Source organism: Mchenga conophoros, linkage group LG6, assembly GCF_057382185.1.
Source record: "Mchenga conophoros isolate Kocher_MC1m ecotype Shallow Benthic linkage group LG6, M_conophoros_male_GT1.1, whole genome shotgun sequence".
Classification (NCBI taxonomy): Eukaryota; Metazoa; Chordata; class Actinopteri; order Cichliformes; family Cichlidae; genus Mchenga; species Mchenga conophoros.
In genome coordinates, this window is record NC_140531.1 from 10,883,184 (window position 1) to 11,027,362 (window position 144,179).

A 144,179-nucleotide genomic window follows, 5' to 3' on the forward strand; every position below is an offset into this window, starting at 1 on the left:
GAGAGGCAGACCCAGGCTTTCCTGGATTTTTGCCTGCTGTAGGCCTAAGTGATGAAGATCAAAAAGATGCACGAGGAGACACAGAGCTCAGCCTCAGGGGAGTCACAAGCTACTGTGATAACACTCAGAGCCCAGATAAATAAGAGGAGCGCCAAATCAAATATGTGAATCCATCCACTGTGGTGAGCCCTAAGAAATAAGGGAGCCCTACCTGGGTCAACACAACTGATGAAACCTTCATTTTTATTTCATTTTTTAACAATCTTCTCAATTAAGATTTGGTATTTGATTAGAATTCCGAGTTTTCTCTTTACTTCTGCACTTAACAGATCTCTGTTTGTGCAGCATGTCAGGTGTACTGTATAAACAAAAGTCAGATTGCAGTCTTTAAATCTAAGCTGGGCCTTTATTGTGAAACCCCCTCCTCCACATCTGGTCTCCTGACAGACATGGTCATCGGTCCAAAGCTGTAATCCATCTTCCATTATTGATACGGGCTACATGCTGAGGTGGTGTTCCTGTCAGGGGAGAACTTCTCTGCGGTTTCCTTCACAGGTTGCATTTGAATAATAGCAGAAATCAGCAGAGGTACATTATTAAAATTGAAATCTGAATAATAACTCACAGAGTTAATTCACATCTGAATAGCCATAGGCACAGCGCTGTGTCATAACTCACACAAAGCACAGCTCTGCTCCCATTTTGCCTTCAAATCATTAGTGATCCACAGTTAAAGCTCTTAATCTTTGACTATCAGAGAGAAACAATGGACGCCACACTTCCCTAAACATAAAAACACAGGATTTGAGTCATATCCTTACAAGGTTTGCGTTTCTGTTTATTGGTCCTTTGTTGTCTTTATTTACCACATCCCTCATTTTCCAAGCGATAAAGTTCCACTCATCATCTTGTAATATCCTTTTGTGTTTTCCCTAATTGCTAATGACTTGCACTTCTGTCCCAGCACTTAATGACCTTTCAATTAAATAGCTCTTTCTCCAGAATTACAGTAGACACGCTATATATCTGGAGCCAAGATGGATAATTAAATGTGCTGTAGTGCGAAAATGAATTATGAAGCAGGAAATGCACGGCCCCAAGTGCAAGAAAAAAGAAGGTAAAAAAATCAACAGGAAAAACTGTGATTTTTCCCACAGAAACGATGAAGCAGAACAGCAAATATTTAAAAGCCTTGTTAGATTCTACATCGTTTATCTGTTATGTGTGTTTTGCTTTGCAATACCAAGCACCGGATAATCACAGAAATGAACGTTTTAAAGGAATGAAAACAATTTGCAAGGAAATGTATTATGACTCAAGTCTGCTGCCTCACAGTGTTTACATGTAGAGAATAGGAAAGAAAAAAATGACACATAGAAACCAGCTTTGCTGAAAACAATACAGAATTATAACCAGGATACTTAAAACTAGAGTACGTGCACATGTTCTGCTTAATAATCAGGCTGCTTCATAGGCTCTATTGTTTAGTGGCAATTGCACATTGCCTTTGTTCTACTTAAGGACCAAAGCACAAACAGTGTAAGTACACACGGTTAGACACCACACAATTACCAAAAAGTAATATGTCAAAATATGCAGAAAACACGATGAATATTTCAATCATATTTCTTGCAAAAGAAACTCAAGACATGCCTGAAAAGAGTAGCTGAGTAACTGAAGATATTTGCAGGAACAGCAGAAGAAAAGCCCCACTAGCAGAGGTGGGAAGTAACTGTAATCCGATGACTTTTTTCAAGTAACGAGTAAAGTAAGCGATTACTGATGCAAAAAAAGTAATTAGATTACTGTTACTTTCCCGTAAGCACGCTGCGTTACTGTGTTACTAAACAGTCATGTTGTTTGTGAGAGTGTCTCATGACAATTGATGTACGAGCTGATCAATTCTGTAAAAAGTGACTAAAACATTAGCGTCCACTGTTCACTCTGTATGGGAAACAACTTCTTTCCACAGCGAAAATTACACTTCAAATCTGAAATTCACAGAGAAACCCCCGGAGCCCCCCACTGACATGACTGCTGTGGCAAACCTCCACCCGCCCCACTCCTGCTAAACAGGTAAAAATAGATTTAAGAGCGACAGGACTCTTTGATTTTATTTATTTTTTGTTGTGTTTTACTTGCAACTATTTGAAAGAGTGAGTGTAAACACTAAAAAAATGTTTTATTTGATATGCTGGAATAGGCGGAAACTAGGTTTAAATGTTAAATAATTTTTTTCAAGTCAAAGACTGTTGCACTTTTGCTTAATGCAATGTGCATAAAGTTAAAAGATTAAAACTAATAAACTAAATAAGTGAGGCAACTAATCCTAACTCCAGTTCAGTTGTGGTTTTAGAACAGAATCTGAACAGAATCTCAAAAAGCTCCCTATTGTTCACATCTTACTGCAGATCAGGTGCAGGAACAAGTTTATCATGATCCCACAAATTGTACGCGAGCAGGACCAAAGTGTGCTTGACTGGCAAAGCTCACTGTGCAAGTGACTCCAAGCAAATCCCCACTTGTCCAGATTCTGCAGTTCTACCCATAAAAACCAAAACCCTGATTTGTTCACATCTTCACCTCACTTGCAACATTCACAGAGCTCCTGATTCATTTCCGAAGGACTTTGGGATTCCATACAGTTTTTGTGGTTTTCAGCAACTCTCAAAAATGTATCAACAATATCAACAATCGATCTCTTCACAGTCACCTTTGGGATGATTTCTCTGTGTGGAACCCCATAAATGCTTAGAAAGCACCTGGTTAGACTCCTGACCTGATGTGCTGCTTTTCAAACTTGGACTGAGTGAACTTGTTGACTAGTCGTCTCTTTTTTTTGCTTTATGGGTGGATCTTCAGGAATCTAATATTTCTTGTTTTTTTCTAACAACAAAGCACAAATTCCTTTTGAAATTTTAGTTTTTCACCAAGTTAAAATTAGAACAAATATTTCTGTTGCTTCAATATATCACTCAGCCACAGTTTCACTTGTTGCTAGGTTTAGAAACATGTAGTATGTATCCCTTCAGCGATGGACCCACACACACATCCTCCACAGCATTCAGCGGGTTACATTTAGTGTATATTATGTAGTCCCTCAGTCCTGCAGTACTTTTCCTGAAATTCTCGACAGTGTACTACATTAAGTGGAAAAGTCACAATAATTACAGGAAAATCAAGCAGACTAGAGCCAGAGGGCCCTGTGCGTGTCAGCATTTATGACAGTAACTTCTATAAACCTCCTGCAGATGGAAGACTCTAAATAGCTGCTGCAGCACCGGATGACAGAAATTACAGAAGGCCTGAGGCTGAATGAATCTGTATTGCGCCTGTATTGCATGGTGGTGGCAGTGGAGGCATGTTTGTGTGTGTGTGTGTGTGTGTGTGTGTGTGTGTGTGTGTGTGTGTGTGTGTGTGTGTGTGTGTGCAGCTTCTCAGAAAAGAACAGGGTGGAGTCAGGCAAGTAGGGCAAGCGAAAGTCTTTAATTCGGAACCCAAAACTGAAGCCAGACAGCCCGTCATTTTGTGTGAGCGTGTGTGTGTGTGTGTGAGTGCGCGCACGTGCATGACTGAAGGAGTACCTGCAGACTACTGTGTATACGTGTACTGTATGTGTTTGTGTCTTTGCTGACTTCGTATGCAGCTGTTGTTATGGTTGTTTAGGTTTGTAAGATAATGAGGACATTTTGAGCACATTATTAGGTTTTCAGAGAAACTTTGCATGATTTCTAAAGAGCGTCTTACTAACTTTAACTATAAAAACTACAGGTTGTAAAGAAAACGTGTGAAAAGAAGAAAAAGGCTTTGTGCTCAGCAACTTCCATCCATCCTTTTTTATCCAATTCAGGATCATGTGGGGGCCTATCGCAGCTGCTATTAGAGAAGAGGCTGGATACATCATGGATAGGTCAGTCATACAGCAAACTAGAGAGACAGACATCCATTCACAATCACTTTTACACCTACTGGTAATCTGGAATCCCCAATTAACCTAGCTCTGCTAACTCCATGTCCTTGGAAGGTGGGAGGAATCAGAGTACCTCGAGAGAGTCAATACAGACACATGCAGAACAAGGCTTAGGGTCAGCCTTGCGTACAACTCAACAACAGGATAGATGTACGGTGGCTCTGAAAGGTCAAATGAACTGCATCTTAAGAAAACACTGGGAAAATGGGGGGGAAAAGCACACAAAGCACAACTGAAGTTGAAAAAAACAAAATCGCACAAAACGTGATGCAGCACGTGATGCTGCGGAAATAATGTGGAGATTTCATGAGTGTTTTGAGGCAGACAACGATGCAGGTTAGTGTCCGTGTTAATCACCTTTGTAGCTATTTTTTATTTGCTGGTGTTTTCTTGAGCTGATAGTGCTATCTGTCTTCTAGGGCAGGTCTACAGTTGATCCTTCTTTGTGTGTCTGTGTTTCTGTTCATCTGTGTTTTTGTTTAGCAATTCAGAGCAACAAATAACATTTATTTCATTGTTCACATAACTGTATCTGTATCATGGCGAAATCAGAAATCTGGTAGTTGTCAGCACGTCGCTGACTGATCTCTACACTTCTGTAAATGAGGACTACAAAAGCAAACAAACTTTATCTAAAATGCACATGTAATTGCAGGTGGTGCTGCAGAAAGAAGGAGCTACAACGGCAGCTGCAGCCACAAAACCTATTTAAAAACAACAACAACGTAAAATGGTAGTTAAGACTGCACTACTGACATGTTTTAAATGTTGGTATAAAAATAAACTATTACTGAAGATGCCAAGTCTGTTTTGGTAAGCTGATCCAGTATCTGGGAGGTGAAGCTGTCAGTACTGATGGAGACCTTGGGAAAAACCAGGTGTCATCTTACAGATGACAAGTTCCAACTACAAACTGCCTTTAAAGTTTGCATCATAACTTTAAAATCAAAGCAGCTGTTGGGGCGTGTCTCAGGCATCAAGGATTTATGGCCAAAGTCAGACATTGATATTGTGTCGTCGGTTTTAAGCTGTTCTTTATACTCCACACCAGCCTCCAGCCCTCAAGCAACAGCAGCAGGGAGATGGTTTGTTAGCGGCCTGTCATGGTTGCAAATTGCTCGGCTGCGATCGACATGTAGCCGCCTGAGGCTCACTGGGCTACCTGAAAGAGAAAAGCTGCTTATTATTGTTTTTACTATGAAACCTTTAGTTTGCATTCAGTATTTAGATGAATGCACACGAGAGTAATCAACACAGAAACTTAACGAGTAGCCTACTTTAAAGCAGAACCTGAGATTTCATTTGACTTACCTCTAATAAAGACTGTTTATATTTACCCCCTCGTTACAGCTATGAACCAAACTGTTTATTGCTGCAGAAATAGCATTCAGGAGAAGCTGCTCTATTGCTCCTTCATGTATAGCCTGCTGAGACAGTTCAGGCATCTGATCATTCCTTTAAACGTAGGGGAAGACCCAAAACATGCCAGGGCCTCAGAAGACCTCAGGATGTTCTCAGATGAATAAAATCTGTGATTGAAAGGGAGTTCTTGACTTCAAATGAACACCTGGTTAAGACCTTCCTGTGCAAAGCATTCTTTTAGTCTTTGACAAATGAGACATATCTTCTTTTCAAGCATAGATAACCTTTACATGCACTGGAGCTCTTTGGCAGCGCAACATACACATACCTCCCAAATGCACTGACACAGAAGTATCTATACTGACCCAGAGAATCTGTTTTCTCTTTCCCAGCTCAACACCAGACACTGTGTAGGTAGCAGATAAGAGCTCTGACCTGGGGCAGATGTTTAGGACAAGAGAGATGGATCTGGATCAGAGGGGGAACCTTATCTGTCGCCTCTAGGATCCCCCTGTCAGTTGGCTTCCCTGGCTTAGACAACCAAACGATTAAATTAGCCTCTGATAAAAAGATGAGTCAAACACAGACGCACTTTTTTCTGCCTCTACAAATGCAGCAGAGAAAGCACTGTTGGTTTTACTGGGATGATATTTTACAAACTTCAGAAACTCAGAGTGTGGGATTGTGAAAAAGTAAAAGATTTTTAGTAGAACTCATACTTGTAGGATCATACCCTAACATACAAAAAAGTATTTACATAAATATGTTTTAAAAAAATCCATGTATGTCTTAAAAACTACAGCTGCTGAATGCGTTTTGTTGTCAGAGGACACAAAACATTTTAGCACGTTGTGACTGAACAACGTGTGAGGCTTTAGAGCATCAAGCCTACAATCACAGGCCTTTTGAATCCCACATGACGTTAGCATTGATCAATATCTAGCAATGTCTATGCACCTCCAGGAGGTTTTTTTGCAACACTTTATAACTCAGGGTGTAATTCCACTATAATTAAATTGAGAGAGATAGATGAGATGAGATAGCCTTTATTAGCAGTTGCAGGTCTTTTGCCCACAACTGTGATGACAGACCTTGCCGACAGTACATACAATACACAAACATCACATTGGGGAGACAGGTCAGGCTAGGTAGTGAGGAAAAAAACATCGAAATGTGCAACACAGAAGGATAATACAGGAATGCACAGATATCATCACACCATAACACAATAAACACAGACAGCAACATGGGAAAGTGTTCCAGTGTGTACATCTGATCTGGGACCGCTGCAATCTTTCGACTGCGCCTCCAGCTGACCCGGTGTCCACATCAGAGGGGAGGTAAGCGTTGGAGGTGGCGTTGGATCCGGGGTAGGGAGGGTGATGCGTCAGTGAGTGCTTATCAGTATCAGTATATGTATGTGTGTGCGTGTCCATAGTTCAGCTGAGACAGTGTCCTTCGCCCTGCCAGGCTAAGTAAACAGTCTCCCAGCCAACCCAGGTGGCCTTGCATGGAATGGGAAGGAACAGACTCAACACAGTCGTTATCAGGGAGTTTTTGTTCGGCTCCGGCCTTGAGCTCACAGCTGGCGCCGAAGGGGTAGCCGCATTATGATGGTGATTTTTCTTTTACAAACAACTCATGAGAATTTCAAGCTGTTTTTAACACTCCGACAGCGACACTGGTCTCTCAATCTCCTGTTAACAGCTGCGAGTCTCTCCATGATGTTATTTACCTTCAATTCTGTGGTCTTTTCAGGCTTTTGCTCACAGAGCAGATTCTGAGACCTCACGACCGCAGCCAACTGATCCGCGATGTAATCCAGCTTCCGCCCAGAGGCGTTGCTCCGAGTGGATTCTTTCCTGATGTAATCCAACATACATACGCTCAGAGGTGTTATTCTGAGCATTCACTGCAGTTGTAAGCGCCTCCAAGCTCTTAACCATGCTGCCTTCAGTGAGCCCTTTCTGAGAAGTCGCACTTGTCGTTCCAATCCCAGCGGGCAGCCTTGTGGGGGGTTGAACAGCCGGTTCTGCTCTCTTAATTCTCCGATAAGCCAGGGCCAAGCCAGCTCCGATCAGCAAGAACCCTGTTATCATGGTTCCGAATGGGTAGATATCTTCAGAGTCCTCGATCGACAATCCCGCCAGGCACACGATCCTCTGCCACCCATCCATCGTGTATCCGGCAGGGAAAGTCCCTCCAGGACGCTTGGGCTCTCCCGAGCCCAGACTTCTCGTTAAAGGGTGTCAATAGCATTCAGAGACCAGTTGATCAAATCCATAATTCTCTTTTAGGTTTTAGACACAGACTGTGAGAGACTGTTCCAGGGAAAGCAATACAAAAAAGACACGAGACTAGACAAGGACAGAAGAACTAAGCAGGGAAGATAAGGGAGAGGAGAAAAAGTGCGTCCACCTCCTCCGAGAGCCAAAGAAAGAAGTGTTTATTTTGAGTTTATTTTAAGTTACAATGTAATTATATTTACTTACAAATTCAGCAAGAAGGTCCTGAGTTCAATTCCACCATCAGGCTGAGGTCTTGCTATGTGGAGTTTGCCTGTTCTCCATGTGTGGGTACTCCGACTTCCTCCCACAGTCCAACGACATGTGGTTAGTGGGGTAAGTCTAAATTGGTGTGAATGTCTGTCTCTATGTGTTGGCCCTGCGACAGACTGGTGACCTGTCCAGGGTGTACCGTACCCTGCCTCTCGCCCTAAGACAGCTGGATCCTTGAAAGTTATTTCTAAAACCTCGCCACATACCAAGGTTTGTGAGGTAATGAAAAAACTAATATTTTTGCATACAAAATACAATAAAGGTATAGAATTTCAGACAAACTCTAGAGTTCTACCTGGTGAAGCATTTTCTTTGGCACTGATCAGTGTTGCCTTTTTAGCTATAACACTTTACTTCCTAGTAAATGTTCAAAGGAAAACATTAAAATTTACAAGGACTGAAAACAAATGTTATTTCAGCTCCGGTACTGTGCTCTTCCTGATGATACCATTAGTATTCTACACATGCAACCCACCAGCAGTTGGAAAAGGGAACTTACAGAAGCCTATTTTCATCAACAAAAACATGCACACAGTCAAATGGCTCTGTTGACTTCCTTGCAATCTTTCTGCTAAATGTCCCCCACATGAACCGAATGGCACCAACTTCTCAGACTTAAACTGAGTGTGCATAGACGCTGGAGTTTGTCATTAAAAGTTTAAATGGCGTTTTGAAGAACTCCTGCTGCCGCTGTCCTCACTTGACTCGCCAGCTCAGTTGAACAAGACTTTACCTCATTTGCACAGACCTGAATCTGCTTGTCTTTGCTCAACTCATGACCTTCACAGCAAGATAAAATAAAGCCAGCGGAGCCTGTCTGGCAGTGCCATATACCCCCCTCCCCTGTCTCGTATCTGACTCATGCAGCAGCGCTCTGGCAGTGCTCTCCTAAGAGCCATTACCCAATTATTAAGAAGTGATGCTTTTACAAGCTGAATGGAGAGGAGTGAGGGATGATGGAAGGACAGACAGAAAATATATAATGGAGACAGCGAGACGGCAGTTAGAGCCTGAAAAACGTTAGTCAGTCTTGCGTCTTAATGGCTAAATTCACTTTAAGTTAAATGTAAGTGGACGCTTGTTTGATTAGTCAGAAACAATAATGCAGTTTGACTGCAGTCTTTCTTTTAAACAAAACCAATAAACTACAGAAAGAGGCCATCTTTAAAAGACTAGAGAATCAGTGGAACTGTAGCCTCTACAGTCATTTCCTATAACGCTTGAACGGTTAATGTTTATTCCCGACAACACTTGGAAAATCCCAACATCAACTAATATTCCAAACTTTACCTTAACTGTGTAAGAATCCAGACTCTGTAGCTGACTGGAGCAATTTCGCATGCATTATGCATGGAGTATAATGCACATCAAGAGTTTCTGTGAACCCTCACGGTGCACTGTGGTGTCTCTTGATAACAATCAAGTATGATCAACATCCATAAAAGTTTGAAACCATGAGCTCAAGCATCACTCAACCCACTACCTTAAAGCGTCTTTAATATTTTCACATAAAAGGTTACAAGGTGCTTGAGCTTCCAGACTTCCACTTTTAATGCTTTTGTTTTCAAGGCTCTGAATTTTATTGTGGTTTTACTACCAGTAAACACTGTGATGGTCTTATCCTTCTCTGTCATACAATAACACAAGAAGCCAAGTCATAGCAGTGAATAACAAACTGGGAACCACTGAAAGGAAGCAAATACATGACAGTAAGGCTTAAACATTAGGCTAGTGACAGATGATCTTCTTTATTATTCTTTCTGAATATGTTACCATGTGTTATTGTCACAGTACAGTGTTCTGCCTCCATGTTTAGTCTAGTTGGTTCCCAAGACTAACTGTCCTGTCATTACAGGCCCTGTCGCTCCCACCCTCCTCGCTAGTAACATCACGTGGGGCACATTGAGTCTGAAACCTCAGGGCAATTTGTTGCATTTTACAGTCGAACAGCATATTTCCAAGAAACTGTGTCCATTAGGGTTTGAAATGCATTTTCTCTCATTTGGCAGGTATGTCAGAAGAGTTATCCTGTCTGCAGTGATGTGTATATAAGCCCTGCTGTATTAAAAAGCCAGTGCACTCAATAAATGAGCTGTCAGAGGGGTGAGCCTTGGTTAACACAACTGGGTGTGCAATACGTCACTGTTTCTATTTTTGAAGGGGGAAAAAATCTGCTATATTTTACTGCAGCTGAGCAAAGCAACGATCCTTCTCCATTCAGCTGCATCCATCACTCTCAATTTCTTGCCAACATTTTTCCCTTTACTCTCACTACTTTCTTGATTTGAGATTTTATGGAGTTTCTCAGAAGTTAGCTGACAGTATTTAGGTCTGTGCTGTAGAGAGCAATACATTTGAGAATTGTGGAAGCTTTCTGCTAGATCAACACTGAGCAGGCCACTTGCAAACAATTGCACTTTTAAGTCTTGCTCAGACTGCGGCTCTATGAGGATGACTGTCATCTCATTCCAGGGTGTTGAATACTGTTCTGGGAGATCAGTCATCAGTTTCAATCACTGACAAGTTTTCTTGTCATTGGCTGCTTGGCTGGTGTGTGATTCTTACTCTGAATCTGAATAAGTACGCGGGACCACTGTGTGCGGTAAGACCATCTCTTTTACTTCCTGTATTACCATCTACCGGCATGCATTGCCAGTGCGTAACACGTGATTACACAATCAAACAGTGAACACATACTGCCCATACAACAAATGTACCAGAGACAATTATGAATACACCACATCTCCCCTTTTAAACAAAAACAGAATATTCCTTTTCTCAGGACAGAACTTCTCTTTTTCAAAGCCATACAAGAACATCTGGCAAACAATCTGCATTACATTTTTAACCTTTTGTTTTTGTTTTCTTGTTCTTTTCTTTTCTTAACAACTCTTTTTAGCTTTATTTTACTGTGCTCTACAAAACCATTATAACACAGTTACATAACAACAACCTTTTTTTTTTTCTTACAGATCTAACTTTTTAGGTTTAACTATTGGCCTCCCTGACTTGGTTCTGACCACATCAGTGTTAACAGGTGTAGCAGGGATCACACTGGGTGTTTGAGGCTTCTGCAACACAGGCACATTAGCAGGTTCATGCACAGGTGAACTTAAAGGAATCAAATGCACACGATTACGCCTCACAGTCCCTTGTGGTAACTCCACTGTGTATGATCGGGGTGTAGAGTGATTTTGGATAACAGTGCCTGTAGTTTTGACATCAGTCACCCAAACTTGCTCTCCTGGGGACAGGCTGCATAAAGGTTTTGCGCGGTGGCGCCTGTTGAAGTTTGCCATGTCCATCATCCTCTTCTCCCTTTCCTTTCGAGCGAGCAGTGCGTTGTCCGGCAGTGTGGGCTCCAGCTGCGATGGAAGCATCGGCAGTGTGGTTCGCAGACGTCTGCCCATTAAAAGCTCTGCAGGGCTGTATCCGGACTGCAGTGGTGTAGCTCTATAGGCAAGAAGAGCTAGATAAGGATCAGCTGCTTTTTTCAGAAGATTTTTTACAGTCTGCACAGCACGTTCTGCTTCTCCATTACTTTGCGGAAACTTGGGACTGCTTGTGATGTGTTTGAAGCCGTATGCTGCTGCAAAGTCTGTAAAGATTTGACCTGAATACTGTGGTCCATTATCAGACATGAGGACCTCTGGGATGCCGTGACGGGCAAAGAAAGATTTCAGGTGAGTAATGACATCGTTTGATTTTGTCCTGTTTAACAAAGCAATCTCAACAAATCTAGAGTGATAGTCAACAGCGAGAAGGTAAGTTTTCCCTCCCAGCTCGAAAAGATCTGTGCCCACTCTCTGCCATGGGTGGGCAGGGTATTCTGTTGGCATGAGTGGCTCACTGTTATTGTGTCTTTCTTGAATACACGTTTTGCACTTGAGCACCATCTCAGAGATTTGTTGACTCAGCCCGGGCCACCACACTGTTTGGCGTGCACGAGCTTTACATTTTACAACACCTTGATGTCCTTCGTGTAGTTTTTCCAGCACCTCGTTTCTCATTGCTGAAGGAATGACAAGCCGTGTGTCTTTTAACAAAAGGCCGTCTTCAACAGTGAGCGTGGCTCGGTCAGGCCAGTAATTTCGCAGTAAAGGCTCTTGTTTTGCATGTTCTGGCCAGCCTTCGGTGCACATGTCCATGACGCGAGCACACACACTGTCGCTTTTCAGTTGTTCCTTCAGTGTTTGCATATATGATGAACTGACAGGCATGTTTGCTACAATACTGTCGACATATATGTCTGTGCTTTCCATTAGCTCTTTGTCTGACAGGTTCATTGGTTTTTTCAGAGGTGAGCGGGACAAAGTATCTGCTGTCCAGAGCGATTTCCCTGGGGCGTACTGCACAGTGTACGAGTAACGCATGAGTCTCATTCTGAATCGCTGGATCCTGGGTGGCAAGAGATCCAGAGCTTGTCCTCCCAGTAAGGAAACGAGAGGTTTGTGGTCCGTTTCAAGACAAAAATGTTTACCAATCAGGAAATCACGAAAACGCTCACACGCCCATGTAGATGCCAGTGCCTCTTTTTCCACTTGTGCGTATCGTTGTTCTGTAGGAGAAAGGGACCTCGATGCATACGCCACTGGTCGCCATCCTTCTTCCCACAGCTGTAAAAGAACAGCTCCGAGACCATAGGATGAAGCATCTGCTGATACTTTAATGTCTCTGTTGGGGTCATACATTGCGAGCACTGGGGGTGAGGTCAGGGCATCTCGTAATGTTTTGAAAGCTCTCACACTTGGTCAGTTCCCCAATACCATGCGTTCTTTTTGGAAAGAAGATCTCGCAGGGCTTTGTCTTTTTCAGCTAAATGGGGGATGAACTTGCCCACTTGATTCACCATGCCCAGAAAACTGCGCAACTCTGACACATTAGTTGGCTCTGTCATTTCTGTAATTGCCTCCGTTTTCTTCGGGTCAGGACTGATTCCTGTATCCGCTATGATGTGACCCAAGAAAGCAACCTTGCTCTGGGAGAGCTCGCATTTTTCAACATTCAGCGTTATGCCTGCTTTTTCCAGTCTTTGCAGTGTAGCATGGAGACGGGAATCGTGCTCCTGATGGTTACGTCCCCACACCAACACATCATCAATGTGACACACCACTCCTTCGAGACCCTCGATGACCTCCGCCATCATGCGCTGAAAGTGTTCGGGCGCTGAGTTGATCCCAAACGGTAGGCGGTTAAAGTGGAACCGCCCAAAGGGTGTGATGAAGGTGGTGAGTTTGGCAGACTCATCGGACAGGGGAATCTGCCAGAAGCCCATGTTGGCATCCAGTTTGCTAAACACTTTGGCTCCTGCGAGCATTCCGAGACTTTGTTCAACCGATGGCAGCACATATTTTTCCCTGCACACATACTCATTTAGTCCGGTAAAGTCTACGCAAAGTCTTAGCCTAGGGCTGTTTTTCTTTGGAACAACAACCATGCCGGCACACCAATCCGTTGGTTCCTCAACTCGGGTAATGACACCAAGCTCTTCCATTCGTTGGAGTTCCTCTTTTACCCTTCCCATCAGAGGCAGAGGAAGCCTTCGCGGAGTTTTGAGTGAGTACGGCACAGCATTCGGTTTGAGTTTAATGTGATAGGCCCACTGCACTTTCCCTAGACCATTGCAAAGTTTAGGGTAAGTAGTCTTCAGAGTGTCCATTGAAACCGCGTCAACTCGCACCAGCAGGCCAAGAGCTGTAATGGCGGGCAGGCCTAGCAGTGGAGTGCTCAGGTTTCTTACAACATAGACCTTCTCTGTTGTCTGTTTCGCTCCGTAGTTGAGCTGTAGCTTTGTAAAACCTGCAACGTCCAGTGGTGTTTTTCCAGGGCCTAACAAAGGTTTTTCTGGCTGCTGGAGAACTGGTCTGTGTTCGTTAGCAAAAATCTTTGATAAGTCCGAGTCAGCTATTACAGTCACATCTGCTCCAGTATCCAGTTTGAAAGTGATTTTTGCATCTTTCACTTGTATGTTGGCTGTCCACGCCTGGCCGTCACTGGAAACTGAGCCTAGGAAGAAACCTTGCTCCTCTTCCTCCTCAATACTTTGCACTGTCTTGCTTTGTCTGCAGACTCGCTGGTAGTGACCTTTTTTTCCACATAAATGACATTTTGCATCATTTGCTGGGCACTCAGGTTTCGGATGTGGAGAGCCTCCGCACTTGTAGCATTTGTTACTTTGTCTCTTGCTATATTGCTGTTGTGTTTTGACAGTTTTATTTTTGAACATGTTGAACTTTGTTTTGTCGTGCTTTTGTATCACTCTATCAACTGTTTTCGCATTTACATGCATTACATTTGTTTCACTTCTCAAAGCTGACTGTTGCTTTTTGATTTCTTCTGACTGCCTGGCCATATTTATAGCTTTATCCAAGTCCAAGTCTTTTTCCATCTGCATGCGCTCAGACAGCCTCGTGTCGGCCAAGCCCACTACTATTCTGTCTCTTATCAGCTCATCGTGGAGCGGTCCGTAGTTACAGTGCTCTGCTAATGCATGCAAGGCAGTCACGAATGCATCAACAGTCTCATTCGGCTCTTGTTTGCGCATATTAAAACGTGCGCGCTCATAAACAACATTTTTCCTGACAATGAAAAAGTTGTGGAAGCTATCTCTCACTTTAGCATAGTCCCGTTGGTCTACATCACTTAACTTTAGTCCTCTCAGGACGTCATCCGCTTCGTCTCCCATACAATATATGAGAGTGTTCACTTGATTTTCCTCCGAGCTCGCAGACAGATTACTTGCCTGACGGAATCTCTCGAAGCGACGGACCCATCTTGTCCATTCGTGTGGTTTGGAAAAATCAAAGGGCTCCGGTGGTTGGATGCTAAACGTAGCGCTGGGAGTGCTAGCCGCGGTGCTAACTCCTGCCCTCGGACGATCGTCTACGTCGTCATTCGGCATTTTGTTTCCACCTTCCCCTTCTCCTCACACTCGGCAGATGTATGGAGTCTTACAAGTCACACAGCACTTCTTTTTTTTTTTTTTTTTTTTTTTCTTCTCTTTTTTTCTTTTCTTCTTTTTTTTTTGGTGGCAGAGGCTGTATCAAGACTAATGTAATCTAATAGATAATTTCTATATTGGTTAGAATTAAGATTATTTTTATTTTTCCAGTTCATGAGGACTGTTTTCTTGGCTATGCATAGGGCAGTGAAAACCATATGGGCGATATTCTTTTTTTTTTTTTTTTTTTTTTTTAAATGACATCAGAAACAGCAGTATGCGACATTACGTGATGGCAGAGCTTCAGTTCATCCTTTGTCATTTTTTTTTTTTTTTTTTTTTTTTTTAATAAATAGGACAGGGGGAATGAATGAGAGAAAGAGGGGGAGAGAAAGAAAGAAAACCAAAGGGGAGAAGAGACGGTGAGAAGGGGGGGGGGGAAGAGAGAGAAAAAAAAAAAAAGAACTCCTGGGTCACCTGTATGGAGAAAAAAAAAAAAACAAACAAAAAAAACAAACAGAGGAGACAGCAAACAACAAAGAGCAACATAATAATAGAGAAAACAAAGCACCATCACAATAAACTAGCTAGCCATAGATATCAATATTTACTAAATAATAAACGATATTGTGCAGCACGCAAGATAGACAGCGCACAGTGTGCTTTGAGGTAGCAGCCAAGAAAGCTTTAGTCCGCGTCTGTGAATACCCATGTGTGCATACCTGTGTGGATCAGCATGCTTGTATTCCAAAGGTTTCTCCATGTAATGATCTGCTAGGGAGTGTGGGGGGGCCACAGCCCCGTCCTCCAGGGTGTGAAGCGGGTATGGAGGAGATCAAAACTCTAGACATCCAGAGGCCCCCAGAACACAAGAGACCATGGAAGACCAACAGAGGGGCAGCCGCGCCACTATTCCAGTAAGAGCTGAGGAGAGTCCCAGATGAGGGCTCACTCAGCAGCCGCGGAGCAGAAGTCAGGGGGAGTTGCAGTGACGCGCCCGTGAGCTCCGCCGGCCCCCAGCTGCGCCTGAGTGACCGAGCCCCAGGCCGAGAGGCCGGGGGCACCCCACCTCCAAAGGGGGCCCGAGCGAGCCCCAGGCCCCAGGCCCCGACAAGCGGCCGCCAAGGAGTGAGCCGGTGTGTACCCGGACGCCCACCCCCAGACACAAAGAACCACCAACACACCGACACCTGAGGGAGTCCGCCACCGGCAGGGGAAGTGGTGGTGGGTGGAGATAGGCCTCCAAACCTTGGAGGGCCTGAGGTGTCCCCAGAGAGGTGGCGTCTGATACCCAACCTGACATATAGACACAGACATACAGGCACACACAGACACAAACATCCATTCCCCACCCTCATGCTCTCATATGCACTCACTCCTCACTCAACCAACGTGGAGACAGACATAAAGAGACGCTGTACACACAATCACACTCCCCAAGCGTACTCTACAAACCGGGTCTAGGTACCCTTGCCCCTGGAGGGGGGAATTGCACCCAGACCCAGGTGGTGTTACCCTTTTCCCTGCGGTGGGGAGAGGCAGACCACCCCGACTCCGCAGCAGCAGGGAGGCCCCACACCCCAGACCGCAGTCGGACGGCCAACTCCTCCTACTAGCCCTCCCGCTCCAGCAGGCCGCAGAGAATGGGGGTGGGAGAAGACTCCAAACCTCCCTCCACCCGCTCATTGTAGTGTTGATGCATATGTGTTCTAAGGTGCAATTAAAACCCAGGAGGGCATAGAGCTACCTGCCATGGAGCAGCAGGTAAGCGCATAGTCCCTCCTGCTAGCCCTCAATGACTAAGTGTATTTAAAATTGAGAGGTGGTCACACAGCACTTCTGACACCATGTGTGATTCTTACTCTGAATCTGAATAAGTACGCGGGACCACTGTGTGCGGTAAGACCATCTCTTTTACTTCCTGTATTACCATCTACCGGCATGCATTGCCAGTGCGTAACACGTGATTACACAATCAAACAGTGAACACATACTGCCCATACAACAAATGTACCAGAGACAATTATGAATACACCACAGCTGGGTTTAAGTACCTCAGCTGGTTAAGGTTAGGGAGAGATGATTTTAGTTAAAATACACTACATCATTAACTTTCTGTATTTTAGGACTCTAGAATCCCAGAGATCCCACTTGCACGCATGCTTTTTCCTTCTTGTCTTTAGTAATGGGGAAGTCTTTAGGACCCAGGGGACCCAATGGAGGGTATAAAAGAGGAAGTAGCAGCAGGTGCTCTTCATTTCCACTGACGAGCGGCTGTGAACAATGGTTGTGTGAGTAGGTGAAGAGCCTGAGAAGTTTTAATTGTCTGCTACACAAACAGTTGTTTTAAACCTCTACAGCAGAGGTTTGAGGTACAGGCTGTTTTTCTTTTAGTGTTTTTTTTTTAATTTGTTGAAATGTATTTGATGTTTATTGTATTTTATGTTTTAGTAGTGATTTTTACAAGATAAGCCAAGATAAGCCAGGTGTGCAGCAAACACAGTTGTCTGCTGGAGGGCAGGCTGCACATGTGAATTTGTCACGGTTTTCTCCTCCTTCTCCTTGTTGTTGTGTTTTTGGTTTTGGTAGGGTCACCTTTTAAAACTGTTTTTTTTATGCCGGGTTTGTTTTTATTTCTACTGGGCTGGTGCAATATTAGTCGGGCAATGTGCAATCCCTGAGTGGGGCTCTTACCTTAGGGGAATTAGGATCTTTAGAGGTGCTCTGTGTGGATTTGCAGTGAATAAGTTTTTATTAAGAGTGATTTTTAGTGCCACCGATTATTGCCTGAACTAGCACTTAGTGCATGCGATAAGTGTTCTGTTGGGCTCGTATTTATTTGGGGTGGATTTGTTTCTTTTAAAGCAACGAGCATCTGGGACCGCCAAGGGAGAGCAAGCCCTCAGGTGATAGTTGCATTGCTGGCAGGTTGCACCAATAACACTATCTTGTGGTCGTTAGTGACCTTTACCATTTTGATGTTTTAGGCCTTTTGCAAACCCTTTGTTCTTTTAAAATAATAAATTTTAACATACCTGACTGATATTGACCCTCTTGTCCTGTTTATTCTGGGCTCGTTCCTGTGAGAGCTTTGGGCCTGAAAGTTTGCACAAGTAGTATAGAGGCCCTTAGCGGTTACTCGGTGGCTTTCGCACACTACATTTGTGACGGTGTGTGTTCGAGGTACTTAAACTTCTAGCTTGTGCCGCAGAAAAGTGAGAACATTCAGTGTAATTTTATAGAAATGCGAGGCAAATTCGATGTTTCAAGTAGCTCAATATAAATGGCACACAAACCATATCCTGTGCCACTGGGCACAACATTTCTTTGCTAGTTAAGGATATTGCGGCTGTATGCCCCTAAAAAAGGGAATTCTGCTCTCTGAGATGTCTAACGATGTAAAAAGAGGAAGATGAGAGATTATTTTCTAAGGTAGAAGATGCTCATCATGTGCCATCAGATAAACTAGAAAATTAAAGCGTACATTCGTATTGTGCCGCTAGAGGTGAAATTCTTGGACCGGCGCAAGACGGACGAAAGCGAAAGCATTTGCCAAGAATGTTTTCATTAATCAAGTTCGGCGCAAGACTAACTTAATTAATGTTCGTGTTAATTATTTGATTTGAAATCTGCTCTGGTGGTTGCCAAAGTTGGAACAAAAGTTGGTGAAATGACTCCTGTTTCCATGTACACGCCCCGCAAATCTGGGGCGATCGTGGCTCAAGAGTTGGGAGTTTGCCTTGTAATCGGAAGGTTGCTGGTTCGAGCCCCGGCTCGGACAGTCTTGGTCATTGTGTCCTTGGGCAAGACACTTCACCTACCGCCTACTGGTGTTGGCCAGAAGGGCCAATGACGCAATATGGCAGCCTTGCTTCTGTCAGTCTGCCCCAGGGCAGCTGTGGCTACAACTGTAGCTTGCCTCTACCTGTGGGTGGATGACTGAGTGTGTAAAGCGCTTTGGGGGACTAGTAAAAGCGCTAAACAAATACAGGTCATTTACATGTAATGTTAAAAATTCATTTTAGAGTAAAAATTGGATCTATGTATGACTGCTTACTGAAGTGTCGTGCATGGTGAGAAGAGGGAAGGAGATTGGACCCAAAATCCAGACTCATCAGGCAGAACTGAACTCAAAACTCAGCTTTAGTGATGGATGGAGGAATAGAAAACTACACTGGGAATACTAACTAAGACTAGAAACACTGGATGAACACAAGAGTGTAAGCAAACTAAACTGGGAAATGTAAGATACACAGAGAACAAAATGAAGACAAGACACCAAAACACAGTAAACACAAAACACTGGAACCCTGACATGAAGTCATCTCAGTGTTTACATTAAAAATTATAAAATGTTTTTGAAAGCAATTTTGACAGCAAATTAAACCGCATGTTATTCAAAGGTTGCAGTGTTGTGGTTCAGTTTCCTGATTTCTTATTTTTTTGTATGTTTTTCACAGATCATCAAACAAACGTAAATATTCAACAAACAATAACACAAGTAAACACAAAATGCAGTTTCTAACTGAAGGTGTTTATTATTAATGTGGTGTATCGCATCTTTGGAAAGCTGAGTTCAATTTCTGCAGCCACATCCCGGACTGATTACTGCCACACCTGTTCTCAGTCAAGAAATCACTTAAATGCAACCTGCCTGACAAAGTAGAGTAGACCAAAAGATCCTCCAAAGCCAGACATCATGCCGTCAGCCAAGGAAATTCAGGTACAAATGAGAAAGAAGGTAATTGAGATCTCTCAGTCTGGAAAAGGTTATAGAGCCATTTCTAAAGCTGTGGGACTCCAGCGAACCACCGTGAGAGACATTACCACAAAGAAAACATGGAACAGTCTCCCATGGGCAGGAGTGGCTGGCCGACTGAAATTACCCCAAAAGCCCAGCCATGACTCACCGAAGAGGTCACAAAAGACCCCAGAACAACAGCCAAAGAGCTGCAAATCTCATTTGTCTCTTCATGACTCCACCATAAGAAAGAGACTCAGCTAAGATGGCCTGTATCCAAGATGAAAATCACTGCTGAGCAAGAGGAACATGAAGGCTCGTGGACTGATGTGGCAAAAGTTTAATTTCTTTGAAAGGTTGATGTGTCCCATTGCATCTGGCACAAAACTACCGCAGCATTTCAGAATAGAGACATGATACCAACAGTAAAACATGGTTGTGGTAGTGTGATGGTCCGGGGCTGTTTTGCTGCCTCGAGACCAGGATGACTTGCTGTGGTCAATGGAACCGTGAATTCTGCTGTTTACCAAAACATCCTGAAGGAAAATGTTCGGCTACCTGTTTGTGACCTCAAGCTGAAGTGCATTTGGGTTCTGCAGCAGGACAAGGATCTAAAACACGCCAGCAAGGCCACCTCTGAATGGCTTAAGGAAAACAAAATGAAGCTTTGGAGATGCTGTGGCATGACAAAAGGTGGTTCATGCTTGAAAACCCTAACATTTTGAAAAGATAAGTGCGACAAATTCCTCCACTGCACTCTAAAAGACTAATTGCCAGTTACTGCAAACGCTCGATTGCAGTTGTTGCTGCAGAATCAGTTTTTAGGTCTAGAGGCCAATTGCTTTTTTACACAGGGCCATGTAGGTTTGGATTTTTTCCCCCTTATATAATAATAAATACCTTCATTTAGAAACTGCATTTTGTGTTTGCTTACCTTATCTTTGTCAAATTTTTTTAAATTACATTTCTTTGATGACCTGAAACATTTAAGTGTGAAAAACATACAGTGTTTTTCACATATGGACTGTTATACCCTGGGTCACTGCTAGCTTAGGTCCTAGGTCAGGGGTGGGCAACTCCAGGCCTCGAGGGCTGGTGTCCTGCAGGTTTTAGATCTCACCCTGGGTCAACACACCTGAATTAAACGATTAGTTCATTACCAGGCCTCTGGAGAACTACAAGACATGTTGAGGAGGTAATTTAGCCATTTAAATCAGCTGTGTTGGATCAAGGACACATCTAAACCCTGCAGGACACCGGCCCTCGAGCCCAACCCTGACCTAGGTAGAAGTCGAAACCTTTAAAAGAGAGATATGGCACTCATTCAACAGAAATGTATGAGAATTTTAGATGAAACAATAGTGGAGAAACTTTTAAAATCATCTTTGTGTGCAAAGCCAATAAACTTTGGCAGAATATTCTGTACATAAAGTTTTTACATCCTGTTGGTCTTTGAAATGAAAGACAATTTATATAATGCTTCAAAAATAATTGTAACTATAAATGCTCAGATGCTTTTCAATATCACAGGATCTCCTTCTAGAAGATGTGATTAGTTTTCATTTAAAATTGTGTTGTTTAGTAACAGCTGCCAAATTTTTGCTTCACACTGATGTGGAGTTGGGATGAAACCATAATTACAAATGCAAAATGTAGCTGACTGCACTGCCCTGCTACATCTGAAATCCCACTTTACACACTGGCCACACCTGCTGACGACGAGGTCAATAAAGTGCATTCGATTAGCAGCGTCTGGCTGCTACTTTCTGTATTTTTGATTTCATTTCTGAGGTCGTGTTTACCTCATTTTAAACCTGCCAAGGACCAGGCTATTGTCATCAACTCCTGATAGGTAAAACCTTGTAAGTGAAAGAGAGTAAACTTCTTTTTTACCATAACTATTAAAATAAACTCTTGTAGGTTACACTAATATAAAAAGATCTGCTTTTGAAATCCAAGAAGAAATGAAGAACTGATGGGAATAAATACCAAAACAAATCGGAACAAAACAACAAATTAGCAAGAAGATTATTATAATCCAGTAAACAACAGACTACTGTCAGCCTGAATATGCAACGAGTATGCAGAGCTCCTGACAGCAGTGCAAAATCACGCCGATAAGCGTTCAGCGAGATACAAACAGTACAAACATTCAGTTACTGTTAATTATAGCGTCATCCTCGGGTCCAAATTTCTACTTTCTTCAATGCTTCTGAGATGTTTGAGATTAAACATTAAACAGGATGATTTGCTGTAAAAGTAGCTCTATAACAGTACAGATGTAAAACAGTTTGTCAGTATGTTGGTTATCTGCCTGCAGGAGGACTGACAGCCCTCTAACTTAAGCCATCACAGCTGGTACTGTGGTCTAAACCTGTACTTTGGAGAAAGCAGAAGTACAGACTTTTTATTTGACCTTTAACTTTCACCTTAACAGAATTAGCTACATTTCCAAATAATCTCATGTTTTTTGTTTATTTCAGTGAACATACCTAAACCTTTCATGCTAGTGTTGACGTTATTGCAACTCTGATCAAACTGTTATGGGCAGAAAGCTGTCAAGCATTTGTAATGTCCTACATAATTTTATATGTTGCACTTTCCCCCCCTTTTTGCAGTCTTTGTACATTATTATTGAAAAAAAAGTTTCCTCCCTATGACCGTAACCATGACTGTAAAGCAAAACAAGCACAAACCAGCTAGCAAACAGTGGAAAGTTTGTAAATTATTGTTTCTTTCTGTATTTATTCTCACGTGTTTATGCTAAAGCCCACCAACATAAACCTGCTGAGGCACTTGTTTTTTGGGTGATTCCTTTACTTCCATCTGTCAGTAACAAAAAGCAAATGCAGCTGCAGACTGTTGCCAACATGAGACTCTGAATGACCTCAATGTGTCTCCGTTAAGGAGCACACGCACACACTGACACTGTGTAGCTCACTGGTATTGCATGCACACTCCATCTACAAGCGGCATAACTCTCGGCCACTCTGAAATTATGTTGCTTACTTTGGAGTGAGTATGAAAGGGCAGTTGGCTCTGTCAGCATGCCTTCCTGTCTGCTCTATTTATGCTGCAGTGGTGGATTGTAGAGCTAGAAATTCTACATTTTCGAGATTTATATCCTGGGGTTTTCTGTTTCAGTGAGCTGTAATTTTGTGATTTCAAGAATCTGTCAGGAAATGGGCTGTCTTTTGATCCATACTTATTTTTTTTCAACGTCCAGTTAATTATTATTATTTTCTTTCCATGAGGCTCCTTGCTTCTGCCTTGTTTCCTTTTCCTCCTTCCAGCTCCTCTTTCTTTCCCATCTCCTTGTGACAGATGAGTGTGGTCAGAGGTCATGTGTTTGTAATTAGGTGAGCCCTGCCTCAGCACTCGGCCCTGTTTCCTGTTTCTAATCTACAGGGGGAACAGACTGCAGTTCAATCAGCCCTGAAAACAGCTGTTAGCCTCAGGCTCAGCCTTCAAATGCCACAACTTAAATAAAACTGTCTTTAACCTGTCTTCAGTCTCATAACATTTATCAAAACCTTGTCCTCCACCACACCGGCTCCACACACTGACTTCCTTTTGCTTTGCCTGTTACATAACTGCAGAACGACTAAGACACAGGAATGCTCAAGGCTTCAGAAATGATACACTCATACTGATAACAAGCCCCATTTTTTATGTCCTTTGCTTCTTTTTTTTTATAGATTAACTATTTCCAGCATCTTTGGGCCTGTTTCCAACTCACTTTGCTCTTCAGGTGGTTCTTATTACGCTGGTTTAGTCTTTGTGGATTTTTCCAGCCTTCAGTGGTTTATTTCTTCTAAGTCTGTCAGCATAAAAAAACGTTTAATCTAGGGAACCAACATCAGCCGTGACAGAAGCAGTTCATCAACGGATTTACGTTATATGGGAATTTTTTTCTTTTTGATTATTATTCGAGCGCAAACAAATAAAAATGGACGACGATATCTAATGAGTAGCTCTCTTCTTTGTCTTTTTTACAACTTTACACAAAATGGTACTATTTTCCTCTCCACTGAGGACTGGTGTAATTCTTGTATGCAATAAATGAAGTCATTGATGTCATTAAATGACTCAAATTGAGCTGAAGCAGTTAGCATCATCTACAACTGCCAAAACACACAAAGGGTGTTTTTAGCATCATCTGTTTATTTTGAATGTCTCTCATGGTACCAGCAAATTCAGCCCAAGGTCAGGCTGTGCAGTGCTCACAGAAACTGAAAAAACAAACAAACCAAGAGTTACGTCTCATCTCTACGCTCTTCTAGAAGAACAATGTCTTTTGCATGTCTCCACTTTGGACATTTGGACCAAGTGGCGATATTTGGCCATAATGCACACACTTGATGAAATCTAAACACCACAGATCAACGCAAACACCTCACACCAACTATCAGCACAATGGTGGAGAGGTGATGGTTTGGGCTTGTTTTGCAGTCACAGGACCTGGGCACCTTGGAGTCACTGAGTCAACCAAAAACTCTGTTTACAAAAAAATGTAGAATTGCATCATCGTCTGGGCCGGCAGGTTGAATTTCTTCAGCTGCCTCAGGAAGTACATCCTCTGCTGGGCTTTCTTTATGACAGAGGTGATGGTGGGCTCCCACTTCAGGTCCTGTGTGATGGTGGTACCATGGAAGTGGAATGAGTCCACAGTGGTGATGAGGGTGGCAGTCAGGATGATGGGGGGGGGGGAGTGGGGCTGCGTGCTTCCTGAAGTCCACAGTAATCTCCACTGTCTTCTGGGCATTCAGCACACCAGACGTTCAGCCTCCATCCTGTTGGGCCACAGGTGTCGAACTCCAGGCCTCGAGAGCCGGTGTCCTGCAGCTTTTAGATGTGTCCTTGATCCAACACAGCTGATTTAAATGGCTAAATTACCTCCTCAACATGTCCTGAAGTTCCCCAGAGGCCTGGTAATGAACTAATCATTTGATTCAGGTGTGTTGACCCAGGGTGACATCTAAAACCAGCAGGACGCCAGCCCTTGAGGCCTGGAGTTTGACACCCCTGCTGTGGGCAGACTCAACCCCGTCCGAGATGAGTCCGATAACTGGTTAGTTTGTAATAGTCTTCAGGTGCTTCAAAGAGCAGGGGGTAAAGTGGAGTTTGTACTGTGTGCGATGATTATTATAGATCATCTAAATGAATCTGTAGCCCACCTTTCTACCTGAAGAATGCTGCCAGACGCAAAATGAGAATTTCATTACTGCAGTGATAGCTGGTGCTTTTCACTCATCGGGGATAATTGGAAGGAAAATGTGTCTCAGTTACTTGTTCATTGTTTAAGTTTAATGGGATTAGTTGAAACAGCCTGAACCGGACGGTTGTTTTCATGAATCCTGTAAACTTGAAGTTAATTGAGCTTATCGCTTTAACCGACTGTGAGAGTATTTATTTTAAGTGCTGTTGTTGTTAATGGGCAACATAGTGAGCCAGTTTACACACTATGTGTAAAGCTTTTCCCATTAGACTTCTTATTGCCAATAGTTTTGCTGGTTTTGCCACTGGTTCACTGCTGATTTATTTCTCTCTCTAATGGTGCATTTAATTGCCTTTGATGTAAAGAGTATCTTTTACTCAAATACATATTTTGACCCATTTATTTGCACGTAAATATTCTGTCTGTAATGGCAAAACATAGTAGGAAAAGCTAAACCAAACCAAATTAAACCCCTAAAGTACTCATTTGAACTAACAGCTTGCCTGCTGTGCATGTTGGAACAGGCTCCACTAGTCTGGGCTGATGATCCAGGAAAGCTGTCCTGCTTTGTTTCCCATCACAGTTTTCAGATCTCCATCGAAGGCTTAAAGTATTTACAGTGCTGCAGTCTGCCTTTCCTCCCCGAGCCTCCCTGAGGACGGCATTACAGCTAATGGGAGATATATGGCCAAACAGATGGAGCTGGCATGCTGTGGACTCATCCGCTGTCTCTCAGAGTTTGAGATGGGTTTTTGTTTGCTAGTTTGTTTGTTTATTTTAGAAATCTGGCCAGTTTTCAGACTTGATCACAAGTGTCATTCCCCTCATAAGGTTGAGTGGCCAAGCACTAATCTGGAGGGTGCAACATGAAGAGAATTAGACAGGTGAGGAAAATCTTCCAGAATTGTTAACACACAAAAAAGCTCTTTTGAATCTTGACACAGTATAGAGCTCTTCATTTGATATAAAACTACAAGCCCTTTTGTTGCTCACTAATACAAATGAGGAGAGACTTGGTTTGTGAAGGGAATACTGTTTTTATATGTTATATAAACAAACACACGTAGACATACACAGTCCAGACCCAACAGCTTAAGTGGTAAAACATATTAAAGCTATTATAGAAAGCTCATTTACAGACATTTACATAAACTGCTCTGCAGCCTCAAGTCCCTAAAACAATAAACAATAACTGTCAAATACATTCCTGAATTTGATAAAAGCACCGTATGTATTTTCATATGCTGGGAAAGTGGTCAGCTCACCAAAATTACAAAAAGACAATAATGTAAATCCAGTTGTGCAATATTTTCCTGCCACGTCACTGCAAATATAAGCACTCGAGTTGGATTATGATTTTCGTTATGTATGAGAGCAGATGCTCACAGCCATTGTGATCCACTTGAAAAAAAAAAAACGGGCTGGAGCTCACTAGCAAAGAAGAAATGTGAAGGAGTGAGAATGAGAATGACTCGACCTCAACGATCTCACTGCCGTTAAGTATTTGTAGGTAAATATAATTACAACTGCTTGTTTTGTTTTGACAAACAAATTATGATGTATGCAAATATTTATCTGTATTATTTTTCTTCTTCTTTTGAGATTGAACGACCCACTCTGATTTCTTTTGTATTTGTTTTATTATTGCTCATCTTCCCTGTGCCTTGTCCCCGATGTTCGTATTTTGCATTCTCATGCATGACCTCTGAACTGCTCCATGATCTTTGCCTTTTCCCTGCACCTCATTTGGATCGTTTGCTGTGCTGTCTGATTCTGACAGTGTGATCTCTGACAGTGTTTTGCATTAAAGATTGGGATGTTTGGACTTTTACCTGATGTCTTGTGTTTGGGTGCATCCCTGTAGAATTTGTTCCACAAAAATTCTGCAAATATTTGGTAGCATTTTTGTAATAAAACTCACAACTAAGGGTGTAATTCAATGTATTTTATATGAAATTACAATGTAATTATATTTACCGGCAGGTACATAAGAGGGTAACAAGTCAGGCTTTTGCAAGAAACCTGTAAAGTAATTTTAAGTATTCGGTTACTTGCAGTGAGTAAATTATACTTTGAGTAAATTACAGTATAATGTGTAAAGCCTGGAAGTCAAATGTGTTTAAGTCCCTCCATAATGTAATAATTTCCTGTAAAGCACCTGAGGATATGCAATGCTTAAAATCGACCCTGTTGTCTGTTAGCTGGTGTTTCGTGGAGTTGCATAATGTGTATGCAATCATTTTATATTAGGACAGTGGATCTTTTAGATTCAGCATTTCCATTTCTGCATGGCTCCATACAGATGGTGGAATGGTGGCGGCTGTGGGACATTTTTGTAATTTGGATGAACTGACATTTTAAATTGCTTCTGTGAAAGAGGACATTTGTTTAATGAATAGCCGACTGCCACAATACATTTCACTCTGACAGATTCTATGTTGCTAAGAGGCATCGCACCATAAATGTCACATAAAACTGATTGCACAGATTTTAAACTCCTGAAAAATTGGTGTGACGTCTGATTAAAAAGTACCTGAAAGCAGGTGATCATGGGAAATGGCACAAAAAGTAAGATCTTTGTACGATAAAGTATTTCTAGTACAAAGTAATTATTTAAACTTTTTTCCCCTATGCTGTACCAGTTGTGCCTCCTATTTCCTTTTTCTTTTTAAGGTTTAGATTTAAGCATTTTGGGCAGTCTTTATTTAACAAAACAGCATTTTCCTCTCTGGGTTGAAAGGAATATTTAAGCACCTAAATTGTTTTGTGCGCTAATAAGTACCTGTTTCTTGGCACAAAGTAATATCCCTGGGAAAAAGACTTAGTAATTGGACCCACACAGCCTCTCCATCCTGCCTTCTCCTCACTGGATGCTGGGAGCCACCAGGTATCCGTTGAAGGTGATGTAAACATCCACGTCGTCGCTGTAAATGGCGTTGTCCCGCTCCCTTTTGTAGAGCCGCACCCAGACCTCGTCATTCAGAGCCAGATCCAGCATGACGCTCTGACTCTGCATGATGGACCGCTCGCTGGGCTGAGCGTACAGGATCACCTGCTCCTTGTCGTTGTGCATCAGGTGGAGGTATGTCTCCTTAAAGTTCCACGTGTGGATATTGACGTTGAAGAAGTAGATCCCGGGCACGTAGCAGTAGAACTTGCCTTTGAACATGTTAAAGTGCTCGTAGAGGTTGACAAACACAGTGTCAAACACCAGCGCCTGGTAGTAGTCCAGGCTGTGCAGGGATTTGCGGCGTCCCACAGAGAAAGAAGAGTGAGGGATCTTGCAGGCGTCTCCGGGTGCACCTGCTTGGCCTTTGCTGCCTTTAGGGCCCATGGGGCCTCGGTAGCCAGGAGCGCCCTCCAGACCTGGTTTTCCGGGTGTACCTTTGTCTCCTTTGTCTCCTTTATCACCTAAAGGGACAAAATGAAACATGAACAGGGAGGAAGACAGAAAACCCACACGCGTGACTTGCATGTTTGAATATTTTAACCCTTTAAAGCCTGAACCATGAAATAATTGCCAGAAAATTCTATATTCTTGAAAATATAGTGTTTAGTAAACCTTCTGATGAAATCTTTCATTTTTAAATTTCATAAATGATTTTATATGTGTAGAAGTCTCAAAAACTCACAGGCTCAACACATGTATCAAATGTGATACACTTGGCTTAACAGGGTTAAAAGTAAAGCTCTTAACAGACATTTTAATAAAGAAGAGGTTAGCTTTTGCAAAGTGAGATATACTACTGCTCACTGTACCCATTAATAGCAAAGGCATGTCAAGACCACATTAATTTATTCCCAGCTGGCTGCACCAGATGTTTCTTTCTTCCAAGAACTCAAAGTGATCTTGTCATTTAGCAAAGTGCAGCATTTAGTTGGATTCAAAGATTTTCTCTCAACTCTTCCATTTTCAGGTCTCCGTTTTATTGTGCGCACAGTACCTGCCTGAACTTTTTCATAGTGGCTACAAATCTAGAAGCAGCAACAAATTCCAGTAAACCTTTTATATCTGACATTTCAAATCCTGCTTATAAATCTAAAGGAACTCTTTCATTCAAAGTAGTGCTTATTTTAAACTTGACCTCCTCGTGGACTTTAAGACGAAATGTTCGGGTAGACCTTGTGAGGACAGCATGTCTGTAAAAAGCAGTTTGTTTCCAGAATCTACTGCCTCATTAAATTTGAAGTAATCACAGCCAAAGACCAGAAGGAACTGTAATCATTTCAGTTAAACACATTTATTTCTCCTTTTTCTGCTGCTGTTCTAGGCATCTGAAGGTGAACTACTACTGCTGACACCCTGAGACAGCACATGAGCTCTACTGGAGGAATGAGCATCATTCTTCTAAAACTGACTTGGAGCTTTCGTGATGACGCACTGTTTCATAAAATCTCCCTTAAAAGAACAAGTAGGGGTTGGTGCAATCCAAAGGTATCAAAATGGTCATCTAGCCTTGCTTCCTTCAAATTGCCTCCCTTTTGGCCATACAAACTGATTGGTGTATGAATTAAATGCACCAATCAGTCATAACATAACAACACCACCTGTCTAATATTGTGTTGGCCCCCCTTTTGCTGCTAAATCTTCCCTGACCCATCAAGGCACGGACTCCACTAGACTCCTGAAGGTGTGCTGTGGTATCTGGCGCCAAAATGTTAGCAGCAGACACTTTATGTCCTGGAAGTTGCTAGGTGCGACCTCCGTGGATTGGCCTTGTTTGTCCAGCACATCACACAGTCGCTCAATTAAATTGAGATCTGGGGAATTTGGAGTTCAAGCCAACACCCCAAACTCGTTGTTGTGCTCCTCAAACCATTCATGAAGAACTTTTGCTTTGTGGCAGGGAGCATTATCCTGCTGGATGAGCCTCCAGTCATCAGGGAACACCATTTCCATGAAAGGGTGTACATGGTCTGTAGCAGTGCTTAGGTAGGTGGTACAAGGTTTCTCAGCAGAACATTGCCCATCACACTGCCTCTGCCAGCTTGTCTTCTTCCCATAGTGCATCACTCTCACACTGCCATCTGCTTGATTTGAAAGAAAACGTGATTCATGAGACCAGGTCATCTTCTTCCATTGCTCTGGTATCCAGTTCTGTTACTCACATACCCATTGTTTCCAGGAGTCAGCATGGTCACCCTGATTGGTGGCTGTACAGTCTTCTATATAACAGCCTACGATGCACTGACATCTTTCTATCAAAAACAGCATTACATTTTTAAGCTACAGTAGCTCATCGGTTGGATTGGATCAAAAGGACCAGCCTTCGCTCCCCACGTGCATCAGTGAGCCTTGGCTGCCCACGACCGTGTCGCTGGTTCACTACTAGAACACTTTTGATAGATTGATAGACTGACCACTGCAGACCAGGAACACCACACAAGAGCTGCAATTTTGAAGATGCTCTGACCAAGTCATCGCAGTATGGCCCTTCTATCAAGCACATGAACTGTGAGAACACAATGTTTTCTTGCTCCCTAATATATCCCAGCCACTAGCAGGTGAAAAGATAATCAGTTTTATTCACTTCATCACTTTACCTGATTGGTGCATGTTCAGCTTAAAATATGTTTTTAAAAAAATTACTTGGATATGTTTTCCTAGTTTTTATTTGCTCTTTTCTTGTTTATATCTGTCTTCCCTGGATTCTGCTAAGCTGCCACCACACGCCACCAAAACGTCCTCTTGATTTTAAATTTAAATGCGATGTGACAACAAGCTCTAAAAATGATTAATGCGATTTTGTGACTACTGACTGAAATGTCTCTATTTAAGCGAACATTTTGAGTGGTGCTATTATTCCCGAAACACAAGAGAATACTTTTGAGCTGATTGTACATTTGCATGTCAAGTGACACTGCTTATTCGGTAAGCCTTCCTACATGCCATCACCATATCGCTGTGGAACAGCTGTAAAAAGATGTGAGCCAAGAAAAGGCTCAGGCATACATAAACAGAAGCTAATTTAGGAGCAGTGCAGCTTACTGAAATTATGGGATGAAAAGTGGGTGACCATTTTCACTTTCAGCTGACAGCAGAGTTGGCTCAAATCTATCTATCATCAAGGATCTACGTGAAACTTTATTACAGCAATATTCTAGGCCAATTCGAAGATGGCTTGACAAGCCTAAAGGCAAGCACTTGTGCTCCCTATTTTCTGCCATACATACTGACTGGCCGCTTCATTACACCTATTCAACTGCTCGTTAATGCAAATATCTAATCAGCCTGTCACATGGAGGAAGCCTAGTGCATTTAGGAATGTAGACGTGGTCGAGACAACCTGCTGAGTTTAAAACTGAGAATCAGAATGGAGAAGAAAGATGATTTACGTGACTCTAAAACTGGCATTAGTTCTAGATGGGCTGATTATTGCAGAAACTGATGATCTTCTGGGATTTTCCAAAACAACCATCTGTAGGGTTTACAGAGAATGGTCCAAAACAGAGAAAATATCCAGTGAACAGCAGTTCTCTGGGTGAAACTGACTTGTTAATGTCAGAGGTCAGCGGGAAATGGCCACACAGCTTTGAGCTGATAAGAAGGCAACAGTAACTCAAAAAAACATTAATCACAACCAAGGAATGCAGAGATGCTTCTCTGAATGCACAACAGACATGTTGTGCATTCCCTTGCAGCAGAATGGCTACAGCAGCAAAGGAGCACAGTGTGGGCTTTTGGCTACAATTTTTGACACAGGCTCACCAAAATCGGTCAATAGAAGATTGAAAAAATGTTGCCTGGTCTGATGAATCTCAATCTCAATTTCTGATGCAACTTTCAGATGGTCAGAACTTGGCGTAAACAACATGAAACTATGGCTCCATCCTGCCTTGTACTGTCCCAATCAAAAATTTAAGACCACTTAAAAAATGGCAGAAAATCATATTTTGCATTGTTGGATCTTGACAAGGTTCCAAGCAGAGCTTCAACATGCAACAAGAAGAAATGGGAGTGAGACAAAACATATTTTGAGCATGCAATTTATTAGAAACAACGTTTAAACGGAAACAGGCTGTTTATCAAAAGTTTAGGACCACATGCCAAGAGTTCATGATCAAGAGTTCAGGCTAGTGGTGTTAACTGTTTGGAAGATACTGGGGATCATATTATTGGTTGGGTTTTCTCCTAAATACTGTAGTGCCTGTACAAAGAGATTACACTATAGCTTTTAGAAAAAAAACTGGTGTATGATAGTTTCGTCAGTTTTGAGAGGCTCTGAGGTTATAGGGTGATAAAAAGAAACCTGTAAATATGACTTTCTTGCGAAGTCTTGCTGAGCTTGCTCTGCATTATTTTAGGCAACTAAAACTTCAGTTATGAGTTAAACACCTCTGGGATCGCTAAACCCCACAGGAAGAAGCCACAGTGCTTCCCTCTTTAACCATGACCAACACTTCCTGTAGAGGTAAGCACTGCTCATCCTCTCCACAGAGCCACAGTGACGTCTCCAGCTGTGACCAGCGTCCAAGCAAAAAAGTCCCGAGCAGAGTTACAGCAGTTTCCACAAACAGTAGCTTAGCAGCACATCTGGTCACAATGACCTACAGTGAGTGACTTATCCGGCAATAATACACAGTTACTGTTACATGTTGCAAAATACTTAGATGAGAAAAAACCCATTGTTTCTTTGGTTTGGAAACCTTTACATGTTTTTTAACCTATTTTTAACAAAAAATAAAAATATAAAAAAATATAATGGCAAACAAGGAAATGGTTCTAAGTGTGAAATATACACGTTTACGTCATGGGTTTTAATTTAATTACTAACTTTCATGTGCTCATTTTAATACATACACTATATACAACATAGAATAGTATTTTAAATATCACTAAGACTTGCTGTTGCTCTTCTTGTAGGCAAATATAGGTCTATGACACTGTAGGTTTAGGATATTACGATCAGATGGTTATGAGTCACTGAATGTCTGGAAAAAGATCACAGACGTTGCTCCTTTCCCAGGCCTGAGGCCTCAAAAGTAGTATACATGGCGGTATGGGCGGAGATTGTAACAGCAGTTACAAGTGGAAAGTTAAAGAGATGAGAATTGCTGCACAGATTCAGGAATGACTGCAACAATAAACTTGTTATCAAAGAGAGTCACATGCACTTAAAAAAGCACCAATTAGCCAATGGTATTGTTGCTTTTCTTTACAACTATGCAGCTGGAATGTGGACACTGCTGTTCCATGTATCAAGTACATCAAGCAACACTTCTTTTTATTTGCTTTTGATTTACTTGGGATGAATCTAGAGTCCGAAAGTGGATCAAGACCCACAAGTTGAGCAACTTAAAAGATAAATTTTAGATAAACATGTTAATTTGGGAACTGAAAGTACACTGACACTGAAAGCAGCAAACGTTAAACTGCAGGGTTTCATAGAAACAAACATAAGATCCTATTACTAAAATTAAGCAACATTGCACGACACCAAGACTTAACTCCAAAGTCATGCATTTTGGAATCAACTTGACAGAAAGGCAGACATGAAAGGTCAGAGGTCAAATGTGACCTGATAATTGGATGGAAACTATAACGTGTATTTAAACAATACCTAAATGTTGCAAATACAAACTAAGGCAACAGATTTTTAAGCATAGTTTTAGAGATAAAAGACATTTTATGAAAGTTTGGTCTTATTTGACCTTGAAGAAGCCGTCAGAGGCACAAAGTAATTATTATGATGGCTAATATGTTAGGATGAGTGACAAGCCCTGATCAGAAGACCTGTGAGTCCTGCTGGTGACATATGGATACAAACGTTTGCTAATATAGGTGGGCGATTCACCATGCACAGCCCTAAAGGTGAACAACAGAACTTTTTCCCAGAGTGCAGTCAACTGACACTGAAGAAATCACCTGAATGTTGCATTTTCAGTCAGTCATCCAGGTGATTTCTTCAGTGTCAGTTGACTGCAGGTTTCCCCAACCTTATAAAAAGTACATTATAGGCCGTGAGTTCAGTATTATGATCATTAATATACAAATTGTCATGACCTTTGATGAATGGCCATGAGTACCATTCACAGAGAGCTGGTTAAATGCTGCAGTTGTAAGATGTTTCAAAATGCACCATTAGGCCCCCTCCTTGTTTCTACCAATAAAAACACAATGTCCAGATGAACAGAATCAGGTTTCTGGGATTTTGAGGATGGATCAAGACACCAAATTAACTTTTCAATGTAATGCTACTAAAGGAAAATGTGTGGGTGTAAATTCTGATTTGCCCGTGACTGAAGGTTCGTGTTTCTTTTGAGAAATTTGGCAAACTGAGATTGACTTACTGACTATGGTTACACTGTTTGAGTAAAACCAACAGCACATACTGCTGCATTTTTGATCATGCACTTAGTTCAGTTTGCTTGCTGTGCAACGCAAAGTTGCTTCACATTTTGACTTCCCACTGAGTCCATGAAATTACAGTTGGACTTCGATGAGGAAAGTTGCGACATGGCACAAAAACACTTGAACTGTGTTTGCATGTGAGAAGCTTAATGATAGACCAGCAGAGACATTTTTGTGGTTCAATGGTTGGACTGGTTTACGGGCTGATCGTGGGTCAGAACAGACTTGGCACGTCCGGTAATCAAAGAACCAACAGATAAAACAACAGAGTGATGACACATCATCTGGATTGCTCTGGCTGAGTTGGCTGACTGACTTATCATATTAAACACACATGTTCTTGCAAATCCCTCTCCAACTCGATCTCTTGCATTGGGAAATCCCACTGATTCCCACTTTTTAACCCCACTGATTCTCTCACAACACTTCCCCCTCTTTCTCTTACCTTCATTGTATGTATATATATATATATATATATATATATATATATATATATATATATATATATATATATATATATATATATATATATATATGTACTAGTATGTGCACGCACAGATAAAGCCACACAGATGCACAAACACTGACACTCAAAGTCTTCACTGTTGGCCTTCCTCACTGCCTGCAGTAACAGTAACTCAAACAAGCTGTCATGGATTTGACTGTGTAATCAGGTGTAGTAAGCACAGGATCCACGGTGTTTATAGGACGGCAGATTAAGGAGTCAAACTGGACCACTTCCAAGTTTTATTTAATCTGCTTCTTTTTAATTTAAAGTGGGCCTGAGGTTAGTAGGACATGTTTTGTTGGTCCTTTTCCCCCACGTTCTGCTTGATGTGTGTCTATAGCTGTGTAACCGAGCCCACGTTTACTGGTGTTAATTTGTGGTTATTGAAGTAACCACGGTTTTGGTTTTTTAAAGAAAATACACAATGTAGGAACAATTTGCTCGGAAATATTTGTGATGTTGAAAGTGGGTTGTGACAAAGAGCTTTAAGATCAGGTAAGCTTTAAGGTTTCTCACATTTATTTTAATATTGCCCTGTAATTGGTAAGTATTAGTAGAAGCTAGTGCAACAAGACAACCTAGGACTTTTTGGACCACTGAAAATCTGGGACACCAAAGTAACTGCCTGCTTATTTGGCAATGCAGTCTAGAGCCTGGTGAATTATACTGTGGCAAGCATTGTTTTTCTCTCTCTAAATGGGTCATTTTGTAGTGTAATTATCTTTGAGTTTAGTTTAGACCAAGTCTGAGTATCCTGCAGCCCGTTTCAAATGAAGTTGCCCATTCTCTTAAAACTCATTGCACGAATATCAGGTTCAGGTTAGATGCAGTCCAGAATTGGATGTATGGTCAACCTGCCATTGGTTCAAACTCTGAACCCCATGAAGACTCTTAGTAACCTCCAGTAACACAGTACCATGTAAGTCAGAGGTAACAGACAGGGAACAGTCTGTTTATGTAGACTCCAAGTTAAAATGTCTTTACTGCAGAAACAAACATGTTTAGAGGAAGATACATAAAAAATACTAGCAGCCACCAGTGCTGGTCCTCAGTAGATACGAAGTCGGGTGTTCATGCTACCCACCCATCCAGCTGGCACGTTGGCAACAATACCCCTCGGTCTGTTTAAATCAGTGAACTGGACCTCTTTGATGTTTGTGGTGTTGGTGCTTTTATTAAATATTTGCAACTGTATTAAAAGTAATATTATTTGCCCAGTTACCGAACAGAATATCCAAGAAGTCTGTGATGGCCAGTATGTTGCCTGGATTATCTATCAGAGAGGCCTCTATGTGGCAGAAGACAGGAGACTTTACTATACAGTTTATAGCTGTATATATTATTGTGACGTGCTTTTTAACAAACTGCAAACTTCCCTCGTTTGGCCTTTGAGCTTTGGCTTGTTGACTGATGCATTTATTATAACAAAATGTCATTCCACCTTAATGAAATCCTTGCATACATTCATATTTTGATGCTGATATACATTTCCTACCACAGATACTGTGAAAAGCCACCATTGTCACTAGTATTTGGCTGCCTGCTGCTTTACAAAATGTTAAAAAGCGGCTGATTTTTGAAGTGGTTCCAGATTCCTTCTGTTGCGCGAGTATCTAATTTCCTTTTCACTGACAATCTCTCATTTTACTCTCAGTTCCACTTAGCCATCACTGCATGGCTACACTTAGTAGCTCTATTCCATTATTATAGATATGTGATTACTCTCCTGATTAAGGAGTACACACACACACACACACACACACACACACACACACACACACACACACACACACACACACACACACACACACACGGAAAAGGAAAAGCGCAGACTTTGTAAATGCAGCTTAAAATAGAGCCCTCGTAGTACACACTTTAAAGAGTGAATGATTTTTTTTAGTAAATTAACAAGCAACGATTCTCCAGTCATGGTATCATTTGCATGATTGACCATCAAAGTGAAGCTGCAATTATCAACTGAACGCAGTCTGTAATCAGCAGTGTTTCAGAGCTTAACAGATGCTTTTCAAGTCCCTGGTACCTTTGAGGATGGTCATGTTAATGACAGTTCGGACTTCAGGCATTTGATACTGAGCCGTGGCTGCGGGAGAATCTTGCTGGTCGCAGCATCGTCTGCAGAGTCTGGAAGGAGACCTGGAGGGGGAGGGGACACAGCAAACCAAGGGAAGGAGCAACAGCAGCCCAAAACACCCCGACAACATGGCTGTCTCAACCTGAGGATGGAAGGAAAGAAAAGAAATAAGCAATCAAAATAATGGTAATGCTCCAGGACAATGTTAAACTGTATGTCCATATGAGGCCACAGTGATGGCAGATGTTTACAGATGCATGCAACTTTATGGCTCATATAATAATAATGGTGTTTTTACTCTCTGATAAAGAGGAATTTGAAAGTGAAAAACGATCAGCCCCCAAACCAACATTTTTTGGTTAGTTATGTTGTTTGTTGGTGTGCCGTATTTTTCACATTCCTGTGGAAATCTGGTCTATAAATCTGGACTGTAACTGCATCTTCTCAGGAGACAATGATATTGACAGTATTTCTCAGGTTTCTCTTGCAGCCCTTATTAGCCATTGTGCACCTACATTTAGTGATCTATACAAGATGTAATATACTACAATGCAATTTTACCATGACATTGTGGTTTTAGAGTTGCAGCAAGAAGTATTCAAAAACAAAGGCTTGAAAAAACCGTACTACTTCTTAAAAGTATGTTTGGCATTTTGAAATGTAAGAACTTAAGGTCAACTTGACAGACCAGATTATGTTATTTTAGGATTATCGTATAGTATCCAGAGGATCAAGAAGTGAAATATAAGCCTTTCTATAGACTAAAAACAAGAGTGAGAAAGTTTTCTGAGGCTGGAACTTTGATCACAATATAAAACAAAATTAATATTTTGGTTGAGAATCTTTTCAAAGCTGTTCACTACAAATGAAACTTGACTACATAATTGAAGGTTATGAAGAAAAAGACCCAAATGTGTCCATCATTATGTGCCTGTGTAACAGTAACCATAGCACAGACAATATGACACTTGATTGATGCTTTACCCAGAGTGCTTTATGGTAACGTGAGTACATATGTTTCCAAGATGCACAACCCAGAGTCAGCCAGACCCTCCCACCCCGAAACTGTAACCACTGAGAAACACAAGACCATAAAATCCATCTGGTTAAAAGGGGAATGCTACAATCTTTTCCTTTGAGCTTCCTTACACAACTAGAGACACAAACTTTGATGTTATATTAAATAAAAATCTCAAGATTAGTCTACATTGGGTTCTACAGTGAGCCCTAAGGAGCAGGGGATGTAACACTGACCAACTGACTGGTGGACAGTGAGCACCCCTCATGATGGATCTCAGCACATTTTGTTTTCTGCTGCCCTCAGCCTGGTTCTGCTCAAGGTTTCTTCCTGTTAAAAGGGAGATTTTCCTTCCCACCATCACCAAGTGCTAGCTCATAGGGGGTCATCTGGCTTTTGTCTTTATTATTGTATTATCTTTGCTTTGCTCGAGGCAGCTGTTGTTGTGATTTGGCACTATAAAAAATTAAATTGAACTGGAAACAATTGCCCAGTTTGTTGTTAACTACATATTGGCGCCTGTGGCTCAGGAATTAGAGCAGGCCATCTACATACTTAAAGGTTGGTTGATTGATCCCTGGCTGTTCCAGTCTGCATGCCAAAGTATCCTTGATACTGAACCCTGATTTGCTTCTGAATGACACATGTTGTATAAAGTGCTTTGAGTGCTCGTTTTCCCTAACATGACCAGCAACAGAAAATAGTCCATCAACAATTAATCAATAAAAATCTGAATATTGATCTAATATTTTTCCATTTACATGTGTTGTAATTTTCTGTTTTCTCAGAGAAGCATCTAAGTCTCTGAAAAAAGTCTTAATAAAAAACTTTATTTGATAGAATTAGAGGCCTGCTGCTGCAGGAAATGAAGCCCATGAGAGTTGTATTCTTAGGCCATAAAAACAAAACTGCATGTGCTTGTCTGGTCTGCATTTTTCACCTTTTCCTCTCATTCGCTCTTATCTATTTCATTTTCATCCTCAAACGCAACGCCTCTGAAAAGGAAAAGCATAACAGAACGAGAGGAAATGTTTGTGTGAGAAAGGAGAAAACTGAGGAAATGAAATAAACAGGGAAGAGACAGATGAGAGATTCCCTGAGGTTTTTACAGTGATGGATGAATGTTAAAAGGATTTGAGATGACAGATGGCGCATGACTGTGAGAAAAATGAAATAACTGGAGCGCTGCCCCAACGTTTTTATCTGACTACTGATAGTAAAATATAACAGTTATTATCTGCCTCGCTATTACAGCCTGTCAGATGTCACGCAACGCATCTCTGCTCTGTTCTCCAACATGTCTGAAAAATTAGGCTCAGATTTATCATATGAATTTGTATTTCTGTCATTTTGGCAATATTCTGCGGCAAATGCAACAAGAAATGGCCTTCGGTTCCTTTTAAAGACAATCCAGACTAAAGCTGTATTTCTGTCACAAAGCAGTAACCATAAGAAGAGGATGAGTGGTGCAGCTTGAAAGTGCTTACGTTGGAACGTTGAGCTGGTGTGGAAAATCCAAGTGATTATTTGGATTTTTTTCTTGGAAAGCTGTCAACTGTGGATTCACTGCAGTTGACACACAAAAAATATTTTGCAGACTTCAAAGAATCCCACATGCTACTGTATATTTGCTCTCCAGTTACCAGAGTGTCCCTGAATGGGTGGCTTATTTTTACAGTGTCACAGGAACGCAGTGCACAGGACAGGGAAGCGCTCAGCAGGCACTCTGCTTGACTGACTGGCAACCTGTCAGCTTATAAAAAGCCAACCCTTAGTGACAGGAAGTAATATTTCTACAGTCCCAAGATAGGAAACACTTGTTGAAATTATAGGTTTTGGTCAGTGGAGGCAGTGCCCAGCCGCTGTGCACCGAGATGAAGAAAAGATGCATCTTCTTGGGTTTTCTGAAGCAGCTTTTGCACCTCAACCTTAGATATTGAGAAGAATCGTGTCATTCTGATGTCCTTTCTCTCATGTGGCGTGCAGAAGGAAACATATGTGTTCTCACTAATGTAGGACTGAACACAGAGACAAGGACACTCACTCACACCTATGGCTCATTCAGAAGCATGAGCTGATATCTCTGTGTTGGTGTTGCTCTTATATTATGACACTAGCACTGGTCAAGGATCAACTGGCAGCAGCCAAGAAGTTAGCTAACGTACTTAAAAACTATCGCTAGCAAACCTACATTTGGCCAACAACAAAGCAAACTAAATAAAATATTTGTTCGTTGTATAAATGAATGAAGAAAATGCTTAAAATGTTGACCATTTGTTCTTAAAGAGAGTTTTATATAAAACTGAAAGTTATGACATTACAAAAATTACAATTACAATGTTGATCCTGGACCAACATTATTATGATGGGAACAACACCAACACGGGGATATCAGATACATCCATTTAGAATTAGCATTTCACCTGTAACAAGCATGTGTTTGCACTGTGAGCGAAAACCAAAGTTACCAGAAAGGACCAACACAGGCAGGAGGAGAACGTGTGTACCTCTGTCTTAACAAGTCCTAAAACAGTTCAGGGCTCCAGCGTGTTCATGAAAACAGCCTGAACAGGTCAAAACTTCAGCAATATTTGTGCCATATAAAAATACTGTACAAATGCCTACATGCATATCAGCGAACCAACTAGAGGGACTATCATGGTGTCATGCGTGTGTCCTACGTAGCGCCTATGCATAGCTTTTCAGACCATGTCCACATATTGTAGCTATTAACTATCACCAGGGGGCAGTGTCTGTGGGGCTCACTATTAAACCAATCAGCTTTTGACCCATGTATGCCATCCTCACCTTCAGGCCAGCACTGTTGCTTTTTGTAGGACTGCATGCAACCACATACGTATAGGATGCATATCTCACATCCTTCACCCTGATAGCTGAATATCAACACAAATGAACACCAACAAGGTTATATCAATTCTGCTTCAAAGGATGGGTTGGAAATGTGATCATGTGGCTTCAGGCCAATCATTGTAAATGGCAAAGGTGAGGGTCGAGCATGGGTAGCAACATTATTTGATGCATGAGTGCATTTAAAGGTATTGTTTAGGATTTGCCCCTAAAAGTACCACTTGAGGTCCTCCACGTTGGTCTAACTTGGTATATCTCATCCACTACTCACCCGATTGGCAAGAATATTTATTTATTTACTGATTGATTGATTTTTAATAATTAATATCATGGTCTCCAAAAAATGAAGTGACATTTCCTCCAGCACCATGTGTTATCCTTTTGTGGCTTTTGGTAACACGTCTTGGCATGACAGTAACATTTGTCACAGATCTCCGTGGCAGAGGATGCAGCCAGTTCTTACTAAATTGCTTGTTGCAGTTTCAGAATCAAATCTCCACCTGTCTTTAATAAGTTCTACATTTACATGCTTAGGTTTTTGAAAACTAATGACCACATTAATGACCTGCCTTACTGAAGACTATGTGGTAACCTTCCATTCAGTGTGTTTCTGCATTTTGGCAAAATTTGAAAATACTGCAGAAATGTTAAGGGGGATAAACAGAAACATGAGTTACACTTGAAGATTTCGGGCAAACACACAGCAGGCTGACACACCCTTGGCCTTATTTTATTATGCAACATGCTGTCAAATTGATTAGGCCACACGTTCAGCTTGCTTTAAGGCAGGAAAAGAAAGTGTGCAACAGACGTTTTAAAGTTACTGAAAGCTGTGCAACTACAAAGGCAATAACAATTAGTCAGATTTTATAGCTGGTTTAATATCATCAAACGGGAACAAAAATTAATCTCTTACATCATACTCTACCAACAAACATTACCCCAATGCGTGCCTGCGTGTGTGTGCGCGCGTGTGTGTCTGTGAATCATAACAAGTAACAACCACTAATCAGCTGATCAACACACACTGCACTCATGCAGCTGTTATAATGAATTGGTTTAAGAAGCCACGTCTACAACGCCAGAGCATCAACTTGGCATGCATCTGCACTCCGGATAAAGCACATACGCGCGCACACGCACTCAATGTCGGGCAGTAGGCCGGCGCGTGAGAGCGTGCGCGGTGATATAGCTGCCGGGGTAAGTTTGCAAAAGAAAAAAAAAGCTACTGCTGAGTTGGCGACTTGTGAATAACTTCTTCAGCCTCTGCACGTCTCTGCAAGCGCACCGCCGGCTGCTTTTTTCTTTACCTTCATTCACCGTTTCTTTTCCTTTTTTTTTTGTACAGCATTACGATGCAGAGTCGGTCGATTGTCATAAAGTCGCTGTCACATCTTGTCAGAGTGTCTGGTCGCTTTTCTTACCTGCAGGAGTCTCAGACGAGGAGGAAAAGCAGACTGCTGGTGTCAGACTGAGAGGAGGAACAACTGAGAAGAAACCTCTCTCACTCTCTCTCCTATACACACACATTCCTCCCTCCCACTCCTGTATATAACCTACCCTCACACACACACAGCACAACAAATCCTCCTCTTTCATCAAATAACATAAAGTCAGTGTTACTCCCTTCTCCCTGGTGTGTTCATTTCCTGCAGCCCCTCCTCCACACAATCTCTCTCTCCTTAAACTCCAGATCCATCATTCTTACTTAACAGAGAGTCAAGATAGCTGCGTTTCCATCCAGGAGTTTTATAACAGGGAGCTCAAAGTGGCACGAGGAGCTGTCACCACCCAAACTCTAATATAGGTCATCGCTCTCCTCTGTCCAGGCAGCGCAGATGCCCATGACTCAGATTCTGGACTGCAGCAACATACTTTCATTTAATTTGTTCCATTTCAAAACTATCACCGTCATAAAGTCCTGCTGTAGCTGCTGTTAAGACTGTGAAAATGCATAACCAGCATTTTCTTTTCTAAAACATGTGCTGCAGAATATCAGAATGAATTCAGCAGGCATGGGAGTATCTATCATCTGGGTGTCCTGGTGGTCCAAGCGCATGTGTGCACAAAATAAATAATTTAGCCAATTTAGATTCTGTTTATTTTGTTTTATTGGTATATCAAATTGTTCTAGTTCTTAACAAAAATGTTATTGACATTTTCTTGGTGTCTTTAAAAAACAACATTACTAAAAGTGGCAGGCAGCCATGAAAATCATAGGTCAGACAGCTCATCAAAGACCTCAGTCCCTTTATGGACAGTGTGTTACAATAAGCCTGGGGAATTTCGTGTGACCCAACTCACATCCTGTTCTCACAATATGAACTTTGTACTTTCTGGCAGAAGATACAAAGTTCCACACTGTAAGTTTGACAGACTGAAAGTCATCAGTTGCTTGTTCAATTGATGCTCTGAACAGCACTGTGTAGTGTGGAGGTCATTGGGTGAGAGCAACCTATCAGTTACACGTACAATTATTGTTCATGTTGATTAGTGTTATTAAAATGTGATTTGTTGTGATTGGTATTCTTGGTAGTTTTAAAGGCTGTACTGTAAACTTGGATTTGAAGTCCAAAAGTCCAAAACTCCTCCTCAGGGATCATAAAGTAAACACATTCTGAAACACCAAATGGGTGGCTTCCATGCCCAGTGAGAAACCACTGTTCTCAGAGGTTTCAGTCAGCTGATATTGCAGTGCAAAGACTGAAAAAGAGCTGATAGCAGTGAAAGTGAGCTCTTAACTAAGCAGCAACCCGAATGGCAGAAAAATAAAGCCAGTGCAGACCTACTAAAAATTATAGTTCCTCCAAAAGCCAGCTGAGGCCGGCTGCACACACAGGACTCTGTCCCCATCTCACGTCTTTAGCTATGAAAATAACGTATTTACATCCTGGTACAAAATGCTGGTCTCTGTAGTTCAAATCGCTATTGCTATCATTAGCTAATAATTTAGCTCTTCACCTGTACAAACAAGGTCATTCCTGTTTCTCAAAAGAACATTTTGCTCATGCTGAGGCCTGGATGGTGTTGTGTAGATTTCTACAAACTGAGAGCTAAGTTCATTGGATGCCAAACTATCGATCCATCTCTTTTGTAAACTGGAAGCTGTGACCAGATGTCACAGAGCGAGAGGCGGGTTACAGCATGGACAGGTCGCCAGTCTATCACAGGGGCCACAGTGGACATCTGTATCCTCCGTGTCTTCCCTCACTTTAACTGTTAATAATGTTCACCTTCCAGATATGATCTTTGTGTGTGCCTTATCAGTTACTGCCATGACAGTGGTCTCAGATGAGCTTTCTTCTCTTGAGATAGGTATAAACTGGTGTTTCAAATCCATCAGGGGTGAAGCACAGTGACTCTGGTAAAGGGAAGATAGATACCCTGCAGCTTTTTTGTCCAAGGCCTCAAATTACCTTTCTCCTGGAGGAAAGGGTGACAGAGTTTGGTTAAATGGTGATTCTAAATTAGCCATAGGATTGAATGTGAGTGTTAAGGGTTGGCTGTCTCCTTGTCTTAGCCCTACAGACTGGCAACCTGTTCAGGGTGTACCTCTTGCCCCATACAACCCAGAACTGGCTAAGTGGAAGAAAATGGATGGAAGGATGGATGAGTATTAACTAGGAACCATGATGCAAACCATGCCAAAAAATTGATTCTGTTCATCTGGATGCAGACGTCACTCATCCAAGTGACTTCTTCAAACTTCTTAAGTCTCTGGAGACTGGAGAAGTCACTTGGATGAGTGACAAAACGTTTTTTTCACTGAAAACGCTGCATCCAGATCAACAGAATCAACTTTTTGGGATTTCCTCAAATAAGTCCATTTGAATGAATCCACTGCCCCACCATTTAGGCCACCTGATTAGGCACCTTCCTTCAAGCCAAATACATGAAAGCATTATGGAGCTTTTATTTCCCCAGGTCTACTCTACAGTTTTCTGTTTGTCAGTTATCTTGCTTTCATTCTCAAGTGGTAACACCTTTACTTTGGAAAAAAGATCCTCTGCCTTTGCTAGTCTGGCTAGAATCATTAACAGACATGATTAGTTTGGGTGTTTTTGTTTTTTGGGAAAAATAAATTAGCCTAGTGCATCTGTACTCAGAGAAGCATTCATTTAGGCTATCTCTGTAAGATCAACAGAGGGGAAATTCCCTGCTATTAGCACTGATTAGAGTCAAAAGTGAAAGTAAGTAAGTAATAAAGTCACTTTTTAGTTGCCTCTACCTGAAGCCAGCTAGTACGGATGATCTGATATCCTCGTGTTGGTGTTGTTCCCAGACCATCATGAAAATGTTGTTCCAGGTTCAACATTGCAAGTGACCTATTTAGTATTTAGTATTTAGTATTTATTTATTTATTGTCATTGTCAAGAACAATGAAATTGCGTTTGGGGCTTCCATACAACCCCCCCCCCAAAAAAAAGAAAAAAAAAAGAAGAAAATAATAAATACCCCTTAAAACCCAAGTGTACATATTTAACCCAGTGTGACTCCAATGCAATAAGACAATCCTTAGCAATAATGTTCGTAGAAATTCAGACAAAGACCTGAGAAACATGACAAAATACAACAATGCAACCCATTCAATATTATTGTACTGTGAGATATGATATCAGATATGATAGTTATCTATTTAAGAAAGAGGGGGGGGGGCAGGAGGGGGAAGAGAATAAAGATATGATGCACCAATGCAGACCAGTTCATTGCTATTAAGAAGTTGGATATGGTTATTGTCCGTGAGAGGGGGGCAGAGAGTTCAGGAGCCTCACAGCCTGTGGATACAGGCTGTTGGCCAGTCTGGATGTTCTGGCCTGTATAGACCTGTACCTTCTCCCTGAGGGCAGCAGATGGAAAAGGTGGCGCGCAGGGTGATGTTGGTCCCGCAGGATACTGTGCACCCTCCTCAGACAGCGAGTGGGGAAGATATTACTGATCTCTGGCAGACTTGTTCCAATAATTCTGCCAGCTTCTTTCACCACCCGCTGGAGTGCTTGCTGATCGGCCTTGGTGCAGCTGGGGAACCACACTAGAAATCCATACGTCAGAACGCTGCTGATGGCACAGTTGTAGAAGTTCAACATCAGAGATCTGGGAATGTGTGCGCTCCGCAGTCTCCTCAGGTAGTAGAGGCGCTGTTGGGCCTTCCGTACAACTGAGGTGATATGGTTGCCCCAGGACAGGTCCTCGGTCACAGTTACCCCCAAGAATTTAAAACTGCTCACCCTCTCCACCGCCTCACTGCCAATGAAGAGAGGCAGATGGTTGTTATGACCCCTCTTCCGGAAATCTACAATGATCTCCTTGGTCTTTTTGGTGTTTAAGACCAAGTTATTGTCGTGGCACCATGACTCTAGTTGTTGCACCTCTGTCCTATAGTTTGTCTCATCATTGTTGGATATAAGTCCGAGCACTGTGGTGTCATCTGCAAACTTAACAATGAGATTGGACGCGCAGGAGGAAATACAGTCATGGGTGAAGAGAGTGTATAGCAGAGGGCTCAGAACACACCCCTGAGGGGCACCGGTGTTGACCACAAGGGTGGAAGAGGTGTTCTTACCCACTCTGACACTCTGTCTACGGTTAGTGAGGAAGTCCACAATCCAGTTGCACAGAGAGGAGTTAAGTCCCAGTTGGTGGAGTTTGGGACGGAGTTTGTATGGCCGGATGGTATTAAAAGCCGAGCTGTAGTCTACAAAGAGGAGCCGTGCATAGGTGTTCCTGTGTTCCAAGTGCTTCAGTAATGTGTGCAGCACTGTGGCGATCGCATCCTCGGTTGACCGGTTCTCCCTGTATGCAAACTGGTGCGAGTCCAGGGATGGTGGAAAAGCAGCTCTGATGTGTTTAATGACCAGTCTCTCCAGGCATTTGGCGGGAATGGGGGTGAGTGCCACAGGTCTGAAATCGTTCAGACATGTGACATTTGACTGTTTTGGGATGGGAACGATGGTTGCTGCTTTGAAACAGGATGGTACCAGTGAACAGGACAACGAGGTGTTATATATAGAGGTGAAGACGTCCGCCAGGTCCGCAGCACAGTCTTTTAGCACCCGGCCCAGCACTCCATCCGGCCCGGCCGCCTTCCTGGTGTTAATGCTCCGGAACACACGCCTCAGCTCATGAGTGCTCAGGACCGGAGCAGGGTCGGTTGAGGGGAGAGGGGACAGGACAGGGTCGGTGTTCTCCCTGTCAAAACGGGCATAAAAGAGATTTAGATCCTCAGCCAGAGTAGAACTGTCGGCTGAGGGTGATGGTGTTCTCCTTTTGTAGTCCGTGATAGCCCTGATGCCCTCCCAGACCTGCCTTGGGTTTGTGTTGTTCTCAAACCTGGCCTCGATACGCCTCCTGTGCTGCTGCTTGGCAGTCTTGATGCCTCTTCTCAGGTTGGCCCTGGCAGTACTGTATGCCTCCTGGTCCCCCGATTTGAAAGCGTTGTTCCTTGTTCGAATAAGTTGTTGAACTCCGTGTGTCATCCAGGGTGGATTATTAGGGAACACACGGAATCGTTTCCAAGTTGTTACATTGTCCACACAGAAACAGATGTAGTCCAAGACAGTGGAGGTGTAACTGTCCAATGCGACACGATTGTCAGTGTCCTGCACCTTGAATACATCCCAGTCTGTGCAGTGGAAACAGTCCTGAAGCATCGGAATAGCATCCTGCGGCCATGTTCTCACGGTTTTGGTTGTAATCCCAGTGCTCTTGATCTTTTGTGTGTATATTGGGTGTAGCAGAAGGGAGAGATGGTCTGACAGACCCAGGTGGGGATAAGCCTGGGCTCTGTACGCATTCGCCATGTTGGTGTACACCTGGTCCAACGTTCTATCTCCTCTGGTAGCACACTTCACATTACGGTGGAAATTGTGAAGTACAGACCTATCACATTGTTGTGACGTTATTCTTTTGCGCGCCAAGCCATTCGTGCATTTATGAAATTCCAATGTTGCAAGGACAATATCAATTCTGCTTACTGTTTATTAAAGGGTTACGGTTAGGGTTAGTGTCAGGGTCCGTTGATCGGCGGACAGAGGCGGTTTCACGCAGCTTAAGTACAGGTTTTTGTTTTACGCCAGTTTTTCCCGAAGTCGCAAAAGTATGACGTCACAACATTCTGATTGGTCACTTGCAATGTTGATCCTGGAACAACATTTAGTATGATGATCTGGGAACAACACCAACACGAGGATATCAGATCAACCAGCTAGTACTTACTTAGCACATTCTTTGGATAACACCCACACAAAAGGATAGCTGTGATGGTAAAAACAGCTAATTATAAAGCAAGCGTACCCAGGTGCTGTTTTATAAAGATCCTTTGCCTTTGATCCGTTCTCTTTTACCAGGTCCCTGCTTCACTGAAGTCTTCATGACGCTTCAGCAGCAAACGCGGTCAGAGGCTTTTAAAACCCTAAGTACACCCAGCTTACAGGCTTAGTGATGATGTCATGGGTTTTGGGGTTTAGACACTAATTTGGTCATTTTTTTTACTTTTCTAGTCTAGAAGCAAGACAGCAACAGGGTTTAGAAAAATCAAACTGTGTTTCGTTAGAGTTACCTCCCACGGCAAGGCTGGGATGGTCAGTTTGGTAAAGTAAATCCGTTGGGCATCTTTCTTTGCCTTTAGACAACAATTCTGATGGCAAAAGAGCCAAACGGGACAGGCCAAAAAAAAAAAAGAGTTACCTCCCAAAACTTCCCATGATCTATCTTTGTCTAAACTCACAGCCCTGCTTCCTCCTCCCCCTCCTCCTCCTTCTAGCATTCCATCACACGGGCTTTCGTCTATTCTCCGGGGTTTTTGATTGGGTCCTTCATGTTTTGCTTCCTGTCCAGGTCAGTGCTGAGCCCTCAGCCAACCAGACGCCACAGAAGTGAAAGTAGAAAACAAAGCAAAAACACAGAGAATACTCATGAAATCTGTGTCAAGAGCTTCTGACTGACCCAAACGGTGATGGCCTTGAGCATGTAGGACCGTGCTGTATGCTGGGAGAAAGGAGTGGAAGTTGGGTTCCCTACCAATAAATTACTCTCTGTCATATTTAATGGGCGACCGTGGCTCAGGGGGTTGGGAATCGCATCTGTAACCGGAAGGTCGCCAGTTCGATCCCTGGGCTCTCTGTCCTGGTCGTTGTGTCCTTGGGCAAGACACTTTACCCTACTTGCCTACTGGTGTTGGCCAGAGGGGCCGATGGCGCGATATGGCAGCCTGGCTTCTGTCAGTCTGCCCCAGGGCAGCTGTGGCTACAACTGTAGCTGCCTCCATCAGTGTGTGAATGTGAGAGTGAATGAATAGTGGTATTGTAAAGCGCTTTGGGTGCCTTGAAAAGCGCTATATAAATTCACTCCATTATTATATGTTTATTTTAAAAATGTAACACAGCCATCAGCACTTCTGAGGAAAAAAAAGTATTTCTGAAAAACGTCATTTAGACATGTTTGTTTTGGCAGCTCTGCAGAGTACACTAGTTCAGAAGTTCAAGACTGTAAATGTGAATGCATAATGATACATAAAGATATAAAACCTCACACTGCAGTCACGTAAACAAGAGTCACGGTTTTACGTCTCAGTATTCATTTTGTTTTGGTTGCCTGGGTTACATTTTCTCAGTCAAGCCATTCAAACAGATGATCACGTGCAATGTTCTCTTTATAATATAAAATAATAAAAAATGACGTGAAACGTTTATGTGGCCACATTTATGTCACTTACTGATTTATGGAATTGACTGAAATAAAAGTGATCCATTTAGACCAAAACTAGTTTTATGCAGGCTGTAGAAATGCTTTTTATTGCAGTTATATTGGTCATTTGAACACGTATGGGTGCCGACTTTGTTTTGAAGTCAGTCTCAAGTGACGCCTCCAGGAAATGAACAATTTGGCTCTGTTGTGTTGGTGCCAGCCAACAGGCTGCTGCTTGGTTATTACAGTAAGAATGTGCAACAGGAGTGGGGAGTGGTCTTTGAGGAACCTGTTCTCTCTCAGAAGTGTTATAGAGTCAGCAGCAACATGTATATAAATCTCACTGTGCAAAGAAGATCTGGTTTGGCTCGGACCAGACTCAACATTTGAAAGCACAAATGAATTGTTCCCTTTGTGTGCTTTGGGAACGCAGGGCCAGGGTTAAATTGGCCCAATGAATCAGCGGCCTCTGGTGCAACACTCGGGTAATATAACAGTGTGTCCAATGTAGCATCGCTTGCTTTGATCAAATGTTTTGCTTTGTTTTGTTGGAGACAAAAGCAGCTCATTTCTTTTCCACTTTCCTACTCACCTCCATTCACTCATAGCTTGTGTCTGAGAATGACGCCTGTGCTTTTCTGCCTCTTTACTCTTTGTGTGTGAGTGAGTTGTTAAGTTGTTGTTGCTTGCCTTTTATTTCTGCTTGTTATTGTAGAACTCCATTTTTAGTTGGCTCTTCTCAGCTCATTTGCAAACTTTGATCAACTTTTGACCCGTTTCAGTCCGTGCTGTTTGACTTTTCTGAACCACATCACATTTTTAGCAGTGGTTTTAGTTGCCTTAAACTGTGAAAGAAGTGGGCTCATGTTCTCTCAAGTCAGGGGGACTGTTTACTTATAAAAGCTCTTTTTCTTCTTTCTTTTTTCAGTCTTAATTTATTGTTAGAGTTATCCACATTTTGTTGGCTCACGAAGAGCCATGTTGACATTAATATCGACAGGAACACAACTGAGGAATTCAGTTTGTGACTAAATGAACTACAGAGGCTGTCTTCTGTTTGTGCAACAACTCCGCTGCAATCAAAATGACAAGCCCAGGGGTTAAACAGCATTCAGTTAATGAGCATTTAAATCTGATCTGCAGCTAATGAAGATTACTGTCGAGTGAGTTCATTTTTTGTGTCCTGCAGCCTGGCGTTGCTTCCAATGATGGCTTGGAGTTGAGTAATAAGACAATAATGAAAATAATGACATCCTGTGGCTCGCTCGCATCGTTTTTTTCTAATCCCTATGATGCAGTCAAATAGAGTTGGTCACAGTACTTGAGGATCTACAAAGGAGGGTGGCATAAATAGAGTAAAGCTTTTTTAAGTGCCAGGCAATTTCAAATGCAACTTTCCAAGATGGAGAAAGATGTAAGAAAGGGGGAGCAGAAGAGGAAGAAGATGAGAGTTAGGTACAGTACTTCCAGCTGCTGACAATAATCTTTTTTATACAACTGATACTTGTTTTGGGTTGCTGAGATATTGTTGAAGCACCGTCTGCTTTGATAGCAGCCTTCAGCTCTTTTTATTTTTGGTTCAGGTGTTTTTCATCAATCCAGAAGATTCTCCGTGGCTCTCAGGTCGGAGGAGATGACTGGCCAATCAAGCAGTGTGAGAAGATGGTCAGCGAACGATTTGGTATTAGTTTTGGCACTCAGAGTGTGTCAACAGATGGAAGCATGAAGTGCTCTGAAGTCTCCATGCAGATGGCAGTGTTGACTTTGGACTTGACAAAGCAGAGCAGACCAACCACCACCAACAGCAACAGATGAAACCTTAAATCATCACAGATACCAAAACGTCACACTGGACTTCAGAAACCTTGGATTGAGCCTCTTCCTACAGAATCCAGGACTTTGATTTACAAATGAAATGAAGAATTTACTTTAATCTGAAAAGAGTATTTTAAACCACTGACTGATGCTCCACTTCTTTTTTTTTTTCTGTAGCCCAGGTAAGACGCATCTGATGTAACTCTACTTGTTTCTGATTCAGAATGGCTTCATATAAGTGACAGTTGTAGCTGTTTTTTGGAAGACTTCTTGATGCACTGGCAGCAGCTTCAGTCCACTCCTTGCAAAACTCTCCCAAGTTCTTGAATTAACTTTTCATGACAATCCTCCCAAGTCATCCCTACTGCTTTAGCATCTTTTTTTTTTTAATTTACCATGCTTCTTCCTTCCATGTTGATGATCATCTTCTTCATGCTCTTCTTTTCACTTTTCCATCACGCCACCAACCCTTCATACCACATAGCTTCCCCTCTGAGCCTGGCTCTGCAGGAGTTTTCTTCCTCTTAAAAAGGAGTTTTTCCTTCCCACTGTTGCCAACTGCTTGCTGAAAGGGGATCGTGTGATTCTTTTCTGCAAAATACTTTAGGGTCTGTACCTTGCAGTACTGTTATTATCATTTCCTAATCACAATAACAGTCAATGCGCTATATAAATAAACCTAAATTTGAACTGTGATCTGAACTGAATTGAATTTGGACAACTTCCCACTGTCCATGGTTACATATACTGCACTGGACCAAAAAGACTGCATTTACACTCTTTGAATAGTACTACTAGCACTAGTACTCAAACTCAAAAGGAAATATTCTAATAATGTTTCAATTTTTTTCTGATTTTCATGAGCCATTAAAACAAAACGAATTACCCAGAAAAATTGCATTCTCATTATACTGAAATCATTTGAGATGCTCTAGTATAAGACTGGGACTGTGGTTTCATGGTGAGAGTCCTCGGTTGACCTGTGAGAAAGCTTAAAGTTGGCCATTGTAACAGTCCAACGATAACCTGGGACAAAATTCTGAGAGAAAGAATCAAACCCAGAAAAAATAAATTGGGGGGCTTCCAGCCAAGAAAAAAATGTTTGCATGATTAGCACAACTGTCATAGTCGATAAAAAACAGACTTGGGGTCTTTTATACAGTCACTGGTTTTATCATTATACAGTATACATAAAGTTTATTTAATAAACAAAATGATTAGATCCATGTCACAGTATCACATGCAGTAAACACAATCTCAGTCTTTTGGGACCTTCAGCACGAGGGGCCAGATAACCAACCATCTTCCAATCTTCAGAGCAGGTATTTTGGTACATAATCTTAACAAAACAAGTATGTTTGGCAAAGTCAATTCAATTCAATTCAATTCAATTCAATTTTATTTATATAGCGCCAAATCACAACAAAAGTCGCCTCAAGGCGCTTCATAGATACAGAGAAAAACCCAACAATCATATGACCCCCTATGAGCAAGCACTTTGGCGACAGTGGGAAGGAAAAACTCCCTTTTAACAGGAAGAAACCTCCGGCAGAACCAGGCTCAGGGAGGGGCGGCCATCTGCTGCGACCGGTCTTTCATTTTCACTTTCTCTTTAATGTTAAAGTTAATCTTCTCAGATTTCCATCCATTCATCGCCTTCCAGCTACATTATCTGGTTTACATAATTACTATTAACAGAGGAGTGCTCCATGACTTGGCTGCAGATGTGCCTTTCTATGAAGCCTGTTTAGCTGTTCAGCTTATGACAAACAGTGACCTTGGAGAAAATAGTTATAGTTAGCCTGGAGGTTGGGGTGTCTTGAGGTCTTTTTTAACAGATGTGATGCCATCTATAACCAGACAAGAGTATTAATGAATCCAGATTTTCAAATAGGTGAATATATGTTGGCTGAACATGATTTGTTTCTAAGAGTCTTTTCGAAATATCTAAAAATCTCGATTTTGCAGGGGAGAGATGGTGAGTATCAGTTTCAGAGATCACGTAGTTCTTTCTCTCCCACCGGACCTCCATGGTCAAAAAAAAAAGATGCCTATAGCTGCAGTTGGTTTAAAATCTCTCATTGTGGGATACATTTTCTAAAGCCTAGAAAACAAAGTCAAAATGAAAAGGAGCGGCTTATTTCTCTCGCAGACTGCAGACAGTACACTGAAAGGTTATTTTGCTCAGTGACGCCAAATAAATTACAGCCAACACCAGCGTAAATCAAAGCTCACACTAATTTGAAAAGGTGAAACACACCCCCACAAACCGCTGCACTCTCCTCCAAGATCGTACTTAGTGTAGCTGTGATCTTTGTGGAGACATTCAGTGTAAGTATTATATTCCACTTCAGGCTGGTGATAAGTGTTTTTCCACTCGACTCCACTTCTCAAAATCATCCACAATCCATTTCCTCTGGTCACCTGCATGAATATAACACTTCCTTTCTTTCTGCTATTTTATTTTTATCCTTTGGTCTGTGTCTGTGTCTGTATCTGTCGATAGCTTTACCAGCGATTTTCTTTCTTGCATCGAGTTATGTTATTTCCCAGCTCTGCATGATTCCTCGGGTCCCATCTGTGGACACTCAGCATGGAAGAAAATTAAACAGATGGTGGGGCAGACAGGGGGACTTAACATTATGTGTGTGTGTGTGTGTGTGAGTGAGAATGTAATCTGGACTGCAGTTTCTGCAGTCTCTCTATGTGGATGTATCTCTTTATGTTGGTTAGTTGACAGTAATAATTCTAGGAGCTCCATATAACCTAAAGTTCTGAGTAATTAGAGATGACACTCCAGACACTCCAGACACTCCAGACACTCTAAACCAAGGCACAATGTACATTTCAATTCCTTTAATTTTAAATATGTTTATATTGTCTATCCTGTAAAATAGTCAGATGTCTATTCATATTAATGTACAGAATTCACCTGCTTGCTGCTACTACTGCACATTCACCCAGTGTATGTATATATATATATATATATATATATATATATATATATATATATATATATATATATTTCCTCTACACCCCCCCCCCCCCCCCCCCCATTTTTGCACATGTCGAGGAGCGTGTCAGGCTACATTTCACTGTGTGTTATACTTGTATAACTATGCATGTGACAAATAAAGAACCTTGAACCTTGACACAATGGTTTCTGTCAAAAAGTAATTCTGTTGTTCCACTAATTTTTATTTATCTCTCCTGTTTACCTCCCACATCCAGCATGAGTGTTGGCTGTAAGACTCTTTTAGCAGCAGACGTGTAAAGTAAAATTTGCACGTTCATAATATTTTGACCCACCTATTGTTGATGCAGCCATCCATACTGACAATGAATAATTTCCATTTCGTGTGTGAATAAACAGATCGAACCAATCAGACCACTGCATTTGCCAAGAAGTGTCCTCGTAGTTCACTGAATATACAATCACATGGAAATGGTAAAGTAATATTTTTTTTTACCTCAGGCACACAGCTAGACACCACCATGATACATAATACATTAGGTTATGTTCTTTGCTGCAGCAGCCAGCTGTGTGTTCTTGTGCAAAGTTAATAACTGCAACGTTACCCGTGCAATGTGTGTGCACAGCTTTTGGAGATTTATCAGATGTTAAAGTTATGTCACCTTAAAAGTTTTGAAAGTTTGCTCAATTTTGCATCCTGCTCTGTCCCTTTAAAATACTGTTTCACTGCTACAGCTGAGCTCCAGTTAGTGAACTTAGCACCGAGATGATTTATTGCTACAGTTGCAGAGCTGGGCCAAAATTTTTACACTTCACTCTCTCTCTCTCTGTGCTTTTCTTTAGTTTCTGTGTCACTCGCAAATTTGATTTCCGTTCCGTTCAGATGCTTCGATGCAGAAAAAATATGAAAAAAAAAAAAAAAGATTTGTCAAACCTGCCAAACTTTCATGTGTAATTCTTGGGCGTTGGAAAAAAAAATGGATTTGTGTATTCATTGTGGGAAATATGTCAGTATGTTTTAGTGCTTATTTAAGGTTCTATTTAAAATCTATTTAAGATAGGCTTTAAAATGGTTTCTAGTCATCATTTGTAAATCCAAATCAATTAAATCAAACCGCAATCTGCTCGCTGCAGAAATGTCTCGTTTCTGTCAGTCTGGATACGTGTCTATGGGATTACAGTTTCCTCTCTATATGACAGGTTTTTACCTCAAACAATGGAGAACAATGTTTTGTAACTGTCTCCAAAACCTATACTGACACAAAGGTTCGATATACAGTCTATGTTAACTTTGAATATGAATGTGGATCTATATGTTAACATATTTATTCATCATCTAATGATATCTGGGAAGCAAACTTGTCTGTAGCCCATTAAGACACAATTTTTAATGACAATATAAGGGTCCCCAGAGCTAGAGATAAATAACTAAACATGGACAGCCAAGAGAAGTATCAGGGAGTGAAGGACCAACTGATATAGATGGACAAACTGGTGATGGCTGACCAGCTGCACATAGTAGTGATGGACAAGCAGAGAAAGGTCCCTGAGTCTGACAAAAGCCACAGACTGAGCAGCTGCTATACCATCGCCTCGTGTTGCATACAAATGACATCACGGGACTTTTGGGTAATAACCCAACGCACATTACTCACCATAACTCAAAAATGAGTCACGCTGAGCCAATCAGAGTAGATATTAATGAAAAAGGACTAAATGTGATTGTGTTGCCTTGAATGAGTTCAATTCAATTCAGTTTTGTTTATATATATTAATCCAACAGTTCAAGGCACTTTACATCGTAAGGTAAAGACCCTACAGTAATACAGGTAACAGAGAAAATCCAAACAATCATATGACCCCCTATCAGCAAATGCTTTGGTGACAGTGGGAAGGAAAAACTCCCTCTACCAGAAACCTGCAGCGGAACCAGGCTCAGGGAGGGACAGCCATCTGACACATCCAGTTGGGGGTGAGGGAAAGAAGATGGCAAAGACCCACTGTGGAACAGAACCAGAGATTAATAATAAGTACTGATTAAATGCAGAGGGGTGTATAAACACATGAGTGAGTGAAAAAAGTAAGTGAAGAAGAAACAACCTGCAGCCTAGACCTACTGCAGTGTAACTAGGGAAGAATTCAGGGTCCTATAACTCTATGGTTTATCAAAAAGGAAAGCTTTAAGCCTAATCTTAAAAATTGAGACTTTATCTGTCTCCCAAATCAAAGCTGGAAGCTGTTTCCACAGAAGATGGGTCTGGAAACCAAAAGGCTCTACCTCCCATTCTTTTTAATATGCTACAAACCACAAGTAAGCCTGCAGTCTGAGAACAAAGTGCTCTAATAGGGTGATACGGTACTATGGCATCATTAAGATAAGATGGGGCCTGATTATTCAAGACCGTGTATGTGATGAGAAGGATTTTAAATTCCAAGTCACATGCAGTGGCTTGTTTTTTTCCCATGCTCTACATTGAAGTTCACTTTTGTATTGGAAAACTTTAATATGTCTTGTATCAAACTAATCAGAGATATTGCCAAACTTTTCTGCTTGCAACGCCCCCTCATTCACCTCCTCCTCCATATCTTCTTCTTTCCACCCTAATATCTCCCTCACTCTTTCAATCCAATTTTCTCCTCTTCCTCCATTCTGTCATCCCTTGTCCTCCTCACTGTCCGCCCCCACTCCCTCACATCATTTAGGTCTTTTCATCTCTCGGTCATGCTGTCTATTTGATTGGAGCTTGCCTTTATGGAATTTCATTCTTTAGCTTTGGGGTCATTTTCTATCTGTCTATCCTCCTACTATATTCCTCATTTCCCATCTTTTTTTGAACTGTTTTCCTCACTTCTTTATCATCTTATATCTTTCTGTGCCCAGTCTTCCCTCTCCCTTTAGTTGAGCTGTTCCCTCAGCTCATTTATTGAACTTTAGCCTATGTTCCTCTGATAATTCATATTCTTCCTCTCCTTTCCATAGTGCATAGTATTATGTCACCATTACATTAATCATTTCCATAAGTTTACTGAATAATACTAGCTTAGAAAGTTTACTTCTGAAACCATCAATCATTAAGAATCTGGACATGAAAATGTTATTTTTCTTTGCTACCATTAGCTAATATTTCCCTTTCACAAACATTACACCTATATAAACTAAAGTCATCATATTCTATAAATGACCAACACTGATAAAATCTAGATATATTTGGAAATCTTGTGCCTAGGCTTTGCAACACATTTGTATGGAGGCATGTTTCTAGGTGACTCACAACTGCCCACGTTTGACTTTTGAGTTTGAGGCCTTGTTCTGTGGTAAAACGTGCAACCCATCACCTCTCTGTTCCAGTGCTACATATTTCATAAGGTCTCTCTTAAGGTCCCATCACAGCTTTTGATAGAATCCTAGCAATGCTGAAGTCTGGAGTTTGGTCTTAGTCACTAAAACACCTTCATTCGTTTCTTTTTCAGCCATTCTGTTGTAGACTGCCCTGTTTCATGACTCAGTTTCAGCCACACATTTGCTCTAGAATACTGTGGTATACAGAGGAGTTCACAGTTGACTCACTGACTGCAGGGTCCTCAGGTCCCGTGACTATAAAACAAACCTGAATCATCACACCTCCACCACCATGTTTGACAGTTAGTATGAGGTGTTTGTGCTGATATGCTGTGGTTTTCATCAAATGTGAAACTGAGCATTGTGGGCAAACATCACCACCTTGTTCCTAAGCCATGCTGTCACCTAAGCCACGCTGTCATGATCGTTTTCTCCTGTTTTCTCTTGACAATCCTCGTCACTGATGATAAATTGGAAACATTGGCTGATCAACTCAGTTCTAACACAAACCCTCTGATTAGATTCTTTATTTCGAGGCTGGGTCTCCACTCCAGTGATAATCGTGCTTATCATTCCAGCCCTGTTTCTCTGTTTTGTAGCACCATGTCTGAGGCTGATACAGTTGGTTCAGTGTACACCAGACTCAGAGTGGAAACTTTTGAGATTCTGCTGATCACACACGGAGGCACTTGTGAGCGTCATTTACAGAACTTTATTTACAAGCCCAAGATAATAACGAAGGTGATTCGACTGTAAACTGTGAACTATGACAAATAACATGAGACTCTAACAACATTAGCAAACACAAGTGATACTAAACTATGTGAAATACTAGATTTACAAAAAGGCACTTGGGGACTGTGACAAGGGAATAGGAACAGGAAACACGATCAGGACGCTCTGAACACTAGAAAGAGAGAAGACAAGGTTTAGTGGCTGGGTCTGTGAAGTCCTGGTGAGTATGAACCATAAACAGATTTTATCTTACTTTAGCAGGTGGAGCAATGGCAAGAGAGGGATAAGTGGTCTGAGTGAGGCAGTGTGGGCTACAGGAAGAGGGGATCAGTCGAGTACTGTGACAGGAGGACAGGCAGGTGAGTGAATCCAAAAGGTGCTGTGATGCAAAGAGCTGCCGAGTACAAACCAGTGTCTGGATAAAAGAGTGTATTGCCAGAGGGAAGTGACAGGATGGCTGAGGGTAGGAAAACACAAGGTGAATAAATATTACTATAAACAAAACTCTTTCTGTGAAACACTATGACGGTCAGCACTAATTGCTATTAGCTGATGACTTGGCAAAGAGTAGTGTTGCGTGCTGGTCTAAGTACTGGCAGCTCAATTACCAGCAGGTGTGGAGACATGCAGAAATGTAGCGACTCGGCCCAGCGGTGGAAACCGTGACTCTGTGAAAAGCCTCAGCATTCACTCTGAGCATGACTCTTTTGATAGAATCGTAGCAGGGCTGCAGTCTGGAGTTTGGTCTTAGTCACTAAAACTCAGTTCTAACACAAACCCCCTGTTAGATTCTTTGTTTCGAGGCTGGCTCTCCACTCCAATGATAATCGTGCTTATCATTCCAGCCCTGTTTCTCTGTTTTGTAGCACCATGTCTGAGGCTGATACAGTTGGTTCAGTGTACACCAGACTCAGAGTGGAAACTTTTGAGACTCTGCTGCTCCTCTGTGCCAAGCTGACCTTACTGAATGGAAGGCTTCATATTGTCTTATTTTGTAGCTGCCATACTTGTTCAATCACATTGCTGCAACAAACCTTGTAAAGGTCCAGAACTTAACCCAATTAAAATTTTGTGAAGAATGCTAATGGATGCCCACAATGAACTGAAGCAACGGTGGAAAGAAGATGGGCCAAAATTCATCCATAATGATGTGGAAAAACTGATAAAGTCATACAGGAAATAATTACTTCACATTGTTACTTGTACAGGTGAGTCTACAAGCAGCTGAATCATGGGGTGTAGTTTTTCACAGGACTCCTCTTATAAAACTTTATTTTTCACATGAAAGCTAAAAACACTGAAGCTGTAAAACTGTCAACATTTTTCTGTAAAAAAAAAAAAAGTAAAGAAAAATCCTAAATGAAATTAGTGACGGCCAACAGCACGAAAGACTGTGGGCACCCCAGCTTGAAACTGACACACATGTGAGCTCATTTATGTATACAAACATACTGCATCCCATCACAGCAACTTACTTCAAAGTCATAATGTTAAGGCTAAAACATGTCATAATAGCTTTAGGAGGATTAGGATGATTCATGCCAGGGACCCCACATGGTTCCCAGAAATACCAACGTCTTTTTTCCATTACATAACTGGTTAGACACCAACTTTACAACTGGATGGAATTACAGCATTATGTGCCCTGCTAATTATTATGGTCACATGTTAAAAACCCTACATACTCCAGTGTTCAAATGTTCAACTTATAGCATTCAATGTATATATAATAAAATGTATAATTTCATTGTACATTCTTGGACAATGGCAATAAAGTATTTTATTATTATTATTTATAATTATTATTATTTGAAGCATAAATAATTACAGTGTTGTTTAAAAAGTAAAATTCTAGTATTTTACTTGTTCGTTATTTAGCCAGAGCGTTCTCACTCCCGAGGCGTAACATGTCGACGTTTTGTCACGTCCCACGGCGTTCCTGAGGAACGCGAAAGGAGACCTTCGGCGTTCTTATGGTACGCGGCGGGTTATGGCTGGAATCCAGTGCAATGACGCTCCCGCGGTAGTAGACGTTCCAGCCCTGTATTCCAGCCCTAAACCTAACCTTATCCCTAGCCCTGACCATAACCTTATTCCTGACCTTATCCAGGACTTTAATGATGTTAAATAGCGTGTTTCTAAGCGATTTGAAGAAAAAGAGCGAACATGTGTAGGTTCAGTCCAGACGGTTCTCATATTTCCTCTTTTTTCCGAGGTCGTCATTTAGGAACGTGGTGGGTAGCCGAAAACGTAATATGGTGACGATTTGTCACCTAGCGTAAAATGTTACGCTTTGGGAGTGAGAACGGGTTGTATTTAGCTCATATGTGTGTGTCTGCACTGCACCTGTGCGGTTTATCAATCCAGCTTGCGTTAGCTGATAAATCACTACTCCACACTTTAATCTACAGACGGTAACTTTTGTCTTAAAAAACAAAACAAAACATGGAGACAGCCAATATGCTAATGTTGGTACTTAGTTGGCTGTAGTTATATCCTAAACACTTTTTGTCGATACTTAATGTTAGCATATTCTATGAACTTGGAAATTTGCTTGGTGTCTAAGGTGTCTAGTTTAGAAATTATTACAGTTTCTCATCAAACGTAATACTGAGTTGGTCATTTTTTTAAAGCTAGGCTTGTCCTGGTCTTGACATCTCCATTGCAGCTTTTGCGTCTCTGTCTCTCTTACCTCCTCTTGCTCACCCTGAATGAGGACCACAGCAGTGAGTCTTCTGCACACCTGTTTCTCATCTTCTCAGTTCACTGCAAAGCTTAAGTATCAGCCTCCGCTTCCTTTGTAAGTACAGTTACTTTCATTGTAAGTAACTATACTGGACTGATTGGACTTTTTGATTATTCATCCTGCCACATTATTTTTCATTTGACTTTAATTCTATTTCTCTTATTGTCCTATACTTTTACAATAACCTAAATATTTCTAACAAATCTACAGAAATCTGTAATTTTATTCAATTTCATTTCATTTGGTCCCTCGTTAATGGCGTCATATATTTTATATTCTTGCTAGCCATCAAGCTAGTGACTTGTAATGTTAGAACCACCTCATAAACTGATTTTTGTATGATTGTTCTGACCATGGGTAGCAGCTCTAGGATATCTTCCGACTGAAATTAATGTCATATAATGTTAGTTAAACAAGATGCATTGGTAGCAGACCAGTTATTATTACATTAGCTACATTACTTTTAGCTTTTTTATTAGCGTGACAACATTATATGAATCTCAACAACAAAAGGTGAAGAGAATAAAACTGGAATATTGTGCATGCAGCCAGAGAGGGCAGGATTTTAACTCTATTAAAAAGATTTTTGCCTTAGCTACCAGTCTTTTATTTTTGTGTTTTTGCTCCCTTTCGTGTTTCCTGATTGATTTCCGCACAAGTGTTCTCCTCCCAGACTACCCTTCTCTTCCTGTCTAAACACACAAAGCCTTAAGATGTTCAAACCATTGAGAAAGAAGCTAAGGGCAACAATGGAGAGATCAACTGAATAACAGCCTTATACCCCATAACAATAATTAAAACCAAGATTTATGACAAGTTTGGTTTAAAATTACAGTAATTATTCAACACTTTATTTCTTTTGCTTTTTCATTGCTCAATATTTTGTATTCATTGAGACACAAGAGTGAAGTAAATGAGTTCCAAGAAAGCTGTATTACCATTTACTTTGTTGTATTCCATTAATTTAACAGAACTGCTCGTGTGCGGGACCGATCTTAAACAATGCTTTGATTATTATTATTATTATCATTTTAATGGATAAGGCAGAAAATTATTTGATGGATAAGGTTTTAGAGCTTTGAGTTTTGGAGACAGTTTTTAAATTTGGCAATACAGAAGAAGTGAAAAATGCAGCTGTCTTTATCCACTAGTTTCCATGGAAATATTGGTCAGTTTGTTTTCAGAGAGAGTGCATGTCATTATTAGTAAATGGATCACAGCTCAGTAATTGTGAATTGTGAAATCTGTTATCCACATAAATCCACAGACACTGGCTTTCTCCTTGCTCTCCACTTTCTAAGTAAAACACACTTCAGATGCAGTAGATTCTGAATCATTTCTGGCAATAACCCAAACATGAACAGAGGTGGAAGGAACTCATGTGAAGCTATGATTGAATAACAACATGATGCTCAGTGATGAAAACCATATATGACCTGTTGTTTTTCCACTCTTTTTTCTTTCATATTTTCCTGTTACGGTGGTCCATTACAATGGATCATCATGGTCAAACTGCACACTAATCACTAAAGCTGTGTAGATACACACACTGGAAGTGATTTGCAGAGACTAGAGTGACCAGAGACCATAGAAAGATATTTGACAATTTCAAGCACTGTGGGCAAAAAAACTGCTGCTGACCAAAAGTGGGCGGGACCCAAAGTAAACTGTGTGACCAAGAAGGTCTTATTCTGATTGACATAACACCTTCCAATACCACTGTCATTGATAGTGTCTTGTGTGCTTTTGCAGACTTTTTCAATTTCATTTTGTTTACATATATATATATATATACATATATACATATATATATATATATATATATATATATATATATATATACATATATATATATATATGTGTGTGTGTGTGTGTGTGTGTGTGTGTGTGTGTGTGTGTGTGTGCGTATATGGAACAGAAAAACTCCCTTTCAACAGGAAGAGTGACTGACAGTGGGGTGGCGGGGACATTTGACCTTTCAGGGCCACTGTACAAAAGGTCAAGCGCTAGGCTTCAGGTTTTTAATCTCTGTATGATATAAGTGAGAGCAGACATGGTCATTCTGAGCAGCCCCACCCACTTGTTGTTTAAACCTTCAGTTTGCAAGGGGCAGCCAATCAGAAGAAAGCAGGTTTAAAAGGGAGGAAACTATTGAGCTGCTCAAGTAGTGTCCAAAATAAAAAGATGAAACATTTGGAGTTTGAAATGAGCATAACTAGTCTGCTTTAATCTGCAAATATCTCCTTGGGCGAGACTCATGATCATTTTCATTGCATGTAAAGACTCACTGTAGCCATCTGTCAGTCTATCAAGTTTACGATTTTTCACATTTCTACTTTTAAGACTCTAATTTACCAGAATTTCACAACAAAAGGTTGGCAGCTGTGGCTCTGGGAGCAATGTTGGTTGTTCAATCACAGGTTTGGCGTTTTGGTTCCCAGTCTGTGCACTTGTCCATGGGTAGGAAAGTGAAGCTAAGTCCCCAGCTTCACATTGTGTCACTCAGTTCATGGCAAGTGTGTAAACAATTTGGGTACCATGACAGAAACAGTGATCAAAGTATCTGAAAACTGATTGTTGAGCAGGACATACACAACTTTCTCACCGTCTCGCTGTCTTTGCCGAGCAGTTTCCTTCATGGTTTTCTTTGATGCTCTTTTTTAAATGAAGATAAATGCACTGCATCTTAGCCTGCATCCATGGCATCTACTCAGTTCTTTCCTTAACTGTGAAAAATTGGTTTGTAAATAAATCCTATTGTGCATGATGACGCTTCTCACACTGCTGCAAAGCCAGTATTCACGGCTGAGTGAGCGCAGTGAAGATGTTTTAATGTAGCAGCCCCGAGGACAGCAAGTTAACTACTGGATTGAGATTAAGTGGATTTCATGTTGCTATGGACAATGTTATTACTGCACACCCACACCCACACGAGCCTTTAGTTATACCTACGCTATTTAGTATAGATTTATTTTGGGTTTGACCCCATTTTTAAGTGGCATTTGATACTGCAGCCAGCAATAGTGGTTTGTGGTTTGCGTGTTGGCACATATAAAAGCTTCCAAAGAGTGTTTTGTTGGAATGTCCATGTATTCGAGACAACTATGTAAATATCAGGTCTTAGTTTTCTCTGCTCTACTTGTGCTTTTGTGAAAATTGGCCAGCTGGTCAGAGTTTGACATGGTTGTTCAGCTGTGCAATGTAAAATGAGAGCTATTAGCTCATGTTGAAGTCAGGGGGGTTCACTGGAATTGCTGAGTCATTTAATTCTGTCACAGGGCGTTTTCATACTTGGCCTAAATACTCAAAATCTCCATCCAGCAGCATTTCTTTGGAAGACAAAGACAATATTAGAGGTTTTACTACATTTATTGGCCACTTACTTAAATATATGTGTTCAACTTCTCCTTAAAGCAAATCTCTATATGTAGTATCAGCCAGTCACATGGCAGCAACTCAATGCATTTAGAAATGTAGATGTGGCGTGCTGACGTTCAAACTGAGAATCAGAATGGAGAAAAAAGGTGATTTAACTGACATTGAACGTGACATGATTGTTGGTGTCCCTGGTGCTGGTCTGAGTAATTCAGAAACTGCTAATCTGCTGGGATTTTCCCACACAGCCGTCTCTGGGGTTTACAGAAAATGGTCCAAAAAGAAGAACGTATCAAGTGAGTTTCAGTTCTCTGGGTGAAATTACCTTGTTAATCCCAGAGGTCAGAAGAAAGACAGATCACCCTGTTAGCACCTTCTGTCACCACAGGACACTGAGATTACAATCCACTCAATAGAAGAATGGAAACATAGCCTGGTCTGATAAGTCTTAATTTCTGCTGCAACATTCAGACTGTAGAGTCGAAATGAAAGTATGTATCCACCCTGGGTGCAGTTCCCCCCTCCAGGGGCAAGGGTACCTAGACCCAGTTTGTAGAGTACGCTTGGGGAGTGTGATCGTGTGTACAGCGTCTCTTTATGTCTGTCTCCACGTTGGTTGAGTGTGGAGTGAGTGCATATGAGAGCATGAGGGTGGGAATGGATGTTTGTATCTGTGTGTGCCTGTATGTCTGTGTCTATATGTCAGGTTGGGTGTCAGGCGCCACCTCTCTGGGGACATCTCAGGCCCTCCAAGGTTTGGAGGCCTATCTCCCCCTACCACCACTTCCCCTGCCAGTGGTGGACTCCCTCAGACATCGGTGCGTTGGTGGTTCTTTGTGTCCGGGGATGGGGGTCCAGGTACACACCGGCTCACTCCTTGGCGGCCGCTTATCGGGGCCTGGAGCCTGGGGCTCGCTCGGGCCACTTCGGAGGTGGGGTGCCCCCGGCCTCTCGGCCTGGGGCTCGGTCACTCAGGCACGGCTGGCTGCCGGCGGAGCTCACGGGCGCGTCACTGCAACTTCCTCTGGCTTCTGCTCCGCGGCTGCTGAGTGAACCCTCATCTGGGACTCTCCTCAGCTCTTTCTGGGACAGTGGCGCGGCTGCCCCTCTGTTGGTCTTCCTTGGTCTCTTGTGTTCTGAGGGCCTCTGGATGTCTGGAGTTTTGATCTCTCCATACCTGCTTCATGCCCTGGAGGACGGGGCTGTGGCCCCCCCACACCCTCTAGCAGATCATTACATGAAGGAACCTTTTAAAAAAACAAAAAACAAGCGCGTCCATGCTCACAGGTGTACACACGGGTGATCGCACCCACAAACTACACCCTTTTTGGCTCCTACCTCAAAGCACACTGTGTTCTGTTGATCTTATGTGCTGCACAATAATGTTTAATATTTAGTATTTACTGTCATATTCCCATATATCATTGTGATGTTGTTTATTCTATTACTCTTGTTCTCCTCTGCTTGTTTTCTTTTTTTCTTTCTCAGCAGGTGATCCAGGTGATTGATATATGCATTTTTTTTTCTCTGCCCGTTCTGTTGGTTTTTGTCTTTTGCCCTTCTCCCCCGTCCCTCTTCTCAGCTGTTTCTCTTTCCCTCTTTCTTTCTCCCCTTCTTTCCCCCAGTCAAGTCTGTCCCGTATTCAGTAAGTGAAAATAAAATGAACAATAAAAGGTGAATCAAATGGACCATTACGGCAAGGCTGGGATGGTCAATTTGGTAAAGTAAATCCGTTGGGCATCTTTCTTTGCCTTTAGACAACAATTCTGATGGCAAAAGAGCCAAACGGGACAGGCCAAAAAAAAAAAAAAAAAAAAAAAAAAAAGTATGTATCCACCCTACCTTAAATCAACAGTTCGGGATTCTGGTGGTGTAATAATCATTGTTTGAAAATGTTTGAGTCATTTAGTACCAACTGAGCATTGTTTGACTGCCACAGCCTACCTGGGTATTGTTGCTGACCATGTCCATCCCTTTATGACCACAGTGCATCCATCTGGGCTGCTTTCAGCAGTAAAACACACAGTTTTGCATTATCGATGTGCAGTCAACAAGTCTGCAGCTATCATGTCAGTATGGACCAAAGTCTCTCATGAATGACCTTACTGCAGCAACCTTTCTGAATCTCTGTAAAGAATAATTAAAATAGTTCTGAAGGGAAAAGAGGGTTTAATTTGGTACAAGCAAGATGTAACTGGCAAAGAGATTGGCGAATGTAAGTGGTAATTTATAAATCATAAACCAAACAGCTGGAATCTATCACAGTTAAACTCAGCTCTTTGTTGCAGACCCAAGTTACTCTTTTTGTTAGCCAACTGCAAACTTCACATTATGTTATTAAAAAAACATCTTATATTGACATTGGCACAACAGCAAGGAGTTGTTGCATCACACCTATTTTCATACTCAGTATTCATTTTGATCCCAACTACACACCGGTAAAGTTCGGTGACTGCGTCTTGTACCAATGTCTCCAGCATTTGAACATTACAAAAAACACAATTGCATAAATTATCACACCCAGAACACTTTGATTATCATAACTTGCTGAAGCAACGGGTAGAAGTGCTGAGTGTTAGTTTTGCAAAGTGTATTCAGAGAGATTGAGCATGACAGAATGAGAAAAATATGTGGACGTGGAGGAGCCTGCTCACAGAAAAGGAAGAGAAGAGTGTGGTGTGATGTAGCAAGAGAGGGCAACAGAATATAGGAAGTGCCAGGAGGATTGCCATGATTTATACATTGGGGAAACCAAATGACCTCTGGCGAAGTGGATGGCACAACACAGAAGAGCTAACTCATCAGGGCAAAGACCTCGGAGTCTATTCAGACCTGCAGGCCAGTGGACAATCTTTCAATGATGAGGAGCAACGCTGGTTTGAGCTCGTCAAGGAGGCCCTTTACCTGGTTTTTGGGGATGTTGCTAACTCCGGGTCTGATAACAGGCACCACACCCGCAGTAGATGCGCTCGGTGTGAGGTCTCGCAGCAAGCTATCAAATACAGCGCATTTCTTGGCTTAAAAAAAAAAAAAAACGCTATGCGTCACCAGGTGTTTCATCGGATTCGAGGTGTTACCTCCTTTGACAGTATCACAGTATCAGCTTAAAGCACTTGTTGCAGGCTGCTGAGTTTGCATATTTTGCTGTGAAGTACAGCCTGACTTTTGACCGCTTCGCCTTGGGCATTTTTAATCTGTAGCTCTGCTCTAAAAGAACTACGTACCTGGGCCCGCCTACTATCCTCGGAAACATAAAATGATTGGCTAGAAGTGTATCACAGCTCAGGAAAAAAAAGCACCGAAATAAAGCACCGAAATGTGCGCTGCTTTTCGGTCTGGTTACTACCGTTTATGTCAGAACGCACCGGACACCGGTACCCATCCCTACATGTGTGTTTATATTTAATGTAAATATTGTTGCTAATGTCTCAAAAAGGCTCAGTACAGACAGGACACACAGTATGGTGGTATCGTAGTTGGAATGAAACGAACCCCATCTGTCCTCCTCTGACTGTTTTCGCAGGCAAAGCAAAACATAAGAGCAGCGAGATGGCCGATGTCCATAACTTAATCAACATCTCAGGCCAAGCGAGCTGGCCTGTTCTTTCAGGCTCTCTCATCTGATTTATGTCCTTCTACTTTTGAATGAATGTACTGGTTTCTTGTTCCTGTATACGGTATATGCTTAACTGTTTGATAATGATGAGCTAAGCATCAGTTCACACCTGAAAGTTCCTCAGCTTCTTTTTCTACAAATTCAGACTTTTGTTTTATGAGACTAAACATATTTTAAGAACATTAACAGACACAAGGATCTTATTTTGGGACCTCGGGGAGTTTGTGTTGTGTTATGTGGGAAAGTAGGAAAGTCTACAGGCTTTTTATGTTTTATCTGGTGTACACAGCTCACTAGATTTGGTATTTCCAAAGGTAGCAGCTGAGGAAAAAAGTCTTTGTTTTCTCAGTAGTGTGTAAAATTTGCAAACATAAACAGGAGACAGTCTTGAATTTTGATTATCTTGTCTAACTGTCCTTCTGTTAGTCTCTTTCTATGACACATCACTGTGAGTCAGCATCTCAGCGGCCTCAGCGTCTGGAGTTTGTCAGTCATGTTAGTGACATGTGTCATCACAAACATCTGATGAAAATGGGTATCAATTATGAGTCATTTTTTTATTCATCAATTAAATCTCTATTTGCCACTTGTGTGTAATGTCTCCCCCTAATGGTGGCCAGGATGGAATGATTGAAATATCATGATCTAAGAATCACGCAAACTGGTGTCATTTTTAATGCTGTACAAAAGTGAAATTAAACCTGTTTTATACATTCAAGACATCAGACATGATTGGCAGTCACCCTTTAATGCATGGGCTACAAAATAAATAAATAAAAATAAACAAAATCTGTGAAGGTCAATTATAAACATTATACATTATGGGGCAGGCAACACACCACTGATGGATTGTTCTTCGTGGCCCCCAAAGGCCTGTTTGAGCACTGTAGTTATGCTTGATAGAGCAGAACTGCTATTATAGTTTACAACCTGATAAAAGAGAAATTACACTGAAAATGGAAACTTCAAAATATTGAAATATCCCCCGAGGATCAGGGCTCATTTCTCAGATGGGCAAGAGACACAGAGGACAAGGTAGGTAGGTAGGTAGGTAGGTAGGTAGGTAGGTAGGCAGACAGACAGACAGACAGACAGACAGACAGATAGATAGATAGATAGATAGATAGATAGATAGATAGATAGATAGATAGATAGATAGATAGATACCCTGCTGTGCTTACCAACAAAGATCTTTCCACCAAGTACTAAGCTGTGTTTTGCTATGGAGTCAAAATACTTATTTGAAAATCAATTTATAACTTTTATGTAATGTGTGTTTTAGGAGAGATGGTTGGTTTCTTTGGAGTGAGCACAATTACCAATAGACAGATAGATGTTAATATCTGTAATCAAATCTACCTTTTGAGAACATCGCCCTTCATCCGATTAAAAAGAAAAGATCACAGTGACTCATGAGAATCCAAGAACAGGGAGTTATGCCAAACACCTGCTCCCAGTCCCTTTGAGAATGTTGTTGTTATACATGATAAAATCAATTGAAAAGAAAAACCGTCTGTCATGTGAGAGCCCATTAAACCTTGCACCTGGGTCACTCCAAATAAAATCAACCCAATCTGAAACAAGTTGCCACCTGAGCTCCTCTAATCAGCAGAATTTTCCTTTTTTGCATGGAGTAGTTTCAGTACAGTTAATGATGCCACACAATTAGGGGTGGTTTGAAATTTGGTGCATTTTAATTTACTTTGTTTTCTGAATATTTTTGAGCCGTCATCTTGTCTTAAGCTGAGGAGTTAGCCACACGACATTGTCATGTCTGCATAATCCCATGTGTTATATCACCATGTGGGACAGTTGTCTGCTCAAAACAAGGTAAACGTAAACGGCGCTTTCCTACTCTGTCTGAGCACTCAAAGCACTTTACACAACTAATTCATTCACTTCTTCAAAGCTCTATCTACCATTCACACATTGACACTACGATGCATGCATCGGAGAGCAACATGGGATTAGCATCTTTCCCAAGGATATTTGGCATACAGACTGGAGCAGACTGGGATCAAACCACGGATCTTCTGATTAGTGGCTGACCTGCTCTACCACCGAGCTACAGCCACCCCAACACAAATATCTCTTTGTACCTTATTTTAATACTGTGTTAAAATACGTAACTATTCCATCTCTGTCAAAATAACTTTCTGATAAAGTCATATTTTTAACACTTACGAATGTTGCTTATGGCAGCTCATAAAATAGTCCTGGTGTAAAACAACATCCAAAGTGTAACGTATGATATTGTATCTTGTACCTCCAAAGCATGAAGTTTTACCTCAGCAGGAGCTGCATGGAGGTAAATGTTGCTCACAGACATGTGCACTGTGTGAAGTGTGCATTATGTATTTGTCACAAATGGCTTGAAAAAAATATTAACATTTTTTGTATATGCAACTCCTACATGATTGCTATGGCTTCCCCCCACTTTTTCTCCAGAATGATCCATCGTTTAACCAAAAACTCACTTTTCTGTGTCCTAATTAAGAAGGCAACCGTAACCCACCTGCTTGTTATTGTAATTGTGTCTCTTAAGATACTTTAGACACTATGAAGTTTAGATCAGGGGTGTCACACATAAGGCGTGGAGGACATCTTTAGAAAATCTGAAAGAAGTCATAGATTTTAACTGTATTGTCACAAGTTTTAATTTTTTTCCTGACTGTTATGCTCCCAAGGTCACACCAAAGTAATCTATCTACTATAGAAATTTCTGTTTCTTACCAGTGGATCCACAGTAAAAACACTCCTATGTCCTCCCAAAAATAGCAAAAACACTGGACTTCTGTTAATTAACCAAAAAAACTTTCAGTTTTATACTTACAGAGTGGTCTTTGCAATGATCTACCAAAACATTTCTGTAATTTTAAACATTTATCTCTCACAGTTTAAGCTGAAAGAGTTGTGCTGACAGAGTTTTCTGTAGTGTAGAATAATGGCAAACTGTAGGGCACTGAAACCAGCTTAACATCCCTTAATTAGATGATCTTTTCTTTCTTTGGTTTACGTTTTACTATGTTGCAATTAGATATGCAAAGACCATATATGAACAAAAGCCAAAACTTCCAGGTCCAAAAGGTGCAGCCTTAAAACAACATTCTTTCTAATAACCAGCAGGGGGCGCCTTCTCCGCTGCAAAAACAAGTTGGAGTCTGCAGAAGTATAGGAGTCTCAGTCTCCTCCAAAGTACCCAGCTGGAGGCTAAAAGTACTAAAGGTATAAATAGACTCACGCAGCGAGTATCATGACTGTGGACTTGTCTTGTTACACATATTTTACATTCATTTTAAATCAGAGATGCAAACACAGAATATGTGAGGCTATATGTGAAGTTTATTATCTTTCAAATGAGGAAGATTCAGCTTGTAAATGATTTTTGCTGGGTACAATTTCAAAGCGTTTTTTTACTATCAGTTATTAGAGGCGTATCGTTTCAGTATTTCATTACTTTTGTTACTTTGGAAAAAAGCCTTTAACATTTCACAGTTGCATTGTTTGGATAAGAACCAGTCTCAGGTCATCTGTGAACACCTTAAGGCATTTTTTCTCTCTCTTCCGGTTTGGTGTTCTGGTGCAAGTATGACATCAGTAACTCAGGAGCTGCTGATGACCTGCTTTATCCAGTTGGTGAGCCTGGTGATGCGAGTGTAGACACCATAGTAGTCTGGACGCCCGCAGCCTCTACCCCAGCTCACCACCCCGGCCAGGAACCAGCGACCTGAAGGCTCCTGACACACCAAGGGACCGCCCGAGTCTCCCTAACAGACAAAGGTAACGTTAACGAGGCACAAATAAGACTGGGTCTTCACAGCACAGAGGCACCATAATAATTGACAGTACTTATAATTACTACAGTGACTCACTATATCATCATCATCAGGGGTTCTTAGATATGTGGCTTTTAAAACTCATTTTATAACATCAATGTGTTTTAAAAAAAACTGGGCTAAAAAGAGGAAATAACGTTATAGATTTTTTTAATATTTAAAATTTTAATCAGTTTCTCCTTTTTTGTGGCTTTGAGGACATCTTGACAGAGAGCAGGACTACACGATTCTAAGTGATACATAGAATTTTACTTTCATTGCATCATATCAACTTTAAAACACTGCAGGAACTTATTGAATTTAGATTTTTTTGTAATATTAGTTATATTAAAGAGAGAATCCATACAAAATCAGTTTAATTTAAATCTCTGCTTTGATTTTACCTACAGTTTCTTGGCAGTTCTACACACACACTTGTGCGGTATCTCCACCCAGCAAACCAAAGCCTGGTCCTCTTTTGACTTGTTTTGTTCACTCTTCTTTTTTCAAATGTAGGTAAAGATATTTTAGACGGGAATGGTGAGATTGTGACAAAACAGTAAAAGTGCAGGCTGTAAAGGAAACAATGTGTAGAGCTGAGGGGATGAAGTGCTAAGTGTTGTGTTGGACATTCTGAGTTCCACTTGCTTTTTAATTTTTAGTCATTTGATCCATTTTTGCTGCCAAAGTTCAAAGCACATGCAGCTTGTATTTCTTTGTACCTGACAGGCATCTTTCCTTCCATTGCGGTAACCGGCACAAAGCATTCTGGGAGTAACCAGGTGTCCATAGGAACGGATGCAGGATTCCTCGCTAACCAGGCGCACATCAACTTTCTGAAGCACATTACTGGCTGAGCCTGGGAAAAGTAAGAGGACAGAGTGACAGAGGGCAAAAGAATATCCTGTCAGTCATAATGCTGTTGAGTCTTTGTGCACTGCTTAAGGCCCCAGTAACACCAGCTTAGAGACCCATTAGCAATTGTTTGGAAATGGCCAGCGATGAGGGAAAAACAAGTTTTCCCTGACTGCGAGTGCTTTTGGGAGGTTGTTGCAAAAAGGTATACATTTCTGCACTGACAACCTTCTTTTGATTGTTTTGGTTGTCATCACTCATAGTACGCCTGGAAAATGCTAACTAGCGTTCAGAGTCAAATCTGTGTCTTCGGAAACATGTTGGTTTCAACTGTAAGACACAACGTTTACCGTGAAGCCAAACATTCTCCGTTTTCACTTCCCATCACACTTTTCAACTTTCACTGTTGACTTGTCTGCAGACAAATCAGCATACTTTCATGCAAACTGCAGCAATCTGCTAGCGAGCAAAGCAATCACAGAGAAGATTTTGGTGCAGCACCATTTGCAATAGATATCACCCAACAGCACTAATAACACTCTGCAACCTCCAGCGTCCAATAAACATTCCTAATGTGCCCTTTATGGACTGGTGTGAGGGAACCCATTGTGTGCTTGCCCATAGAAAGCTCATACAGGGGTCCTAAAGGGGCAAAGGTGCTGTGGATCCTGTGTGTGCACAGGTATTTGTCTAACATTCCCCGACACACTGTAGACTGAAGTATCCAGAGAAATTGATCCACCAACCTTCCAGCTGCTATATTACCCATGCTATCTAATGAGGCACAGCCACCCGACTTTGGGCCTACATGGGTATGTCTGCCAGCATATTACTTATATTAATGAAACACTATACAGGGTAATGAAACCACGGAACATGTTTTAGTACACTGCGAGAAATAACAGGAGACTGAGAAGCTGAGAGAAGGTGATTGATGCAGAACCTCAGAAACGCTGTTCCACGCTGCATACAGCTGGTGGCTGTAATGTACCACGGGGCACAGTTAGGCAGCCCTCTGTGATCCCTGCTACTGGTGTGAAATGTGGGGTACATCTGGGCAGACCACACTTAGCATGCTTTGTGTGGGCAGCTGCTGTTCCCCATAGTGTAGAACCCAGATGCACCCATGTTTGCTGGAAAGCCTGGTTGACGTGTCTTCACTTACTAATAATGAACAACAAAGGTCTTCCCTTACGGTAACAAGAAAACACTTTATTCCGATTATGATCATGCAAATGCATTTTAATGTATTCAAATTTACCTTCGATTTTTCTCAAAAGTTGTATTGATTCTTATGAAGCGTTGCATGCCAGTATATGTTCTCCCACACCTTTTCTCTCTCTCAGCCTTCAGTTTATTAAGTTCATCGTGATAGCAGAAACCACTTCCACCCACACCACTCCATCTCCTCCTGCCTTTTTGATTTAAATTAGGTTTTTTTTTGCATGTGTGTTTGCTCAGATATCAAAATAGCACACCCACTTGCCTCCACATCACCGTCTGCACAAAAACTCCCCATATCTCGCACGCACTGACAAAAGGATGTTTTTAAAAACCACACAGTCGTTTGGTTGTGAAAATGATGCATCACACTGAATAATACATAAGTCGGTAATCATTCTGCAACAGGAGTCAAACTTGCTTAAAAGAAAAACTAAAAAGTGAGTGAGTGCTCTTCTTTTAGAGTAAACCTTCCATTTTTAAAGCAGTAAATGTAACATCACTCTAGGACCAGTAGTGTTTATGAAACTGCTCAGTGGGATTTAAGTGTCTTTTAAGGTCTGTTGTTGTGTCTGTCCATAAAGCAGCCTGTAGCTCAATGTGATTTATGATCGTGGAGAATGAAAAATGACTGTTTTGAGAGGCAGGTAGGATAGAGGTCCCCAATCCATTTAAAATGTCAGAAGATGAATTTTAAACCTCCAAGATGTTTGATCATAGAGGAAACCAATTAAACTTTGCTCTAATAAATATGGATGGCCACTTGAGGCTGGCTCTGAAAGCAAGTCAGTTGCCACGGTCTCCTATATCAAACTGCCCAACTTTACAGCAGAAATAAACATGGGAAAAAAACTGGTCTCTGTGGCTAATACTCATTTTTTAAAGGTTTAAAGTTTGGGTTTATTACTGGCACAGCTGCTCTGAACAGCAGATGGCTAGGTCACAGACGGTTAAACCTTCTGTCAGCTCATTCAAGTTACTGAAATGGACCTGTGTTTTGCAGTTTTATTTCAATATTTTAATGTCATTCCCAGAGAAAAAGTAGTCCAGATGGCACGATACACAAGGACAGGTCTCTAGTCCATCATAACGCCAAAACAGAGACAACCACACACTCTAAAATCTAACCTACAACAAATTCAAAATCACCAGTTAACCTAATACTCATGTTTCTGGACTGTGGGAGGAAACTGGAGTTTCTGAAAGAAGCCCGTGCAGGCAATGAGTGAACATAAAAAGCCCCAGCTCACCAGGGGAGTCTCACCAAGACCTGTCAGAGGTGCTTGCTTATAGAGGTTTGTCTGATTGTTGGGGTTTTTCTATACTATTGTAGAGTCTTTACTTTACAATATAAAGCAAATTGAGGTGATAAAGTGTAGCAGATATGGAGGCATTTTGAGAGGTCAAACCAAAAACTTGGAAATCACTGCCATAGCAGGTTTACTGGTTATTAAAAGATCTGTAATTTGCTATTCCATACTCTAGCTTCTTTGCACATCCTTCAAGCCCTCCCCTTCCCTGCTTTCAAAGCTCACCCCCCTCACGGAGTGCCCCCCAGCCAGTGACCCAGCAGAGCAGGCCTGGCTCCAGCTGGTGCGTTGGTGGGGGCAAGCAGGTGGGTCGAGCATGCCCAGCCAGCAGCGCAGCGGCGGGCCGGTCCAGCTTGAGCAGGGCCAGGTCGTAGTCGTGGGACTCATCGTCATAGTAATGATGAAGATGGATGCGTTGGACCCGCGCCACCTCCTCTGTAGGGCTGCTGCGGTTGATCAGAAGTTTGCCAAGGTAGACTGTCCACACTGAGGGGGAGTAGAGACTGCAGCAGGAACACAAAGAGGTCAAATGTGTTGTAGGGCCAATAAGAAAGCGTTTTTTTCCTGAGCTATTTAAAAAGAAAACACCCACACAGTTAGCAGTATTAACTCATGCCAAGAAATATCTGTTTATACTTTTTCAGCTTTTTTATCTTCCTCATCCACAGACTCTGAAGGCTGCTTAAGCTTTTAATCACCATGCAAGAAAATTAAGCAGAGAAAAATAGGTAATGCTCTAGAGGATGCTGCAGCTATAGTTTTGGGGATGGTCCAGATTGTGGGGTTGAAAAACACAAGTGTATACAAATCCATAAATACTCTGCCTCTGACTCAGACAGGCTGTCACAGTTAAACCCCGGTCAGCAAAGATGCAACCGAAGGACAGAAGGAGGAAGCTGCAGCAGAAATAAACTTGATTTATAAAACCACGACTAAAATGCTCCATCAAAGTCACGGCAGAGGATGATAATATTTTAATCTTTACACAACAGAGAGCCTTTGGTTGTCTTCTTATTAACATCACTTTCTAACATTTAAGTCATCACACCACTTCCTTCCTTTTTGTTTCCTGCCCTTACCGGTCGTCATAGAAACAGTGGGCAGCCGACACCACCCACTGACTGGCGATTAAAGTGCCACCACAGATGTGGTTACCCCGCACCTGCAGGCTGGCCTGCCATGGCCACTCCCCCTCTGAGGCGTCCGTTCCCCCAACGATGCGGCTGGAGAACTGCCTCAGGCCGCACTCTGGATACACACACGCAGGTATGTTTAAACACACTGATGTGCGCAGTGTGAGCTAATACTTTTCAAATAAAATGCTCGCGAGTTATTGAAACAAATTCTCTGACATAGAAGCACACAGAAGTCTCGAAATTTTAATGTGATACAATTAAAATAATGAGAATAAAGTTAGAATGTTAGAAGGTGTTAGGTGATCGAGTCTTCTTACCACAGTGTTTCTCATCGGAGGCGTCAGGGCAGTCAGTGACAAAGTCACACTCAGGATTTGGTTTCTTCAGACACGTTCCGTCAGCACACACATAGGTCATATCTGTACACTGCACGCCTGGGCATGGACACAAGTATAAATTTATATTTAATGCAATTAAACAATAAAGTTTACATCATGGCCTGTGTCTGCTTCCCTCATCAGTTCAGCTTGAAGCTAAAAGGAACCAATATGCACTGTTACTGTTGAGATGTTCAGGATAAAGTCATGTGGGTCTTCCAAAAGGATGCAGGACAAGATAAAAACAGGCCACTACCTCACTGAAAACAGATATTCCTGATATGTTTTTGGCTGTCCCTGTGGCAGCAGACAGGCAGGGTTTGATTCTGCCGTGGGCGCTTTGCTGCATGCAACCCACACCTTCCTATCCCTCACCTTCATGCATCTTTCTAACTGTCACCTTCTAATTAAAAAGTCAGACACCTCAGACTGAATTGAACGACTGAATGAATCAATGATATAAAATGACGTCTGGGTGGTTACATCTTAAAGTACACTTTTTATAAGCTAAGCATTTTAAAAGGTGAATGGAGGCTTTGGTTATACAGCACACAGGAAATGTAGTGTTAGAGGCATCTGACTACATATATTCCAAAAAGGGGGATCGTAGTGATTTTTCCAACTACCTTTTGCCGACGGCTGTGGAAGTATTTTATGTGTGAAAAGAAGGACACTTGCAGCCTGTTACCTTCAGTGCAGTTCATCTCATCGGTAGCTTCAGGGCAGTCTGGGTGTTGGTCACACACTTTGTAGTAGTCCACACACTGACTGTCCTCTGGACATTTGTATTGTGCCACACATACTGAGAAACACACATGTAAACACTACATTCAGAACCGTTCACTGACAAAATATTGTAGAAAAACTCAGCCGTGTAACATGAGTTAGCCCACTGTGCTTCTTATTTACAGATTAAATGTATTTTGAGTGTGTCGCAGTACATAATTAATAGCTTGATTTAATGTATGCTGGATTATGTTTATTAGGAGAAAAGCAAAAGAGGAGTTTTATTAGAGAGTACATTTGAAAAAGTTATTAAATAAAGTGCTTTTGATGCTTTTGTATAACAGAAATATACAGTAAATATGTCTGAATTTGTGGCTAGCATATTTTACTTTCTGTAAATTAGTATAGTATTAGCATTAGTCTTTGCCATGAAGAAGTATTTGTCGCTTCCATATTTTTGGTATTATGTTTTTGCATGTTTGTCATAGTTAAATGTTAGATAACCTGAGTAAAATGCAGTTTTTAAATGATGATGATTTTATTTATTAATGGAAAACAGCCATCCAAACCTACCTGACCCTATGTGAAAAAGGGTTGGTGTTCCGATAAACCAAGCGGTCGTTCAGCCTGAGTGGTTCAGTGGTTCACCTTCAGGATCTTCGTGCAGAATCTGTGGTTCCTTCAGTTACAGCAAGTCATCGAGCAAAGCAGCCCAGACCATCACTCTACCACCAACCGCCATGTTTGACTGTTAGTATGATGATGTTTTCATGAAATGCAGTGCTAGTTTTACACCAGATGTAAACCTTGGCAAATGTCAGACGAGTCTTTGTGTTCTTTTTTTCTCCTTGATCTCTCCCATGGAGGCCATTTTTGCCCAGTTTCTTTCTCATTGTTGTTGAACTCTGACCTTAACTAAGGCAAATGAGTCCTGCAGTTCTTTAGATGTTGTTCTAGGTTCTCTTGTGGCCTCCTGGATGAGTCTTCAATGCACTTTTGGAGTAAATTTGGTAGGCCAGCCACTCCTCGAAAGGTTCACTGTTCCAAGGTTTCTCCTTTTGTGGATATGACTCTCACTGTAGTTTACTGTGAGTCCCAAAGCCTTAGAAATGGCGTTCTAACCCTTTCCAGACAGATAGATGTCACTGACTTTTTATCTCATCTTTTTTAGATGTCTTACTTCATCACACAGGGCCAGGAAGGTTTAGATAGCTTTTTCCCTTATCCCTGGTTATCTTTGTCTAATATTAAAATTCTCTTGATGATGTCTGCAGAACGTCAAGTCGTGGTTGGCGCTAAACTTTCTTTGTTTTAACGATTCTAAAACTGAAGTAATGGTGTTTAGACCTGCTTCCACTGCTGTTCCGTGTGTTGATCTGCAATCCCTGAAATCATTCTGTAAACCATCCATCCATCCATCCATTCGCTTCTGCTTATCCTTTTCAGGGTCGCGGGGGGCGCTGGAGCCTATCCCAGCTGTCATAGGGCGAAAGGCGGGGTACACCCTGGACAGGTTGCCAGTCTGTCGCAGGCAGGTAAACCAGAGTTTGTTAATCTGGGTTTTAAAATGGATCCTGAGCTTAAGCTTGAAAGCCAGATCGGGTTGGTTGTAAGGTCTAGTTTCTTTCATCTGAGGCAACTGGCCAAAATTAAGCACTTTCTTACGAGACAGCAATTTGAAACAGTAATCCACGCTTTTGTAACCGTTCAGCTGGATTACTGTAATTCTCTTTATTTTGGGGTGAGTCGATCTTCTGTTTTTCGACTGCAGCTAGTCCAGAATACTGCTGCACGGCTTTAAACTGGCACTCGTAGATACGAGCATATCACCCCAGTTTCATTGGCTGCCCGTGCATTTTAGGATCCATTTTAAGCTGCTTTTATTTGTTTTTAAATGTTGGTCCAATGCTACCCCTGTGTACCTCTCTGAGCTTCTTCATCCATACATACCTTCCCGGTCCCTCAGGTCGGCAGACCAGCTCCTCCTGAGTGTGCCCAGGACTAATCGTAAGCTCAGAGGGGATCGGGCGTTTGCTGTGGCAGCACCAAAATTGTGGAATGAGTTGCCTTTACATGTTAGACAGGCACCTTCCTTATCTGTTTTTAAATCACGTCTTAAAACATATTTATTTTCCTTGGCTTTTAGCACAGCAGGACTTGTTGATGTCTCTTAATATATTTTCTTATTAATTATATTATTTTTAATTTTAAGATATTTTATATGTAATTTAAACTGTTTCCTCTCTGTTTTATATTTGTAGCACTTTGGTCAACATTGTTGGATGTAAAGTGCGTTATAAATAAAGATGCTATGCTAAAGATGCTATCTGAAATATTTAGGTCTTAAAAAATGTGCAAAAACAAAAAAATCAGGACGGGGATGAACATTTTTTCACAGCACTGAATCAATAGTGAACACTTGACCTTAGTCAAACCACTGAGAGCATTGTAGCTTGACAGGCTGCCAACACTCACAGGTTTTAAAATTAGAGATTCTTTCTGCCTTCCAAGTGCTTTCATGGGGTTTTTAAAGAGTAGGCCCATCAGATCAGATCAACATCACCCCTGGATTTAAAGCCAGGCAGCTTTCATTAGCAGCACTCTGATAAGCCTCACATATCTGATGTTTTTCTGGAACAGTTCTACTCTCATCCATGTCATATAAATCTGGCAGTTTTGGCTCTCCAGTGTCACAAGTGGCCTCACCAAGAGGGTGGTGGCTGATAGACAATAAATTCAACATTATTTTACTTAGAATGGGCACATTTATGTGTCACATTCAGTATTTGAGCACTTACTCTACCCTCTCAATGTGAAGGGAGAGTTATTTATGTTTGGAGTTCTGTATATACCACAGTTTCTCTCATCGAGGCCATTGGGACAGTCCTTGATTCCATCACAGATGGGCACGCAGAGACCATTCACAGTGCACAGGAACTGTCCTGGGCAAGCTATAAAACACAAATACACACAGAGCTCGAAATTATGCTGAGAAAAGGTCACAAAATGACATCCCAATATTTTCATCAACATTTCATGGCTGTCAGTTCCAGCATCCACAACTCACGATCTGACAGGTTGAAGACGCTGTATTGCAGCTGAAGGCCCGGCCCTGTGAGTGACACCTCAGATGTCATGAAGATAGTGGCTGTCGTAGAGAGCAGGAAGAGACGTTCGCTGTAGGGCTGCAGAGCCCTGGTGCCGCACAGCCTGAGAAAGGAGAGGGAGGGTGAAAGTGAAGGGACGTGTCCCTGAAGGCATCACCTCTCCACTTGTACAAGAAACTATTGATCGGTTTCTTCCTGATTAAATAAAGAAAGTAAGGGATTTGTGAGTTTATTGCCTATACTGGAATTAAAATGCTCTCAAACATAAGGGGATTTGGTTGGCTTGTGTGGTACAACACTGCCCCCTGTTGTTCAGTAGGGAACAAAATCCTCTCAGGGTCTAAATACTTTTTACTGAGGCTAAGAAGAAGCAGAACTCAGCACCTGTGCATTACACAGAAAGACAAAATCCTTTACACATGACTATTTGCTAAAAAGGGAACTATTTGAAAGCACGACCCGCTATATCAGTTATGATGAGGATTTGTGTTGTGTTGGGCTATCTCAAATGTTCTTTTTGTGTGTGTAAACATGTCTAATAAGTTCCAGAATAGGCACTAACGTTGCTTTACTGGGCTGAAAAAGGTCTTTGTGGCACAGCTTACCTGCGATTCTGGATGACCCACTGTCCCTGGGTACAGGCCTGGTTGTAGCTGGCTCTGCTTAGCTCATAGCCCTCAAATGTCAAACACAAGCCCATCCCTGCACTGGGCATCTGAAATCACACACAGGACAGTAAATGTATCAATCAAGTCATTTACTTGACAGGTTCTTTATTATAATACGAGTTACCTTTAGTGATTCAAAGTTTGACGTGGATCATTTGATGATAAATAAAATAATCAATCAATGTGTGGATCAATAAAAGATGCACGGCTGAAGGAGAGGCTTACAGTAAAGTTCCAGGTACAGTTGGTGTCAGGAGGGTAGTAGCTGGGAAAGAAGGGTGTCTTTAGTGTCCCTTGGACCCCTGATACTGCCTCCAACTGTATAGTGGAATTACAGTCTAAGAATGATGAAGACACAAAGCAAGAAAGATTGTTCAGTCCACAATATAATCATTTAATGTGAATATATACAGAAAAGAAGAGGGGGACTCATGAATATAGCAGGATCCACACAAGATTGATTTCTACCATGTCTTTCAGAACACAACTTGATTGATTCTTGGTTTTGTGAGACCAAGATAGATTGCCATAAAAATACATGAGGATATTGATATCTGCTGCCCAGAGACTAAATCCCACTCACTCTGGTCATTCCTGTAGCTCTTGCACAACTAACCGGTCAATAATTTCATTTACAGTGTGATATATCTAAATATCTACTGGACAGAATACCAAAACGTTTTCCAGATGATGTAACTTTTTGATGTGCCACCAAAGGTTGACATTGCATGTTAGGATGCTGACTTTTAGTCAAATTATTGTATGATACATTTTTTACCAGAGAGAAGTGCAAAACATTCAGGTAGGCTTACCCTGGTGTTCCCAAGCCTGCACAGACAAAGAAAAGGATTCCTTGTAATTGTATAGACCCTGTTTCCAAACCACTGTCATCCACTCTCCTGATGACAGGACACGGACCACGCGCTCATGTCTGCTGCAGCCATACACACTGGTAGGAAGGAAGGAAAGTTGCACAGAGCCCATAAATGATAGTGATAATAACGTGTTAGTATGAGTTTCTATTTTGGACATCTATAACAGGAACTATAGAGGCCTAGATATGTGTAGATCATCCTATTTTAAAGGTCAGGCCAAATATTGATTTCATTTTTGTGGTTTTTAAATATTCCTGTCACTTTACATTAATGCCTCACAGTGCTGTGTATCAGTCTAAATATACTTATATTGTTAGGAGAGACTCACGATGTGATGAGATGATTATCAGCAGGGGTGAGCGAGTTGTACACCAGCAGTCTGTCACTGCACTCTGGAAGCAGCCACTCCATATGGAGCTCAAGCTGGGAGCTTGGGGTGGTCTGGAGGTGCCACAGACAGGAGGAACGCTGCGTGTTAGGGCCAAGGAGCAGAATGGGGCTGCTGGACACCACCTTCTGATAGCGGTAGCAGTCTTGGGGCAAAAAAGGCAAGAATTAAAGTCAGAACTGAGTTTGTACTTTTGTGCACAGATGATGGGATTTGTAAATGTTAAACTTCAATGGCTTTTGCTTCTATGGTTTAACTTAAGCTGATAGGGATTGATGACATTACACTAAATATAAAGTTTTACTTTGACTTTAGATATGGAGCTATTATGTTAAAAGGAATTGTCTAAAAAGAAACAATTAAAAGATCAGACTAAACTAGAACAATGTGCCATGTAAAAGTATAACACAAGAGAAAATCAGTTTATAGAGTTTTTGGCGTCTGTGCTAATAAAGCTGTAGGTCAAATATGTTGTTAGCAAATTTAAATAATTCAGTTGTTAGTTAGTATCCAAGTTCCATTGTTTTTATCGTGTTATTATTATGCCCCTTTCAAAACATTTTAAAGTCATTTCAAAACTAAACATATAAACTACCTGTACTATGATGTAGTTAAACTCTAACCATGACCAATGAGTGCCCATCTAAGCAAGTCAAAAAATGGGTATTAAATGTTGCCAATTAAATAATGATGCGACCTAATAGAGGTGGAGTTCAAATGTCAAAATAAGGCTTTAAAATTTTTGCCTTTCACCCCAAAATCACATTTGTTCAGTGAATTATGTATACAGTATAATAAATTAAATTATACTGAGAAGCATGCTCAACATAAAATCCTGTTTACCTTTGTTCCCATGAGTTACTTTATTTCTTGTCTAATGTACAGTGGACTGTGCTACTTGTAATTAAAGTTCCGGTACATGAATTAATTAATACAAAACAAAAAATTATAAACAAACTGAAATAAAATCTGATACCAAATGAGGCTTTCAAAAGTTTTACAACTTTGGGGTCAGTTTCTGTAGGGAGCAGAACAAAAAGAAACAGAAATTAAATTAAATGTACATTAAATTTAGATTTAAATCTTCCTTTAACTGTTTTTCTGCCCATGTTCTTCCTCTCACCACTGACAGATAGTGTAGGGAGATGGAAAAGGTATCCATCAAAGCTGGCTGTCTCTTCCACCTTTGACCTGCTGTACCCCTTCAGCCCCTCCACCAGGCTCCTTCTGACCTTCTCCAGCGTGACTCCCTCAGCATGGCTGCTGGGTATATTCAGCAGTATCCAGAAGTGAGCCACAACACTTCCTTCCCTGCAGAGACAAAAAGACAACCAAGACTCGATGAAAGACCAGTCAAAAGTTTGGACACACCTTCTCATTTCATGGTTTTTCTTTATTTTCATGTCTATTCACATTGTACATTCTCACTGAAAGCATCAAAATTATGAATGAGCATATGAAATTATGTAGGAAACAAAAACGTGTGAAATAACTCAAACCGCTTTTTATATTTTAGATTGCTTTGTACACTCTTGGCATTCTCTCGATGAACTTCATGAGGTCGTCACCTGAAATAGTTTTCCAATAATCTTATACAGTCTTATCCCCACACCATTGCGTTTGGGTTTAGTTTATGTGACTGAGGAGAACAGGCCATCTGGTGCAGCACTTCATCACTCTGCTTCTTGGTCAAATAGCCCTTACACAGCCTGGAGGTGTGTTTGGGGTCACTGTCCTGTTGAAAACGAAATTATGGTCAAAATAAAGGTAAACTGGATGGGATGTAATGTCGCTGCAGGCTGCTGTGGTCGCCATGCTGGCTCAGTGTGCCTTCAATTTTGAATAAATCCCCAACAGTGTCAGACGAAGAAGGCAAGAAATTCCACAATTGAACACTGACAAGGCACACCTGTGACATGAAAATGATTGCAGGTGACTACATCATGAAGTGCATTGAGAGAGAGCCAAGGGTTTGCAGCGCTATCAACAAAGCAAAGAGTAGCTACTTTCAGGAATCTAAAATATAAAACCTATTTAGATATATTTACCAACTTTTTTTCTACATGATTCCATATATCTTGCTTCATATATGATGTCTTCAGCATGTATCTACAAAGGTAGAAAGTAGTAAAAATAAAGAAAAACCATTAAATGAGAAGGTGTGTCCAAACTTTTGACTTCTAGTGTTTTACTGTCTTTACTGATTCAAAGTATTTGGTGCCTATGGCTTCATGTTGTCATAAGTATGCTTGTTTTTGCAGGTATTTGGTGAAATACCAAAAAGGACAGTTTCTTAAATAGTCACAGTGTTTCACTTGTTTGGGCCCAAAAGCAACTTCCCAGCTAAAATCCGCAAATTTACAGTATAAATAAAAAGAAAAAAGAAATGAAAAATAAAACAGCAACATCTGAACAAGGTGAATTTTGAACTCTACAATCAGTCTATAGTCTGTGGTTTATCATTTTAAGGTTGCCATGTCGAGCTTTTTGTATACAGTCTATAGAAACACGCATGACCTGCAATACAGTTGGTACTTTTACCTCATGATCTTGGGTTGATTATAATCGATCGTGGCTCAAGAGTTGGGAGTTCGCCTTGTAACCGGAAGGTTGCCGGTTCGAGCCCCGGCTCGGACAGTCTCGGTCGTTGTGTCCTTGGGCAAGACACTTCACTTACCGCCTACTGGTGTTGGCCAGAAGGGCCGATGGCGCGATATGGCAGCCTCGCTTCTGTCAGTCTGCCCCAGGGGAGCTGTGGCTACAACTGTAGCTTGCCTCCACCAGTGTGTGAATGGGTGGATGACTGGGTGTGTAAAGCGCTTTGGGGTCCCTAGGACTAGTAAAAGCGCTATACAAATACAGACCATTTACCATAATATACCTAAAACTGTTGGTAAGATAAAGTTGATCATCTTCAGTTTTTGTCAGTTCAGAAAGCGGTAGATTCTGAACTTGTTGAAACACATCAGTATTGTAGCAGTTAGCATAAAACACTAACCACTATAAAGAAACAACTGGTGGCTGCTCCCTTATTGAAAACAGAGTAAAAGCTTACCGTATGTTAAAGCCACAAAGATATTTTTCAGAGGTTAGTTTTAAGAAAAAATGTGCAGAACAGTGTAGATTTTAAATTTTACTCAAAGCTTATCAGTAGAAAATATCCTCCTGTTGACAAAAACTTGAACTGAACTTGGAGTCATGATGGCACAATATTCACTACTTATCAACCTAGTTCAAGGCTCAATTTGTATTTTAGAATCACAGCTGGCACTTAGTCTACCACTAAACTACAGTACTGCCCCATTCCTGTTGTTATGACTCTGACTTATGACTATGTGAAGAAAAAATGTAATGTACATACCCAAAGGCAAACACAGTGGTGCAGTTGAAGTATCGAGAAAGAATCGAACCTTTCATAATATTCTCTACCTGAAAGAAAGCAAAACACTATCAGCTGTTCACATGAAATCATTCAGGTGCAGGATGGTAGTGTTCCTGTCAGTACACATGCACTATATGTACTTTATACTGCCAAACATAGCCTCCTGAATGCTAATTTAATGTATTATTTTTGCTGTGCTATGTGGTTCTTTATAGCGTAGTCAATCTGACTACAGTCTGCTCTTCTTTTGATTTGATGTACCTTTATTAGTCCCACAAGGGGAAATTTCATAAGGCTGCCGACCTATTGCACGTAATGCCGGCGCCATCTTACCCTCCGACCATACATACATGACACAAAACATCACATGGGGAAGACAGGTCAGAGAGGTATAACAATGGAAAATGCACCACATGAGGAAAGATAAGGAGAAAAAAAATAACTCCCCTCAGACTGAGCTCCAACAGGGAGATCAGTTTGAGAACAGAAAAAAAACACCTTTGCACATAAGAGCACATGAAAAAAAACAAAACTTCTGGACTTCTGTTCTGGTCTATGACTTACTAGTGTAATGTACGTTAATGATAACAACTGTTTGTGGTAATATCTCAGAATTATTATAATCTACAGCACCTAAACAAACTTGCTAAGCATTATTTGTTTCAGCCCCCTTTTTTGTTATTGTTTACTTGTTAAGATTACATTGTGAAAATTAGTGGAAAAACAGAAAGCCTTTGAAACTGACAGGATCACCTAAGTGACCTAAATTTTTAGGACATCTGCATCAGAGGAATTCGTGGTCCCTGCTCACCATACTCTCGACGCCCTTGGCTTCCTTCTTGAAAACAGGACTGTTGTGAGAGGACAGATCAGTAGAGAAGTTCCTGTTGAGGATGGATAAGTAGGCAGTGTACTGCTGCTGGACACGAGCCTCTAACACCCAAACCTTGTATTCTGTTACAGAAATGTGGACCAACACAGAAATTAAAGACATCAAAGAGTAACTGTGATGCTACATAATAATAGTATCATAACAGTGATCCAATGTTCTTCATCTGTCGTATGATAATGATCCATGGGACAGCCCATCTGTGCTAAGAATAGGCATGTGTTGGATTGTAGTGTTATTTTATGCCATGTTATACCCCGAATTAAAGATTGTGAATTATTATGTAGATTAGTTTGCATTATTCTCCTGAATTAGAAGAAGCTGATAACTATTGCATTAGTTAAACTGATTTGCATGACATTAAACTGCTGACTTGTTGTGAATGAATGACATTGTTTTATGATGCATTATACTGCTGAGTTATAAGAAATACTGTTCACAGAGAGTTATTGTCTTATTTGTCTGATTAGAAGAGAACAGAATATGCTGGAGTTTTCTGCCCCATCGCAGCAGGAGCAGATAAGCAGGGAGCCAAGGTCGTAGCTTAGGCGCTGTGTGAGAGAAAGCATGTAAATGTGTAGGCTTTTTATGATAAGGTGGAGGCACCAGGGGCTATAAAAGTTTGAGCAATGCTCCACCATTTTGAGATTTTCAGGCTGTCTGCATCAGTGTCCATCTCCCACGCGTGTGTTCATTAAAATCATCGTTTGACTCAACCCGGCCGGACCAGTGTTGTTATTGTGGTTTTTTCTCTTGTTTCCATCCCCAATTTTGAACTCGTAACACATGAAAGGCAAGAAAAAAGGAAACTGGAAAATATTTGCTCACTCTGTTTCAGTATACGTGTGCGGTACCATTATAAATATAGCATCTCAGACTGACTCTGATTTGCTTTCCCTAGCTGTCTGTGAGTTTCTGCTTCTTTACCACATCCTTGTCAACCTAATTCAAGCCTTACATTTACATTTTAGAATCACAGCTGGTACCTGCTTGACCACTAAACTACAACACAGAGGACAATATCAACTCTTATTATTTTACACACTAACTCTAAGTTCCATCCATCCATTCATTCGCTTCTGCTTATCCTTTTCAGGGTCACGGGGCTATCATATCCCAGCTCTCATTGGGCGAGAGGTGGGGTACACCCTGGACAGGTCCCCCTTTGTTGCAGGGCTAACACACAGAGACAGACAGCCATCCACACCCACATTCACACCTATGGGCAATTTAGATCAGTCTATTAACCCAGAGGGAACCCACACAAACATGGGGAGAACATGCAAACTCAACACAGGCCTGATGGTGGAATTGAACTCAGGACCTTCTTGCTGTGTGGCAACCGTGCTAAGCACTGTGCCGCCTAACTCTAAGTTAGTTTGTAAAATTTCATGACTAGATGTCACTGAATTACAGCTTGTGGTCAACTGAATTCTGTTTCCCTACTCCTCCCGATAAAAATGCATGACCCTGGCTTCTGTAGTCATTGTAGGACCAACATGTTTTAGTCAGCCGAGAGAGAACTAAAATATTACATTTAGATAGTACTCCATAACGGCTGCATTGTCAATAGCGTACGTCAGTAAAATATTATTTGGTATTTAATGTTCGGCAATTGGAAGAGTTGGCCTTGGTTCAGGATGTGAATCCTGTTGGCGTGTTGCAAATTTGATCTGGCTGCAAAGCATTTAAATGTTTCTCCAGTTCCATCATATCCTGAAGTGCAAATCCTTTGCCAAAACAGCAATTCTACAGGGATCCAAACGTATGGTGTTCTGGTTTGGGTCTTTAAATTATATCCCGATAAGCAGTACAATTACGGAGCCAGCTTCTCATGCACATGATGACTACTATCCTCAAATAATCCTCATGACTTGACAATTATTTGAAACTGAGCATGTTGCAAAAGATCATAGGTAAACATGCAAACCACATTTTGTAGATGCTGTATACACGTGGCCACTCACACAGCATTGTCATTGTCAGGAGCACAACTTGAGATTAAAATATTAACAAAATGAGAGACAATGTTTTGCTCACCCAGGAAATACCAAGCCAAAATTGCTGCTGCAACTATAATGATGACAATGAGGATGATGAGGAAGGCAAGGACACACTTGCAGGACCGAGACTTCCTAGTGGGCGGAGCCACAGCTTGTGTAGCAGCTCCCACCTGAAAACAAAAGCTTAACATGATCTACAAAAAATCTGACAGAGACAGACCCAACGCTGTGGCATCCTTTGTTTTAGAGAAAAATGAAAATGTAGTGAATCATTTAGTTAACATCTAACCTGGTTTTTGAGTAAGTTATGTTTGGGAAGTAGGTATCGATTTGTTTAAAATGTTATTATATTTATTTATTGTATTTATTAGATATCTGCAAATCCCAATCAAACACAACTGATTGTTACAAAGCATACTGACACAGTTTATGGAAACATGTATGTAGAAGTGCCTGAACCTGCATCAGTCATGGCATTAAAAGCACAGAAGGAGCCTCCATTTTGAAAGGTCTTGTGCATTCTCTAAAACATGCATTTACTCTAAAAAATGTTAGATATGCAAAAATCCCTACAAAGGACATAGATCAGAGTGCATTGCTGCAGTTTTAATGTTTCAGTATTACTGACCCCATTGCTTAGAGAAGCATGTGTGATCCCCTGGTCACAGGATACGGACTTCTTTGACCCGTGGCCAAGTGCCATTGCATCACACCACATTTCTTAGTCCTTGAGAAATCATCTTGACATCCATGAGGGGTCGCTGAGTTCTGAATTTCCAACCAAAAGTCTTTTACCAGCCATCTTTGGTAATCACAAAGCTGCACATGTTGCTCTGACAGACAAAGAGCAGTCCAATTTCTGTTTGTAAGTCCAAAGGTAAAAAAAAAGACAGTCAATATTTCCCAAACCTCATTTGGCTTAAGCATGTCACTCAGAGTTAGCTGACTTACCTCTATGCATCAGCAAAGCAAGAACTGATGGTTCGATATAACTGGGAGGAGTAAAAGTGAGTCAGGTACACAACCTGATATCACAAATCATCACCAAGCAACAGCAGTGCACCCAGGCAACTGCCTGCACAGGTAGGACTGCAGGGAATAATAAGTTATTTACAGTCTCTATTCTCCAGAGTTAGTTTTCCCTGCAAACAAGAGTCTACTACACACAGAGATATGAGTGTCTTTATCTCAGGGACTAAAGAGTTTCTCACTGATTTAAATTTTGCCTCTGCAAATCAATTCATTATCAGGAGCACATTTTTTTGAAAATGTTCATGTAAAATCTTTTCTTCGGTTTACATTAAACTTTAAAAATAAAAGGCCCACAAGCTATTTACACTTGTCATTTATTTTATTGTGAAGTTCATCACAGTAAACAACATGTTTTACGACTGACTTGATGGTCTACAACATACAGGGAAACCAAGATCAAAACAATAATGTGAACTATTAGACTATTTGTCATTGACATACTTCCATTCCATTACAGACGTATACATATATTTATTTTATTAAAAGGTAAAATTATTTTTATAAAACAAATACAAGTTCTTATATAAGTCATTTATGCTATTAATGATCTGTTACATCTAGACATTTCATCTTCAAATATCCTGGTTATGGTTAATATGTGATTATCATGATAACAACATTAGTTCACAAACTCACCTATCTGGAACTTACATTCCTTTACCAACATTTGTTTCAGTACAATAAGCTACATGCCATTTAGATGATCTCACTAAAACCACAATATAAACGCAAACACTTTTATTATTACAACCATATTATTATTAATTTGAGTTTAGTTTCTCATTAGATAATACATTTGGTTTTTAACAGTAACAGTTTAAGTGCAAAGTTCAGATATATGAAAAATTATTTTGTTTAAATATTAAAGATAAAGGAAAATACATTTATAAATATCACCACCAGCGCTGCTGAACAACGTGAAGTGTATAAAGTTTTATGTGATGTTACATTTTCCTGAGAACTTATCCGGTCGTTAAGTCTGATGTCACTAGCCGTGTCTGGGTCTAAACTCCGCTGCAGCTCCATGTATCAAACGATCACTGTGGCATTACTGAGAGTTGAAAAACTGTCTGAAGTCTTTCATCTTTAATAAAATGATCAGCGTTCTGCTCTACCAGGTGTAACAATTGAGTTTAACATCCAGGCATCCATGAAAACGGAATTTATGACATTTAACAGAGTTAGAAGTTAGCAGGAAGTTAGCTCGCTAGCTTCTATCTAAATACAATATAGCATGTCCTGACTGCAGGTTTTGGAAACAAATTAAAACGTACAGCTCTGCTATCACTTCCAGCATAAATGAAGACAGAAAACTAAACAGCAGTGACGTTTGTAGGGTTACTGAAGTTGGGCTAGCTGGTATATAATGATGTGCTACGTGACCGCTAGCGACACAGCTATGTTAGCATAATATAAACAAGCTAACTTTTTTTCCACTCGATAAAAGTTAACGTGAGTGTTCTCGGTGGTCAGGAACAAATGTAATTGCAGGGCAGGATGCTGTAAAAGGACCAAACTTCAGCCAGGAGGACAACTGAGATAATCCATCCACAATACGAGGTTAGTCATTCATATACTGCTGCATGGGCTGGGCTGTAGTTACATCCTAAGGTTTTAAAAACTGAGCTTAAATAAATGATTAACGGTAATAAAAGCCGAGGGAGGTCAACAGTGATCACTGGAGCTTTTTGAGATTAAATAGAAGAAAATACAAAACATTAAACATGTTAACAACACAAAAGCCATATTAAACGCAGACTACTTTAGGCCCGGAAGTAGGATTCATCACGTCATCACTTAACGACCGGATTGGGTGTGATACATGCAGTGTTGCCAACGCCTCAGTAAGGAAAATCGCTATTGGTTGTCCTAAAAGTCGCTAGAAGTCAAATGACATCATCGCCTAATTTGCATAATTGGTCATGCTAATCTAATTGTAACCTATGTTGTTGGAGAGAGAAATAACATTGTGGAAGAAACATAAAGTGAGTAAAAAACATCCTAAATGCATTTAGAGTTTATTTAGAACTACAAACTAACTTTTAGCAATTATTGTTTTTTTTAATGTCACAGTTCCAACCCTGCTCCTTTACCCGGGCTTGGACCGGCAAAAGTGACCCGAAATTGGCACTCTGGTGGAGTTACTTTGTGTGTGTGTGTTTATAAGTAGTTTTAAACCTTGTGATCCACAAAACAGCATAAGAGTAAAAGAGTAAAAGAAGAACTGACTGCGTTACAGCACCCGCTGCTTGTTGAGAGTAAAAGCGATACGCGCTTTCACGTCTTTTTTTAGCAACTTTTTTTAGAAAAAAAGTCACTAAGGGGTCTGAAAACTCGCTAAATATAGCGACAAAGTCGCTAAGTTGGCAACACTGGATACATGTGCTACATGCTATTTTGTCCTGGTAGTTGAGCCTGCTGTCTGTTCTCAGCCCTCCTCCTGTTTCACTGGCATATATCCATCACCAGAGGGCTCCACCGACCTGCCTGTTGACATCAGAGTAAACCCCTGTGTCATGTGACCTGGCTGGAGCTGCAAAGCTGGACTCAGTCGTGGCCCAGGCAAGTTCAGAAGCAGTTGAGGAAAAGAGAGCAGGGAGCATGGTAAAGCACTGGAAGGATGAGGTGGAAACAGGAAGCGTGTAGATTCAGTGGACTTATCAACATCCTCCATGCCCTCATCCTGACTCAGCTGCTCCTCTCCCCCACTGCTAACACCTGAATCCAAGCTGGGAAGCTCCGGGCTGTCAGCCTGCTGTTTCTCCACTCGCTCATAATCAGAACAAACCTGGATAGACTTGCCAAACACACCTCCGCTGCTTCCAAACAGCCTCTGAAAATCTGCCTTTTGTTCATTCCCTCCCTCCTTCTCTTCCTCACCCTCAGGTTCTTCATCATGGCTATCAGTCATATTGATGCTATCTGCCTCCATGCTCTCTTCACTGACCTCTGCACAACTGCACATGCCTGAATCTAGACTCTGGAGCCTAAATCGATCATTGTCGAGCCTCTCAGTTTTCTCGTAGTCTGAAATCACCTGCACTGGCTCACTGTTACTGCTGCCTTTGAGCAGCAACATTAACGTCTCCTTTTCTTTCTCTCTCGCTTCATCACTTTCCTGTTCTGCGCTTTTTCCTTCACCCTGAGTACCAACAGGACCATAAGGCGTGTCAACCGCACAGGGCTTCAGATTCCCAGCAGTGAGTGAGGAAATAGGAGGAGGGCTACAAAGCTCAGAGTAACTTGGGTTAGTGAAGCTGGAGCTGGTGGAGTCATAGCTGCCTTTGTTCAACACCATCTTCTCATCTGGCTTGTAGGCCACAGCAGCATCCACAGGTGAGGTTAATTCTACAGTGATAATTTCCACTGGTTTCAAGAAGGAGTGAAAGTATTCACTGGAGAACCCACTCTGGAGGAGAGAAAGTCACAGAACAGAAGAGATTAGAAAGATTTGAAATATATAAAATTATCAATCTGCACTTTAATGGGATTAAATAGGAAAGCATCAGCTGTTTGGGGTGCTTCACTCAAACTTTAGTGAATTTGAGTTGTTTGGATCATAAAGGTCATAAGTCTGTGGCTGGATTAGTGAGTCACTTTGTCTGTCTGGTTCCACCTCCCACAGAATTCACAGCTATCTGCAATGCTCTGTCTTTTTATGGTACATGTTGTGTCCGTCTGCTTTTTAAGCTACATTAGCTTATTTTGTTTTGCTTTTAGACTCCTTAAACTCTCTGTAGCTCCCTGCTACTTTGCAGAGGTTTTTTTTTTAATGAATATGTTTAGACATGAAAATTAGACCCTGATGCAGTCCACCTCTGTGGTTATACAGTGAGCCTTGTTCCCAGCAGGCAACAGGTTAACAGAGAAAATACTGTGAGGTGACTGTTGTTGTTAAATGGTGCTGCATGAATAAAACTGTACTGAACGAAAATTAAATCATTGTATAATAGACTTCCCATGAACTTATCCAGCATTTTATTTTAACACTGTGATGACGCACTCTACTCTTAACCCTACACTAAAGAAGAGTCACTATTGCACTAAAACTATTGGCTAAAACACAGCTTTGAATATATGATAATAATTTGATTTCCTGCAAACAAATTCACCACAGTATTTCATAAATACTATGTTTACTGCCCTGAAGTACACATACCTGGATTTCTCGCAGGAAGGATTTTCCTGGGTCTGGTATGGGTGGACCTTTGATTTTCTTTACTATGTAAACCCTAAAAAAATAAAAAATAAACCAGAGTTGTCAGAAAATAACTTAAGTAAATCAAAATAGAAGAAATGATAATAATATTATTTGCCATAGAAACTTGTGTCTGTGCTCACGTACCGGGTGGTTTTGTGAGTGCTTAAGAGCAGGCCTGCCAGCAACACCACCACACCGACTATCGTTACGGGAACAACAAACGTATTACCTGAAAAATACGGGACAGATCAGGACACAGTGGCTCAGAAACATGAGAAAACTGGGTCATACAGCCAAGTCCATGAGACACAGACAAGTTTGCTTCTGCAGCCGATACAGTGAATTTAAATAGAAGTCAAGATGTGAGTGTGATTTATTATTCAAGAGACTAAGGATGAATTTTGCATGAAGTGCATGGAATATAAAAATACAGACATTTTCAGTTATGCCCTTCATTTAATTATTATTACTAATCCTTGAGTGCAAATCTTTTGTATGTGACTGTCTGAAGTCAGAAACCTTCAAAATGCCATTTCTTCCCTTTACTGCAGCCTCCTTCAGTTGCTGTTTGCTTCTGGGTCTTTCTTCTGTCTGTCTTCACTAAGTGAAAGTACGCCATGTTGGGCTGGGGTCATGTGACCAATTTGTCCTTTTATGAACATCTCTGTTCCTTTTGCTGCATGTTTTGGGTCATTACAGGCCCATCCTGTGAGTTTGTAATATTTGACTGAATCAGAAAAGAAAGTATTGTTGTTGCTGTAGCTGCTCTGTAAGCATTCACCAGTAAAGACCAGCTAACTATTTCCATCAGCAGCCATGCATGCCAGTGCCATGAAGCTGTTGATGTGACAACCCTCTAAGTGTTGTAGGACCTCTATGATAAGTCTCTTTTGGTTTTTAGCCCATTCAAGGCCTTGCACTGGTGCCCCATATGGACTGCATATTTTATGTTCCCATGAAAAACTACCGAATGGAAACTAAACACTTTCATCAACTCAAGGAAACAGTCCAGATGTGGACATTGATACTTTTGAATCTGAGAATTAATGTAGTTGTAATATTGGTAGTATGTGTTATTGTTGTCTGCCGTTTATCTTCTTCTTTGGTGGCTAACGAGTGTTTGTTGCAGACAGACCACTCCTAGATCAGTCCTATTGACTTTGAATGGAGAGCCAGCCCTCTCTCTCACCTCTCCCTTAGTGGCTGAGTGGCAGTTACCACTCCTTCACTTTTCCCTTGTATGTTGAAGGTTGTGAGTTATATTACAGCATTGGACATTTTTCACAAGGGCTTCTTCCCCTCTATGCTGTGTATTACACACCAACACGCTTCAAACTTTAAACATTTTCCCATATACATAATTATTCCATACTGCAGTAATCATGCTCAGCATGAATGAATTGGAAAGATTTTGATATTGGTATGTTATGTTAAACAAAACACGTTGAGATAAATGTACCTGGTGGTGGTTTTATTTTCCCTACTGGTGACTCCCATGATGCAGTGGGGCTCCAGTCACTCCAGGCTCCCTCGCGGTGCCGAAAAATAGACCGCACACGAACTCGTGCCTTGTACCTCTCACCTTGTATCAGCAAATCTGGCTCCAGCTCTGCCTTGCACTCCTGCTCACACTGAATGCCACTTTTATTGTGCACAGCGGGATCCTGACACACAGAAACCAGTGTGGGGTTGAGAACGAATCTTGTTTCACATGTGAACTTTCATGATCTCAACTTTATACTTAAACTTGTTCACATTGTGTCATAAAATCTAAACTTACACTCCATGACTGATCCTGCTTCTTCCACTCGACTTCACTTCTATATGAACTGATCCATTCATGTTTGTGGACTTGGGACAACCAGGAAACAGACGTGAAGTTGACTTTTGGCTCTGCAGGAGGATTCACCTTTACTGCAAGATCACACACACAGTTGTTTTAGGTCACCATGAATAGCTCGCACTGTAAATCACAAAGAGCCAGTATTTATACTGTAGATTACACTCACTGTGACAGGATGGCATGAAAGAAGTGATTAAACTCTGCTTCATTTGGTTGCAGCTCAGATTAAGGGACAACTCATGGGAAGACAGAAACTGGAAAAAAAATGTTTGAAAAATATTTAATGTTAGAAGGGGGCTTAATAAAAGCTTGATTTTGTTAAATGACAGATAACTAACTATTTGGAAGAATGCAATGACTGCCCCTAAGCTTTCTTTAGAATATTAGCTCTTCTTTCTAATTAAATTAAACTACAAACTGAGATATAGGATATATGATTGTATATCTTGGGCTTGAAAACAATTAGATTTTTTCACACACTCACAGTGTATTCCATTTCAAAGATCAGGGAGCACTTCTTTACTGCTGGTCTGGAGACGTCAACAGACCATAGGTCACAGGAAGCGCTGTAAGAACTGAAAAAACAAAAAAACAGTATTAATCTCTTTTTGGTGCACATGATGACAGGTGTGATTTATATATTGTGAGTTTTATGTGTTGAGCTTTTCTCTTTGTGACTGAGGTCCTTACATGTAGGGACCTTTATACTGAGCATGTATGGTGCATTCAGTGTCATCAGACACGTATCTGCTGTTCCACAAACATGTGATGTTTCTATTGTAGTCAGTGTAGCAAGTGAGATCTGTGAGAATTAAAACAGGAGAGATTAAATGAAAATGAGTAAATATGTCAAACAACAGATCTTAAAATCAGTTAAACATGAATAAAGAGGAATAAAGACTAACTCTCTGGAAGCCTGGGACACTCATCACTTCTGCAGAGCAACAGCAGAGGCAGCAGAATAAACAGGGAAAGGCTTTTCTTATTTCTCTCCATTAAGTCGACAGTTTTCTTTCTTAGAGGCTGCTGGGATGGTGACTGTGACTGTGACTGGAAGACTTGAAGGACTGTAGTTGCTTTAGGTATTGACTGACTGCTTCCTGATTCTTCTCATCCTGCAAAGGTAACCACATGAAATAAAATGTTACCATGTTAGCAACATGATTAGAGACGACACAGTTTTATTTCTCCAAACAGTCAATACATATACAACACAAAGTGCTGTTCAGCAACTGTTATTGTGGTTTGGAGACATCTACATAAAATAAAATTGAATTGAAATCATAATTTACATGAAGCGCTTCAAAAATTAATGTTTCCATTGCTGTTGCATTTGTGGTCTTTTCTTTCAGACATGCATCTCTACCACAGCCTCACAAACTGTTGGCTGCTCGGTTTGTGTTCACTTGGTTTGATCTGCTCCACCATGTCAAATCAAATAAAACTGATACATAAATAACAACAACCTGATCTCCTGGATGTTTTCTTACACAAAAGAAATTGGCACTGAATCTTAAACTGAACAACATTCAGTAAAACATTTTTAATATTGTAATTGTAATAATACATTTCTCTTATAAAAATAATAATAGCTGTACATTAAAGGACTTCAGTTAGTGACACTTACCTGCTGGCTGAGCTGCAACTGATCTGCTTCCAACTGCTGACTTAATTTCACCTGATATCCTGTCAAAGAGCATCACATGAGGGTGTTACTTTGTTTACGTATCAAATGTAACCAACTAAACTGACAAGACAAAAAAGGCAGGTGAATTCTGTGAGGTCACTGCCAGAACTACAGCCACAAATCTAGATCATCTCTCGATCACAACCCACAGAGCTCTTCTGACGAACATTTCAGCTTCTGAGTGTTTCACTTGAAGCCTTGTAACCCTTTAGTTTCATCTAATCTGATTCTTCAACTTATAAACGGTTGTATATAACAGTACCTGCAGTGCACCTGTCTGTATAACTCTGAGCTGATAACTTCAAGCATGCAGCATCAGGTGGAAACTGGCTGTTCTGGGTTGTTGCTTCATTTTTTGAATCTTCCTTGACTTTAGTACAGCCTGTCAGTTCCCCCACCCTGTTGTATTTTTGGCCACACACACACACACACACACACACACACACACACACACACACACACACACACACACACACACACACAGCACTATTTATAAGTATTAGCAGTAGCTCCCTTTGCATGTGGACCACACTGACATTTAAACTGTGTTTGTGTGGATTTGTGCTTTTCGTGGTTTTGCAGCCAAGAGCAAGCTAACCAGCAAACACCCACATCCTCACCTAATGTGTTCACATTATGCATTAACTGACTTTAAGCATTTTATCTTTGCAAGAACACATTTCAAACAAACTTTTCTTTTCATAGTGCTCAATACAAACATATTATGTTTAAACAGCATAGTACTGAAGTTGGTTTAGATTCTCATTCACATAATAAATATCACGTCACATTAGATACTCCAGCTTTGCCCCAAACATAGAGCCAGACTCATAAAGAAGATCTTCAGATCACATCTTCTATAGAACAAAAACTGTGGATCTTTCTGAGAACTCAAATGTTCCATTAATCTGACAGGTTCACTTCCTGCTCAAAGCTTTTCAAGTTGATATAAAAGGTGTGAAAGAGGAAATCATGCTGACTGATCCTCTTAAAATGAGCTTTCAGAGCTTTCAGTTGTGTGCTGCAACTCACAAAAATGTTTCAAAGCAGTTTATGGTTTCTGTAACAGGTGGTCCAAATGCATGAAGGAAATAGCACTTCCTTCCTGATCTACTGTTATAAATATCAAAGAAGAAGCTGAACTTTACTCTGCCAAATCTACCCAATGGTTGAAACATGTCATATAGTGTTTGATGTGAAGCAGCTCTTTGTTTATTCCTGTACTGAAATCCTCTGCATTCAAACCTTTCAGACAGATTCCAGTTGTTTCATAGAACTTAAACACAAAAAGTTCATCATGGGGTTTCACAAGGTTCTGTGCTGACACTCATCTTTATTCATGCTTAACTTCAACAATATCACTAAAGTACTGCATGCATTTTCATTGCTGTGATGTCAGAGCCCAGCTATATTTATCTATGAGGCCAGACAAAATGTTCATTTAGTCCAATTTAAGCATGTCTTAAAGTCATAATTGTCTAAATAATTCAGACAATACTGAGCTAAATATAATATAAATAATATAAATCTAGATTTATATAGCTCTAAATTTAGTATAACCTCTGCCTCAAGTACTCTCATTGTGATTACCCCCAGACAATCGTATTTATTTTTAATTCCAACATATCCTCAGATCAAGTCTTTGGCACTGCCTTCTTTCAGCTAGATCTTCCATGATGCACTTCACCTTCCTTCCGCTCTCCTTTCTTTCTCCTCCCATGCATTTCTGTGATCCCATCTGTGATCATTGTGTGCTTTCCTGTAGTCTGGCTTCTTCCTCACTCTGTACCTGTTTGTAAGTGTCTCCAGCTCCAGAAACATGTTTCTGATTACTGTCACACCAACCTTCCCACTGTTTGTGGTTTCTCACTGCGTGTCTTTTCATTCTTTAGTCTACATCAGATGATTGATGCAGATGAGTTGGCCAGGTAAGTGTGTGACCTGTAAAGTGCCTGCAGATTACTAATAACATGGTGCATTAAATATAAATGCAAGAAAACGACAGCTGAAGCAAATTTCATTAGCCCAGCAGCGTCATGATGATTGACCATGACATTTAAAAAAAAGTATCTTTGTGTTCTAACTCATTCTTATCATTTTCACAGAGCTGTGAAGCGTATGTTCTCTTTATTTATATCGTCTTCTGACTTTTGGACTTCCCCTAACGCATTACAAGAAAAAAGTGAGAAAGATGACCCTCTTATCGCTTTCTTTTTGCCTCACTGAGTCAGAAGCACGATAACCACAAATACACACTAAAGGCTCAAACCACATCCTAACCCTCGTCTCTTCACAGAAAACAATTTTCTTTCCACTGATAAAAAAAACAAACACAAAACGTCATTCACTACCCAGAAAGTCTGCTTTCTCTTCCTTCCTTCCTTATTAGGTGTTTTTTCTTTACATGAGTGGTTGAAAGGAAGGTGAACGCACGCAAAGCTACTGGTCCGGACGGGATTCCCGGCCGCGTCCTCAGGTCATGCGCGGCTCAGCTGGCTGGAGTGTTCACGCACATCTTCAACCTTTCCCTCTCTCTGTCTGTAGTCCCAGCCTGCTTCAAAATGGCCACCATCGTCCCTGTACCCAAATCCTCCACCATCTCCTCATTGAACGACTGGCGACCTGTAGCCCTGACCCCCATCGTAAGCAAATGCTTCGAGAAGCTGGTCAGGGACTTCATCTGCTCTGCACTACCCGACTCACTGGACCCTCTACAGTTTGCATACCGCCACAACAGGTCCACTGATGATGCCATAGCCCTGACACTACACACTGCCCTGTCACACCTGGAGAAGAGAGACACGTATGTGAGGATGCTGTTTGTAGATTACAGCTCAGCATTCAATACCATCGTTCCCTCGAAGCTGGACAGGAAACTGCAGGATCTAGGACTGAGCAGCTCCCTCTGCAGCTGGATCCTTAGCTTCCTGTCTGACAGACGCCAGGTGGTCAGACTGGGCAGCATCACCTCATCCCCCATCACACTGAACACTGGTGCTCCACAGGGGTGTGTACTGAGCCCTCTCCTGTACTCACTCTACACCTACGACTGCACAGCCACTAACAGCTCCAACATCATTGTGAAGTTTGCGGACGACACTACAGTGGTGGGTCTTATCACCAACGGTGATGAGACGGCTTACAGGGAGGAGGTCAGCGCCCTGACCCACTGGTGTCAAGACAACCATCTCACCCTCAACGTCGCAAAGACAAAGGAGTTGATAGTGGACTTCCGGAGGTGCAGAGAAGTACACACCCCCATCACCATCAACGGCGCTGCTGTGGAGAGAGTGAGCAGCTTCCGGTTCCTTGGAGTACACCTGGCTGAGGATCTTACGTGGTCAGTACACACAAACAAAACAGTGAAGAAGGCCCAGCAGCGCCTCTTCTTTCTCAGGAGACTGAAAAGATTCGGCATGAGCCCCCGCATCCTCAGGACCTTCTATCACTGTGCCATTGAGAGCATCCTCACTGGATGCATCACCACCTGGTATGGCAACAGCACCGCCTACAACTGCAAAGCTCTCCAGCGAGTAGTGCGGTGCTCTGAACGGATAATTGGAGGTGAGCTTCCCTCCCTCCAAGACATCTACAGGAAGCGGTGCCTGAGGAAAGCGGGGAGGATCATCAAGGACTCCAGTCACCCCAGCCATAAACTGTTCAGACTGCTTCCATCAGGAAGGAGGTTCTGCAGCATCCGGTCCCGTACCAGCAGACTGAGAGACAGCTTCTTCCATCAGGCCATCAGACTGCTGAACACGTCATAGACACCTCAGCTTCACTACTGGAACTTCAACATTATGCACTCCACACTGTATATAAATGCCACTTGTTTTGCACATATTCAACTCTGTATATTTTATATATTTTATTATTATTATTATTATTATTATTTTATTTTATTTTTTTACTATTTAATTTGTAAAAATGTGTATACACACACACACACACACACACACACACACACACACACACACACACACACACACACACGTAGGAAAATATTTAGTATACACATCCAGAAATGCATACACTATTATATATTGTACATATATTTATTAGTTTCAGGTTGGCCATTCTTGTATTTTGCTCGTTTGTGTTGTTGTGTTTGCACATCTCTGTTGCTTGTGGGGCTCGCACACAAGAATTTCACTCGCATGTGCTGTGCCAGTGTGCCTGCACATGTGATGTGACAATAAAAAGTGATTTGATTTGATTTGATTTGAAAGGCATCTGAGGCCACAGCTTCAAACAGGTGGTAAAGGATCTAGAGAGAGTTAGTGAATCAGTAAGTGCAAATGATTAGTAAGGAGGAAATGGCTGATCACATTGTTAAACACAATCCTGGACAATGAGAGGATGTCTGAGGTAATTTTCAAGTATGACAGTGTTGTCTAAAGCTTAACAACTACAGAATGATAAAGCCGAGGATCCATACCATGAAGTTATAGGAAAGAGCTTATCAGTGAGGAGCAGTGAGTCTCCTGCTGAAAAACAGCTCTACTGGTGTCAGATAGAGGACTGCAAGTCAGTAGAAGCAAAACAGAATAAATGCATGTGAATGAGAGAGAGACATGTGCAAGGAGTAGAGATAGTGAAGGTGGATGAGTTTAAATAATTGGGATCAGGCAGGGTGGAGACAAGTGTCAGAAGGGATTTGTGACAGACATATAGCTAGAGTGAAAGGCAAGGTTTACAAGTTGGTAGTTGGTATGTATGGTTTATGTGTGTATGTGTGTTTGGAGATGGTAGCACTAACAAGTAGCAGAATTGAAGATCTTAAGGTTTCAATGTGAGTGACCAGAAGAATGAGACTAGACATGAGAACATCAGAGGGACAGCTCAGCTTAAGCAGTTTGGAGACAACGTTAGTGAGGTTAGGCTGAGATGGTTTGCATACGTGCAGAGGAGGGATATTTGAGAGTGGATGTTGAAGATGGAGCTGCAAGGCAGAAAAACAAGAAGACAGGAAGAAAAGAGTCCTAACATCCAGACAGTCTGGGTGCTCGGGGCAGGGTGAAATGGAGGCCAATGATCCACTGTAATGATTTCTAAACCAAACAGCTGAAAGAAGGAGAAGACGACTCTAGGAGAAACCAAGATGGACTTGTACCAGAAGGATGACGAGACAAACGTATGCAGAAGGGAAGATACAGCTCATGAGGTCAGGGCCACTGTGAAGATGCCACTGCTGATAGATATAGCAAGGACAAATTCTGAAGTGTACAGGTTTATACTCTCAGCTCAGAATCAGCCAAATGCTGCAGAATTGGCTGGCCAGCACTTCATAATGCAAATAGATAATGGGTGCAAAAGCATAATAACCCAAGAGTTTCTCAAATAAAGAAAGGATATTCTCCAAGGACTGCATACAGCATGCTTTTAAGTTACTGAAGATAAAACTGAAGACAAAGAGACCCACAAACAGTAAAGACCTAGCAGAGCATCTCAGTGGAGGACACACAGCATTGGGTGATGTATAGAAATGTCTTTAATATCAGATAATAAACAGATACAAAACTTTTGCTTTGAATTTTGAAATAAAGCTGAAAGTCTGCACTCCAAGCACAAATTGATTGTCTGATGTGCAGAGGTGAAATTACAAGCAATACTTTTGATAATAATGAGCTGTAATTCATTATTATCAAGTTGTCTTAACAACTTCCTAAAACACCAACAGTGAAGGAGAGAGCATATTTTTCCCATATTGGTTCTTTTATTGCCTCCCTGTTAAATCTAGAATATAATTTAAAATTATTCTCCTCACATACAAAGTCATTAATAATCAGGCCCCAGCTTATCTTTAAGACCTCTGTTTCATCCCAATAGAGCAGTTTGCTCTTAGACTGCCTGCCTATTAAACTAAAATATAATAAAATAAAAATAAGTGACATCCGGGTGTGTTCAGTGTTCTGTCATTTCCATGTCTGTAAGATAATTCAGGCTTTACCTTTGCCCTATATAACACTTCTTTATATCTATCATCTAGTGTGACTTATGAAAGAGAGTTCAAAGAAAAGAAGAAGCTACGCACATTGGGTTTTTTTTTTTGTTTTTTTTTACTGATGACAGTAACTTAGTGATATGGTTGGTCACATGTTTTGACATTTCATATCTGAGAATGAAACAGCCACTATGAGTATGTGAGTTTTTCAATCCCCTTTGTACTCTTTATCAAGTTACTTAACATGTAAGCCACCAACGGCAGGTAGAACAGCACCTTGTAGACTTGTTAAAGTGAAACTCTTTATGTGTTAAAAATGTTTCATGGTTACTATGACTGTGAAATAAGTGAAGTGAAAGTAGTATGATTTCAAAACTAAACAGTTTAAACAGCCACACAAACCTTAATTTTATGTCTTTGTTTTTTCTTGACTTTTTAAACTTAAATAATAAGTTCTGTTTTATTAAGGCGATTTTTAAAGAGTCCTTGGGAAATATGTCTTCTTGCTGGGAGAACCTTGAGATCTCTTTCCTCTGTATAGTACAGGGTTCATTACTAATTTCTACTAAAAATTACTATTGGATTAGATACTTATTTGCAACAGTGTCAGTACCAACACACCTGCTGACACACAACTTTACACAGCAGTGCTACAGGCAGGCAGACATCGCCTCCCCTCACTAATAGCTGAAGTAGAGGATGTTTACACTGAACAACACTTTGGGAGGAGTGATGCAACAACTACTTTTACAAGTGTTAACCTGGCTGGCACATACGTTACTGTCAGTTGCTTTATTATTAGCAATTAGCAGGGGCGATCGTGGCTCAAGAGTCGGCAGTTCGTCTTGTCATCAGAAGGTTGCCGTTCAAGCACCGGCTCCGACAGTCTCGGTCGTTGTGTCCTTGAGCAAGACACTTCACCCGTTGCCTACTGGTGGTGGTCAGAGGGCCCGGTGGCGCCAGTGTCCGGCAGCCTCGCCTCTGTCAGTGTGCCCCAGGGCAGCTGTGGCTACAATGTAGCTTGCCATCACCAGTGTGTGAATGACTGAATGTAGTGTAAAGCGCTTTGGGGTCCTTAGGGACTAAGTAAGGCACTATACAAATACAGGCCATTTACCATTTTACCCAGTGGGTCACCAGGAAAGTTTAGAGGGTTGCGTAAGGGGGTGCATCTGGGAGTATATCTTTGCCAAATCAAGCACAAGAATCCATCCACTGAGGAAACCCTGTGGAAATAAGGGCAGCACCGTAAAATAACATTATGTGAAGGCACATTGGCCATCTGTTCAGCCATTATTAAGGTAGTGGCTAGTGGCTTTAGCTAATAATAGTAATAAGGATAATGTGGGAACTAAGCACCAAATACAATCTTGCCCATATTTTGCCTTTGATGTCAAGTATCAAAGATTTTCTTGGTTGACTTGGATGATTTTTATTGACTTTGACATTCATGTCATGACGTGACAGTATCATGGTTTCTCACAAGATGTCATGATTACATTGCTGAAGAGCTGTCTACTATAGTGAATTCGATACAGTCACCAGCTGCTAGGGAAGAATGTGTAATCCCCACAGGGCTGGACTGGTAATCTGTCATACCGTCATACCATCATTTTCCTAGTGGGGTGACGGGTCAATTGAAGGGCCCTACAAGTTCTAATTCTTGTTAACAGAACTGAATGTTGCAGTTGCTTTTCACACTGTTGATGGCGACTGTATGCTGTTTTCTTTGTACCAGGAAGGCACTGTTAAGTACAAGTTTTAGTTGATGTTGTATAAAAAAATGATGAAGAATGATTTTGTTTTATAAGAGAAAAGCTCTTTTTATTGTTGTTGTTGGTTAGGAAAAAGGAGATATAATGTCTCTCATCTCTTAGTTACCATAAGGAGAAAAATAAATAAATAATACTGCCACTTTATGATCACAGGTTTGGTTTCAGCTAGAACTTTTAAAGAAAGACTTTATCGATGTTGTGTTGGAAAAATATATATTAGTCTTTTGTTAAGTGTTATGTTTGGAAAAAAAAGGAAAATACTCCCAAGCTGGTGAACTGAATGTTGCAGTTGCTTTTCACACTGTTGATGACGACTGTGTGCTGTTTTCTTTGTACCAGTTGCCAGAATAAAGAGGGAGCCCAGAGTAAGGGCAAGTCCAGCGTCACAGTGCCGTCCTTTCTACATGGACATACTGTATCACACCACATGCACCATAGACTCACAGAACAGCAACAGCTACACTTGCTTCTGCATTTGCTGCTGTGAATGAGGGATAATGAAAGAACCTGGCATCTTGGTGCAAGAAGGGACGAGATGAGATGAGATTAGATTAGATGACACTTCATTAATCCCTCGGGTGGGTTTCTCTAGGAAATTCAGTTTCCAGTAGCATAGCACCGACAGAAGTTGCATGTTACAGAGTTGGAATACCAAATAAAAGGGAATGAGAGTAACAGCAAATGTGTCCTCCTTTTCCCCACACTGAAAAAAAGGGATTGGCCAACTCTTGTATTTACGTAAGCATCTTGCGTGTATTTAACACAAGTGCCTCGTGCTTTAAAGTTAAGTGTAACTACATAGTGTAGAAACTACATGATATGCAGAGAGGCTAGATTAAATTGTTCATATCATGTTCAAGTGAAGTAAGTCAATAATATATCAATGTTAAATCCCGCGACACTGCACGGGTTTCAGACTCGCGCTCTTTAGATCGTGGTTTGAGGAAGGCATCCATCTCAGTCAAGTCGAGCAGCCACCTCTACTGTTTTTTAGTATACCAAAAAAAGTAAATTGGGTGGTTGTTACATTAAAAAAGTCTAACTTGTAATTTGAACACAATAATTTCATGTTTCTATGAACGTAATTAAATCATGAAGAATCTGTACGAAATTCAACAACTTAATTTGTTCTTGTTGAGACGACCTGATACAATCTAGTAAGAGTGGTTAGTTGCTGAACTCATGAAATTCACAAGATCGCACAAGATTTCAAACTGCAGGAAAATCACTGGAGTTATAAGAGGCAGACAACTGCACGCACCACGTGCATGCTATTGCTATTTATTGTGTATTATTACAAAAACAAAAAAATTCTGCATCAAATACAGGAAATCATAGCTTTCCTACATTTCCTAGATTGTTGGCATGGTGGTTAGCGCTGTTGCTTCACAGTAAGAAGGTCCTGTGTTCAAATCCACATTCTGGCTAGTTTGCAGGTTTCTCTCTGGGTATTCTGGTTTCCTCCCGCAGTTAAAAGTCATGCAGTTGTTAGGGTTAACTGCTGATTCTAAATTACCTGTGAATGTAAATGGTTGTTTGTTTCTATGTGATAGACTGGTGAGCTGTCCAGGGTGTACCCTGCACCGTAATCTATCACTTCAGGGTTATTTCCCAGCCCCCCTGCACCAGAATAAGGTTAGGAGGATGGTAGCTATTGTAGATCCATTCAATTTTTATGGTAACCAGACTCTAGACTTTGTTGAACATTATGTAATATGAAGACAGCATGTAGTATTTAAGTGACCAAGTAGTATTGGGGTAAAAGTTATTGAATAGTGTTAAAATAAAATGACAAAATTGTGAAGGATTAAAATATTCCAAGAGCTCAACTTACTTCATCTGAACATGTTCCAATCGCGTTTTATGAACACAAAATGCACAGGTTTACTGACTATGAAAAAGTTGTGTTGATTTAACTCAGTTGTTTAAGTTTCTGCCAAAGTAAAACATTTGTGTGCAACCAATGTCCACTATTGAATCAAGTAAATCCAACATGGCCTTTTTTTCAGTGCAGATTTGAAGGATTGGTCGGATGTATCCTGTCAATTGGACAACTTAAAAATGTTCTTGTTTGGCTTTTTTCAGTGTTTTATTTGTTCGTGAGTAAATCAGTTTGGCTGACATTAAAGTGATAGTTTTCACACAGTTGAATCAACATCAAACAGAAAACTGATTAAACAGAAATGTGAGATGGTTTGAGAATTTAGGCCAATGTCCTGTTATGTTTTACATAGCAAGAAACAAACGGTTGAGTTTATTAAACTCCAGCGAGACAGCTGGTAATGCAAAACTGAAGGCTAGACCATCCAGTTTCACAACAGCTCACTTCCGGTCTACCCGCCCTGCGGAGAATCCGGCCCACGCAGGCCGCGAAGGCCGGGTCCTCAGGAGGATGCAGCCTATGAATTTGGACACGACCGGTTACTCATATTTTGTATCTTAAATACGTAACGTATGTGTATTCCGTTACTCCCCAACACTGTCTGCCTGCATGGTTTTGGCTCCCACATACAACGAGCCATTAATAATTGAGATTATCTCATGGGCCAGATATAATTGTATAAAACACCCCTGGTTTTGACCCTGTTTCTACCCAATAAGCCATTACACAGACCCACTGTATGCTTCACATATGTCTCAGTTTATCTATGTGCAATTACCTAGAGGGTCAGAGAGTATCTCCTCTTCCTTGAAACTTGTTTCACTCTGTCTTCATCGCTGCGCTCTGGACACTTGTTGCTCACCCCATCGTGTGAATGCTCTCAGTTAGGTGCTTTTGACTAGAATTCATAGGATAGACACACAGGATTAATACATTATTGACTGTATAAATAGTAGAGACCATAATAGATATGTTCTCAAAATCTTTAATAAATTGCCTCCCTCACTGCTAAAAGCTCTAACTTTCAGGAATGGAGAATTATATTTTGGTGCAGTTCTGGACCCATGAACAGTGATGGATAGCTTTCCTCACTGTCTCTTGGGCAGTGCTGCACTGATCCCTTCCTCAGAGCTATCACAATGCAAACACAACGAGTTATTCAAAGTCATGAGTTTTTTTGATGTGTTTTCAATATTTCCTTTAACTAAGGGAGAGTCAGGTCACATTTTATCTTGAATGAGTGAATTGGTCACAAGCTCCATGACTTCAAATGCACAGTTTGCTTCACTCAGAGTCCTACTGGCTTGTTTTCCTACTCTGACCACAGATCTTGAAATCTTACCACCGTCACTTCTTGAATCCTGTTTGCTGCTGTAGGAAAGACATTTTGCGGAGCTGTCAGCTGACTTGACGATGTTCTGTCCACTCTTGTACTCACCCTCCTAATTTCATCCTGTAGAGCTCCACTACTTCTCTGGAGATGTATCTTTCAGCTAAACACTTCACTCTTGACAGTGCTACCTATTGTTGGATCCACAGTTTAACATTTTCCAAAAATAATGCATTGAAGCATCCTGTACTTTATCATCAGTAAAATTTTCCATGGATTCTGTGAATCGTTTGATTAATCATTGGGGTGCAGTGACAATTCCACCTGCAGATTTTGGCTTCAACACACATCTTTGAGTTGGTGTCAGTGGAAAATCCACAATCTTTCAGATTTTTCCATAGTACTAAGTCCCCCCCCCCCCTCCCCTTCCTCCCCCGAGCCGTGCGCTCCCGTGTATCTTCATCAAAGTTAAGACATCTCCGTTATGGTGATGTTGCCCACGACACCTCATGTTGCCCATTTCACCTCAGAAATGCCGCCAACATTTCACTTAGACGCAAAGGCACTTTGAGTTGTATATAACTTTGAAATAAGTTATTTTATTTACTCCTTGGCGCAACAAACACACAAACACGAGCGTAAGAGTTCAGTGCGGCTGCACTCTGCAGGCTGTCCATGCACTAAAGCACTCTGGTTAACGAACTATCCATTCACACTGACAATGACACGTCTGGTAATATAGAAGCCGACAGGTGCTTACGCTTTTTATGTCCTCGTTAACAGTTCGCTAGTTGGAGCATTTTGACACGACAGGTTCATGTACACAATTTAAACCGCAACACTCAGAAGTTATAACGCTGTATTTACCCTCATCCGGTTGCTTGAAAGTAGTGAGGCTTCAAAATGGCACGTCAGAAACCAGCTGATGATGTCACCGTATTTACGTCCTGTTTTGGGAGTGTTGTGGGAGTTGGTGTCTTATTAAACATGGAAGGAATTGTTTAAAACTACTGCTGTGAATAAAATATTTAATCTCAAGTATGTTTGTTGAAAGGGTTCGTATACATTTCACATTTTCTTCTCCAAGAAAAAATGAAATCTTTCATCACTTCTTCTCAAACAGACGTCAGAGCGACGGAACCGCGTACCGACATGACTGCCGCAAAAAACAGCGGCAGCAGTGACGCTGGTCAATCCTCGGATCCCCAAGATTCATCATATGTGCATATGTGCCAGTGTCAGCGTGGAGCCTTGTCCCCTCGCCCCCACAACCCTAAACGACAGGGACAAGGAAGAGGCGGGTCTCCCGACATCGATCAGAGTGGGCATGGCCACCCTTTCTAAACCCAGAGAAAACACAGGAAGAACTTTGTGTTAAAGATGTTGAGTATGTATATTTATTTAAAAAAATAGTAAAATTCTTAAAAACAAAAAACAAATGCAAGCTCTTATATAGATCAGTAATGTTATGAAGTAAACTTTATGTTAGCTGCCGTTCAAATGTAAGTTAGAAATGTTAATATTTATTTGACACGGGACAGATGATGGCGACAGACACAGCTCTGTTATTATTCTGCTGTTGTCCTTGGGGCTGGCACAATATCAAATTTTTCACAAGATCTATACCAGTCTATATCTAGGCATTTGATTTTCAAATATCCTGATTATAGTTAATATGTGATTATCATGATACCCTCTAAATGACATCAGTTCACACACTATACAGATAACACAACTATCTCAGCTATCTGGAACTTACATTCCTTCACCAACATTTGTTTCAGTATAATAAGCTACATGCCATTTAGATGATCTCTAAAAACACAATAAAAATGCAAAAACTTTTATTATTATAACCACATTATTATTAATTTCAGTTTAGTTTTTCATTAGATAATGCATTTCTTTTTTAACAGTAGAAATATCTGATGTAACAATTCACTTTTAAAAGCAAGGTTATAGTGCACAGTTCTGATATATGAAACATAATTTTGCATAACTATGAAAATAAAAGAAAATACTTTTAACGTTGCTGAAAAACGTGAAGTGGATAAAGAATTATGTGATGTTACATTTTCCTGAGAACTGACTGACTGTGATGACTCCTCCATGTGCTACATGCTATGTTGTCCTGCTAGTTGAGCCTGCTGTCTGTTCTCAGTCCTCCTCCTGTTTCACTGGCATATATCCATCACCAGAGGGCTCCACCGACCTGCCTGTTGACATCAGAGCAAACCCCTGTGTCATGTGACCTGGCTGGAGCTGCAAAGCTGGACTCAGTCGTGGCCCAGGCAAGTTCAGAGGCAGTTGTGGAAAAGAGAGCAGGGAGCATGGTAAAGCACTGGAAGGATGAGGCAGAAACAGGAAGCGTGTAGATTCAGTGGACTTATCAACATCCTCCATGCCCTCATCCTGACTCAGCTGCTCCTCTCCCCCACTGCTAACACCTGAATCCAAGCTGGGAAGCTCCGGGCTGTCAGCCTGCTGTTTCTCCACTCGCTCATAATCAGAACAAACCTGGATAGACTTGCCAAACACACCTCCGCTGCTTCCAAACAGCCTCTGAAAATCTGCCTTTTGTTCATTCCCTCCCTCCTTCTCTTCCTCACCCTCAGGTTCCTCATCATGGCTATCAGTCATATTGATGCTATCTGCCTCCATGCTCTCTTCACTGACCTCTGCACAACTGCACATGCCTGAATCTAGACTCTGGAGCCTAAATCGATCATTGTCGAGCCTCTCAGTTTTCTCGTAGTCTGAAATCACCTGCACTGGCTCACTGTTACTGCTGCCTTTGAGCAGCAACATTAACGTCTCCTTTTCTTTCTCTCTCGCTTCATCACTTTCCTGTTCTGCGCTTTTTCCTTCACCCCGAGTACCAACAGGACCATAAGGCGTGTCAACCGCACAGGGCTTCAGATTCCCAGCAGTGAGTGAGGAAATAGGAGGAGGGCTACAAAGCTCAGAGTAACTTGGGTTAGTGAAGCTGGAGCTGGTGGAGTCATAGCTGCCTTTGTTCAACACCATCTTCTCATCTGGCTTGTAGGCCACAGCAGCATCCACAGGTGAGGTTAATTCTACAGTGATAATTTCCACTGGTTTCAAGAAGGAGTGAAAGTATTCACTGGAGAACCCACTCTGGAGGAGAGAAAGTCACAGAACAGAAGAGATTAGAAAGATTTGAAATATATAAAATTATCAATCTGCACTTTAATGGGATTAAATAGGAAAGCATCAGCTGTTTCGGGTGCTTCACTCAAACTTTAGTGAATTTGAGTTGTTTGGATCATAAAGGTCATAAGTCTGTGGCTGGATTAGTGAGTCACTTTGTCTGTCTGGTTCCACCTCCCACAGAGTTCACAGCTATCTGCAATGCTCTGTCTTCTTATGGTACATGTTGTGTCCGTCTGCTTTTTAACTTGCACTGAGCTTATTTTGTTTATTTGCTTTTGGACTCCTTAAACTCTCTGTAGCTCCCTGCTACTTTGCAGAGGTTTTTTTTTTAATGAATATGTTTAGACATGAAAATTAGACCCTGATGCAGTCCACCTCTGTGGTTATACAGTGAGCCTTGTTCCCAGCAGGCAACAGGTTAACAGAGAAAATACTGTGAGGTGACTGTTGTTGTTAAATGGTGCTGCATGAATAAAACTGTACTGAACGAAAATTAAATCATTGTATAATAGACTTCCCATGAACTTATCCAGCATTTTATTTTAACACTGTGATGACGCACTCTACTCTTAACCCTACACTAAAGAAGAGTCACTATTGCACTAAAACTATTGGCTAAAACACAGCTTTGAATATATGATAATAATTTGATTTCCTGCAAACAAATTCACCACAGTATTTCATAAATACTATGTTTACTGCCCTGAAGTGGCCACAGTATTATCTAATGCATGGAATAATAACATGTAATAATAACTTGTTATAACAGAGGAAATATCTGCGGTTTGTACCTGGATTTCTCGCAGGAAGGATTTTCCTGGGTCTGGTATGGGTGGACCTTTGATTTTCTTTACTATGTAAACCCTAAAAAAATAAAAAATAAACCAGAGTTGTCAGAAAATAACTTAAGTAAATCAAATTAGAAGAAATTCTAATAATATTATTTGCCATAGAAACTTGTGTCTGTGCTCACGTACCAGGTGGTTTTGTGAGTGCTTAAGAGCAGGCCTGCCAGCAACACCACCACACCGACTATCGTTACGGGAACAACAAACGTATTACCTGAAAAATACGGGACAGATCAGGACACAGTGGCTCAGAAACATGAGAAAACTGGGTCATACAGCCAAGTCCATGAGACACAGACAAGTTTGCTTCTGCAGCCGATACAGTGAATTTAAATAGAAATCAAGATGTGAGTGTGATTTATTATTCAAGAGACTAAGGATGAATTTTGCATGAAGTGCATGGAATATAAAAATACAGACATTTTCAGTTATGCCCTTCATCTAATTATTATTACTAATCCTTGAGTGCAAATCTTTTGTATGTGACTGTCTGAAGTCAGAAACCTTCAAAATGCCATTTCTTCCCTTTACTGCAGCCTCCTTCAGTTGCTGTTTGCTTCTGGGTCTTTCTTCTGTCTGTCTTCACTAAGTGAAAGTACGCCATGTTGGGCTGGGGTCATGTGACCGATTTGTCCTTTTATGAACATCTCTGTTCCTTTTGCTGCATGTTTTGGGTCATTACAGGCCCATCCTGTGAGTTTGTAATATTTGACTGAATCAGAAAAGAAAGCATTGTTGTTGCTGTAGCTGCTCTGTAAGCATTCACCAGTAAAGACCAGCTAACTATTTCCATCAGCAGCCATGCATGCCAGTGCCATGAAGCTGCTGAGTTGTTGATGTGACAACCCTCTAAGTCAGCGGTTTCCAACCCCCGGGCCTCGGACCGGTACCGGTCCGTGAGTCGTTTGGTAGCGGGCCGTGAGAGTTGAGGCTCAGGTGTGAAATGTATGGTTTTCATGGTTTTTATCAGTTTTCAGCGTTATTTTGTTATCGTTTTTATCGTTAACTCGGTTTTCCTGGGTCTTTTCACGTGTGTTATGAATAAATTTTCCTTTTTTTCGGTACTGGTACTAGTTTTATTTTGTTGCATTTATCCGCGACACCTTAAAGGCCGGTCCGTGAAAATATTGTCGGGCATAAACCGGTCCGTGGCGCAAAAAAGGTTGGAGACCGCTGCTCTAATTGTTGTAGGACCTCTATGATAAGTCTCTTTTGTTTTTTAGCCCATTCAAGGCCTTGCACTGGTGCCCCATATGGACTGCATATTTTATGTTCCCATGAAAAACTACCAAATGGAAACTAAACACTTTCATCAACTCAAGGAAACAGTCCAGATGTGGACATTGATGCTTTTGAATCTGAGAATTAATGCAGTTGTAACTGGTTGATATTTTATTGGTAGTATGTGTTATTGTTGTCTGCCATTTTTCTTCTTCTTTGGTGGCTAACAAGTCTCACTCTGATTGTTGTAGACAGATCACTCTTACCTCATAACAACCGGCTACTATTTCTTTGTTTATGAAATATTTCACTTTTTCTGGTGACAAAGTCCTATTGACCTTGAATGGAGAGCCAGCCCTCTCTCTCACCTCTCCCTTGTATGTTGAAGGTTGCAAGTTAAATTACAGTGTAAACGTACACGACACACACAGTAAATGTGCTCACTATTATTGCTTTTTAATGACTATTGTGTGCTCAACGCAAACAGTCTGTTCCAGTTCATTTCTCCTTCCTCCCCACTCAAATCTGCCTTCACTATATAGAGCAGGGGTGGGCAACTACAGGCCTCGACTGCCGGTGTCCTGCAGGTTTTAGATATCACCCTGTGTCAACACACCTGAATCTAATAATTAGTTCATTCCCAGGCCTCTGGAGAAGTTCAAGACATGTTGAGGAGGTAATTTAGCCATTTGAATCAGCTGTGTCTAAAACCTGCAGGACACCGGCACTTGATATAGAGAAACAAAAAGAGACACCGTCATCAGTCAATCGGCACCATCTGTGGCTCACCTGCATCCCAGTACTGCCCTCTGAGCTCACTGCACCACGTCTACCCTGCAGCTGAGCCAGGGACCAAACTCCTGCCACATACAGCATTGGACATTTTTCACAATGGCTTCTTCCCCTCTATGCTGTGTATTATACACCAACACACTTCAAACATTTTCCCATATACATAATTATTCCATACTGCAATAATCATGCTCAGCATATGGTAAATGGCCTGCATTTGTATAGCGCTTTTCTAGTCCCTAAGGACCCCAAAGCGCTTCACACTACATTCAGTCATTCACCCATTCACACTCACATTCACACACTGGTGATGGCAAGCTACATTGTAGCCACAGCTGCCCTGGGGCGCACTGACAGAGGCGAGGCTGCCGGACACAGGCGCCACCGGGCCTTCTGACCACCACCAGTAGGCAAACATGGGGTTAGTATCTTGCCCAAGGATATTTGGCATGCAGCCAGGATGCAGCCTGGGATCAAACCACCGACCTTCTGATTAGTGGCTGACCTGCTCTGCCACCTGAGCTACAGCCACCCAGCATAAATGAATTGGAAAGATTTTGACATTGGTATGTTATGTTAAACAAAACATGTTGAGATAAATGTACCTGGTGGTGGTTTTATTTTCCCTACTGGTGACTCCCATGATGCAGTGGGGCTCCAGTCACTCCAGGCTCCCTCGCGGTGCCGAAAAATAGACCGCACACGAACTCGTGCCTTGTACCTCTCGCCTTGTATCAGCAAATCTGGCTCCAGCTCTGCCTTGCACTCCTGCTCACACTGAATGCCACTTTTATTGTGCACAGCAGGATCCTGACACACAGAAACCAGTGTGGGGTTGAGAACGAATCTTGTTTCACATGTGAACTTTCACGATCTCAACTTTATACTTAAACGTGTTCACATTGTGTCATAAAATCTAAACTTACACTCCATGACTGATCCTGCTTCTTCCACTGCAATTCACTTCTGTATAACCTGATTACATGTTCGGGGACTTGGGACAACCAGGAAACAGACGTGAAGTTGACTTTTGGCTCTGCAGGAGGATTCACCTTTACTGCAAGATCACACACACAGTTGTTTTAGGTCACCATGAATAGCTCGCACTGTAAATCACAAAGAGCCAGTATGTATACTGTAGATTACACTCACTGTGACAGGATGGCTTGAAGTAAGTGATTACACTCTTCATTTGGTTGCAGCTCAGATTAAGGGACAACTCATGGAAAAACTGAAACTGGAAAAAAAATGTTTGAAAAATATTTAATGTTAGAAGGGGGCTTAATAAAAGCTTGATTTTGTTAAATGACAGATAACTAACTATTTGGAAGAATGCAATGACTGCCCCTAAGCTTTCTTTAGAATATTAGCTCTTCTTTCTAATTAAATTAAACTACAAACTGAGATATAGGATATATGATTGTATATCTTGGGCTTGAAAACAATTAGATTTTTTCACACACTCACAGTGTATTCCATTTCAAAGATCAGGGAGCACTTCTTTACTGCTGGTCTGGAGACGTCAACAGACCATAGGTCACAGGAAGCGCTGTAAGAACTGAAAAAACAAAAAAACAGTATTAATCTCTTTTTGGTGCACATGATGACAGGTGTGATTTATATATTGTGAGTTTTATGTGTTGAGCTTTTCTCTTTGTGACTGAGGTCCTTACATGTAGGGACCTTTATACTGAGCATGTATGGTGCATTCAGTGTCATCAGACACGTATCTGCTGTTCCACAAACATGTGATGTTTCTATTGTAGTCAGTGTAGCAAGTGAGATCTGTGAGAATTAAAACAGGAGAGATTAAATGAAAATGAGTAAATATGTCAAACAACAGATCTTAAAATCAGTTAAACATGAATAAAGAGGAATAAAGACTAACTCTCTGGAAGCCTGGGACACTCATCACTTCTGCAGAGCAACAGCAGAGGCAGCAGAATAAACAGGGAAAGGCTTTTCTTATTTCTCTCCATTAAGTCGACAGTTTTCTTTCTTAGAGGCTGCTGGGATGGTGACTGTGACTGTGACTGGAAGACTTGAAGGACTGTAGTTGCTTTAGGTATTGACTGACTGCCTTCTGATTCTTCTCATCCTGCAAAGGATGCAAATAAAATGTTACCATGTTAGCAACATGATTAGAGACGACACAGTTTTATTTCTCCAAACAGTCAGACATCAACCCACATAGAAGAAAAACAGCTGGCTACAGATAAACACAATATAAACAGAGGAAGGAACAACAGACACACAAGTGTTTCAGATCCTGCCTCAGTTTGTAAAACTAAAAGCAGTGATGATGTAATCCAGACTCCTACTGTGTATACTAAGGAGCACTTAAACTTACTGTGTTTTAATTTACTTTCATCCATTTTCTTCTACTTATCCGATCTAGCATCGCAGCGATGAAAGCTAGAGTCTATCTCAGCTGGCACGGGTCGAGGGGTAAGGTGCACCCTGGACAAGTCACTTTACTATATAATACAAAGTGCTGTTCAGCAACTGTTATTGTGGTTTGGAGACATCTACATAAAATGAAATTGAATTGAAATCATAATTTACATGAAGCGCTTCAAAAATTAATGTTTCCATTGCTGTTGCATTTGTGATCTTTTCTTTCAGACATGCATCTCTACCACAGCCTCACAAACTGTTGGCTGCTCGGTTTGTGTTCACTTGGTTTGATCTGCTCCACCATGTCAAATCAAATAAAACTGATACATAAATAACAACAACCTGATCTCCTGGATGTTTTCTTACACAAAAGAAATTGGCACTGAATCTTAAACTGAACAACATTCAGTAAAACATTTTTAATATTGTAATTGTAATAATACATTTCTCTTATAAAAATAATAATAGCTGTACATTAAAGGACTTCAGTCAGTGACACTTACCTGCTGGCTGAGCTGCAACTGATCTGCTTCCAACTGCTGACTTAATTTCACCTGATATCCTGTCAAAGAGCATCACATGAGGGTGTTACTTTGTTTACGTATCAAACGTAACCAACTAACCATTCCTGGGCTTCAGTGCCTTTGGACTTTTTGCTTTGAACTATTTTGTGAGCTCCGGTGTTTCTGGTGGCCTTTTTGTTTTGGATTTGGATTTCATTAGCCCAGCAGTGTCTTAGTAAGTCATGCTAATAGACCATTACTTTTATTTTAATGGATCTTTATGTTCTAACTCATTCTCTTCATTTTGAAAGAGGTGTGAAGCATATGTTCTCTTTATTTATGTTAAGTTTTCTGACTTTTGGACTTCCCCTTACTAAGAGGTGACACTCTCTTATTGCTTTCTTTTTGCCTCAGAAGCAAGAAAACCACAAATACACACTAAAAGCTCAAACCACATCCAAACCCTCTTCTCTTCAGAGAAATCAAAATTTTTTCCACTAATGCAAAAAAAAAAAGTCATTCACTACCCAGAAAGTCTGTTTTCCTTCCTTCCTTTCTTATTCTGTTTTTTCTTTACATGAGTGGTTGAGGGGCATCTGGGGCCACAGCTTCAAACAGGTGGTAAAGGATCTATTATCAGCCATACTAGCATTCAATACAAAAACTAATTCTGGGATGCATTACAAAAATTACTGATAATATTACATAATAATCACTTTGAGTACTCGCCAGAAACTGCATTAGGTAGCTATTCACTGGAACTCTTCAAATGATGAAAGACGCTGATGCAAGTGAAGGAGGCCATCATTAAGATGTCAAAGCAAAATGAATCAATCAGAGAGAGATAGGAAAAGCTGAAAAGCAGGAGTACCCAAATCAAGTAGTAGATATATAAGTAGTTATAGTAGTAGTGGTCGATTCTTTAAAAAAAGAAAAAAGGAATGCAGAAAAACTAAACTAAAGTGCAACATTTAAAGAGGTACCACTGTCAAAGACATTCAATAGATGCCTTCATGCATGTAAATGCAGAGTTCATGTGGGTAGTCACCTTCCTTAACTCAAACGTTAGGGAAGGTGGTAGGGAAGCAGACTTAGCAGACATTTCAGGTTTCCAGAGGTGAGCAATTTATTTACAGTGAACCCCATCCTACATGAAACTTAACAAAACCTGTCATGTGTGACATCATCAGCACTTTAAAACGAGGAAATGCTAGGCGGGTCTTTCCCCAAACCTGACTTACATGAAGACTGAAACGAAAGAACAAAGTAAGTATGAACAAACAACTTAATCTGTAACATAATAAAATGTAAAGAAACATGTATCTGACTATTTGCCTTAATTTGCAGAATGCTTGATTTGCCGGCAACAGAATGCTTACACAAACAAACCCGGGATAGTTAGTGCAGCAATGTTACTTTGACAAATAGCAAATCATAGCAAATAAATACACAGACAGAATAATGTGCATAATGTGCAAAAAAAAGGTCAACACATCTGGGACAAATGGAGAGCATTACAACTGCTCATCCACTTTGTCACAGCTTACAACAAGATGCAAACAGCTGGTTACACTCAGGAATAAGAAGGCCAGATCAGAATTTGCCATAAAACAACAAATGCGGCCTTGACTTTGAGCACAGTTTGGATAAAGACCCATCAGGTCACCGCTGTGTTCAAGTTAGAGTAATTTCTGACCAGCACACAAGGTGAAGTAGCTCATTAAGATGAGAGAGAGAGGAGGACGGATGGAGGAGAGTTAGTGAATCAGTAAGTGCAGATGATTAGTACTACAGACTACAGAAGGATAAAGCTGATGATCCATACCATGAAGTTATGGGAAAGCTTATCAGTGAGGAGCAGTGAGTCTCCTGCTGAAAAACAGCTCTACAGATGTCAGACAGAGGACTGCAAGTCAGTAGAAGCAAAACAGAATAAATGCATGTGAATGAGAGAGAGACATGTGCAAGGAGTGGAGATAGTGAAGGTGGATGAGACAACGTTAGTGAGGTTAGGCTGAGATGGTTTGCATACGTGCAGAGGAGGGATATTTGAGAGTGGATGTTGAAGATGGAGCTGCAAGGCAGAAAAACAAGAAGACAGGAAGAAAAGAGTCCTAACATCCAGACAGTCTGGGTGCTCGGGGCAGGGTGAAATGGAGGCCAATGATCCACTGTAATGATTTCTAAACCAAACAGCTGAAAGAAGGAGAAGACGACTCTAGGAGAAACCAAGATGGACTTGTACCAGAAGGATGACGAGACAAACGTATGCAGAAGGGAAGATACAGCTCATGAGGTCAGGGCCACTGTGAAGATGCCACTGCTGATAGATATAGCAAGGACAAATTCTGAAGTGTACAGGTTTATACTCTCAGCTCAGAATCAGCCAAATGTTGCAGAATTGGCTGGCCAGCACTTCATAATGCAAATAGATAATGGGTGCAAAAACATAACAACCCAAGAGTTTCTCAAATAAAGAAAGGATATTCTCCAAGGACTGCATACAGCATGCTTTTAAGTTACTGAAGATAAAACTGAAGACAAAGAGACCCACAAACAGTAAAGACCTAGCAGAGCATCTCAGTGGAGGACACACAGCATTGGGTGATGTATAGAAATGTCTTTAATATCAGATAATAAACAGATACAAAACTTTTGCTTTGAATTTTGAAATAAAGCTGAAAGTCTGCACTCCAAGCACAAATTGATTGTCTGATTTAAAATCCTCTATGGTGATGTGCAGAGGTGAAATTACAATCAACACTTTTAATAATAATTACTTATAATTCATTATTATCAGGTTGTCTTAACAACTTCCTAAAAAGCCTTCAGTGGATACAAAATCCTGCAACAGGAACACCAACAGTGAAGGAGAGAGCATATTTTTTCCACATTGCTTCTCTTCATTGCCTCCCTGTTAAATCTAGAATATAATTTAAAATTATTCTCCTCATGTATAAGGTCATTAAGAATCAAGCTCCAGCTTATCTTAAAGACCTCTGTTTCATCCCAATAGAGCACTTTGCTCTTAGACTGCCTCTCTATTAAACTAAAATGTAATAAAATAAAAATTAAATATCAGTAAGAACCTACCAGTCCGGGTGTGTTCAGCGTTCTGTCATTTCCATGTCGTAAGGTAATTCAGGCTTTACCATTGCCCTATGTAGCACATCTTTATGTCTATCATATCTAGTGTGACGTATGGAAGAGAGTTCAAAGAAAAGAACACAGAAGCAACACAATGTGGATGCTTTTACTGATGGTAGAAACTGGGTGTAGCAGGAATGAGGCATAATGCGACCATGATTCTGCATACTGGAACATTTTATTTTATTTCACTCGATGGCTACTCACACACTTACACGGCTGCTGCTCCCCAGCTGCCAGCCACACATATCCACAACAACAACGACATGACAGAACCCAGTTCAGTCTTTTAACCCGGCGAGGCATGATTGCAGATGCCCTGCGGGTGCTTTTGCCTACCCTACAGCCACGCTCCGCCACACTTGGCGAAATGATTGGTCACATATTTTGACATGTCATATTAGGAACTGTAAAACACCACAATAGCCACTATGAGTATGTAAGTTTTTCAATTCCCTTTGTACTCTTTATCAAGTTACTTAACATGCCAGCCACCAACGGCAGGTAGAACAGCACCTTGTAGACTTGTAAAAGTGAAACTCTTTATGTGTTAAAAATGTTTCACTACGACTGTGAAAGAAGTGAAGTGAAAGTAGTATGATTTCAAAACTAGCGCTTAAACACTTAAAACAGCCACATAAACCTTAATTTCATGTCTTTGTTTTTTCTTGACTTTTCAAACTTAAATAATAAGTTCTGTTTTATTAAGGCGATTTTTAAAGAGTCCGTGGGAAATATGTCTTCTTGCTGGGAGAACCTTGAGATCTCTTACCTCATTCATTACTAATTTCTACTAAAAATTACTATTGGATTAGATACTTATTTGCAACCTGGCTGGCACATACGTTACTGTCAGTTGCTTAATTATTAGCAATTACCCAGTGGGCCACCAGGAAACTTTAGAGGGTTGCGTAAGGAAGTGCATCTGGGATTATATCTTAGCCAACTCAAGCGCAAGAATCCATCCACCGAGGAAACCCTGTGGAAATAGGGACAGCAGCGTAAAATATCATTATGTGGGCCCTTCAAGCACTGATAGCAATCCACTCGTACATTTTCATTACTTATGTTGTATTGTCCAACCAACTATTGTGCGCTCATGCACCTTGTAGAACAAAGTGTATTGTATAAGAAATGGTGAAAATGTGGAGCAAAAAATCATTAGCTGTCAAGGCTTCTGCTGCTGAACCATCACCAGTAATACCAGCAACAACTAATAACTAGAAAAATTTGCATTTCCTGCGAAAATGCAGTGTGGATGCTTAAAGCTGAAGCTGCATGCAAAAAGTAGCTGAAAAAGCTGAAAAGTTGCAGAAATTGTAAAAACTTTGCAGAAGCAAAAGAACTTTGCTAAAATGGAATAACTTAGCAGAACTGCAATATCTTAGAGGAAACATAATACTTGGCAGAAATACAATAGCATAGCAGAATTTAGCAGAAATATTGTAACTTGCCAGAAACATGATAACTTCTCAAAAATACAAGAATTTAGGAGAAATAGTATAAGATAACAGAAAGAATATATTTAGCCAAAAATACTTTAAACATTACAGAAACACTATGATTTAGAAAAATAGTACAACAGAACAGAAATATTGTGATTTACCAGAGACACTGTGATAAACTATGAATATTGTAATTTTAAATTAAGACTGTTTTAGCACAAATATTATAATTTGGCAGAAATACTATAATTTAGCAGAAATACTATATTAAGCACAAATCCTATAAAAAGCAGAAATGGTATGATTAAGCATAAATACTACATTTAGTAGAAATACTTTGTTTTAGCACAAATCCTATAAAAAGCAGAAATACTGTACTATGATTTAGTAGAAATCTTATAAAATAGCAGAAATAGTATATTAAGCACAAATCTTATAAAATAGCAGAAATAGTATGATTTAGCACAATAGTAATAAGTTAAACAGAAAAATTGGAAAAGCAAAATGGACAGCTGAAAAAATGCTGAACATGCTGAGGGTCCCTAAAATATACTTGTTAAATGAAAAAAATCAGCAAAAAAAATATATAACAGCCACACAATCAGAAATATGTACACATAAGGAAACACACATGCACTGAGGGACACAAAAACACAGGCTCTAATCCAGTCAACCAGTCTAACTATATTCAATTTAAATCCTACAATGACATGCTGCCAAATACGGGTAGGGTTCTCTTTCTCCCACTAAACAAACACACACACACACACACACACACACACACACAAGATCCAATTCAGTCAACCAGTCTAAATATATAAAATTTAAATCTTTCAATGGGATCATCCCATTAAAAGGCATTCTCCCTCTCTCTCTCTCTCTCTCCCTCTGTCACACACACACACACACACACACACACACACACACACACACACACACAAACACACACAGAGAGAGAGAAACAGGATTTTTGCAGTCTTTTTACTGGTCTGTGACAGTGTATTAATTTGTAGGGAAAAAAAATGTTGACCAAGGTGGAATCGAACCGGCGACCTTTGGTTTGCAGACCCGTGTCATTACCAACTGCGCCACTGGGAAAGAGGGAGGGCGCCTAGAAAAACAGGTTGATGAGCAGTCAGAATTAGATCGCGGTGAGAGGCGAAAAACGCCGTTTTTTGGAGTTACAAAACGTTGTGTAACTCAAAAACGAGGTGGACTAGAAGCATAATTCTTCTACTGGCTGAATCAGCGGACTTTGGTGTACTTTGACTGCGATTTTCATTGCTCTATGTACAACCGTCGCTGAGATATGACGAGAGAGGAAACGGGAGACCTCAGATATGATTGATGCACAGAGAGACACACTACCAAGATCAAATTCAGTCACCCAGTCTAAATATATTAAATTAGAATCTTAGAATGAGATCATCCCATTAAAAGGCTTTCTCTCTCTCTCTCTCTCTCTCTCTCTCTCCCTCTCTCTCTCTGTCACACACACACACACACACACACACACACACACACACACACAGACACACAGGGAGAGAGAAGTAAGTTTCTAGGTCAGCCTGGGAGCTGCTGAATTTGAATCCACCAATCAGAGTGGCTGTTTACGTTTTCCCGCCAAAACAGGTGCACCTTTTTACACGCAGGCACAGAGAGGCACAGGATTATTGCAGCCTATTTCTCATAGTGACGACTCCCCTCAAACAAATGACCATAATTTCCTAACCGTAGGGGCTAGAGCGGTCATTCTTACACCGTTTTGTTCAGAAGAGATGGGGGAATCTTCCAGTGTTTACAATTTATCATTACAATATGAATTATTAAAGATATTTGACTTCTAATGCACCATAACTGAGTAGAGCGAAGCAAAAACTGTCTTGACTTCCCCTCAAACAACGCTTTGTAACTCGAAATCTATTTGGAGTATCGATATCATTCTTTCACCGTAAGAGACAGCAGGCTTTGGTGAACAGTCATGGAAATTTTCAGGTCTCTGTGGAAATCCAACAAAAAGTTATGACGAGAGAAAAAAGTGGTTCATTTCCACAGTTTGAAATCTGAAGAAATCTGAGCGAAGGACGAATTTCCTACCCTCAAACAAGTCCAACTCATTTCAGAACGGTAATAGGTGAGAAAGAAATTCTTGAATTGTGAGCGTCAGGAGTGTCTGAAGATATTCGGGGACAAGCCTCATGTCTTAAAGTTGCTTCGTTAAGGAGATATGACGATTCGAATATGCCTCTCATTACAGAAATCCAGCGATGATTTTGAACGAGCTCTCCATTGACTTTATATGGAGAGTTTTCTGACCTTGTGTTAGTCTGAGGAGATTTGCGAAAGTTCTATAAATCCCACAACAATGATAGTGACATTTTCTGAAAGCCAGCAAAACTACCTACGTTTTGATGTATAATTTGTGGAAGTTGAGTGAAAATTGAGCAAGTAGCAAACAGTTGTTCGGACATGAAGAGAAGACTGCAAAAGCTTCAGTGGCACACTGGAAGGCAACAGCATAGCAACCATAACAACGCATGTATTTTGTGAAAAATCAAAATTTTGCAACTCAAAACTTTAAGAGGCATAAAAGTAAAACAGTAAAAGATTTGAAAAAGGTGAATTATACCTGAATAGCCCAATAATTTGTGAACATTTTAAAATTTGAATGGTTGTTCTAGGTGAAAGTATGAGGAAGTAGTTAAGTTTCAAAAACAAGCAAATTTTAGCAGAATTGCTGAAGTTTCCCATTCATTTCAATGGGACAAATTAAAGGAAAAAAGTGGAATATTTTAAAAAGTATAATAGTTAAAAATACCAAAAGATATAGCAGGAATTAGCAAAAATAGCTGAATAGTTTAAAGTTTGAACGGTGAAAATAGCACAAAAATTGTGGAAGTAGTTAAACGGCGAAAAGTGTACGGAAGTCCTAAGAATAATAATAAAGAATAAAGAGAAACAGGAACTCAATAGTGTGGATGCTTAAAGCATCCACACAACAAGGCTTTGCAGTCACAGGAGGCTGGTGTTGCTAGGACCAGCTGTGAAGAAGTGCACGAAGAGGGACTGAAGTCCTCAGGAGAGAGTGAAGAAGAGAAACAGGAAGGTGACATTAACGTGGTGAGAAAATAGATGGAGGGACATAAGCAAGGATTCAAGTAAAATGAATGGCTACTTTGATCATGAGCCACTCATGGAACACACCCTCCGGTCCCCTTTCTTAAAGATGGGGACCACCACCCCGGTCTGCCAGTCCACAGGTACTGCCCCTGATCTCCACGCAACATTGCAGAGGCGTGTCAACCAGGACAGCCCTACAACGTCCAGAGCCTTCAGGAACTCGGGGCGGACCTCATCAACACCAGGGGCTCTGCCACCAAGGAGTTGTTTAACTGCCTCAGTGACCTCGCCCCCGGAAATTGGCGGGTCATTCCCCTCATCCCCAGACTCTGCTTCCTCCTCGGAAGACGTGTCAGTGGGATTAAGGAGGTTCTCGAAGTATTCCTTCCACCGCCTGACAATTTTCTCAGTCGACGTCAGCAGCGCTCCGCCAGCACTATACACAGTGCAGGTAGAGCACCGCTTTCCCCTCCTGAGACGTCTGACGGTTTGCCAGAATCTCTTCGAGGCAGTCCGAAAGTCTTTTTCCATGGCCTCTCCGAACTCCTCCCACACCCGAGTTTTTGCTTCAGCCACTGCCCGAGCCGCATTCCGCTTGGCCTGTCGATACCTGTCGGCTGCCTCCGGAGTCCCACAGGCTAACCAAGCCCGATAGGACTCCTTCTTCAGCCTGGTGGCTCCCTTCACCTCTGGTGTCCACCATTTGGTTCGGGGATTACCACCACGGCAGGCACCCACCACCTTGTGGCCGCAGCTCAATGCAGCAGCTTCGGCAATGGAGACGCTGAACATGGTCCATTCGGACTCAATGTCCCCAGTCTCCCTCGGAATGCTGTTGAAGCTCTGCCGGAGGTGTGCGTTGAAGATCTCGCGGACTGGGGCCTCTGCTAGACATTCCCAGCACACCCTCACTACGCGTTTAGGTGCACCAGGTCTGTCCAGCGTCCTCCCCCGCCACCTGATCCAACTCACCACCAGGTGGTGATCAGTTGACAGCTCAGCCCCTCTCTTTACCCGAGTGTCCAGAACATATGGTCGCAGGTCTGCTGATACGCTTACAAAATCGATCATCGACCTACGGCCTAGAGCGTCCTGGTGCCACGTGCACTTATGGACACTCTTATGTTCGAACAGGGTGTTCGTTATGGCCAAACTGTGGTTAGCACAGAAGTCCAATAACAGAGCACCGCTCGGGTTCAGATCAGGGAGGCCGTTCCTCCCAATCACGCCCCTCCAGGTCTCGCTGTCGTTACCCACGTGAGCATTGAAGTCTCCCAGCAGGACAACAGAGTCTCCAGGTGGAGCACCCTCCAGCACCCCCCCCAGGGACTCTAAGAAGGCTGGGTACTCTGAACTGCCACTCGGCGCATAAGCGCAGATGACAGTCAGGACCCGTTCCCCGACCCTAAGGCGCAGGGAACAAACCCTCTCGTCCACCGGGAAAAACCCCAACGTACCGGCAGCAAGCCGAGGGGATATTAGAATACCCACCCCAGCCCGCTGCCTCTCACCAGGGGCAACTCCAGACTGAGACAGAGTCCAGCCCCTCTCCAGGAGACTGGTTCCAGAGCCCAAGCCATGTGTAGAGGTGAGCCCGACTATATCTAGCCGGTACCTCTCAACCTCACGCACTAACTCAGGCTCCTTCCCCACCAGAGAGGTGACATTCCATGTCCCTATTGCCAGTCTTGGCAGCCGGGGGTCAGTCCGCCAGGGCCTCCGCTCCTGGCCGCCACCTGGCACACAATGCACCCGACCCCTATGGCGCCTCCTGCGGGTGGTGGGCCTGCGGGAGGATGGGCCCACGTCTCCTCTTCGGGCTGTGCCCGGCCGGACCCCATGGACTAAGGCCCGGCCACCAGACGCTCGCCCTCGGGCACCCTCCCCGGGCCTGGCTCCAGGGCGGGGCCCCGGTAACCCTATCCCGGGCAGGGTAAACTGTTCCCTCGGTGTCCTTTTCATAAGGGTCTTATGAATTAGTCATTGTCAGTTGTTGATTTGTCCTGTTCTCATTGTATGACGAATTATGATGGGGCTGGCACAATATCAAATTTTTCACAAGACATATATGTGATTATCATGATACCCTCTAAATAACATCAGTTCACACACTATACAGATAACACAACTATCTCAGCTATCTGGAACTTACATTCCTTTACCAACATTTGTTTCAGTACAATAAGCTACATGCCATTTAGATGATCTCTAAAAACACAATAAAAATGCAAACACTTTTATTATTATAACCACATTATTATTAATTTCGGTTTAGTTTTTCATTAGATAATGCATTTCTTTTTTAACAGTAGAAATATCTGATGTAACAATTCACTTTTAAAAGCAAGGTTATAGTGAACAGTTCTGATATATGAAACATAATTTTGCATAACTATGAAAATAAAAGAAAATGCATTTAAAATATAAAATACATTGAATATTACCACCACCATTACTAAACAGCGTGAAGTGGATAAAGATTTATGTGATGTTACATTTTCCTGAGAACTGACAGACTGTGATGACTCCTCCATGTGCTACATGCTATTTTGTCCTGGTAGTTGAGCCTGCTGTCTGTTCTCAGCCCTCCTCCTGTTTCACTGGCATATATCCATCACCAGAGGGCTCCACCGACCTGCCTGTTGACATCAGAGCAAACCCCTGTGTCATGTGACCTGGCTGGAGCTGCAAAGCTGGACTCAGTCGTGGCCCAGGCAAGTTCAGAGGCAGTTGAGGAAAAGAGAGCAGGGAGCATGGTAAAGCACAAAATAAAAAAAGCATAAATAAATAAAATAAAAATAAATAAATAAATAAATAAAAGCATAAAATAAAATTGAATTGAAATCATAATTTACATGAAGCGCTTCAAAAATTAATGTTTCCATTGGTGTTGCATTTGTGGTCTTTTCTTTCAGACATGCGTCTCTACCACAGCCTCACAAACTGTTGGCTGCTCGGTTTGTGTTCACTTGGTTTGATCTGCTCCACCATGTCAAATCAAATAAAACTGATACATAAATAACAACAACCTGATCTCCTGGATGTTTTCTTACACAAAAGAAATTGGCACTGAATCTTAAACTGAACAACATTCAGTAAAACATTTTTAATATTGTAATTGTAATAATACAATTGTCTTATAAAAATAATAATATCTGTACATTAAAGCACACACGCTGTCCATTAAAGGACTTCAGTTAGTGACACTTACCTGCTGGCTGAGCTGCAACTGATCTGCTTCCAACTGCTGACTTAATTTCACCTGATATCCTGTCAAAGAGCATCACATGAGGGTGTTACTTTGTTTACGTATCAAACGTAACCAACTAAACTGACAAGACAAAAAAAGTGTGAAAAGTCTTTTGATCACAACCCACAGAGCTCTTCTGACGAACATTTGAGCTTCTGAGTGTTTCACTTGAAGCCTTGTAACCCTTTAGTTTCATCTAATCTGATTCTTCAACTTATAAACGGTTGTATATAACAGTACCTGCAGTGCACCTGTCTGTATAACTCTGAGCTGATAACTTCAAGCATGCAGCATCAGGTGGAAACTGGCTGTTCTGGGTTGTTGCTTCATTTTTTGAATCTTCCTTGACTTTAGTACAGCCTGTCAGTTCCCCCACCCTGTTGTATTTCTGACCACACACACACACACACACACACATTGCACTATTTCTAAGTATTAGCAGGAGCTCCCTTTGCGTGGTGATTCTGTGAAAAACAAGATGAAAAAGAAACTGTGTTTGTGTGATTTTGTCCTTTTCGTGGTTTTGCAGCCAAGAGCAAGCTAACCAGCAAACACCCACATCCTCACCTAATGTGTTCACATTATGCATTAACTGACTTTAAGCATTTTATCTTTGCAAGAACACATTTCAAACAAACTTTTCTTTTCATAGTGTTCAATACAAACATATTAAGTTTAAACAGCATAGTACTGAAGTTGGTTTAGATTCTCATTCACATAATAAATATCATATCACATTAGATACTCCAGCTTTGCCCCAAACATAGAGCCAGACTCATAAAGAAGATCTTCAGATCACATCTTCTATAGAACAAAAACTGTGGTTCTTTCTGAGAACTCAAATGTTCTAAAAGCTTTTCAAGTTGATATAAAAGATGTGATGGGGGACATTATGCTTATTGATCCTCTTAAAATGAGCTTGCAGAGCTTTCAGTTGTGTGCTGCAGCTCACAAAAATGGTTCAAAGCAGGCAGTTGTTTATGGTTTCTGTAACAGGTGCACTTCCTTACTGATCTACTGTTATAAATATCAAAGTTTCATGCAAACTGGGAGGCTCTGTAGTGAGCGCTCATGGGTGCTCAAGGTGACAACGTGGCATTCAGTACTTTAACAAGATAAAAGCTCTGAAACTGTACAGAATAAAAAAAAATACAAGAGATAAACAAATGGAAGAGACCCAATCAAGTCAGCGAGTCTCAACATGAAGGAAGAAACTTATTGTGGTACATTATGTTGTGAGTCTGCTTTGTTATCTGGTTGTTATCTGGTCTATGCACATTGCAATTGTTCTGACCACATAAACCTACCTGACAGCATTAATGCACTGTTGCTCCTCAGTGTTGGTATAGAAGCTGAACTTTTACTCTGCCAAATCTTCCCAATGGTTGAAACATGTCACATAGTGTTTGATGTGAAGCAGCTCTTTGTTTATTCCTGTACTGAAATCCTCTGCATTCAAACCTTTCAGACAGATTCCAGTTGTTTCATAGAACTTAAACACAAAAAGTTCATCATGGGGTTTCACAAGGTTCTGTGCTGACACTCTTATGGCATCGGTTTATGGATCCACAACAGTGAAAGTCAGTGATCACATATCCTCTGGTGTTGGGTCGCAAATTTTGAAGCCAATATGATAACCTCCCACCAACGCTGTGGAGGCCAAACTTTTCACATCCAATTAAAATCAAATCACTCATAATAATTCTCTGGAAAATGCATAGAATTCTTAGAACAGGGTTTATTAAACATTGTCATATGAACAGCAGAACAGTACATTTAAAAGCAGAAATATCACATAGAAAGCAAGCAAACAAAAAGCGAAGCAACCCCGGAGTGCAGAGCCTTAAAGCACAAACAGAAAACGCACACAAAGACAGACAGGAAAGAAGCAGCAGGAAAAAAAGAGAGAGCCCCAGTGCATATCAGAGTCATCTTATACAGGGACAGTGATCCCCCCTCCTGTCGTTGGGTATCCTTTCATCCATTGTGTTTTCTTTTCATCTTCCACTTATGATATACACGACCCTACACCATAACTTGCAAACCAGTCTCTCATCCATCATTGCACTGGGTCCCTTTGACAGTTTCATGGCCAAAGTGAGTCTGAAAGTCTGCAGAAATGCAGTTAATCAGTTAATCCATTCAACAATATTGTTGGGCCTGCATGCCAGACGTAAACCGCTATCCATGCTGAGTGGGGGTTTACTTGTTCGCCTTCTGGTGTTTGAGGCGAGAACTAGAATCCCTGGTACATGCCCTGTAAAGGCCAGGTTTTTTGTCTTACATAGATATTAAAAGGGCTGTACACTTCGGCTTTACAATCATTCATGCTTTTGTGTTCCAGCCATTTAAGGGGCTGTATGCTTTTATCTTACAGCCCCAGAAAGGGCTGCAGGCCTTTGCTTTACAGCCATCTTTTGTACAGCCATTGAAAGGCCAAATCCTGTTAAACACCGCTGCATGCTTCTGCTGCACAGTTAAATGCAGCTGCATGCTGAGAAGGGTCCTATGCACATCCTTTAGAAGTGCCAAGCTGAATTAACCCTTTGTTGGACTAGTCACAGTTGGCCATTGATATTAATCAACATGTGCTCATACAACAAGTGCCACAACTTTTTCAATAATATAGTGGGAGATATATATGACCTAAATATATGGGTCATGTGATTTGAACATACAGGAAATGTTTAACAAAGTGCCTCCACTCTATAAACACTTCGCTGTAAATATGCATAGTCTATATGAGTATATATGATTACACACAATTTATGAAAGCAACTATGATTACATGTCTAGTGTATACAGGTATATATGTCATAATAAAATCCACAACACTGAGTCTGAGCACTGGTGTACCCCAGGGCTGTGCTGAGTCCACTTCTCTACTCTTTTTATAGGTATGATTGCAGGCCTGTCCATCCAAGCAACAATTTTGTGAAATATGCTGACCCACACACACGGACCATTACCTCCTCTTTGACTCCCACCACCCTCTGCAACACAAACTTGGAGTAATCAGGACCCGGGCAGAGAATGTTCCCTCTAAGCCTGAAGGGAAAAAGAAGGAACACACACATGTAAAGGAAGCACTTAAAACATGCAGTTATCCTAGATGGGCTTTCATCAAGTCAGCAAAGAGGCACAGAAAAGAAGATCAGACACCCACTAGGGAGGATAAGAAAGACAAACACAACAACATTGTCATCCCCTATGTAGCCGGTGTATCAGAAAAACTCAGGAGAATCTTCTCCAAGCACGACATCCCAGTGTGCTTCAGAGCCAGCAACACACTCAGACAGAAACTGGTTCATCCCAAAGACAAAACTTCTAAACACAAACTTAACTATGTGGTGTATGCTGTACAGTGCAGCGAGGAATGCCCAGACCTCTACATCGGAGAGCCCAAACAGCCACTTCATAAGCGCATGGCACAACATAGAAGAGCCACCTCCACAGGACAAGACTCAGCAGTCCATCTGCATCTAAAGGACAAAGGTCACTCTTTCGAGGATCCCAATGTACATATTTTGGGAGGACAGATGGTTTGAAAAGAGGAGTAAAAGAAGCCATTTATGTCCACTGTGAGCGACCATCTTTGAACAAAAGCGGGGGTTTACGACACCAACTGTCTGCCATCTACAGTGGGGCAAAAAAGTATTTAGTCAGCCACCGATTGTGCAAGTTCCCCCACTTAAAATGATGACAGAGGTCAGTAATTTGCACCAGAGGTACACTTCAACTGTGAGAGACAGAATGTGAAAAAAAAAAATCCATGAATCCACATGGTAGGATTTGTAAAGAATTTATTTGTAAATTAGGGTGGAAAATAAGTATTTGGTCAATAACAAAAATACAACTCAATACTTTGTAACATAACCTTTGTTGGCAATAACAGAGGTCAAACTTTTACTATAGGTCTTTACCAGGTTTGCACACACAGTAGCTGGTATTTTGGCCCATTCCTCCATGCAGATCTTCTCGAGAGCAGTGATGTTTTGGGGCTGTCGCCGAGCAACACGGACTTTCAACTCCCGCCACAGATTTTCTATGGGGTTGAGGTCTGGAGACTGGCTAGGCCACTCCAGGACTTTCAAATGCTTCTTACGGAGCCACTCCTTTGTTGCCTGGGCGGTGTGTTTTGGATCATTGTCATGTTGGAAGACCCAGCCTCGTTTCATCTTCAAAGTTCTCACTGATGGAAGGAGGTTTTGGCTCAAAATCTCACGATACATGGCCCCATTCATTCTGTCCTTAACACGGATCAGTCGTCCTGTCCCCTTGGCAGAAAAACAGCCCCATAGCATGATGTTTCCACCCCCATGCTTCACAGTAGGTATGGTGTTCTTGGGATGCAACTCAGTATTCTTCTTCCTCCAAACACGACGAGTTGAGTTTATACCAAAAAGTTCTACTTTGGTTTCATCTGACCACATGACATTCTCCCAATCCTCTGCTGTATCATCCATGTGCTCTCTGGCAAACTTCAGACGGGCCTGGACATGCACTGGCTTCAGCAGCGGAACACGTCTGGCACTGCGGGATTTGATTCCCTGCCGTTGTAGTGTGTTACTGATGGTGACCTTTGTTACTTTGGTCCCAGCTCTCTGCAGGTCATTCACCAGGTCCCCCCGTGTGGTTCTGGGATCTTTGCTCACCGTTCTCATGATCATTTTGACCCCACGGGATGAGATCTTGCGTGGAGCCCCAGATCGAGGGAGATTATCAGTGGTCTTGTATGTCTTCCATTTTCTGATGATTGCTCCCACAGTTGATTTTTTCACACCAAGCTGCTTGCCTATTGTAGATTCAATCTTCCCAGTCTGGTGCAGGTCTACAATACTTTTCCTGGTGTCCTTCGAAAGCTCTTTGGTCTTGGCCATGGCGGAGTTTGGAGTCTGACTGTTTGAGGCTGTGGACAGGTGTCTTTTATACAGATGATGAGTTCAAACAGGTGCCATTCATACAGGTAACGAGTGGGGGACAGAAAAGCTTCTTACAGAAGACGTTACAGGTCTGTGAGAGCCAGAGAATTTCCTTGTTTGAGGTGACCAAATACTTATTTTCCACCCTGATTTACGAATAAATTCTTTACAAATCCTACCATGTGGATTCATGGATTTTTTTTTTCACATTCTGTCTCTCACAGTTGAAGTGTACCTCTGGTGCAAAATACTGACCTCTGTCATCATTTTAAGTGGGGGAACTTGCACAATCGGTGGCTGACTAAATACTTTTTTGCCCCACTGTATAATCCAGGTTTGAGATCCCTTCCCAGATGCCATAACGCCCACTCACATCCTGGGCCATCTGACCTCAGGAAATCACACGATAGGGTGGGGCCAGGTTTCACAATGAGCTCACCTGAAACCTTGGCTGATTGTGACCTACACCCATTTTCACACCATGGCTCATGTGATTAGAGGATCTTTAGGGGGTCTTTAGTTCAGGACAAGAAAAATGTAAGAAAGATGACACTCTCTTCTCACTTTCTTTTTGCCTCTCTCCGAGTCAGAAGCAAGAAAACCACAAATACACGCTAAAAGTTCAAACCACATCCTATCCCTATTCTCTTCACAGAAAACAAATTTCTTTCCACTGATAAAAAAATAAACAAAAAAACCATCATTCACAGGTCCGCAGCTCAGACCGTAGTAAGTTTTTGGCTACGGGTTCCGTGTCGGGCTCGTAGCCAAAAACTGGGTCAACTTTGCTAGCGAGAGACAGAGAGAGGCGTTGAAAGGCTGCTCCAAAGCAACTTATTGTTTCGGAGGAAAACACGAACACAGTGTACAGTCAAGTGTTAATAGCTTACTTACAACTGGGCTCGTCAGGCACTCTTTTTGGCTGTAGTGGTTATTATTATATTTACATGCTTCCAGCTCCCGTTTCTGGTTGGTGACAACCAGTGTTGGTCAAGCTACTTGAAAAAAGTAATCGGTAACTAATTATTGATTAATTCCCCAAAAAAGTAATCCTGTTACTTTACTGATTACTTATTTTCAAAAGTAATTAGTTACTTAGTCACTTTTTAAAAACATGATTTAAAACCTGAATAGGTAATAAAGCAATAGGTCTTTCAGCCCAATTCTACTTTTTCTGCATAATCCATCATATAAAATGTAACCAAATGAAAAAGTCTGTTTTAAAAACTTTTTATTAGTTTTAATATTTTAACCGTATGCATCAAGGAAAAATTTAATTATATGCAATATTCTCTGACTGGAAGAAATAAGTTTAACATTTAAACCTATTTCCTGAATATTCCAGCATATAAAATAAAATTGTTTTTTGTGTTTACACTCACACTTTCAAATAGATGCAAGTAGAACACAGCAGAAAACAAATAAAATCAAAGACTATGCAGTCCTGTTGCTTTTAAATCCATTTTCACCTGTTTAGCAGGAGTAGGGCAGGCAGAGGTTTGCCCGGTGCTGCAGCAGTCATGTCAGTGGAAGGATCCGGGAGTTTCTCTGTGAATTTCACATTCCCGTGGCAGCGTACTCGGTGCTTGCTCAAACGTTTAGGGGTTTTTTTCACTGTAAAAAGAAGTTTTCTTCCCACGCAGAGTTTACAGCGGATGCTAATGTTTTTGTCACTTTTTACAGAATCAAAATCAAAGTAATGTCAGTACTTCCACGCTTTAAACGCTGCATGGTCATACTCTCTCCCACGCTCTATATATTATCCACTGTTGAACTGCACACAGCTGTTGCCACGAACGTCGCATTCGGTTACGTCATTGTCATGAGACACTCTTGCAAACAAAATCACGGTTTAGTAACGTAGTAACGCAGCGTGCTTACGGGAATGTAACCATAATCTAATTATCTTTTTTGCAATAGCAATCCCTTACTTTACACATTACTTTTAAAAAAAGTAATTGGATTACAGTAACGTGTTACCGGTAACGCGTTACTGCCCATCTCTGGTGACAACTCGTACTTTTGGACTCTCCTTTTTCTCCCTCGCGCTCAGAGGGGGAGGGAGGGAGAAATAGGAGAGTCGTGCTGCCAGCAGAATGGCAGTCCATTCTGCTGGCATCACCGACTACACTGCCCGTGAGTCTATATTCTTTAGGGCTATGCCATCATAGTAAATCATTTTTTGAATAATAATTTAGAAAAATATTTCTTTACGTCTTTATGCGGGCCACAAGTAGAGGTGACATGGGCCGCGAGAATGAGACACAGGCATTAGAGCCTCTTAATGCAGCCATGCATGCTCTGAGCAGAGGGGGAATGGGTGCCCCAGGAGGTAGTAGCAAAGGGAGTCGACCGGCCACTGGATCTCCAAACATTTCTTCTCGACAGTGCTATACCGGCACTCCTGATCCGTCAGCTTCCGGCTGATGTACAGAACTGAGCGGTCGGCTCCCCCTACCTGCTGGGACAAAACGGCCCCCAGGCCTCTTTGAGTCATCTGTCTTCAGACAAAAAGGGAGGGAAAAGTTAGGCGTGAACGGCAGCAGCTCCCCACAGAGAGCCTGTTTTAGCTGCACAAGCACCACCTGGCACTGCTCCGTCACTGGTCTAGATCGGGGGCACCTTTCCGGGTGAGATCGGTCAAGGGGCTAGCCCCAGGAACCGCCTCACCTCCATTTTGGACTTGGGGCGCAGGCAGGATGCAATCGCTGCTGTTTTCTCCACCTGTGGATGCACCTGCCCACCCTCCAAGTGGTACTCCAGATACTGTACCTCCCTCTGTCCAACCGCACACTTATTTAGGTAGGCTGTGAGCCCCACCCTCCTCAGGGAATCCAGGATCGTGGCCACCCGCTGCACATGCTCCTCCTAGCTGTCACTATGGCAGATCACATTATCTACGTAGGCAACAGCATATGCAGCGTGCGGCAGCAGCACCTGGTCCATAAGGCGCTGAAAGGTGGCCGGGGCTCTAAACATGCCAAACGGAAATATGACAAATTGGTACAAACCATACAGAGTGGAGAAGGCCATTTTTCCCGGGACTTTGCAGACAAGGGAATCTGCCAGTAGCCCAAAGCGAGCAGTGCCCAACTGGTCTAGGTGCTCATCAACCTGGGTCATTGGGTACCCATCAAACTGTGACACCTCATTCACCTTGTGATAGTCAACACAGAACCGCATAGAACCATCTTTCTTCACCACGAAAACTATGGGACTACACCAGGCGCTGTGCAACTCTTCTATTACTCCCATTTTCAGCATGTCGGCCATGTCCTTCTGAAGAATTTGTCTTTTATGTTCAGGAAGCCTTTAGGGCCATGAACGCAACATCATGCCAGGATGCATTTCAATACGATGCTCAATGAAAGACGTTTGGCTGGGCAGGGGGGAGAACGCGCCTGCAAAGCTCTGTTGTAAAGCAGCAACATCCGCTCTCTGCACTTGTGTGGGATGTAAGATGGTTATCACAATGGACGGAGGTGGGAATGATGGACTCTGGCAACTCCCACCCAAACTCATGTCTCTCCTTGACCAGGCTCAAACCTGAGTTTAGCCCCTCTGTTGAACAGGCTCTGTTGACGCTGCTGAGCCTGGAGCAAATTATCCCATGAAAGCCTCCCCAACCCGTGCAGTTTTGCTCTCAGGTCCAGCATGTACTGAATCTCATTTTTTTCGCAGGACTCGACCCTTCCCCCCATTTTTTTTTAATCAGGCTGTCTGCCGTACAAAGTGAGAAAATCCCGTGGAGGCGTGGGGCACCTTCCCATGTCCCCATGCACACATCTTACCTCCACCCACTCAAACAACGCCCCGGGCGGAACAAAGCTTTGGTGGACCAGGCTCGGTGTGCAGCCCATGTCCACCAAGGCGTGGCGTATACCCCCTTGACACCTTACCGAAATGTGGTACGTCCCTCCCAGACCGGGGGTGGGTGCTGGAGCCCCAGCCACGTCTTCTGGGCCCCTGGCCTGAAGCAGCGGTGCGAAGGGGTTTGTGGGACTCCAATGTCAGTACTCTTTACCCGTTGCCTACTGGTGGTGGTCAGAGGGCCTGGTAGCGCCAGTTTCCGGCAGCCTCGCCTCTGTCAGTGCGCCCCAGGGTGGCTGTGGCTACAATGTAGCTTGCCATCACCAGTGTGTGAATGTGTGTGTGAATGGGTGGATGACTGGATATGTAAAGCGCTTTGGGGTCCTTAGGGACTAGTAAAGCGCTATATAAATACAGACCATTTACCATTTATGGGGCCCCTGCCTCTTTTCTGAGCTGCCGGTGCCTGTAACTGGTCTTCCATGGGCTGGACGCTCCACCGTACAGCCTCTGGTCCGACGGCCAGGTGATCCTCCGCCAACATCATGGCTGCGGTGAGGTTGGCAGGCCAATAGTACACAGCAAAAATGGCAGTGTTGATTTTTCAGTGTTAGTAGATTTCAACAGAGTTCCGAGTTAGTTCAACACTTAATCGAGTTAAAATAACACATCGGGAGTTGATTCCTGAAAAGTGTAAGTGTAGATTTTAGTCGTTACTGCATTTTAACACTGTGGGTGTTAAATTAGACCACACCTTCATTTCCTGTGGAGCTTCGCAATCCAGAATCTTCGGTCGCCATTTTTTCTTGCTGATGCGGTAAGTTTTATTCGGTTAAATATTAAGTTTTAGATTGATGTTAGAACAAGTAACATGATAACTAGTAAAAGAAATAGTATTTATATCAAAATACATCATCTTTAAGTGTCATATTTGAATTTTAACTGTTTTTGTTAAGCTGGGCTACTGCTAGCTAGAACTCTGCAAAGTACCAGTTTCTTTCCTAATATTCATTTAGCATAATCTGGCTATTGGCAGACTGTAATGAATATTACATGTTAATATATTTCACAGTTTTTATTAAATGCCTTTTATTTATTTTCGAATTAAACTGCCAAAGCCTTAGGGTCAGTGGTCTCAAACTCGCGGCCCAGAGGCCACTCGTGGCCCAAAGGCCACTTGCGGCCCACGTCAGGTGAGGTGAAGAAGTATAATGCAATTTGGCCCTTAAAGTGACTTTTTTTTGTCATTAGCCAAAAATGATTTAATATAAAGGCAATGAGGGCAGAGTGTTACCGGCCCTCATGGGTAGTGTAGTCCGTGCTGCGGGGAGAACGTGTGGAACTGCCCCTCCCGTTGTGTGTTTGAGTGCGAGAGAGGGAGAAAGTAAGAGCTGTTACCGATGAGAAATGGAAGAAGAGAGCATGTAAATATAATAATAACCACTGCCGCCAAAATGAGTGCCTGGTTGTAAGAAAGCTGTTAAGATTCGACTGTACACTGTGTTCGCTGACAGTAAAGCTACAAGCCCGACAACCCAGCGTATTGGCCAGAGGTGTCATTACCACGGTTCAGAGCCGCGGACCTGGCCGAGGTAACAAGAGAGTACAAACATGTGGAGGGATTGGCTTTGTTAGTTCAGTGAGAGTCAAAAACTAATGTGTACACTTATTTCTGCATTTTTATTTTGTTAAATATGAATAAAATTACAGCAGAAGTGCTGCAAAGTGTCTGACCAGAAAGAGAGGACCATTGTGTTAATTTGGTAGTTCAATTAAAGGCATCGGTTAGTTAAGAGGGAGAGGGGGGGATGCGTTCATATTTGCAGTTTTGTCTTGTTATACAATATTTGAAATTTAAAAACGAACAAACCAAACGCTACATTGTCAGGAATATTTGTGGGGAGGGTTTTTATCGCTTAAAATATATAAAAAATAATAAAATAGAAATATGGTTCCTACTAACCCCTGTGATAGTTGAGAGAATACTGTATTGCAGTCATGTTACACAGCTTGTACTACTTAAAAAATGGATCAAGGATGTTTTTCTTAACAAAATTAATTTTAACTCAGTCTAAAGGGACTAGACATGCTAGATATTTTGCAAAGAAATGGTGTTATATGCTGGACCTTATTTTACTCTTGGCAGGTGGTGATATGCTGGTTCCCGAGAAGAGATGAACTAATCAAAGTCAGCTTTTCAAGACAGCCCCAAGACTCTTCGCAACTTGTGTTCAAATGTGAGGCCGTTGTCAGGTGATAAATGCAAGGAAGAGGCACTCAACTGACATGAAACATGTCAAAGACAACATGAAGGTGACATTTCAACATAGGCAAAAAGTGGTTCAAGAACCTGCCATAGCTTCTACTGTCCTGGACCTTTTCCCAAGATTTCTGGATACACCTGGCTTGGTAAGGCATAAAATAATTTAATGACTGCTTTGTGGTTCCTTTCTTTGTTTTCTTGTTAATGTGTTGTTTCTGTTGTTACACTTTGTGTTTAAGATTGACCAAGACTTCACAATGCTGTTTTTTGGGGAGGAAGTGTCTAGTAAGTTCCTTGCAAAGTGGCCAACATTCTTCAAGCCAAGGATCATCAAAGATTGCAAAAATCTGTCCCAGAGTACAGAATTGGATGAGCTGCTCATTTCTGCACAGCGTTACTCTAACGAGGCTGGTAAGTGTAAGTTGGAAATGGTAGATTTTGCATGCCTTTACAGCATTTGCTTAATTCCCACAACACAATATATCACTCATTTCTGTATGGTATGAAAACAAGCTTACAAACATGTTAAACCTGAAATGACATTTAATGTAGTTTGAACACAAAAAAAGTTACATAATCTTACTATTGTTATGACTCGATATCTACTTCACTTGGTGGCCAGAAGATTTTAAGTCTCTAGAAATGAATTTTTATACCAAGGCGCTGGAAAACTGCCTTATTAGAAAAATTATCAGGTGTCTAAAATGTCATCATGGTATTACATAACGTGGAAAAATGACTGCTGTGGTCCTTTAAATGACAGTAATTGTGATGATCTTAATTTCTATTCTGTAGTTTGGGACTGCGAGGCGGCTGCCCTCTTTTGCTGCTTCACTTCACTCCATCATCTAAGGGAAGGACGTCTTCAAAGATTAGCACATCAGATGCTGCTCACCACCTAATGAAATTCATCAAGGTATGCTTTTTAGAATTGTATATTTCTCTTTTGATGAGAACAGATGCAAATTATCAACGGCTGATATTTTAAGATGGCAAGGTGATCCAACCTGCAGCAGATGTATCTATCCCAGACAAGCTTGGTGTTGCAGGACTGACATGTCATTGTTTCTATTAAAACTAAATGTACACATTGAAACAAAAATAATTGTGCGCGCGGAGTGAAACATTTTAATATTGTCATAATTTCAAACAGCAATGCCTCAACATCAGATTATCGATTTTGTTTAATGTGAATCACTTGGTTTCTTTCTCTCCCTCAGGTGGGAGGTAGCACAGAGGCTTTTCTTAAGGCTGGCCCCACTCAGCCATTCGTCCTGTGGGTTGGAGAAAGAAAGAACATCATCCAAAGTTTCTACCCAAAGTTTCTACATTGTCCTAGATCAAAAGGTCATTCCCTGTGTGACACAGATGGGAGATGCAGGTTTTGACAAGGCAAAACTTTTCAAGGCACATTTTTTAATTTGCCGTGTCCTTTGATAAGGCATTGGACAACTTCTACACATTCATCCAGACCATCAAGTGTATGGCATTGATGTTGGCAGCGTGAAGGACAGTCCTCGGGTCAATGAAACAAGAGGAAGTCTTCACTGTACGGTTTAAAGATATCCACTATTCAGCACTTTGACTGGAAATGTTCATCTGTTACATTTGCAAGATACACCACACAAGTTGCTCAGTGTTATTTAGACATTTGAAGTTCCAGCATGGTTTGTACCCAGGAAAGTTTTTACGTTTGACCTGTGGAGAGCCTGGATGTTCATTTATCTTTCACACGTACTCTGGTTACAAGCGGCACTTATTCCGAGCACATGGAGACTGCGTTCACTCTGAGGTCATCAACAATTTTGAGCCTGTACCTAACGATGGAACCTCTGTTTCACAGCCTGTAAATGTGGCTCATCCCATGACAATAACTACGCCGGTTCCAGTTGAAAAAAGGCAAATACTGAACATGTGCAGCTCTGTTATTGCTCAAGTACAATCATCAGGAGTTCCTGAAAGTACTGTACAGTTAGTTGGTTCATTGGAGGAACTGGTTAATGACATCCATGCACATGCAAAACAATCTGTTGTCGACTGTTTGTCAACTGATACATCAAGAGAAACCTTAGAAAAAGTTGAGGATTGCTTTGATCAGCTTGAAAATCCATTTTCATGTCTTAACACAGAATCTAAAAGGATAAGATATTTTGAGCAAAAATGGAAAATAGTTGAACCCATAGAGCATGTTCTTGGTGTGCGTTTTGATGTACGCAAAGATAGAACAACAGGGACATACAGGCAAGTTCCTGTCAATGATAAATTCATGTACGTTCCTATCATGGGATCCCTTTCATCTATGTTTCGAAACAGTGAACTTTGTAGCAGTTTCCAGAAAAAAAAACTAAACATGGAGGGATTGTACAGAGATTTAAATGACGGCTCCTACTTCAAAAATCACAGTTTATTCTCACAACAAGAACATGCTCTCCAGATCCACTATGACGATTTTGAAACTGCTAATCCTTTAGGCTCAAAAAAGGGGGTGCACAAACTTGGTTGTATTTATTTTGTTTTGAGAAATTTGCCACCAGAGTTAAATTCTGTGGTGATGAACATTCATCTTGTAGCCCTTTTTCATTCAGAAGACTTAAAAAAATATGGGTTTGATCCTATCCTAAAGCCACTTGTTGATGATCTAAAGATTTTAGAGACTGAAGGAATGCAAGTGCCCTTTTCAGCCACACCTGTGAGAGGTTCGCTTTTTCAGATTACAGGTGACAACTTGGCTTTACATAGCATTTTTGGTTTTGTTGAATCATTTAGTGCAAACTATTGTTGTAGATTTTGTTTAACTGATAAGACAGAGTTGCAGTCAGCTTTTAGTGAAGATCATGTAGGCTTAACACTGCGTTCCAAAGAACTTCATTACAAACACTGTGGTGCCATTCAACAAAATCCTGCTTTGGCCTCAACATTTGGTGTAAAAAGAAATTGTTTACTCAATTCACTTCGGCTGTTCCATATTTCAGACAACTATGCTGTAGACATAATGCATGATCTACTAGAGGGAGTGGTGCAGTATGAGTTAAAGCTTGTGTTTCAGTACTTGATTAAGACCTCTTTGATATCCTTGAATTCATTGTCACAGAGAATTATAAGCTTTAACTACGGATATGCACAGAGAAGGAACAGGCCAGGTGGGCTAAAACTGGATGACAACAGCAAAGCTCTTGGGCTTAATGCTGTGCAGTCATGGTGTCTTTTGCGGAATAGCCCATTGATTTTTGGAGATATCGTTTGCAGAAATGATGGACATTGGAACTTGCTACTTTTGTTAGTTCAAATTGTGAACATTGTTTTTTCACCCATTATAACTCATGGCATGACTTGCTATTTGAAACATCTGATTGCCGATCATCACAAGGCTTTCAAATCTCTCTTTCCAGAACGGAATTTGATTCCAAAGCACCACCTAATGATCCATTACCCACGCTGCATTAGAAAAATTGGGCCACTCATACATATGTGGTGCATGAGATTTGAAGCAAAGCACAAGTTCTTCAAAAGATCTGTAAAGAACTTTAAAAATATCACAAAAACACTAGTAAAAAAACATCAGAATCAATTAGCCTTTCATTTTGAAAATTTTTATTTTAAAAGATTACAGTTCGGCCCCATTAATGAAGTCTTGGCCAGCAGCTTAAAAGGCAGTGAAGCACTGAATAAAATGTTTGATGTTTCTTCTATTGTTTCTACAACTTCCTGGGTCAAAAGTTATGGTACAGAATATCAAGTTGGGATGTATGTTTGTTCTGGTGTTGAAAATGAGATGCCTTTGTTCAGTAAGATTGTCAGTATAATTGTTAGCGATTTCAATACTTATCTTCTAACTTGTAAGGTCTCAACAGTATATTTCAATGATCACTTAAATGCATTTGTTATTGAGGATGGATTAAATGTCTTTGCACTGATCTCTGTAGATGATCTGGTGTACTATAGACCTTATGATAGGCAATTTTCAAATGGCACTGATGACAAAATGTACATTGTCCCATACTGTAATTTTGTATGACTTGTTTACTTGTGGTGTATCTGAATACAAAGTATTTTGGAACGTTAATGTCTTGTATTTCTTTGTAATGGGTGGATGTTGGGGGTTAATTGTAGCAGTAGAGATATCAGAGATTAATGGGAGTTTATTGTAATCTGGTGGTATTAATGATTTGACTGACACTAGTGTTAGTGTTAGAAAATTAACACTATTCAGAGTTGAATTTTTTAACACCAGGGCTAGTGTAAAGTACCACCAACACTATTCGGTGTTAATTTTTAACACTTAACACCAGTGTAGAATATTTTTGACACTGGTCAGTGTTACTCAGTGTTAATTTTTAACTCTGTGCAGTGTTAAAATAACACTAGCTCGTTGTTAAAAATATAACACTTTGAAAAGTGTTAATTTAACACTCAAAAGAGTGGACACATATAGACACTTTTCTAGTGTTAAATTTAACACTCACAGTGTCAATTTAACACTGGCGATTTTGCTGTGTATCAGGGCAGGAGATGTTCACGTGCGTCCAAACTGCAAATGAATCGCGCACGAGCAAAGCCGCCGCTCCCGCACTGACTGTAACGCAGTCAATTCTTCTTTTACTGTTATGCTGTTTTGTGGATCACAAGGTTTAAAACTACTTGTAAACACACACACAGTAACTCCACCCTAACCTGCAGCTGCAGCGCAAATAACAACGAAAATTGTTTGTAAACGTGTCCTGGAGTTTACAGGTGCAGACAGTGCAACAGCTTCCAGGTCATTTAGGCTACGTTCACACTGCAGGTCTTAATGCTCAATTCCAATTTTTTGATCAAATCCGATTTTTTTGTCTGCGTGTTCACACTACAAATAAAATGCGACAGCAAACACGCTCTAGTGTGAACGCTCAAAGCGGCCCGCATGCGCAAAAGATGTCACACACAACGCGCTC

The 144,179-nt window shown here is 41.3% G+C and overlaps 5 protein-coding genes across 6 annotated transcripts in view; all 5 read right to left on the reverse strand.

Moving 5' to 3' along the window:
- Positions 1 to 14,791, reverse strand: part of LOC146572134 (uncharacterized) — a 20,907-nt gene extending 6,116 nt beyond the window's left edge. The window contains exons 1-3 of the mRNA XM_085278470.1: positions 12,657 to 14,791; positions 11,037 to 11,601; positions 10,861 to 10,961 (exon numbers count right to left, since the gene is read on the reverse strand). Of these exons, the coding sequence (XP_085134596.1) occupies positions 10,861 to 10,961; positions 11,037 to 11,601; positions 12,657 to 14,791 (2,801 nt within the window). The remainder of the gene's footprint in view (positions 1 to 10,860; positions 10,962 to 11,036; positions 11,602 to 12,656) is intronic.
- Positions 14,792 to 25,806: 11,015 nt separating this feature from the next.
- c1qtnf6b (C1q and TNF related 6b) lies at positions 25,807 to 42,208 on the reverse strand. The gene is made up of 3 exons (XM_085276138.1): positions 42,052 to 42,208; positions 36,691 to 36,883; positions 25,807 to 28,200 (listed from the first exon to the last, which is right to left on the reverse strand). Exons 2-3 carry the CDS (start codon positions 36,869 to 36,871, stop codon positions 27,653 to 27,655), a joined length of 729 nt encoding a protein of 242 aa, XP_085132264.1. The 5' UTR covers positions 36,872 to 36,883; positions 42,052 to 42,208; the 3' UTR covers positions 25,807 to 27,652.
- Positions 42,209 to 71,239: 29,031 nt separating this feature from the next.
- On the reverse strand, positions 71,240 to 89,549 carry tmprss6 (transmembrane serine protease 6). 2 transcript variants are annotated; one of them, XM_085276140.1, is made up of 18 exons: positions 89,291 to 89,548; positions 88,700 to 88,832; positions 86,582 to 86,724; positions 85,750 to 85,817; positions 83,512 to 83,699; positions 83,365 to 83,406; positions 82,329 to 82,533; positions 81,938 to 82,074; positions 81,351 to 81,463; positions 81,063 to 81,172; positions 80,418 to 80,560; positions 80,203 to 80,301; positions 77,313 to 77,426; positions 76,565 to 76,681; positions 76,191 to 76,359; positions 75,337 to 75,614; positions 72,448 to 72,584; positions 71,240 to 71,677 (listed from the first exon to the last, which is right to left on the reverse strand). In XM_085276140.1, exons 1-18 carry the CDS (start codon positions 89,378 to 89,380, stop codon positions 71,513 to 71,515), a joined length of 2,451 nt encoding a protein of 816 aa, XP_085132266.1. In that variant the 5' UTR covers positions 89,381 to 89,548; the 3' UTR covers positions 71,240 to 71,512. The 2 variants fall into 2 exon arrangements, with proteins under 2 accessions (XP_085132266.1, XP_085132267.1); XM_085276141.1 differs by lacking the exon at positions 83,365 to 83,406 and having other exon boundaries at positions 89,291 to 89,549.
- Positions 89,550 to 90,009: 460 nt separating this feature from the next.
- On the reverse strand, positions 90,010 to 96,796 carry LOC146572137 (uncharacterized). The gene is made up of 9 exons (XM_085276142.1): positions 96,644 to 96,796; positions 96,429 to 96,540; positions 96,223 to 96,313; positions 95,905 to 95,992; positions 95,676 to 95,809; positions 95,355 to 95,559; positions 94,040 to 94,124; positions 93,854 to 93,926; positions 90,010 to 93,103 (listed from the first exon to the last, which is right to left on the reverse strand). Exons 1-9 carry the CDS (start codon positions 96,732 to 96,734, stop codon positions 92,123 to 92,125), a joined length of 1,860 nt encoding a protein of 619 aa, XP_085132268.1. The 5' UTR covers positions 96,735 to 96,796; the 3' UTR covers positions 90,010 to 92,122.
- A 13,476-nt stretch (positions 96,797 to 110,272) lies between these two features.
- Positions 110,273 to 116,484, reverse strand: LOC146572138 (uncharacterized). The gene is made up of 9 exons (XM_085278601.1): positions 116,280 to 116,484; positions 116,065 to 116,176; positions 115,859 to 115,949; positions 115,544 to 115,628; positions 115,318 to 115,448; positions 114,997 to 115,201; positions 112,508 to 112,592; positions 112,322 to 112,394; positions 110,273 to 111,494 (listed from the first exon to the last, which is right to left on the reverse strand). Exons 1-9 carry the CDS (start codon positions 116,368 to 116,370, stop codon positions 110,514 to 110,516), a joined length of 1,854 nt encoding a protein of 617 aa, XP_085134727.1. The 5' UTR covers positions 116,371 to 116,484; the 3' UTR covers positions 110,273 to 110,513.
- Positions 116,485 to 144,179: the final 27,695 nt, after the last annotated feature.

Excerpts from the sequence above, each read along its gene's own strand:
- tmprss6 (XM_085276140.1), bottom strand. The coding sequence starts at position 89,380 with ATGTGGTGTGATGCAATGGCACTTGGCCACGGGTCAAAGAAGTCCGTA. Across the intron at positions 82,075-82,328 it reads GATAATCATCTCATCACATC|TGTGTATGGCTGCAGCAGAC; the intron begins GTGAGTCTCTCC and ends CCTTCCTACCAG. Across the intron at positions 81,464-81,937 it reads GCAGGCTTGGGAACACCAGG|ACTGTAATTCCACTATACAG; the intron begins GTAAGCCTACCT and ends CATCATTCTTAG.
- LOC146572137 (XM_085276142.1), bottom strand. The coding sequence starts at position 96,734 with ATGGAGAGAAATAAGAAAAGCCTTTCCCTGTTTATTCTGCTGCCTCTG. Across the intron at positions 95,993-96,222 it reads TCTTTGAAATGGAATACACT|TTTCTGTCTTCCCATGAGTT; the intron begins GTGAGTGTGTGA and ends TTTTTTTTCCAG. Across the intron at positions 94,125-95,354 it reads GAAAATAAAACCACCACCAG|GTAATACGTTTGTTGTTCCC; the intron begins GTACATTTATCT and ends CGTATTTTTCAG.
- c1qtnf6b (XM_085276138.1), bottom strand. The coding sequence starts at position 36,871 with ATGTTGTCGGGGTGTTTTGGGCTGCTGTTGCTCCTTCCCTTGGTTTGC. Across the intron at positions 28,201-36,690 it reads TAACATGACCATCCTCAAAG|GTGATAAAGGAGACAAAGGA; the intron begins GTACCAGGGACT and ends TTGTCCCTTTAG.
- LOC146572138 (XM_085278601.1), bottom strand. The coding sequence starts at position 116,370 with ATGGAGAGAAATAAGAAAAGCCTTTCCCTGTTTATTCTGCTGCCTCTG. Across the intron at positions 115,449-115,543 it reads CTTCAAGCCATCCTGTCACA|TAAAGGTGAATCCTCCTGCA; the intron begins GTGAGTGTAATC and ends GTGATCTTGCAG. Across the intron at positions 112,395-112,507 it reads AGCACTCACAAAACCACCTG|GGTTTACATAGTAAAGAAAA; the intron begins GTACGTGAGCAC and ends TTATTTTTTTAG.